The sequence below is a fragment of the Lygodium microphyllum genome, chromosome 12 (assembly GCF_053477565.2).
Source record: "Lygodium microphyllum isolate KBCC chromosome 12, Lygodium_microphyllum_v1.1.10, whole genome shotgun sequence".
Lineage (NCBI taxonomy): Eukaryota > Viridiplantae > Streptophyta > Polypodiopsida > Schizaeales > Lygodiaceae > Lygodium > Lygodium microphyllum.
This window is the reverse complement of record NC_141146.1, coordinates 48820441-48964619: the sequence shown is the minus strand read 5'-3', so window position 1 is coordinate 48964619 and position 144179 is coordinate 48820441. Positions and strand designations below refer to the sequence as shown.

Below are 144179 nucleotides of genomic sequence, written 5' to 3'. Positions count from 1 at the left end.
GAAACCCTCTGTCAAGTCTAAGGAGGGGAGTTGTGACCCGGTCACAACCCACCAAACCTCAAGACAAGTGAATCACTAGAGCCAAAGCTAAGTTCTATGAACCAAAGCTTCAATGGATACCTAAACATCAAAGCCCATCCCCTAGGGGCAGACTCCAGCGACCGCGCAAGGCTAAAAACCCTTACTCGAAACCTAGAAAGTTGAGACAGAACTACCAACATCGACAAATGGTCAAACGGCGATGGGTCTCCAAGACCTTATTGCAAGCTCAAGGCTATTACAAGGGTAACACATGGATATGGGTGCCTAAAGCCAAGATGGCCAAGGGCACTACTCAAGCATTGCCATCAACCTTGACCACTCGAAGCATTGAGGAAAAGCAGGCATACATGCCACAAGAGACTCAGGTTGCGAAACCCGTAGAACCTCAAAAACCTAGGCTAGCAGAGCCTAAGCTGAGACATAAACAAAAACTACATCCCGCTACTCACAAGCTACCTCAATCTGATCCCACTTATGCCCTTAAGGCCTCAGAAGCATCTAGTAGTGTGACACCCGTAGCTCCAACCAAGCTCGTCGAACAAGGGGCCACAAGGGGTCAAGCCACAACCGAAGCTACAACAATCACCTATTGTACTATCTAGTTTGGCCAAACCCCAACCACCAATTAGGCTTAAACACTCTTATGAGCAGAGATCAATTCTAACCTTGGCCGCAGACTTAGTAGAGAATACAGAGGATGAATTAATTGCCTATCTTTGATGCTTGGATGCTACCTTTATGACACTTTCTAAAATCTATGACAAGATTTAGGTCTCTTGGACGAGCCTATAGTGATAGAAGTGCGTACACTCCCTTGTTCTTGGGAAGAATCGGAATTTGTATTCATTAAGGCTTCTGAAGAGGAGCTCATTGCCACTAAGATCTCTAAAGAACATGCACAAAATCGATGCCTCATTACATCCTATCACAAGAGCACTATCCTTGCCACATATCAAGAAATCGAGGAGTTAAAGCAGCTCGCTGACACAGACTCCTCTTTCTTGAAAAAATGGTACGCTCTCCGACTTCAATGGGAGCTAGAGGGCTACCTAATTATGACTGACGCTGAGCAATGACGTGCCATCAAAACCTCAGAGTATGACCCCACTTATGCAGCTCCAACCTCCTATAGGATGTTAACCACCATTCGTAACCGACCCCTAGAAGAGCAGCTCTTGACCCACCCATATTTAGATCGAATTCTGACTGAGGAGGAGTTACACATTGCCAATCGAGTAAACTCCGGTGACTTCCTACATCACTCAAGTAGGCATTCGTCCTTTTGACATGGACCACTATGCTAATCTAGAATACAATCTGAATTTCTATGCTTGGCTCATGCGGAAGTAAAGCACCAAGAACACGCATTGAATGCTCTCTTGTGTGGTTCAATCACTTGATTGAGAGTAGAGAGTGCAGTACTCAATTGGAAGCATAGAGTATGAGTTTGCTAGGTGAGAACTAGCTTGAGCTTTGTGAGAGTAGAGTGCTTGAAAAAATAAGTGTTATCATCACTAACCAAGTATTATTGATCACCAAAAAATAAAATGCATTAAATGAAAAGGGAAGTGAAGAGGGAAAAAATCAATGAATGACCATTAAATGGTCACCTATTCTAACAAGTATTTCCTAATATATCCATGTTCGGTTGGCTTTCAGCTAAGCATATTTTCAAAAACATTGACCTTGATGATTTTTTCATTTGAATTGAACCATGATAGGCGGTTATATGGACATATCCTAGAGAAGATCTAGAGAACACACTTTGCTAGTTAAGTTACTTGTATGAGATCTTATTGCTTGATGATTAATTGTGATGATAGTATTCATTTTCAATGATGTTAAAATATGATGGTGTGAAGGCTCATAACTCAAAGTAGAACATATAGTGTGATGGTGTTTTTTAAAGCCTGGCAATCTGTAACGTGCCTAGGTTGCGACACATTTTAATAGTCCATTGTGAGTCTGACCTAAAAGATGCCACCTAGCACTCCCATGGAATGTCATAAGGTTTGTCACTAGCGACTTCCGAGTCTACTCCTCAACGAAATGTATTGACCTACCCTGTTAGGATCGACCTGAATCTTCCTGGGTTTCTAATGGTCAAGTTGTTCTACAGCCTTCTAGCATCGGGTCTTCAAACGATCTACTTTGCACAGAGCATCTAAACCGAGGTGGACTCATATCGCACTTGGTTCAAAGAGAATGGGAAATGAGAGGAATGCATCGCTCGACCTCTTTACCCGTAGGGATTTACCCGTAGGGTAAAGTCCCATTCCGGTCCCCTAAAATGATATGAGCTAGGGTTTTACCCTACATTATCTAGGTTAATACATCATCGCAATTTGAATATTGAGAAGCCTTCCAGTAATTTTATGCACTGACACAAAAAAACAGATCAGACAAATTTCTTAAAAGTAAAATTTATAGTAAAATTTCAACTGAGATACAAATCCCGTTCGTGGGATGATTCCCGCAATCCATAAGGATGCGTCTTATTTTTCTCCAAGTTTCTGCCCTTGCACTAGTAACAGGGCCTCAAGATTCCTTCTCGAGTCACGTAGACCATCTGAGTAGGACCTGGAGACAAGGGATTTATAGCCAAAGTCCCCCCATGCACTCGAGCATCCTCCTACGAATAGACGCTTTTGCGGAGAGACCTCTCACAATGGGTTCGGTCCACATTCTCGACGTGGATATCAAAAACCCCCTTGGATAGGGTTGGCGGCTAGCTGGGGTGCTCAACATGCCTTTCCTAAGTGTTTCCACTTGAATCCAATTTGAAATATTTCCTTCTTATCAACTCCTTTGTTAGATGACTCATTTCCAAAACAGGCGTTCCTAAGTACAAACACAAGCAAAAGTGCACAATATGTACTAGACAATTCTTTGTTCTCTCTGCTAAAGGAAATTCTAATTTGATGTGATAGTATCTAGACTTGGCTTTATCCCCATTATCGTCTGAGATTTCCAAAGATAACCTAATTTAATTTCCTCATTCTTTTGAATGAAGGAGTATCCTTGCAATGTTGACTACAATTTGGGACATTGGCTTCCCTACAACAAAACCCTACGTATTCATTTGAACTAGGGTTTGTTGCGTAATTCATAAAGTTACTTAAGGACTTTGAATTCCTTTCAACTTCAAGCAGGATAGGCCTGGAGAAGAATCCTTTCAACTTCTAACACTTTAGGGTTTGAAATTTCCTAGGAACCCTACATATTCTATCACAAGTTCAATCTATGTTTTATGAGATGTAATAGGATTTCTATTAGTTCAACCAAGCAAACGGATGCATATACATAAAATCTATCTTGCTTAATTGCACTTTAATATATATTCTTGAAACTTTTCATATATTTATTAGCATGAAATTTCCATGCAATTTATGTGCATTTAACGACTTCTAAGTGCAATTTTAATCGATCACCTAAGATGAATGAGATGAACAAAATTTTTCTAGTATGCTCATTTAACTCAAAACATGCTCAATTAAGTTGCAATAATTAATGTAAACATTTTGTTCTCCCAATTTATTTTCCCTAATACAATGGGGTGCACCTACTTCATAAGAGATGTGTTTCCCGTAGTTGCAGTCCCTTGGTTCTAGTCCCGTTGGTTGTGGTGGGAGTTTCAGTGTTTGGAGAGATCTTTCGCTTAGGGGCCATCGTCCACAAGTGGATTCGAGAGATAAAGAAGAATGAATGTATTTGAGATGGGAAAGCGTAAGAGAATATGGCTTAGTCGAAGACCAAGATAGGGGGAATTGAGCTAACTATCTCCCTCGCAGCCTCTCAAGGTAACCTCTCTCTCTAAAGCTCCTTCTCACAATCTCTTGGAGGGGTATCCACTCTTCCTCCATCTCTCTACCTCTCTCTTGCAGCCTCTCGAGGTCTCCTTGTGCTTCTCTAACTGCTCCCCATGCCTCATATTTATAGCTAAATAAGAGAATAAGGGTTGTGGCTAAGAAGAATAGCTCTTTATGGAGGGGATCTTGGAAAAATCAACAATTTGATGCTCAAATCACAATTCTGATAGTTTTGTTGGCTTCGAAAGGGGGATAAAACCCCAAGACACTTGCTTAGAAATCTTCCAGATCACTCCTATGCAAAAATAGAAATGTAGAAGAGGCCTCTCCACTCATGAGCCTCGTAAAAGATGAAGCAAATTAACAGAGATGAGAAAGAGAAAGTGATAGACATTGAAGGTGCAGCTGAAGATGAGTTGGCATATGAACTTGGGATGCTTGATGGATTTACAGGGATAGAAATGTTACATGATCTATCAGTGTTGCCAGGAATGGATGGTAAGGGATACATGTAGGATGGGATGTCTACGGTCTTGTGTGCAGTCTTATTGTCTTACAATTCAGGTGGGAGTAGTTGGACTCACAATATAAAGATAACATATGTTTGGGTTTTTAATCTTAGTGGACTACCTGCCTGGCACCTCCAGAGGACATACAAGTTTGGAGGGCTAATATCATGGGATTTTTGACATAAAGTGTGAAAGTGGGACATGCTTTGTCTTATGGAAGAGTTCATGCTTTCTCTACAGAATGGTAGGTGACATATTTCTTGGTCAGTGGACTTCTCTAACTTGCTCATTGTCCTAATAATAGGACATGCAAGTTTGGAGGGGGCAAATATCATGGGATTTTTGACATAGAGTGTGAAAGCGGGATATGCTTTGCTTATGGAAAAGTTCATGCATTCTCTACAGAATGGTAGGTGATAGATTTCTTGGTGAGTGGACTTCTCTAACTTGCTCATTGTCTTGATAATAGGAGTTATTCAAGTGGAGTCTTGGGAGTTAATGACGATGTGGATTTGAGTAATGATTAGTAGTCACTTAAGTGACTTGTTTTGTGGGCTATGTGGTGGAGAATAAGTCATGAGATCAAGAAGACCATCTAGAGTAGATTTAGCAGCACCAATAGGACTAATTGGGTAGCTAAGGTCCAATGTGGCCACAAAGGTGAAGGCGATGGCATGCTAACTAGGAGACGACATAAGGGAAAGATGGGGAGGAGCCAAAGATAGTAAGTGGGCTAGAAGCTCATGCATTGGAGAGGAGGGAGGAGAATATTGGGACTATTTTGGAACAAGGGAAAATAGGGGGAAGAGAAAACAACAAATGGTCCTTGAAGATCTTCATATCTTACAAGGTCTTTGAGGCGATCTCTTGCTTGATTCCACACATCAAGGACACCTTTCTTGATAATCAAAGAGGAGTTTTGATGGGTTTATACTCTTCATGTGAATTGTTTAGGGCTTTCAAAAATAGTCAATAATAGGGCAGCAAGCTAAAAATGGAGATTTGATGTTCAAATAAGGCTTCTCTTGAGTTCTATTTTGATTCTTAATCTCTACCTTTGGTAGACATAGTATAGACAACAAAGATGGAGTTTTTCTTGGATTTGGGGCAACATTTATACCATGTCTTACTGTTGTAATAAAGCTGCAATTACAGGTAATTACAAGTTGAAGTGCTTCTAAAGACCCGTAAAGGGTATTTATAGGGATTTATGCACTCCGATTCATGTGTCTTGTCTATGGTGGTGCCACCTATCATCTTCCCTCAAACAATAGATTGATATATGAATGAAATTTTGAGGTGTTGCCTATAGCTTTTGGATTATATTCAATAGAGAGATTATTCATGTATTAGTGTGTATACTAAGCCATAGTCTCAGTTTGTATTGGACTATCATCCCAAGTATGTCCTTGTACCTTTGTCTTGGGTATATCTATCAGATCTATCAAATGTATTGCAAATTGATTGCTCTGTTGAATTGTATGAACTAAAGTCACTTGGTTTCACCTCTATGTGTCTCCATTAAATCTTCCAAATTCTAAATTATTTTTATTTCATATTGTTCCATCTCTCAATCTCCTTATACCCTTCTATCTCTTACCCTTGCAATAGACCTTCAACCCTACACACTCTCCTCTACTAGCTTTGTTGTCTCCCTTGATTGCATCTTTTGCTTGAATAGTCCTTCACTCCACTTCGAACCTTGTTGTTTTCAAATCTCACCTCTCTCCCTTAAGCTAAGATACATGATAAGGGTAGTAGAGAGGGTATGGATTGGGGTAGAGGTATTGTGACTTGCTTTATAAAAATCTCACATCTCCCCCTTAAGCTAAGATAGGTGATGAGGATATTAAAGAAGGTTCGGATAGGACTAGAGGTATTGTGACTTTGGTATTGAGCTAATTTGGGAAGTCTCTTGAGATAGCTATGGAGGCAATAATTTTACAGGAATAGATAGCTCAAAGTGAAATGAACATAGAAGATTTGGATGTCATTATTGTAATGAGATTGGTGTTAGGTGAGTTCTTCCTTTAAGAGTGCCAAAGGAAGAGAGATAAGGGATATGAAAGAAAGCTTTTTTTGGGATTGAAAGGGCTAAATTGGGATCATGTCACCGGAGAGAAGTAATTGTGGTTTAGGAAATGAAAAGAGTATGGGAATGGGACATATAGTTATTTATATTCCTCTCTTTCTATCCCTCTAGAGCGGTCCTTCCTTGAGTAAAAAGTCCCTAAAGACATCTATCCTTTCCAAGCTTGAAACTCATTCTTTTGTACAATGTAATTTTCACTAGCAAGCAATTTTGTAAAATATACATCGGTCAATATCAATATCTATCCCTTGACTATTTATTTTTTGTGACAATTGATGTTTAATTATTCATGTGTTTAGTGTTAATTGAAAATGATTTTTTAATATTGATTCTCACACTATGTCTATTTGTTGTCAAACTTGGTTGATGTGTAGAGGCAAGTAATGGATACATCCGTGGTATTGGATTGAGCATACAACTAATTTTGGATTATTCCATATTTATAATTATTTATTAGCACTATTAGAATTATCTATTGGAGCATGCTAATGGATGTATTTATTTTTTACAGTGATGCCGACTATTTGTCAATTGTTAATTATGAGATGCATTGGTGTTGCATTGGACTATTATTTAGCCTAAGAGTTTTATTATTTATTTGATTCATGAACGTTCAATTAAAGTTTAGCTAGCAAAAGCTTGATTTAGTTTTATAAAAAGGAGAATTTTGGGCAAAAGTCCATCTAATCAACTAAATGCATACATTGAGGAGAGTTCTCTTAGTGCATGGGAAGAGATTAAACCCAATATTGTGTTGTGCACTCTCTCTTGCTTTCATGTTTCTATACTTTTATTATCATTTCTTCGCAAATTGTGTATTGAAGTGCTAAGTTATGGTGAGAGGATTTAACAACCTCATTCCTAGACATTCTCCCTTGAATCAACCATGTCTCTTTCAATTACCTCCATCATTATGGAAAATCTAGTTTCTATGCTCAACTTTGGAAGGGTGAGGCACTTGAGCTACAAAACTTCATTGTAGTCCTAATGTATCTTTGAGGTGGTTTATGATATTGAAACTCGTAGCATTAGATTTATCTATTATCTTGATCTTAGCTCATTCATGGATGGAGTTAGTGGGTATGAGCATTGCTTGAGTTCAAATGTTTTTGGTTAGACAACATTTGAGGAATGGACAAGGATAAAGTAGGGGTTGGAGACATTTTGCAACTTGTTAGGAGTTCATTTATGTTGCTTCTATGTGGTCCCTATATATAGGGAGCTTGTGGATGCAACATTCCACATCACATGCTGTCAAACTTTGTATAATCAAATATCTATCTTCATCTTCCAATATTGAGAGTGCAATAGCGAAAGCTCAATGTGGCTAATATGGCCCTTCTATTCTTATTATGATTACATAATTTTATTGTTGAAGTCATTTTGGGTTTTTTTCTATATTCAAGAAGGCTTGGCCACCATGCAACTCCTATTTTTAACATGTGACCTTAGGGGGTGCACCTATAAGAAATCATCTATAGAATGTGCTTTCAAAGGGTATTATTCTTTACATGACATAAAATGACCCCTTTTACGTTACTCAACTTATAGATTTTTTCAAATTGTAATTAAAAAACCCTTTTGTACATATAAACTTATAAATTTTACTAAATAAAATCCTTTTCCTTTAAACTTATGTGGTATCTTACATGTTTTATAAGGTGCACCACTAGAGCACATGAGAAAATTGCAAGAGTGACTTTTTTTTTCAAGTATTGCTTAAAGGTTGCTAATAAAGAGTAATCATTATTCTTTACATTAGTGGCAAGAAGCACACAGAGTAGACTTGACTGTGTTATCCAACTCATTCACACTCACTCCATCCACCCCTACCAAACAAATATGCTACTTATTAACAAATCTATCCCTTTGCTCTTTACTTTTTGACAATGTTTGTATTCGCTCTCATCTCTATGATCTATCCTACTTGGCCCCAAACAAGTCCATATATAAGGAGAGAAAGAAATACATGAAATGAATAAGGTATAGGAAGAAAGGTTGTACAAAGCATTGAATAAAAAGGACATGCACAAAGAAGACAAAGTAAGAGCTCTATATGCAAGAGCATACATGTTCCATGTATAAGAGTAGTGATTGTAACCATATTATTCAATAATAAGCAAACAACTAAAAAATTCAAGCAAAATCCACAAAAGGACCAAAATTTTTAACAAATTATACTATCTACCTCAAAATCAACCAAACATTGCCATGGATGCTTTTATGGGCTTGGCAACAATGAAAATCATGTCCCTTATCGAGATGAAGTCAATAAGGTTAATAAAGAACAATGTTAGAAGATTGTCTTGCATGTACAATGAGAGATAAATACAATGTAGAGAATATAATGTGAACATCTTGTACTTTTTTCAAAATATTTTAAAGTAATATGGGTATTTGGTAGTTGTTTAAACTTTGAGTTGTATTAATGTTCATTGCGTGCAAGGAATGTTCTTGCAAAACTTTGTGCGAAGTGACAATGTGAGGGAAGCAACTTCCATTGCTTCTTTCCATGTTCTCTCTCTCCTCTTTTCTCTCCTCTCTCTCCTTCCTCTTTTTTCTTTTCTTCTTTTATTCTCTCTCTCTTTCCTCCACCCTCTCTTCCCCCCCCCCCTTTTTTCTTCTTTTCTTCTCACACTCTTTCATCTTTTTTCCTCCCCTCCCCTCTCCCTGTCTCTTTGTGCTTAATTTTTTTCCTCTGTGTGTGTGTGTGTGTGTGCTTATCTTTTTTCATTTTGCACTAGGAGACTTTTGCAGAAGAGATGCCCATTCTCCTTCCATGTGGAATTCCACTGTGTAGTAAGTTCGAGTGTCTCATTGTCAACAAGGCCAAGGTTGGTCATAACAAAGAACTTGGAAAATTTGGTAAACGTGGAATCAAACTCAAGGAACCAACTAGTCGTAAAAGAATTGTCCTTTGTGGCCAAGTCAATTGCCATGTCGCTAACTCAGGTAAGTTACTCATGAATATATGTGTGCATCACATGGGTTCAAAATAAGGTATTTTTAAAATACCATTTTTATATATTTTTTACTTAGAAAAGGGTATATTATAAATGAGTTAATTACATATTGAATAGAAAATTGTTATCTTCTATTTAGAAACAATTCTATGAAGAGCGAATGACACTTTTGTTGGAGTTTTCAATACCTGCAATTGAAAACCTCTCATATGTGGTCTCTCCCTAGGGGTAGTGCTAGTCTTCTTGATCATGCACAAGATGTAGTTCAATTAGTTTGGGAGACAGGTCGAACTCTAAGTAAGTTGAGAGTATTGTCCTGCACTCGAGGACCCAAACTGTGTATATATTTTGGTGCAGATATTATGTGAGTGCTCGTGCATACTTAGATATTATGTAGTTAGAAGACCGCATGCTAGTTTCTTGTAATAACGTGTGGATGAAGCAAAGTTGTCCATGTTGAGAAGAAGTACACGTGAAGATGTATGAGACATCCTTTGTATTGTGACTGCATGACGTAGCATGATTGAATATAGGGACACCGCACTTGTGGTAGCTGGTAGCTACTTGTATTGCTTGACGAGTATGGTGTACTTTCCATGCATGTTCGTGCATTACTTACCACGATGGATTGCAACGGTATTAAGGCAGAGTGCAAAAAAGGAATCGTGTAAATGGGTCAGGGTGATAGGTCTAACCATAGGCGAGACAAGCTCCCTAGGTATGTCCTGCCCTTGATGTGCCCTGAACAATTGTGGGTGATGCTAAAGGGCTAGGGGGCTGGGGACGGAGCCAACTGAGCAAGGTCATTGGACGTACCTAATTTGAGAACCCCTAGGTGTTGTGCTGTGATTGTGGGTGCTTCTTAGCTTTTCGTTTCTTGACTTTTCTTTTCTTTTCTTTTCTTTTGCTTTTTCTTTTCCTTGCTTTTTTTTTTTACTTACCTGAGTACAACCATTGCAATATTTTGAGGCTATCAGCCTTTCAATGGGTTGGGAAATGTCGAGATTTGAAGGCTCGGGAAATGGATATTACATCGATGATTGTGCCCTGGCCTCGTTGTTAGAGAAATAGTTGTTGAGATGGGGAGATACACTTGAGATTTTGCAACCCTATTTGGAACGTGCGATGTTGGTGCAATTGAGGTGACAGGTACCGCGAGTGCCATGTGTAGAGTTTGACCCAGAAGGAAAGAGTTACCACTGATCACACTGTGGGCCACGCGATGTGGACGATTGCAAGGGTGATTTTCACTTCTGACGGTGAGGCTTCCGTCATGGCTCTTGTGAGGTTGGTGGTCTTGTGGTGACTTGGGCATTGAACGCTTTCGCATGAAGACATGCGTCGTCATGCATCCACTCATCAATTCATGAGAGTATATTCAAGTTGCATGCATCAAGTACAACAAACATGTGCAATCACGACAAGATATTACTTTGTCAAAATCCTATGATGCTGAGTGCAATGCATATTTCGGTGCTTGTTAAAGACGTGGCATATATTCGCAGTAGGCAAGGAAAGTGTATACAAGTGGGGAGACTGCCCCTTTAACCATTTAAAGACAAAAAGTTTGGCAGGATGGCCTTTGTTAAATAGCTTATACATCATAGGGGCTACTCTATTTGTATGAGGCGGGGCAAGTCTGGGTGGTTGGGCGACTAAGGCTGTGTCGGTGAGGGTCTCCTGTGAGGCTGGGTAGGGAAGATGTCAGCCGGGACTTGAATGGTGTAATCCCCAGTCGCAATTGTTTCCAGAATGCTTTTGAACAATGCATCAAATTCCTACTTGTCTTGAGCTACCCTCTCCTCTTTCGAGCACCTGGTGCCTGAGCGTCTGGTGGGGGCTTGCACGGCCGTTGTTGCCACACCCCGTGTGCACCCTTGAGCCCTCGTCCTCTTGGCTTGGGGAGTTTTCGGCATGCATCCTGGGCGGTGTCGTTTGGGGCCTCTTTTTGGCGTGTACCTCTTTAGAGTAGGCAGTAGCACTCTGGTGGGGGCGCTAGTGCCTTATGCTCCCTCCGACGACGGCGAGCTTCCTTGCAAGCCAACTACACTATGTGGTCCATGACTGCTACCGTAGGGGAACCTGCAAAATGGAAACCAAGGGTTAGGCCCTGAGGCACGATAAAACTATTAGCATGAGAGGGATTACACAATGGTTTATTAAGCACATATGATGAGGAGGGGAGAGGTGAGGCATGCAGTGTTTGTTGTAGAGGGACGACCCTCGTAATGATGTTCATTTTGCCTCCAGCCATTGGCACATCTTGGCTTATGCTAAGTTGCATGGACTGGTTGTCATGGAGTGGGACAGGGCTCATCCTCGGAAGGATAGACCGGAAAGGGAAAAGGTGTATAGAAAGGGACGATGCCCCATCTACACCATCAGAGATGTTGGTCAGGGCTTCCTATGGCGGTAATGAGGGCTGCATGCCCTCCAGGTGGAGGCGGGAATGGTCACACGACTTCTAAATGTGTGGTGAGAGGAGGACCTAAGGAGCTCAGCCTGTCAAACCGAACTCTTCTCCTTGCACTTGACTATCATTGCTTGTGTGTGTTGATAATATCTATACATGGTCACAAAATTCATTGTTTATTTATGCACATATTTACGAATCCATGTCACTTCACGAGGATAAAAACCAATTGTAGAACTCTGTGGAGTGTGGCACATGCATCCAGTACTCGTGGCAGCTTACTCAATAACGATAGATATTTTGCAACATCGAGTAGCATAGCACCTTGTTCGAGTCTACTAGCAACATATAGCTCCTCCTTAGTGAGAACCTTACTAGCTAGAGAGTTCTCTTGGCTAGTTCTAGCTAAGTCCGTACCCCGAATGGCAATTAGCACTCAAAAGGAAGTTGGTGCCACATAGGTTGGGTCTCTTTGAGACCGCCATTTGGCCAATCACTCCTCTGAGACTGTCATAATTTGAGCTCCTAGTTCGGCCATTGCAACACGGTTTTCAAACCAACATTTTTCGAATTGACTTCAACCCTCTAATTGTCACTTTAGTTGCTCTATCTCTAGTTTGTCCATTGCAACATGGTTTTCAAACCAACATTTTTCGAATTGACTTCGACCCTCTAATTGTCACTTTAGTTGCTCTATCTCTAAGAGATTTGGTTGGCAGAGCTCATCATTGAATGTTACAGTTAAGCGTAGTTCGTCGGCTTCCTCGTCAGAGGTGAGTCGCACGCGTTCATGTAGGAGTCTGTCATAGTGCTCGTCAAGATGTTCTTGCTCTTCCCAGGATAGGGGAAATGGCAAGTATTCTTCAAGCTGCTCCTTAGGGAATGCACCCATGTCCGCAAGGACATAGACATATGCAAATACTTTGAGTTTAGCATCCAACTTAGTTAAGCATTCTGCGACACTTCTATGTTCAACGAGGGCTTGCTCGGTTGCTATCTCATGCAAGGTTCTAGGAGTTTCCCTAGGCTTTAGCATAGCTAGGGGCTCAAGCCTAGATGAGAAAGATTGGTCAACGCTAGGATTGCTTATGCTCTTGGGGTTTGTGCATTTTTCCTGAGGTTTTGCTTCTATTGTGTCATGGTTCTCCTCAGATGTGACTGGTATAGATTTGTTACCCTGTTGTGACAGTGTTGTATCCACTCTTGATTGGTCAATGTGAGTTCTGTTTGTCGGTGGATTGAGTGTTGCAAGCAACCGCTGATAATGATGGTTGCTTTGACTTATCAGAACACACGGATGTGTCTGAGGTTTCACCACTGTTAGGGGAGATGGCACTAGGTTCCTTAGTGGGTGGACTCAATGCTTTATTTCTAAGTTCTTCCATGCTCTTGGTCTCAATTGTCTTGGCGTCTACCACCACTTGCAACTGCCGTTGTTTCCGTTGTTTTGTCCTCTTTTTCTTGGACAATTGTGGTGTCTCCCTTAAGGACTCAGGACCCTGAACTAGGTCAATCGTTGATGTGCTTGGTTGGGCCTTAGTACTCTCTTTCTTTGGTGTGCTCTCATGGGACTTAGCTGCGACCTGCTGAACACCCTTGCTAGGTTGATTGGTTAGATGCGTCCTCTCCTTGGTCACCTCTTTGAGAGATTTCTCCTCAAGCCTAGGCTTTAGGTGCTTTGGAAGTGCTGGAGGTGTCAAGGATGTTAGTTGCAATGCCTCTTCCATGGGTGAATTGCTAAGGATGTATTCAGCAAGGGGTGTCATCACGGCCAAAGGATGTGACTGCTATGATCCCTGATTGGAAGTAGTAGCAGCTAGTTCAGTGGTCCGGCTACCGTTAGTAGATTGCAGTGTCAGGTCCTTAGGTAGATCAGAAGTGGTTGTGTCTTTTGTTGCCCTTTGAGCATTCACTGGTGCAGATCGAGCCTCAGTTGATCTAGCCACGATGGGTTGGACAGGCATTTCTTTAGCTCGAGAGCTATGGGCGGTGCCATGTTTCACCTCTCGGACATTTGGAAGCTTAGCTGGAGATAGAGTTTGGGATTGAGCAGCTGCACTTGACGACTGTTGTTGTGCTTCCTGTGTTCGTTTAGGGAAAGAGGGTGTAGGAGACTTGGGACTCCTAAGTGGCTTCGACACTGGCTGGAAGATTTGCTCGTGGCTGTTAGATGATTTTAACATTTGCTTTGTTGAGCATTTAACCTTGCCACGAGCAATGTTGTGCCTACGATGCTTGTTATCCTCTTGGGAAATCAAAGGCTCCTTGAGCACTAGTGGTCTTTGTGCACGCTCAATGGTTACATCTGCCATCAACTTATTAAGCATGCTAGGCTAAGGTTCTACCCTTTGAATAGTCCCGTTTGGTTTCTTGATTTCGATCGCGAGGGGCTCGGTCATTCCAATGTTTTTGACTCGAGACTTGGTTTTTCGTTTAGATTTCCTCCTACGCTTCTTTGCTCTTGATACAATCTGGCCAAATCTATCAGTTACCTGCGTAATACCCTTGGGCACGTAGCAACGCTTTGGATATCCATATCGGCATTGTGCTGGCTCTCCATCAATGCCTTCGTCTATAAGGCTTGGGCTTTTTTTGTGGTCTTCTATGATATTTGTAAGTCCAAAGCCTGTCCTTGGCATTGGCTCCTAACCTCCTTGTTTCAAGCATGGCCTCACTCACTGGTTCTCGTTGTTCAACCTGTGCTTGTATCAACTCTTTCAATAGGTCATTGCTCTCATTACTAGGCTTGCATGTTATGTCAGCACCTTCCTTGCCTTTCCCTCGAGGTTCAATGAGGTCACCCTTGCTAAAGGTTGTGACTATCCTCACACCCGATAGTGTCAAGTATATCCTCTATGCTACGTAATTATCCTCACACTTGGTCGCCCTTTTGAAGGGTCTTCCTAGGAGGGTTTTCTTCCTGCAATTAGCACTATTTGGAGGAACATGAAATAGGATAGGCAAGCTTTCAGTTTCAATTGTCGTAAGGATTTTGCACTTCCCTATGAGTGCTTGTGGGTGTCCCCCGTAAGGGCTAAGAATTGCATTAGTCGGTGTGAGCTCTGGTTGGCCTAGTAGGGTCTATGCTTCATTGGTCAAGATATTAAAATCTGCTCCTTCATCAATCAGAGCATCGATAGTGTGCTCTCTTTTTGCGGTGAGTTTCACCCTAAGATAAGCAGGTGGTACTATGTTTTCATATTTCGCGTCTTGTCTTATAAATTTAAGCCTTCTAACAAATGTCCTTGAGTCCCCAACTGCACGACCAGATGTGGATTCTCCACTAATGTCTTGGATCACATGTGCAGTGCTATTCAAGGTGCATCTATCATTAGGATTGTCATATCTAGTCATCCTCGCCGTTGCAGCTTGATGTTGTTGCTTTTCGGTTTGACTAGATGCAGTCCGAATTCAACATGTACGTGTCTTTATGGTATGGCCTTTTTGCTGTTGTTGGCTAGGTTGGCCCATTGAGGTTCTAAGGTCTTTGTTTGTCTTTGTTCGGTTACAAGCTTTTGGTTGCTCTTTTGCAGGTGCGAATCTATGCTTGTGTAAAGCCATGACTACTCTAGGATCTAATTTGGAGAACCTATCATGGCACGCGTTTTCTCTCCGACCTACTTGGGGGAGGTGAGAAAGGGGGCAGGGCGAGGGTCCGTCGGGGAGGGGGGGGGGGGAGAGGGGGCAGTCCCCCTCAGCCTGCAGGGCCGTTACAGTAAACACCATGCGCGATTTGAAGGTCCGTTCGTAGCCAAGTTTTGAACTACTTGCTCTAGATTTGAGTCTAGTGATATGTCTATGATGTGCTTTTGCTCTATATGGTCTCTTGGTCCTACAAACCTTCTCACAAAGGATCAGTTTCATATGAATTTCTCTTTAGAGGAGGCTCTTGTTGCTCATTTTCAGAAAGGGCAACAAGGGAAGGAAAAACAAGACCAAACCTCCACTCAAAATCAAAATCAAAATCAAAGCAAAATCAATCCAGGGAATCGCAAGGAATAGGTTAAGATTTGAAAAAATCCAAATTTGGCCCAATAGGTCCGAATTGCAGGGGCCGAATACCCAATTTGACCCGTCCAAATGGCCGAGGGCCGTGCGGAGGGCCTAATGTAACTAGGTTGAATGTCAAATTCAGCCAGTTCGAGTGCGCTTGTCCGAGGGCCCAAGTGGCCAAGTCAGGTGGGCCGAGTGGTGAATTTGACCGGGCCGAATATCAACTTGTCCCGAGTGGGGTTGGGTCGAGTCGGTAGGGCCAAGGGCCAAATTTCAAATTTGGTCTGAATGCTTCACTCAGATGGGCCGAGTGAAAGGCATCCAAGTGTGATGGGCCGAATGGCTGAGTGGTCCAAGGGCCAATTCTGGGCCTTGGCCCAGAATTGCTGTCACTCGAACGAGCCGAGCGCGACGCGATTTTTGCCAGGCTTCAAAGAATTTGTCGCGTTGAGCGATTGAGGGCTTCCTACCTAATGACCACATCCAGATCCAAGCTATTTATGTAGGGGAAGGTGTGGAATTACCTGGGCTGGGCGAATAACTCCTAACAGGTCGACGCGATGAAGCCTTCTCGCTCTCTCCTGCTCTCCTGAAACCCTGCAATGCACAATGTGGCCTTTCTTGCCACTCTTGGCCCCTTATCACCCTGCCCAGACTTGTATTCACCTTAGACTTGCTTCCCTTACTAACATTTAACCCAAATTTTCATTTTTTTGCCCTTCTTTTCCCCATTTTAGTCTGTTATACAGCAACAAAAAACCCTACTGTTTGCTCCAATATTTTGCTCATATCCTTCCTAAATGCAAGAAAAAATCATAAGGAAAATACCTACACTACTCCATCATGATTTTCCAAGTCCAAAATAGCAAAAACCGACTTGCTAAGGAGATCGGATACCTCTTCAAACTCCCTCGCTTCCTACCTATCTATCTCAAGCACCGATTCGGGGGAAACCCTACTTCGATGCTCGATTCGAAGCGCGCAAGTGCTCAAGGCTTGAATCCGTTGTCCCGGCAACGGAACCAAAATGTGGAAGCTTTCACTCAACCGCCAAGACCCACGGACCACATATTACTTCAAGCGTTCCAAGCCGAGCACTAATGGCTACCTCTCACATAGCCGACGTACCATCCACATCTACGGGTGTAGTGAGCTTACCTCCATGCTGATCGAGTTACCTCCTATCCCGCGCACTCTAGTAGCTCCACGATCCAAATGTAAGCTTCAAGCAAGCTCCATGCTCCAAGCTCCATTGCCGCAAGCAAGAGAAGAGAAGAGAAGAGAAGAGAAGAAGAGAGGAGATGATGGAGAGTTTCTCCTCCCCGGGCCCTCACACTCTCACACTCCCTCTCTCAAGCACGAGCTCAAGCTAGCAAGAAGAAGAAGAAGAAGAAGAGACCCACTTTTGGCCACACATAAGAATGAGCTTCTCATTCACTTTTCAACTTTATATACAAAAACTTGAATCCCTTTTGGGCAATCATCCCCTTATCCCCTTTTCTACATGGCCGGCCATGGCGCTTGCACTCTTTTACAAAAGTATTGACTTGCGCTTTTTCTTGTGTGCCTTTTTCCTTTATTTGGTACTTTTCTGCACTTCTTGTGTTTCCATATTTTTCTTAGCGCACCTTCGTCTTCCGTTTCACTTTTGCCTTGGCCTTTGTCTTCTACTTTAGATTTTTCAGATTTCCACCTTGTTCGTCTGACGGTTAACAATTGGCTTGCTCTTGTTGAGAACCGGACTAGATAAAGGCTTCAATACCTATGATCTGACAATGCAGGAGAGTATGTATCTAAAGCCTTTAAGCAATTTTGTGACTAGAGGGGTATTAAGTGTCAATTTGCCGTTTGGTACACCCCATCTTAGAATGGTATGGCTAAGCATACGAATAGGAGAATTCAGGAGCAAGCTCGTAATATGCTTAGTCATGCATGCTTACTACAACACTTTTGGATTGAGGTAGTTACTATTATTGTACATTTGATTAATCATCCCCATACATTCCTCTTGACTACTAGGTTGCAGAGAAGTATGGTTTGGAAAAACCTTTGTCATATGCTCATTTGTGTATCTTTAGTTGTGACACTTTGGCCATGTTCCTAAAAGGACAAGCATAATAAATTGGATCCTAAGTCCATGACATACATCTTTCTTGATTATGGGAATGTATGTGAGATGGGCTATTGTTTATAGGATTTGTAGGCTCAAAAGGACATTCATAGCTATGAGGTTGTTTTCCATGAAGAGAAAAGTAATAGCAACCTCAGTAGGTCATTGAGGTATGTAGGGTGCTATTTTAGAAGGAGCCTCCTGCTACTCTACAGCCAGCTCGACAATGTGCAATAGTTGATGCTCTAGTGGCCCAAGACTATGATGCTAGATGGGATGCACATGCCCATAGCTTGTTTTGTGGTATTTTACTAGAGATAGACTTGAATGTAAGAAGATTGCGCCCTGTATGGATTATGTTATGGTGATAGATGCTGGTGAGCCTCTTATCTATGATGATGCCATACACAAAGGTGACAGTAACTCTTGGGAGAGGGCCATGCAGTCCAAGTATGACTCACAGTAGAAAAATTATACATGGGATTTAGTTTCTTTGCCTAGTGAAAAGTGTGCCTTGCCATGCAAGCAGGTGTACAAGTTGAAGAATACCCCTGGACGCCCCAAGCTAGCCTATAAGACTAGATTGGTTGATAAGGGTTTTAAGTAGGAGCATGGTGTTAACTTTGATAAAGTCTTATGTCACGTAGTCAAGATGTTTAACTACACTTGGTTTTGGCCATGGTTAAGTAGCTAGATTTAGACCTCTATCATATGGATGTCAAGATGACTTGCTTACATGGGGACTTGCATGATGAGATTAGCATTTCTAGTTGGCAATGCAAATCTGGTACAACTTTGTTAAGTGGATGTCCTTCAAACTGGTTAGGAATATCATATGAAGGATAAGGAATCCAAAGTCCCTTTTGAAGTTGCCAGTCTAACAAGTGCAAATTGAGTGGATGTGGAGAATGATGTAGATGTGGTGGCTTTAATGGTATTTAATGTGCCCGAAGTCTTAGAGCAAGAAAGGGAGTTCAAGGCTTAGATGCTAAAAATGACTCAAGTGAAAGAGGATGATTCGGCCACGATTTATTTAGGAGTTGGAGAAATAAGGCATGTTAAAGTAAGTGTTGAACTAGATTCAAAATTTTGGAGCAATTGATTACACTACTTACGGAAATTTAGGATGTGTTTGCATGGGATTATGAGGATATGAAGGTATTATATTTCCAATTTTCCTAATGCTGCATCTCATTGAAGCCGAAGACAATTCCTATACAAATGTAGAGATACATAATGAATATGTGTATAGCAAAGGTGCTTAAGGAAGAGCTCAATCAAGTGCTTCATGTTGGGCTATTGATCTACTAAATAGGGATGAGAGGATTCCCCCTATTGTGATCATGCCTAAAAAGAATAAGAAGCTAAGGATCTATATGGATTATTGGAAGTTAAATGAAGCAATTATTCTTGATCCTTTTCCTCTTCCTTGCATGGATACTATTTTGCATGAAGTTGTTAGTCATGAGTTGTATTCCTTAATGGTTTCAATGAGTATCATCAAGTTTGATTGACCCTAGAGGATCAATCAAAAATAGCTTTCATTACAGCTTGAGGAATTCTTGCATGCACAGTGATGTGGTTTGGCCTTAAGGATGCATTGTCCTCTTTCCAGCATGATATGCAATAGATATTTGGGTCTTACCTTATTGACTTCATCTAGGTATTTTTGGATGCCTTAAATGTGTTTGGTCAAATGCTAGTCTATCTTCACCATTTGCAATGGCTACGTCTGACTTGATGTTGGGAAGTCTAACTTGACGAAGAGTGTCTTTGTAGAGTAAAAGGTTGAATGCTTATTGGTCATGTCATTCCTCCATATGGTATTGTGGTGATCCATAAAATGTGGCTATTGTCATGTAGGCAGAGATCCCCTCATCTTCACATCTATCCTTTGATTTTTTGGGCAGATTAAGTAGTATGGTTGACACTTGCAACTTTTGGCACATGTCATGATTCCTCCGAATCAATTGCCTTATGTTTTCGAAATAAAATTGTAGTGGGATGTGAAATTTGATTTGGCTTTCTAATGGCTCTACCTTGTGCCATCTAAACCTCCTATCTTGATTCTAGTAGATTGGAATAAAGACTTTCATGTGTTTGTAGATGCTTCAAATAATGTCATCAATAGTGTATGGATGTAGAAAGATTCCAATGGATGGTTTTGACCAACCTACTATGCTAGTTGATGCACGTCTTCAACAGAGTAGAATTACTTCATCATTGAGAAAGAATGTTTGACCATGGTGTATTTAGTTAAGGAGTTTTGGTAATGCTTGCTTGCGCATCCATTTGTATTTCATGTGGATTACTAAGCTTTGGTGTAGTTGGTTAAGCAACATAATGTAATCAATCGTGGTTAGCCTATCAAATCTTACTACTCCAAGAGTTTGAACTTCAAGTGATCCATTGACCAAGAGGTTAACATGTGGTTGTTGTTGACTTTCTTTCTCATATGGATAATGATGAGCTTCTTGACAGAGTGGATGATTGTTTTTCAAATGCACAGCTCTTTAGAGCATCCATTTCCTCAAATAGTGATTCTCCACTTCCCAGTAAATCACGGATGTGGTATGAAGAGATAGTTACTTTTCTCTCAATGGGTGAAATGCCCATGATGATGGATCAATAGGAGATGCTGGTTCTCCATAGTCAAATATTTGAAGTTGTTCTAGGATGACGTTATCCTTGCACTCTCTCAAGATTCATGCAGTTGGGTGGTTTTTCTTATGGAGTGGGAGGGAGTCATTGAAGAAGCTTATCGAGGGCTTTTTGATGGTCATGTTACTATGGCTCGATCAATCAATATCGGTGGCTCCTTAATCCTATGCTACTTATAGAGGTGTTTCATAAGTAGGGCTTGGAAATTTTTGGACCTTTTAGGCCCATTGCAGCTTGCACACAAAACATGTATATTCTTATTACCACAAGTTATTGTACTAAATGAGTTGAGGCCTAGCCTTTGAAAGATAATATGGCTAATTCAATGGTGACTTTCTTGTTTAAAGATATTATTAGTTGGGATGGTTATCCTATTTGGTCAATGATGACATGAGTACTCATTTTCTAAATAAGGTGATTCAATACCTTACTACCTTCTTTCTAATCATTCATAAGAAACACTATATGTATTACCCTCAAGCAAACGGACTTGCAAAATCCACTAACAAGATGTTGTCTAAGATCCTACCCAAGGTAATGCATCATTAGATAGATTGGGATGTCAAGCTTGTGTGCACTTTAGGCCTATCACACATGTTTCAAAGTAGCTATTGGAATAGCTCCTTTTAGGTTGTCTTTTGGGCTAGAAGCTATCACTCTGATTGGATTTCTAGTTCCTAGCATGTGGATTGCCATTGAAAATTAGCTATTGTTTGAGGAATCCCTATTGTAAGAAAAATCAAGATGACCATTTTGCAGAGAAGCATATTTTCAAGAGAGGTCAAGAGATTCTAGTCTTCAATATACACATAGGGAATTTACCAGGAAAATTGAAGTTCTAATGGAGTGGACCATTTTGGGTGTTTTGTGGTTCTAGTTCCAAGCTTTTTACTTGACAAATTTGTAGGGAAATTGGTTGCCACATTTTATCCATGGTTTTCGACTTGGTTTCAAGGCGTATCATTCATTTTTAGCAAGAGACAAATCCATTCAAGTTTGGATGTCTCGAGGGCTTTAGCCCTGTTTACTTTTGATGGTCAGCTCAAATTTCAATGGTGGCTCATATTGATGTACAAGTGGATGATTCTCGTGGCTTAAGTTAGTTCTTCCATGCTTGAGTTTTCTAGTTAGGTGTTGCTAACATGTCATCTACATTTTACCCCTTCTCAACTTTTAAGGTGCATGATGAAAACAATGGTGTCATGACTCTTCAAGGCACATAAAATTTTAATGCTCATCATTTTCCCTATCTAATGTGGCAACCATGCATTGGTGATAATAGTTTATTCCTTCTATGTGATCTATTTGCCATACAAAAGGGGAAGTTTTTACTCTCATGCTTCATTGCCACACTAGTTCTATGCTTTCTTACTTCTCATCACCATTGCCCTTGGGCTTCTTGTGCTCTTTGTGATCTCCTCTTCTCTTTGATGCCATAGGCTTTGAGTTTGCCATCGCCTTTGAGTTGGGGTATCCATTGTAGCTAGATGCATCCCAAGAGGTCTAGTTCAATTTCTTGGCCTATTGCCATTTGTCAAACTCCCATGGGCATTGATAGAGGACACCCTAAAGCTTGCTCCATCTACCAACAACTAGTAGAAGGTTGTGTGGTGCAACTTGGCGAAACTTACCCTAGAGTTTGGTGGTGAAACACCTTTTGTTAGCAGTTGGGGTGGTTGAGGTTTTAGTGTTGCTCTTTGCCAATGGAATGCACCCAATCTTTGGTGATTTTATGGGTGGGGAGTACCACTTGAGTTCTATGAAGGAATCATTCAAAGCCAACCAACCTATCTCAAAGTTTCTCATGGAGGCCATCTGTGTGCAAGCTAAGTCCTTCAACATCTTGACGTAGGTGATGTTAGTATTCTTTAAAGAGGAGGGCATTCGATGTAACTAGAATGCCATTTTTCTATTCAAGCTGCATCACTAACCGATTTTGGCAAGCATTTTAATTTTATTTTTTCTCTCCTTGGACAAGAATACTCTCCAAAGGCATTGACAACTAGGGACACTAATCTCTTGGTAGTAGTAGGCAAACAAACGACAGTGGATCCAACAACGATGGAGATAGTGAAGGTTGATCCACCAAAGATGCAGTTGAAGAGCAAGTGACTCAAGGTAATGACCTTGCATTTCACTAATAGCCTATCGGCTTGGACTAGCCCTCTTCTACTACTACTAATGACAAACTAGCGAGTATGCCTATTGTGTCAGACTTTCATGATGAGATGGACCTCAAAACATGGTTGGCCTTGTTAAAGAGTGGCAATCAGGGCCACAAAGTGGCAAAGAGGTTTTTCTCCCTTGTGCTCGGATGTATAGGTAGGTATAGCTTTGAGCACTCCTATGGATACTACACCTACATTGATTTGGTTGTCCCATTATAGAACCTCTCATGACTCCCTCAGAGGAGTTCAATGTGGATTTCAGTTAGTTAACTGGCCTATCTCTCTGAGGGTCTTGCGTCCCAAGTAGCTATGCGATAAGAGTTGGAAGACATGTGATTACAATTGGATGCAATCTAATGAGAGAATGTAGACCTCCATGACTTGATTTGTCACCAATATGGAGATCTTCCCAAGTAATAGTAGCACCTACTAGTTATGCAGCAAACCCATTTTGACTTCACTAACTAGGTGAGTGTGTGCATAACTATCTTATATCTATACTGTGGTTTGCATGCATGTTTTTGTATACATATTTGAGATATTTATAATTATAGATATGTGTAACCATGCATGTAATTAGGTAAGATAGTTACATACAAATGTGTGTGTGTGTGTATGGGTGCATTTTTGTAATTGTGTAAGCGAGTGTTGAAAATTACAAAAAGACATGATCAAGGCATTAGAGCCGTGTCATACTAGGCTCTAGTAGGTCTAGTAAGAGGTAGTTAACACCACTCCCTTGTGAATGCACAATGGGCCAGTGGGGCTTTGTTTGCCATGACCAATTCCTCGTGAACACATTTAAGAAATGCTTTGCTAATGAGGGTATACAAGGGAATTACGTTTCTTTATAGTTGCAAACAAAGATAGTCTAACTAATGACATTGATCTGCTTGACATCTCTACGTCCAAATTACACTTCCATGCGACCATAAGGAGCACAACTTCATGTTATCTTTTTCTTCCCCTATTGGAGTTGGCATATGACATGACTTTTACACATTACATACACTATAAAGGAGAGGAAAAGGTATGGATTCTAATACCTATTTATCACACACACACACACACACACACACACACACGCGCGCGCGCGCGCATGCACCCACACGTGCACGTGTAGCGTATGGGTGTGTGTGTGACGTGAGTGAAGTTGGACATGGTTATGGTTACACAATCTCTAAAACAACCCTAACTTTACTTTTCAATGATGTAAAAATGTATCAAAAATTAATTAGATATATTCATTATTTTGTATTATAGAGAGAAAGAGATGATAAAAATGTCATCTCTTTCTCTCTATAATAGTAATCTTTTTTGTTGTTTTCTTTTGAGAAAGTATATTGGCGATTTTATGTTTTAAAGAGATTTTCAAGAGAAGTTTTTTGAAGAAAATGCATTTAATTTTTAAAAAAAGTTATTCCATTTGTAATATGATCAAAAGACTTATGAAATCTAAGAGAAACCTACAAATTGTTAAGGTTGAAGGTTCTTGCATTGGCTCATAAAAATGTTTTCATTGAACACTATTGGTAGCTATATCTTTTAGGGTGGTCACATATTGCCTTAGATAACTGGGGTAGTGTGAAAGGCATGTACTTTACACATTTTTTGCATGCAATCTTAATTCACATAATTAGTTGGTCCATATTTTTCGTAGGAAGCATTAATTTATATTTAAAAATGTTTAAAAAGGTACACGTGATTTGGTGTTGTTAATTCAAGATAGTTGCCCTGTATCAGAGAAATACAGCATACATTAGTTTTTTTCATACGTCATTAGTTTAATACATCATACATTAGTTTTTTTCATATGTCATTAGTTTTTTTTCATACGTAGTAGATAAAATGAGCTCCTTTTAGTTTACTACCTTAAACTCAAGAAGTATAGTAGGCCCTTAACAAATATATACATCATTAGCCACCGTAAAAAAAAGAAGATTCTTTTATCTTGCAATTTTTGCACTTGTCCACATCAATATCTACCCATATTAAAAAAATCAAATTTAAATCCATGAATGGGGTCAAGCAGTATGCTACTAAAGACAATTGTTTCTTGAAATCCAAATGTTCCATAGGAATAAGCTTTTCAACCAATTCCCACTTTTTTTTTCGCTCCAAGGGGGGGGGGGGGGGGGGGGGCATTTCCATATATTATCCCTAATAGGATTTCTTTCTATGTCAACTTAGAGGGGTGGTATGGTAGGGTCATGTCTTGTGGGTTACACTTGTTTAGTCTTAGGAGTGTGATGGGATTGGCGGAGGTTCAAATCTTGAGTTGGGGGTGTGGTGTCTTGTGGGATTTGCAAAGGTTCAAATCTTGATAATCGAATATTGAATCTTTAATAAATGAGCCTTTATTACTTTGTGACTTGGGTGTGGATGCGAGCTTTGGCGGGAGGGGTAGTGTTCACGAAAAACTAAGGTTCAATGTGAAATGGCAAACATATGCAATTTAACCCAAAAATCCTTACACAAATTTGAGTTAAAGGTTTTTGTATTTGCTACCAAAAATGTTTTTCGTGAATACAGATCAACCTAAAGATGTATGTATGAAAATATTTGTTTCAAAGACACACCCTAGGATACCTTTAGTCTATTGGATCTAGAAAAGCTATGATTTTCAAGAGCGAGAGTCCTAAGGACATGTTGGGAATCATTCATGATGGTCATTCGAATTTCAAACGTATATTAACGCCAGAAAAATGGACACAAGCCTGTGAGAGAGAGAGAGAGAGAGAGAGAGAGAGAGAGATCTCCCTTGCCCAAATACCTCCATCGCTAGAAAAATACAAGTTTGATCCTATACTAGCATGTTTGTTTTGTTTTTAAAATTTATTTTTATTTTATTTTATTTTATTTTTGGTGCACAAGCCCCTGCCCCACGTTGGGTAACCAACCTTGGACTTGGCACGAGGATTATACATAAAATGTAACTAGGCGCTTCGCGCCTAGACTCGCCCCGGGGCGGGTGAGATTTTTGCGGGCGAGGGCGGGTGCTGGATGCGTGGCACCTGCCCCCGCGTTCTCTTTTTTTTTTCGTGGGGGAGGGGAGGTTAGTACGTGGCACCCGCCCCCCACCTCTCGTTAACTAATAGTATAGATGGCATTTTTAAACTCACATCTTCATTTGTAAGGATCTTCTGAATTTGTCCTCTACTTAACTGCAATCTTTTCACCTTCATCGCTATGGACGTTGCAAATGCGTAAGCTCGGAGTGCTCTGTTGGAGGGAGGCCGAGATAGTCTCTCAGGAAGATGTCTACAGCTCTGGCGCCTGGGCTTGCCCGAAAGCTCAAGAAAGTATTGGATACACGGACAGATTCCCCAGATCTGCTTGTGTCCTTGGGCGCCCTTTCTTCATTTTACACAGACAGCACACCGCAGGCGAGGAAGAACCTCCGGACTACAATAGAGCGACGAGGCTTGTCCATCAATGATGAGTTCTTAAAAGCTTCCGAAGCAGCGCAGATTGTACGTACTGCTTGCACCATCTACTGCTAAGACAGGCATCGATCCAGCTGAGAGAGAGAGAGAGAGAGAGAGAGAGAGAGAGAGAGTGTGTGTGTGTGTGTGTGTGTGTTTCTAAGAAGATAATGTTTGTAGAGGATTGGAATGAGAAGAAACTACACTTCGTCAAGGATGTAATTTTGATCAATGTGAGAAGACATAGCATTGAATGCAATTTGATCTGATGTAATGTTAATCAACGTGAGGAGGAGGTAACATTGAATCTCTCATTCGCTAAGAAATGGGTGATGAGCTCGTTAGGTTTGCTTCTTTGCAACTACTTCCTCTTGTTTATTAGATATCTACTGCTGCAAATAGAGGTTTTGAGGGATCGTCTGCCATTGTGTCTCTTTCTATTCCCTTCGGGTTAATATTGGAGCCAATTCTTGATGATCAAGGGAAGAAGCGAAGAGTTGAAAATGCTTGGGGCAAGGTGAACGGATCGTTTAATTGAGGAAGTCCTATCCCTTGATCTGAATAGTTATTGTATGTTGGATCTTGACCAAATCAAGGCCATGATGCATTTTGGATCATCATGGACCCTTTGACAAGGATGACTCGATTCATTTTTGACCAAGATGACCATAAAAAGCAGGAATTAGCTAGTTACTTTGTTGAATATCTATACAACTTACAAGGGCTGCTTGATGAAATAGTTAATTACATGCAATTATAAATTCGTTGGTTGTTTCTAACACATTGTCTTCTAATAATTGAAGCTCACTTATTTATGTCATCCTTGGAACATCTAGAGATCGATGGATAGACCAAAAGAAGGAATCAAACCTTGGAAATTGTGTCATGCTTATGTTTGCCATTGTTAATTTGATTGAAGTGTTATCTTTTATGACCACATGTAGGCTTTCATTATAAGAGCCTTGAGTTAGAGGGTCTGATTGGAGTTGGAGTTGGATGGGGATGAGGTCTCATTGAAGGAGTCCTTATCCTTCTTCTTTTCCTTCTTCTGTCATTTTGTTAGGTCCTTGCAATCCTTGCTTAAGCATCCCTTCTTACCACGTTGAGAATACTGGGCTTTGTCTTTTTCTTCTTGTCACCCTCTTTGAAGCTGCAAAAGCCACCTCATGGCCACGGTATTGGGATAAAAGTCTCCCTTGTAACTACAAAGATGCCTTATGCTCAAGTAGCATGGAGGACAAATGAGTAAATTTGACAGGGGCTGATGTTTGTGAAGGGAGTGAGCCCGGAGCGGAGGCACGTGAGCGGAAGCAATAGCTATAGTGGAAGGAGCATGAGTAAGAGAGAGAGAGACAGAAGACGTGGTGTGACCTGTCTTCCCTTTATTCAAATGTCACGGAAAGAATAAAGAATGAAGTGATAGTGATGGGTGCTTGCCACCTGCACTGTGTAGATTTTGCGAGTATTGGTAGTGTAGTAATACACAGGCAGTTAGGCATAGTCGACTTTATCCCTAATAACCTCCCACTTAAAGGCGAATATGTCCCTAGTAATGAGAGAATGAGAAAAAGTGACAAAGTATAAATGTATATAAGTACAACAGGATGAAAAAAGACATCATTTCATCCAGTACCCATCAACTTCCTAAGGAAGACAAAGCGCTCTGCTGAGAGACTTTTAGTGAGTAGATCTGCAAGATTTGGGACAGTTGAGATCTTGACAAAGGTCAACAGACTTGTCCTCAATGACCTCTTTGATGAAGTGGTAACGCACCTCGATGTGTTTTGTCTTCGCATGGAAGATCCGGACTCTTGGCTAATTGGATAGCAGTCATAGAATCCAAATGCAGTGTAGGGACCACATTAGTAATACCAAGGTTTGCTATCGGACGGCCTAACTGCGGAGCCTCCTTGCAAGCCTTAGTGGACGCAATAGACTCAGCAACAGTAGTAGAGAGAACCATACATTTTTGCACTTTGGTCATTTAAGAAACAACACCTTTAGCAAATGTGAAGATGTAGCTATTAAAAGATGACGTACCAGCGAGACAGTAGGGTTTGCAGGGAGGAACACAGAGTAAACTTGGCAAACATGGAGAAGAGAAGAGAAGAGTGAAGAAACTCTGATGAATGGAATGATGAAGATCTGAATCATGGAGTGAATGTGATACAAGGGAATAAGCGTGCTGTAGCACAAGGAAGATGATGAAGATAGCCACAAACCACAAACCGCAATGTCCTCTTGAAGGGGTGTGAGGGTAGTGGAGAGGCTGGAGAGAAGAGGTGATGGACTGAATGAATCAGCCGTAAGGAATGAATGAGAGAGTGGCCTATAAATAGACATAGTCAGTCTAGGATGGTGCCTCTTTTTGGGGCTGCAAACTCTAAATGTAAAACACAGAAACACAAAAACGCAAACCGCGGGTGAAGGGTTTCTCAACACCCCCTCTCAGGCCCAAAAAGGGGAACAAGAGAAGAGTGAGGTGGAGATGCAATGCTACATGTTGAAGAATACTCATGCAGTAGGTGCCACTTGGACAATGTCCCTCGTGGGAAAATTGTTCACTTGCCCAAGCGCCCTAGTACAAAGATAATGAAAACATGCAATGTATAGGAGGAATGTCAGACTTTGTGTGGTGCCAAGAACCATAAGGCTATGCCCGTACTCGATCTTGGGAGGTGGCTCCATGCTGACCAAGTGACCAAGGCAAGAAGAGAAGAGGAGGAAGAAGATGTAGAGGATCCCTAAGATCTAAGATTTCCACCGGAAAAAAAACCTACAGTAAATAACAGTAGACAGAGTGAATTGGAGAACTCGAAACTCAACCTTGGGAGAGAAGCCACTAGCTCCTGTATCCATGCAAGAAGGAATATGAAGGTCTTGTCACCAAGTTGTAGCTGAACCTTGAAGGTCTCGATCTAGGTAGATCCTTGAGATCCTGGTATCAATAGGTGAGATGACCACTGGAAGGAAGCCACCCCATCCAAGGGTAGAAGAAGAAGGTAAAAGGCCTCCGCCAGGGTGTGTGAAGAATTGAGCAGTGGGTGGGGGCGCCCTTTGAAATTGGAGGAATAGGAGCCTCCTTTGAAGTCGTAGTAGATGTAGATGCCCCCTTGGAGGGCAAAGAAAGAGCATCCCTCTCTGAATCCCCCTTTGAGATAGATAGGGAATCCAAAAAATCATGGATCACGGACTCCGAAATGTTTGATGATGAAGGAAGTGCTGCCGGTCGTGTTGAAGAAGGTATTTGGGGTGCCGAAGAGCTCCTAGAGGTAGCCTCTCGAACTTGAGTAGTCGAGGGTGGGGAAGGGTGGGGCTCAGAATGAGCAAGAGGTGGGCAACAGTCGTTGTCTCTCAGTGGAGTGTACTGGATAGCCGAAGAAGAGAAAGGAGTCGAGCAGCCACAGTCTCTCTTGGAGCGGACTGACGAGGAGACGGTATCAAACAATCACTGTCTCTCTCGATGGAGCGGACTGTAGATTTGTAGGTTGTGGAAGACACTGTATCTGAAACTAAGTGGGAGAAGACTGCCGCTAGCATTGCAACGATCTCCAGGTGTAGCGCGCCGATCGATCCTCCATGTGCTCAAAAGGACTTAGTGCGCATCGGATGCGTCTTATTGCCTTGAGCATAGTACTGTGATAGCCGATGCAGAACAATCTTTGTGGCCCAGAAAGGAGAGATGACACAAGGAGTGCATGGTGGAAGACGCATATTTTGTAGGGGGTGGGGAGCAATGGTCGAAGTCAGCAAGCATCGTTGGTGTGCTTGGTGATGCCACAATAGGAGCACCCAGTAGTCTGATCATTTGCTGGTAAAGAAGCCATGGATACTAGTGTGCCTTGCTGAAGAAGGAAGAGGTCAGCCACCATGAACCACAAACTGCAATGTTTGTCTCAAGGGGTGCGAGGGCAGTGTGAAGCACGAACCGCAATGTCCGCATCAAGGGGTGGGAGGGCAATAGAAGGGTTGGAAGTGAACTGTCAGTGGGAGGAGGATGCGACCAACAATAAGAGGTTGCAACTAGTAGAAAAATGGAGGTGAGGAGAGAGAAAGACTAAAAACGTAGGAAAAACCAGTAGCAGCAGTCAATATGCTGAAATCAGCTCCGAACATTGTGTGGTAGGCTAGAAACAGGCGCTAGACTGTTGTAGACAGCAATGACCAGCTTGGACTGTGATGTTCTCCGCATCTGGGGTGTGGGCAGCAAGTTGAACTACCTGCAATCTACAAAAACGAGATTGTTTTCGGAATGGAGAGTGATTAGCAACAGTCGCTTTGCTGTAAACAGCTGCAAACTGCGGGTGGAAGGCTGGAACAAGTGCCAGACTGTAGATGACAGCAATAGCTGAGACTGCGATGCCCTTCATGAAAGGGGTGTGGGCAGCAAGCTGAAAACACTTGAAACTTGCAAAAACGAGATTTTGATGCAGCGGAAGAAGAAGAGAAGTGGATGTCGAACCCGCCACCGGTCTTTGCCTTCATTGGAGCGGAGGATCTTTGTCGCTGTTTGAGCCGATCCAACTCTGATACCATGTCAAAATATGATGTATTAGCAAGATAGTAGGGTTTGTGGGGAGGAACACAGAGTGAACTCGGCAAACATGAAGAAGAGAAGAGAAGAGAGAAGAAACTCTGATGAATGGAATGATGAAGATTTGAATCATGGAATGAATGTGATACAAGGAAATAAGGGTGCCGTAGCATTAGGAAGATGATGAAGACAGCCGCGAACCACAAACCGCAATGTCCTCCTGAAGGGGTGTGAGGGCAGTGGAGAGGCTGGAGAGAAAAGGTGATGGACTGAATGAATCAGCCGTAAGGAATGAATGAGAGAGTGGCCTATAAATAGGCACAGTCAGTCTAGGATGGTGTCCCTTTTTAGGGTTGCAAACCCTAAACGCAAAATGCAAAAACGCAAATTGCGGGTGAAGGGTTTCTCAATAGTAGCCAGAGGTGGACTTTCTACTGTCTGCATGTCTTGCGTAATCAGAGTCAATGTACCCTACGACTTCTGTATCTTGGCTACCATAACATATACAGATAGTTGCTGTGCCCTTTAGGTACCTCATGATACCTTTCACGACATCCCAATGCCATTTGTTAAGTGTAGTTATATAGCGTTGTTGTATTGCTATGCGGACAAAGTATGGAAAAAACTTAGAGTGCATTATCATCCGGCTTTCTTATGAATCTAGAGAGTTAATGTCATCTTAGTCATTAGTGCTAGTGTTCATACTATGGTTAGTTCCAAAATACGAGATTTTTGGATAAGTTTAGCCTATTTTTAATATTTTGGATATTATTTCTTGTTAACATTTTTAAAAGGTGTAGAAAACTTCTAGAATAGAGTGATATGCAAAAAGCAAGTGGCTTTTTAGCTAATTTTGGAAGATCTCATGTAAAAAGAAATGACTTTCGAATTCGCGTGGCATGTGATCGCAGTTTACAGGCAGTAAACAACACTTCGAACGGGGAGAAAAAGGAGTGATTTGGGAGAATTCTAAGCAAGTGGCGTGAGGTTTTACCCCCCTTTCGGGGCCAACAGAACCATTAGATTTGCAATCTGAGCAACAAAGAAGAAGCTAGATTTTGGTGCCCGTTTTTGGTCTACCAAGGAGCTTCAAGAGATCTAATGCTTGGAGATTGCTTTTGAGTAGTTCCGGATAAGGATTTTGTTTATCTTCTCAGGTTCTAACAATACATAGTGCTTTGATTCATTAAGCTTTATCTTTATCTTGTGTGTCTCTTGTCTATTCTTTTTCTTCTCTTCTATCTCTTTTCTACTTTCTTATCTCTCTGATCCTCGGTGGATACAATCTTTCGACTAAGATCTCTCTGATATTGGTGAACTCAACATAAAAGGTCGTTGGAAGGAAAGATAGGATGGGAGAATCTTCAAGCACAATCTCTAGTGATGTTTTGCAGCAATTAGCTTAGAATATGAACATGCTTATGCAGGTAGAACAACAACAACAACAGGTGATGTAGACTTTTGATCAAATAGAAACTGTTGTGATGAATGCTCTACAAGTAGAGGAGTGTGAGATGAAGTTATTTAATGGCAGGAATGCATCTGTATATTTGCATATTTATGCTCAAAAGATGAAGTTCTTTGGGATGGCTCAACTTGTATGGAGCTAGTATTTTGTACATGAATTAAAAGTGTGAGTTACTAAATTATACATGCAGGATGCTAATTAGTTAGCTTTCAAGGAGATACTCCGGGAAGAATTCTACATTGAAGACACTAGTTTGATTACCTGCAAGACTTTCCAGGAGTGGATTCTAAAACCCAATAAGGGTCTTGTTGCTACAGAGTTATTGAAAGAATTTGAAAGTAGGTTTGAGCAGTTAAATCTTATAGAACAGCAAGCTCTTGCAAGTCAGAAAATTGAATTGTTTCTACAAGTAGCAGATCCCGAGCTTCAAGAGAAGCTTGATGATTTGTTAGAGGATCAAACTACATAGCTGCACTTGCTATTCCCATTGTTAGGGAAGATGTATTAGATGAATTGGTTAAAGGCATGCAGGATCTTCAGTTGAAGGTTGCAAAATTGGATGAAAAAGGACAAGAGGAAAGGGGACGGGCAACAACCCCTAAACCAAGGAAAAGATGTATGTGGTATGATAGTTTGCAGCATTAAAGGAAGGATTGTGCTGCTTATCAGGAGGCCTTGGCATGACAACTCATCTTTTGGAAAGATAGCAAGATCCGTGCACAAGAAAGGGGATTGCATCTTGCTTTGAATTTTGGAAAGGGAGGTATGTAAAAGTTGTTGAAAGACTTGGCTGTTCGAAATGCTTATGCGGCTATACATGCTTCTACTTTTGATCTACGGTTGAATAGAATGCCTGGCTAAGGTCCAAAGGTTGCAATATGGATACATGCTTTGTATGCAGTTGAAAAGAGAAAAGTTACTGATAGTGGAATGCCTCATCCAAGGTAAGATATTCGTGATATAACTGGATGGGAATCACCAGTAAATGCATATTTAGTAAAAGGGCAAAGTAGGGATGTACTTGTGGAAGAGAAACAGAAGAGAGATGAAGATAATGCAAGGATATCTAAGAGAGTGACAAGAATAAGTGTGGATCAACCTAAAACTACAAATCTGCCACCTCTCGAGCATGTTATGGAAGAGGTTGGGCAAGAGGAGCAAAAACAGGACAGCAAGCAAAAGAGCAAACAACTAGGATATAAGTTGCAATCTGATATTGAGATAGCCACAGATGCCTTGGAAGAACTTGTAGTGGAAGAGTTAGCCATTGTATCTAGATTTTCTTAATGCATATGAAGAGGTTTATGAAGCTCATGTTTTACTTGATGCAGGGACTCATAGGGAGATTGATGAAGTGTTGGATGCACATGATTTGCAGGATACAATCATCATTTCTGAGACAGTTCATGAGCTCGAAGATATGCCTTTAGAGGATGTTAGATGTAATGCTCCACAGTTGGAAACTATTTTGGATGCTTTGTCAAAGGCCTTGATAGGCAACTTAAAGATACTTCAAGATATGGACTACTTGACTATTTTTGGTAATGGTCAGCACGTGTTGGATGCAAGTAAGGCTTAGTTTATGTTTGATGTGGTATATAATTGTTAGTATAAGTAGATTTCCATGCGTTGGACTCTGAAAGAGCAGGTGTTGGGAATAAAGGCCCTCGTGCCTTTTAATGTGCTCGGATGTGAACACACCCTTAGCACTTGTACTTACACATATATATATCTATCTAAAAACCTAAAATGGTACACTCGTCATTGTACCCAAAAAAATTGTGCACACTCTCTACTCTGCTCTCTCTCACTCTCTATCTCGCTGCAGCTAACGAACACTGACTATCTTGATCTTTGTGCCTCCCGGTCACTACAAATTGGTATCAGAGCGGGCAAGATACAGCTCAGGTGTTGCAGAAGTCCCAGGTGGACTCGACGATCAGCAGCCGGCAATCGATTGGTGTAGAAGCGACTATAGCTGAAGAACAGCCAGGGCGACTAGTAGGGAGCAAGCGAAGCGACTACAGCCGACGACTGACAAGACAGTCGGGTGCAGGCATAACGGGCCAAGTGATTGGTCGGGGGTCTAGCGCGGACCACGGCGACAGCAGGCTTTGCTGACGGGCGACCGCGCGACTGTTGACTAGCGGACGGGACGACTTCAGCGGGTGACCAGCGGGCGGTACTTTGACGGCGACGTGCCACTGACCTAAACGGCCGTTGACCCACCATCTCTTTTTAAAAAATATTTGAGATTATTTTTGCCTCCTCTCCTCTAGGTGTTCGTGCGCGCAAGCACAGTGCGCAAATCTGTGCAGGTTTAGGCCCACAAACTTGGGGTTTTTCCCCACATTTGGGGACCTTAACGCACAATTGGACAATCTGACTTAGAAATTGCAAAATTTGTGCACATTTGCCTGGGAATTTTGAGGCTTTTCACATTTTAATGAAATTCTTTCAATTTCACTGAAATTAGTGCACACCGGACTTGAGAAATTTGGGGATTTGTCCAGATTTGGTGCGAGCAAGACACAACAGTGATATTTGTCTCAGAAATTGCAGGAATTTGTGACATTTTGTCTCTCACATTTGGGGCTTTTCATGTACATGCAAAATTGGGCTGAAATTTACCCAATTTCTCGACATTGATGCACATTGGACCCTGTGCAATTTGGGGCTTTTCCAGTTTGGGCAAAATTTGTGTGCTATTTGGTCATTTTATGTACGTGCGGGTTTAATTCCATGCAATTTGGACATCTAACACTTGGAAAAATTTGGGGGTTTTGCTGAAATTGCTCTATTTTGGCAAAATTGCGGTGTTCTATGCATGTCAGAGACCATGCAGATGTGTGGTTGATGCTTTGAGCACAAAAATTTTGGGGCTTTTGACCATGCGTGTCAAATTTTATGCCCGTGGCTACATGTACAACAGAAATTGCAGCTAAAATTTGGGATTTCTCATGTAATGATATGTATATGCCCTTGGAACAACTGTAATCAATTGTGGAATGCTCTAGTACATGGTTTGGTGCTTCTGAAAATTTACTTACAGATCTGAAATTTCTGCTTCTAGGCGGTCATTTATTGCTGGTTGGTACTTGTTTTTACCTTAGTCACTTGTGTGACAGCTTGGGCCTATATTTGCTGAATTTTTTGGTCACATTTGGGCTGAAAATCATGGCTGGTAGTAGTGACAACAATAATCTCATCCACATAAAGAAGCTTGAAGGAGCACATAACTTTGCAGTTTGGCAAAAACAATGCTACAATATCCTGTTGTAGAAGAAGCAGGCAAAGTTGATTAAGACCAAAGGGGCAAAGCCCTCAGATATGGAATAGGATGATTGGATGAGTTAAATGAGCTTGCACGCTCAACCATCGAGCTATCGATTTTTGATGCCTTGTTGTTCAACATTGAAGATTTGGAATTTGCATATGCTATATGGACTCGATTGGAAGAACTGTATGCACAAAAGAGTGCCGTAAGTAAAGTATATTGACTGAAAAAGCTTATGGATTTGCATATGAAAGAGGGTACAGCAATGTCTACTCACTTGAGTGAGTTTAACTCCATTTTCAGCCAGCTGGTTGCCTTGAAGTTTTTGATTGATGAAGAATTTAAGGCTACGTTCTTGCTTTGCACTCTTCCAGAGAGTTGGGATACATCCAGGACTGCTATGAGCAATTCCAATGTGATTCTTTTGTATTCTGATGTAGAGAGTGCTCTACTCATGGAAGAAATGAATCGGCAGAACAATGCATTCAGTAAGTTTTCTAATTCTTTGCATACTAGGGGCAGATCACAACAGAAAGGCAAATCTGATAGCAAGGGACGTAGTAAATCACGTGGCAAAGATGTTGAATGCCATCATTGTGGCAAGCAGGGTCACTTTAAACGTGACTGCTACAAATGGAAGAAAGAGAAAGGAAAGGGAAAAAAGACAAATGATAGTAAGGAAGAGAAGAAAGAGGGTCAACCCAAGAAGAGCAGTGTCAAAATTGAAGAGGTGTATGTAGTCACTCGTGACAGTGACAGTGGGAATGACGTACTCTTGGTCTCTTCACACTTTGGTGCACATGCTTTACTTGCAGATACAGATGATGACATACATACCTGGATTCTCGATTCAGGTGCTTCCTTTCATGTCACTCCTCATCGTGAGTGGTTCTGTGCCTATACAGGGGGTCGACATGGTGTTGTCCATCTTAGGGACAACTATGCATGTGACATTGCAGGTATTGGCAATGTGCAGTTGTAGTTTCAGCATAGTTCTGTCTTTACGCTTCAGCATGTATGGCATGTACCTTAGCTCAAGAAGAGCTTGATTAGCACAGGGCAGCTAGATGATGATGGATTTCATACCACCTTTGGCGATAGGAAATGGAAGATGTGTAAGGGATCTAGAGTGATTTCCTGAGGTTGTAAAAGTGATACCTTGTATCCTCTCCATGTATCTAGTGTGAGTGATCATGTTGGTGCCATGACCGAGCAGCCAAGTGTTTCTTTGTGGCATGGCCGGTTGGGACATATGAGTCAAATTGGAATGACAGTGCTTTCTCGTTTGGGTTACTTGCCTTGTCTTCGTTATGTTGATTTTGAGCATTGTGTTTATGGTAAACATGCACAAACGTCTCATAAAAAGTCTCTTTTATTGAAATCTTCTCCTCTAGATTTAGTATATTCAGATGTATTTCAGATGCCAGGATTATCTTTAGGGGGAAAGAAATCTTTTGTTACCTTTGTCGATGATGCTACATGGAAGGTATGTGTTTATCCTATTTGTAGCAAGGATGAAGTTCTTGACAAGTTTAAAAAATTCTTGGCATTGGTTGAAAATCAAACTGATAAGACACTTAAGTGTGTTTGCTCTGACAATGGTGGGAATATGTGTCCAAGGCCTTTCAGGCATTTTGTGAGAGCAAAGGGATAAAGAGGGAGCTCATTGCCCCTCATAAACCACCCCAAAATGGAGTTGTAGAGCGTATGAATCGGACCATACAGGATAAGGTCCGTACGATGTTGTCTCATGCTGCATTACCCTATGGTTTTTGGGCAGAGGCTGTTATGACGGCCGTACACTTAATTAATTGGTCACCAAACAGGTCCTTGGGGTGGGGGGGAGTCTCCCTAGTAGCGTGGTCGTGCAAGCCACCTTCATATGCTTACCTGAAAGTGTTTGGCTGCGAGGCTTTTGTGCACATTCGTAAAGAAAAACGTAGCAAACTTGAGCCAAAGTCCTGTAAATGCATTTTCCTAGGATATGGTGACGAGGGTGAAATGGGTTATAGATTATGGGATCTCGAGCAAAGGAAAGTAGTACATAGCAATGATGTTATCTTCCAGGAAGATCGCATGTACAAACAACCCGAAAGAACGGAGGAAGTCCGTAGGGTTGTATTCTGGGAAGAAATACCTTTTGGACAGCAAAAATGTTCCCACTGTACACAGCAGCAAATACCTGGTGTAAATGAACTTGTGAATGCAGAAAATAATACTGGAAATGATCAGCCAGCTATAGCCTATGATAATAAGCCACCACATGTGCAGGAATAGTCAGGACAGCAAGCTGTTAATGCTGATTTGCAGGCTGAAATGCCAAGACAGCATGCTGAAAATGGAAACTTGCAAGAACAGCCAGTAAACAATGATCATTGGGTTAGGAGATCGCCTAGGGCTACTAGACAACCTGATAGATTTGTTCCTGGTGCAAACAATGCGGCTGATTATGTCATGTTGACAGACTGTGGTGAACCGTCTTGCTTCAAGGAAGCAAAAATGTGCCCACTGTACACAACAGCAAATACTTGCTGTAAATGAACCTGTGAATGCAGAAAATAATGGTGGAAATGATCAGCTAGCTATTGCCTATGATAATGAGCCACTACATGTGCAGGAACAGCCAGGACAGCAAGCTGTTAATGCTAATTTGCAGGCTGAAATGCCAAGACAGCATGCTGAAAATGGAAACTTGCAGGAACAACCAGCAAACAACGATCATTGGGTTAGGAGATTGTCTAGGGCTACTAGACAACCTGATAGATTTGTTCCTGGTGCAAACAATGCGGCTGATTATGTCATGTTGATAGACTGTGGTGAACCATCTTGCTTCAAGGAAGCAATGGACAGACAAGACAACAAGAAATGGTATAAAGCCATGTTGTTAGAAATGGAATCTCTTGAGAAAAATGGCACTTGGGACTTGGTGTAGTTGCCTAAAGGGCAAAAAACACTTCCATGCAAATGGGTTTACAAGATGGTCACTTCTGGTTCCTCACCAAAGTACAAAGCAAGATTGGTTGCGAAGGGGTACAAGCAGGAACATGGAATTGACTTTGATGAGATCTTCTCTCATGTAGTCAAAATGACTACATTGAGAACCATTTTGGGCTTGGTTGCAGGTGAAGATATGAAGCTTATATAGATGGATGTAAAAACTGCATTCTTACATGGTGATTTGCATGAAGACATATATATGCAGCACCCTGAAGGATTTGTGGAAAAAGAGAAAGAGAAGATGGTATGTAAACTTAAAAGGAGCTTGTATGGGCTGAAACAAGCACCAAGAGAATGGTATCATAAGTTTGATACATTCATAAGCACGAAGAGAATGGTATCATAAGTTTGATACATTCATGCAATTTTAAGGTTTTCATAGAAGTCAAGTGGATTCACTGCTTGTACACCAAGAAGGCAGTAGATGGCAGCTTGATTATCTTGGTTCTGTATGTTGATGACATGCTGATTGTTGGCAGGGATACTCGTGCCTTGGACTCACTGAAGCGAAGTCTTCATGGCAGCTTTGACATGAAGGATCTTGGTGATGCAAATCACATTCTTGGCATGCGAATACTCAGAGATAGGTTAAAAGGATTACTCTATCTATCTCAATAAGAGTATATCTCCAAGGTTTTGCAGCGTTTCAATATGGAGGGGGGGAAAACAATTGGGATTCCATTGTCTCCATATGTGAAACTAAGTGTAGAGGACAGCCCTACATTTGATGATAAGATGGCTGAAATGGCCAAGATACTATATGCTTCAGCTGTTGGTAGTTTGATGTATGCTATGGTTGCTACACATCCCAACATTGCCTTTCCAGCGGGAGTGGTTAGTAGATACATGGCAAATCTTGGTAAAAAGGAATGGGAAGCAGTGAAAGGTATTATGAGATACCTCAAAGGTATAAAGGAGTTGTGCATCTGCTTTGGAAAGCGGAAGGCATCTCTTATTGGCTTTATGGATGCAGAGTATGCTGGTCATGCGGATTGCAGAAAGTCCACTTCTGGGTATGTGTTTACTTTCCTAGGAGGAACAGTCTCTTGGATCTCCAGATTACAAAAGTGTGTTGCATTGTCTACTATAGAGGCAAAGTATGTGGCTGCCACCGAGGTATACAAAGAGGCTTTATGGCTTTCACGTCTGGTGGGAGAGGTTGGCATTACAGAGTTACCTATTCTCCATTGTGACAGTCAGAGTGCTATCATGCTAGTACGGAATCCCGTCTTTCATGCGAAGACAAAGCACATATAAGTGAAGTACCACTTCATTAGAGATGTACTTGACAATAAGAGCATTGAGCTTGTCAAAGTGCATATAGATGATAATCTTACAGATCTTCTCACGAAGGGTCTTCCAGCAGCAGAGCAGTTTGCTCATTGTCGACAGAGGATGGGAGTTGGATAGATATATATGTATTTCAGCTTGGTACATACCTAGACTTAGTCGATTCTTCTCTCCTCGTAAGGCACATTGGCTTTAGGTGGGAGGTTATTGGGAATAAAGACCCTTGTGCCTTTTAATGTGCTCGGGTGTGAATACACCCTTAGCACTTGTACTTACACATACATATATATATATATCTATCTAAAAACCTAAAGTGGTACACTCGTCATTGTACCAAAAAAAATTGTGCACACTCTCTACTTTGCTCTCTCTCACTCTCTGTCTCATTGCTGCTAACAAACACTGACTATCTCGATCTTTATGCCTCCCGATCACTATAGCAAGCATGTTGCTATGTATTTGTTGATAAGTGTATTATGAGCATGTATATGGAGGTTCCACAACCTCTATTGTATGATGCGCACCCAAGGCCTTATGACCCTAGAGAGGGTACTAGGTGTGGCTCAAGAGTTGCGCCAATGCTAGTCATTTTAATCTATGATTTAGGGGAATGCCTTCTTATGTGCATAATAAGCAACAAGTTAATGCTATGGATTTTTGATCCGGGTGGTGTATCGGTGGCACATACGGGAAGATGCGTATTTTTAGAGGGGGTGGATGTCATATCGCTACGCGGACACAGTGTGAAAAAAACTTGTAGTGCATCATCATCTGGCTTTCTTATGAATCTAGAGAGTCAATGTCATCTTAGTCATTAGTGCTGGTTTCCATAGTATGGTTAGTTTCAAAATACGAGATTTTTAGACAAGTTTAGCTTATTTTTGATATTTTGGATATATTTCTTGTAAATATTCTAAAATGGTATAGAAAATTTCTAGAATAGAGTGACATGCAAAAAGCAAGTGGCTTTTCAGTTAATTTTGGGAGATCTCATGTAAAAAAAGGAACTTTTGGATTTGCGCACCATGCGATCACAGTTTATAGGTAGCAAATAGCACTCTGAGCGGGGATAAGAAGGTATCATCTGGGAGAATTTTAAGTAGGTGTTCTAAAGTTTTACTCCCTTTCGGAGCCAACGAAACTATCAGATTTACTGTTTGAGCATCAGAGAAGAAGCTAGGTTTTGGTGATTGTTTTTGGTCTACCAGTGAGCTCCAAGAGATCTAATGCTTGGAGATTTCTTTCGAGTAGTCTCAGACAAGGATTTTGTTTATCTTCTCAGGTTCTATCAATACATAGTGCTTTGATTCATTAAATTTTGTCTTTATCTTGTGTACCTCTTGTCTATTCTTTTTCTTCTCTTCTATCTCCTATTTTCTACTTTCTTCTCTCTCTGATCCTCGGTGGATACAACCTTTCGACTAAAATCCCTTTGATATTGGTGGTGGATGTCGTGTTGCTACACGGATACAATGTGAAAAAACTTGGAGTGTATCATCATCTGGCATTCTGATGAATCTAGAGAGTCAATGTCATCTTAGTCATTAGTGCTAGTGTCCATAGTATAGTTACTTCTAAAATACGGGATTTTTGGATAAGTTTAGCTTATTTTTGATATTTTGGATATTATTTCTTGTAAATATCTTAAAAAGGTATTGAAAACTTCTAGAATAGAGTGACATGCAAAAAGCAAGTGGCTTTTTAGTTAATTTTGGAAGATCTCATGCAAAAAGACGGGACTTCCGAATTTGCACGATGCACGATCGCAGTTTACAGATAGCAAACAACACTCCAACCAGGGAGAAGAAGAAGGAGTGAACTGGGAGAATTGTGAGCAGGTGTCTTGAAGGTTTATCTCCCTTTCGAAGCTAATAGAATCGTCAGATTTGCCATTTGAGCATAAGAGAAAAAGCTAGTTTTTGGTGTTCTTTTTTGGTCTACCAGGGAGCTCCAAGAGATCTTATGCTTCGAGATTGCTTTCGAGTAGTCCCAGACAAGGATTTTGTTTATCTTCTCAAGTTCTATCAATACATAGTGCTTTGATTCATTGAGATTTATCTTTATCTTGTATACCTCTTGTCTATTCTTTTTCTTCTCTTCTATCTCTTATTCTTTACTTCCTTCTCTCTTTGATCCCTGATGGATACGACCTTTCGACTAAAACCCCTCCGATAGCGTGCCATAACTCCCACTGCAAATGCTATGTGAGGATGAGTGGCTATCATGGCATACATCAAACTGTCCATTGCGGATGCATAAGGGATCTTGGCCATCTTAGCTTTCTACTCATGAGATTACAAACAATTGGCTTGACTAATCTTCATATGAGAAGGTAGAGGATAGCCAATAGAGTCTAGACTTACCATCCTATATATAAAAGTGCTTAAGGACTTTTTGGATATACGCCTATTTTGACAGATAAAGAAGCCCCTTAGAGCAATTGCCCGTGATGCACATCCCAAGAATATACGAGGCTTGTTTTATATCTTTCATCTCAAAGCTCTTCTTGAGATGAGTTTTCGAGGCATCTAGTTCATCAAAAGTTCTCCCGGCAATAAGCATATCATCCACATAGGGTACCAAAATCATAAGGTTGCCATCATGAGTCTTCTTCATGTATAAACACGGATCTATAGTACTACAACTATATCCTTGTGAATGCATAAAAACATTAAACTTATGATACGATTCCCTAGGTGCTTGTTTAAGGCTATAAAGGCTCCTTCTTAGCTTGCACACTAGTAGGTGTTCCTTGCCTTGTTTTTCAAAGCCCTTAGGTTGTTGCATATAGATCTCATCATGCAAGTCGCCATGTAAAAACGTCGTCTTTATGTCCATTTGATAAAGGTCCAGATCTAGCTAAGAAGCCAACCTACGCGCCATTTTGACTAGAGAAGAAAATACTTCATCGAAGTCAACACCATATTCTTGCTTGAAACCCTTAGCTACCGATTTGGCCTTAGCGGGCTTGGGGCATCTAGGAATACTTTTTAGTTGTATATCCACTTGTATGGTAATGCCTTCTTGTCACTAGGCAAATAAATGAAATCCTACGTATGGCTAGTCTATAAAGAGTCATACTTCGACTGCATAGCCCCGTGCCATGAGTGACTATCATCTCTATGTATGGCCTCATCATAAGAGAGTGGCTCACTCGCAGTAGTCACCATAACATAATCTAGGGGGGGCGTAAAGCACTTAGGCTGACATTTGGCTCTAGTAGAGCATCTCAAAATAGGTTGATCCTGCACAATAGGGGGGCGTAAGCCATTGGAGCATTAGCTTTTGCTAGTTGTCTAATTGGCTGTACAGGGGAAGGAGTCTCCTCTTGAAAGATCACACTGCATATCTCAACTAACTTCTCAGGCTGCTTATGCACCTTTTCCCCATGGAAAACGACATCATGGTTGCGGATAACCTTGCGAGCTTGCGGATCCCATAAGCGATAGTCCATCTCACTTGCATCTCCATAGCTAGCAAAGATGCAGTTCACAGACTTAGGATCCAGCTGATTGCGCTTGTCCCTGGATACATGGCAGAATGCTTCACAACCAAAGATGTGCAAATGAGCATATGATGGAATTTTCCCTGTTTATACCTCCTTTGTAACTTGGCAATCAATAACAGTGCAAGGGAGTTGGTGAATAAAGTATATGGCAGTAGTAATTGTCTCAGCCAAAAAATGATGGGGTAAGCTTGTCCGGCCAAGCATACTGAGGACTCTTTTCTGAATCGTCCTGTTCATGCGTTTGGCAATACCATTTTGGGGAGTGGTGTAGGAGGCGGTCAACTGATGCTTAATACCGCACTCATTGCAAAATTGCTCAATAGCTTTCAAGACATACTCACCCCTATTATTTGACCTTAGGCATTTCAGCCTATACCTAAACTGGTTCTTAACAAGATTAAGCCAATGCTGAAAGGTAAACAAGTTATCCAATTTTTGCTTAATAGGGTAATCCCAGATCTTATATGAGTAATCATTAATGAATGTAATAAAGTACTTTACACCACCAAGCAATTGACAGGGCATGGGACCACATATATTGGAATGAACAAGAGCTAGAGGCTCACCCATGCGCTTCATGTCAGACTTCTTATGTGTACTATGGGTTTGCTTGCTATACAAACAATGATCACAAGACTCAAAACACTTAATAGTCTAGGAGTGGAGATACTGTAAATTGGTAAGCATTTTCATTCCTTTCAAAGATATGTGCCCAAGGCGACGATGCCAAAGAGATACATGTGGAATTGCAGCCATAACCAAAACATGGGCAGTTGATCCAGATACAAGCAAAGAATAGAGGATACTAGACTTAATAATGAGATTTCCATCGGTAATTTTCCATGAGGAATCACCAAAAGAGACAACATAACTTGCATCATCTAAGGTGCCAGCAGAGATGATACTCTTTGTGAGAGCTGGTACATGACGTACATCATGAAGAGTGAACATGGTGCCTGAAACAAAGTGTAGCTAGACATCACCAATACCAACTATCTCCAATGCAAGTTCATTATCCAAACGGACAGATCCAATCATACTGCAATAGGAGTGAAACTACTTTCTATGAGGGGTCACATGAAAGGAAGCTCCCACCAACAATGAGTATATCCTGACAAAGCATCAGTTAGCTGTGAAGCATCCAAAGAAGAAGTTGCCAAGATAAGATCATCAGATACATCAGGCTGCATCACTCTAATCTCCTTAATCTTGACACTAGACTTGCCAAGCACGATGCTGCGATCATTATTCTTTTCTTGCAATTTACCCTTTCCCTTTTCCTTACACTTGTCTTCGCGTATTTTATGGCGCTATGGCTGAATATGACCTGCTTTCTGACAATAATGACAAGACCGAAGTTATGGCTATAGGACTTACTGCAAGTGCCCACGTTTCCTAGATTGAGACATATTAGAGTCTCTACTACGGCCATTACCTTCTTGCCAGTCTCTCACAGTCAATGCATGTGATGTATGGGAAGCACCATGTTCTTTCTGTTCACCTCTTTTGTCAGGAGGGCACTCTTAACATTCTGTAATTTCAGCCCATCCTTAGCAGAGAGAGTTGTGCGGAAAGTGTCCCACGACTCAAATAGAGTACCAAGTAGAAATAAAGGATGCAAAGTATCCTTGAACTCAATCTCCTGTGAAGCTAAATGATTGATGATGGAGTGAAACTCATTGGAGTGTGTAGAGATAGAAGTTCCTTCCTTCATGCAAAGGTCCATCAACTATTTCAGCCAATACATTTAAGAGGCAGGACTTTGCTTGTCATAAAGATTCTTAATTTGTGTCCAAAGCTTATATGCAATCTGAGTTCCAGTCACAGCATTGTAGTGAATTTGCTTGGAGAGTGATAAAATGATTGTGGACTTACACAGCTTATCCAGTTCATCCCAATCCTCAGCTGCAATGTTTTGGGGTTTGGCATGCCCATTTTTGAGTGGTCCAACTTACTGTTTCTGCACTAAAACCTATCATATCTAGGTCTTCCAATAGTTGTAGTTGGTTCCATCTAGTTTCTCAACATTGAAGATGGCACTGTCACGAGAACCACTAGCCATAGTGAGACCAAGCAAGTACACAAAAGGGCAAGACGGGCTGCTGTAATACCCTGCAAATTAGCCCCAAAACCACTTGTAGATTAAGCAAGAGATAAGAGATACTGCCAAAGGAATGAGCTGTCCACAAATTGTAGGCAAGTAATTGTTAAGTCCAAGTGACTGCCCTCAAATAGAATGCATAAAACTGAAATGACAGGCTGCTGATAAAAACCACCAAAAGTTACGAATGGTAGTTCGACACAATTAAATCTTTTGGTTGAAGCACATAATTTACGAGCTGGACTAATTTGGCCAACATATTCAAAACTAAGCCAAATAGTAGATCATGAGTATAAAGCAATTGATTATTATCTTCAAACTACTTTTCAAAATTTAACATTGCTAGGACATTGTGGAGAGCTTTAAGTGTAGAAAGGAAACTTTTGAGATTTTACTTCACATCCTTGTGATCATATGCATATGTAAGAATCTTTGATAGGGAGTGATTGGACTAAAGTAAAGCCTTGTCACCATAGCCTGCTATGATGTTATAACAGAGGGAAAACTAACATGCATGCAATATTTCTATGTTAGGCTACATTCTCTTTCTTTCTTTGAAAATCAGGGGTTATTTGCTTCAATTAATGAAAATTCTGATACATGTGATTCATGTTATGAACTGCTACTGCATTTTCCTCACTTACAGGGTGGTGTATGGTGCAGTCAATGATGTTCGATGATTCCTTACATGCTAATTTTCAGTTTTGTAAATTGTCTTGTAGGCTTTGGATGCAGTGGAACAAGAGGTTGTAGGTTTGTCTGAGTGTTGTGACAGGTAGAGTTCTCTTCTGTTGGGGGTTTCCTCCATTTTTTTTTTTTGGTTGTTGAAGTTGCAATAAGTAGCAATTTCACTTTAATCAAAGACACAAATTTGTTGGCACAGAAGTGATGGGGTCAAGAAAATGAACAGTTTGGTTGCAATGCATACCTATCATGTTAGGTGTTGAACTTGTGCTGTTTTCAGTGTTCGCATCTCTAGCATCACACATTTCAGTTACTGTGTTTGTTTCTGATTGCCATGCCCTTTCCATTGTGATGGTTGTTTATATCAAATGTGTGGTTTTCAAGATTACCTGGTAGATCATGAATCAAAAAGCCCCTTGTCTGTACAAGCAATATTGACATAATTTTTGCTGTTTTGAGTGTAGGTAAGGCTTGGAAAGTGGCTTTAAGAATGAATCTTCAATATGAATGGTCTTATGCAAAATGTGAAATAGAAGCCTTTTTGCCTATAATTGTGTGCTTGAGGATCATGAATGAAAACCCTTTGTATGTCTCCATTGGATGATGTAGCATGTTGTCAATGAGAGCAGGAAGTGATGTGCTATCTCTTTGGTTATGCCATCCTGTGATGTCTATGACAAACTTCACCACTTGAAGGCTGCTTCTCTAAAATGTTCCTCTCCAACATAGCTAGCCATACATGCCTGTGTCATAGATGAGCTCGTAGGGAGTGCCTCTCCAATAATCACTAGCCATGCATGCATGCTTCATAGATGTCATCATATGCCTTAAAGTTAAAAACTTAAATTTTCAGCACATAACAAGTAAATTCTAAATGCGTAAAGGTTTGTTTGCTTTCAGTTCCATAAGTCTACCTTAACACTTTGTGCAAGAACCCATAGTATGGTCTTTATAAATTCACTGTTTGAAGCTCCCTACCCTTGTGAAGATTAAAGATGAAATCTTTGCTACCGATGAGTCCAATGAGATTCGTAAAGTACATTGGGACAGGTTGAAAAATATAGTTTAATGGTCTCAAATGAAATAAAGAAAATCATAGAAGTGATCGGAATTGTGAAATTAGTGGAGTTAGGATTTTGTTGAAGGAGCAAGAAAGAAAGATGAAACCACTATGCCAAGCTTTGTAATGGGTTATTATGGACCTTTTAGACTCAATAATAATTAACAAGACTCCATAAGATTGATTTGCAAGCCATTTGAAGGTTCACAAAGCTTTTATGAAAGTCCACTAGAGGAATAATAAGGGTGAACCATCAAATGAGCTACTTCTTATCCATCAGGAGTCATGAGTAGATGAATTGGAACAAGTTGTATTGATGAAAGTCCACTAGAGGAATAATATGGGTGAACCATCAAATGAGCTACTCCTTAAGAATCCATCATGAGTAGATGAGTTGGAACAAGTTGTACTTTTGAACCAAAAAACATTGTGGATCTTGATTGGACAAAACTTATGATTTCTTCAAGATACTGCTGTGAATGAGTAATGTGGAAGAGAGAGAGAGAGAGAGAGAGAGAGAGACAGAAAGAAAGAAAGATATAACATCTTTTGAGGCCAAAAGTGGCCTATGAGACAAAACTAAGTACTATATCGTTTGTCACTAGGCATCCAAGTGTGATGCACTAAAAGATGATTAATGATGTACTGTGAAAAGAACTGAAAGTGATGTACAAGACAAAATAGTGCCCATGTAGGGATACAATAGGAGGATGAAAGAGTACATGTCTAGCTATGTGGCTAAGGGATATCCATATATCTAGTTCCACCCGGTCATGATTGGTGGATAGAGTATGTCACTTGATGAAATTATGTGGAGCTAGTATGTGGAATGAGCCCTCAGCTCTGTCATGTGCTACTCATGTCGCTAGTAGCAAATCTTCCCCATCTCTCTCTGGTGTAGCCTTTGGTTGTGGTATCCTTGTATCGGTGGTTGGTGTGTTGCTCTGATCTCCTCAGCTCTTTGGATTGTCACCCCTCTCCATGTGGCTGCTATATGTGGAGTCATTGTCTAGAAGAAATTGGTAAGCTGTGACTAATGTCCCCCTCTTTGTGTGCTGCTTGCCTATAATAATGATGTGTTGAGTCTTTGAATCTTGAGTAAGTACTGGCCTAGGTGGCGCTAGTCTAGGGACTCCATGGCTAGTTTGAGGGAGGTGTCCTCTCCGAATAGCATGGGGTATCTAGCTTGAGCTGTGCTATAGGCTCCACATCTACAACTATAGTGCTCCTTGCTCTCCACCTCCTCTTGGCATTGTATGCAAATCTGCTCAGCTCTAGGGATGTGGGCTGCCCTCCCATTCTCAATCTTGAGCTGATAAGAGGATACTCTGAGTTGATCGATGGCTACTTGCATCTCATGTGGCATGTATACACCTAGTTATTCCAGTCTCACAATGAAGCCATCCCCTCTAGTCCTCATAAAGTGATTCTTGTAGTACGATATCTTCGGTGGAAGAGGTTGTTGGGGTGAAACCCATGTGTGCTGTATGTACAATTGATAAAGGTCCCGTCACATGACCAAGTGTGTGGGAGAGGTGTATAAAGGGGGATTCAGGGTCATATTGAAAGGGGGGAGGTGGTCCATCTTGATCCCATATCCTATAAGCCATTGTTGGACCTATGCATACCATAAAGTCTCATGTCTTGCCTAAGCTAGCTATTTAGATGCCTTGAAAGCTCTCCTAGGCAGTCTATTTGGATGCATGTCACGTGCTTTGTGTATGAAGCTAATGGTTTGAAAAAGGGCCTCCATCATCATTGGGGAGGGAGTGCAACAAACTCGGCTCTAATAATCTCATATGGTATAGATGGTTTGCTGCAGATCATCTATGAGAACATGATGACCTCGTTAGGCTGCCGCTATTAGTATTGTCGATTTATCATCTCGTGGTTGTGAGCTCTTGTCAGAGTTTGACGGAGACATGGGAGGTCTAGCATTTTGGTATGCATTTTCTCCTGTTTGAGGCCCTTTCCATATGTTTGTTAGTCGGTTTATACCTCCTGCCCGTGCTAAACTGTTCGGGATGCCATGAAATTATTTGTTGCATTTTTCCATGCAGTTTGACTGCATTTATTGCAGTCCTATGGTCTTTTTCAGCTGGTCGGCCATATTTAGGGCCTCTGTACACAGGTCGGCCAGATTAGGGGGACTTCAGCTATTTATAGCTGTTCCCTTCTCACTTTGGTCATCCTCTTTTGCAAGTTGCTCCTCCGACTTCGGGCATACTCCTCCGTCTCTGGTGCTGTTGTTGCCATCATCAAAGATATGTAATACAATGTGCAAATGTTTCGTATGTTTCTCCAACGACTTGCTATAAATAAGGATGTCGTTGAGGAAAACGACTATCCACTTTCTAAGATACAAACAAAATATTGATGGAAAGTTGTGGAAGCATTGGTTAATCCAAAAGGTAGGACCAAAAATTGATAATGTCCATACTACGTTTGAAATGTAGTATGGTTTTTTGGGATAGTTTCCAAAGTTATCTATATTTGACGGTAACTGGATCTAAGATCAATTTTGGTGAACTATTGCATACCACAAAGCCGATCTATAAGGTCATCCATTCTAGATAACATATACTTATTCTTGATGGTCACCTTATTGAGACCTTTGTAATCAACAAAGAATTGCATTGTGTCATCCTTCGATTTAGCGAGAAGAACAGGTGTGCTTCATGGGGATTCACTAGGTTCAATAAAAGCCTTAGCTAAATAGTCTTGAGGTTACCTAGCCATCTCTTTTTTCTCCTTCGGGCGAAACTTGTAAGGTTGTCGAGAGACGGGATGGCTATTAGGCAATATCTCAATCCCATGGTCTAAGGTTTTGTGAGACGGCGAAAGTTTGTCAAGTAATTTGGACAGAAAGACATCAACATACTCATGTAATATCAGATCCAAATACTCACTTATATTTGAATTTATATTAAGATTATTATTAAAAGAAACTGAACTATATTAAAAATTAGATGATTAAACTTTTTCAGCAAAACAAATATAAGGTGCAACACTTGGATGGGAGAAATATTCACTAAATTTCATTGCTGAAATCATGTGTACATTATTTTCTGTGATCCCGAAGGGTAAACAACCCTCGATCACATGAAAATGATCATTAAGTTCAAAAGAAAATACATAATTTTTATAGTTAATGTACAAGGAGGAATATTTATCAAAGAACCATGGCATACCAAGAATGACATCGACGTGATTAAGGCTTATAAGTTAGAAAACCATTAGCTGATGATACTGTTGGATTGAAGGATCCAAATCTGGTACCACTTGATCCTAGCGATTCATAGTGGGGCCCTAAAAATTTGGTTAGTAGGTATTGTATGGAGCCATAATCTCCACATCAACCCCTTGAGCGAATGAAGTGGATTGCAGAGCATCTCGTTCTGGTAATCAGGGATTTCAACAGCAATCTGAAATGGTATCATATGTAAAGCAATGCTTGAGAATCGTCCAAGGCCTTTGGTTTATGCAACTGATCTTTTAACTCTCAAGATCTTTTTCCCCTACCTAGCTCAAATAGTTTTCGAAAATTTTGAATCCTATCATCAGTCTTATAATGTTTTTGAAAAACAGATTGAAAACCAGTCCATGTCACTGGCTTGGGATGTATCCCTGCCACCAAGCATACGCCTTCCCTTGTAACATGATTTGTATCTATTCAATGCGCTGACGGGAAGCCATGATGGTAAGAGAAAACGTATGAGGTGAGAGAAAACAAATAGATTGGTAGGGTATGTGCTAATTAGAATTTAGAGAGAGATAGGCTACAATTGAGTATAGGATTGCAACCAGGTTGCATTTAATGCAAATTTGTTCAATCTCCCCCCCAACCCCCGCCCGCCCGCCCCCCCTCCCCCCCCCTTCCCCCCCAAAAAACAAAAAAAGGGAGGTAGCTTTATTCAAATGGTAGGACAAGTCCGTTTTAAAAGCTATTTAAAGAAAGGTTATAAGACAAGAAGAAGAAATGAGATATAAATTCCATTTGATTCTTCTTTCTTTGAAGGCAGCAGACTGATCACCAAAACAGAGCAATAGGATGCTGTAAAGGCTGAAAACTAATCATCCGAGGCAAAGAACTATCAAACAACAACAAGAGAGGTGTTTGCTTATGTAGGCGGCCTGCTCGATAGCAAAAACATAGGTACTGCAACAGTCGCTCAGTGAGAGATGGCAACAATCTATCACTTGGCACCGGATCTAAAACACAAGCTAATTAGGTGCTATGATGAGGTAGCAGATGGAGACCTCCAAACAATAGGGCAATGACTGGAAACAAGCCACCTAGGGCTGGGTGATGATGGGCTGTAGTCAATGATAGCTGGACAGCAAATGGTAGGTGTCTGATGGATGAAATCTACATGATAGAGTAAGAGACTTGCACAAAAGAATGACCTACATCGTGGGTAGATTGTATATTTATAGATGTGGATAGACCCTCCCAAATTAGGGTTTACACAGAAACTCTCTCTAACTTCTCCCCATTTTAGGGGTTTTCATCAATTAAGCATGTTTTGGGACTATTTAAGAGACTAAGTAGCATGTAATGCATTTTTTAGCTCAACAAGAGATGGCTACATTATTGCTTTGTGGATTTTTGCATGGCCTTTCACACAGTATCGTGTGCCAAGGCTCATGCAAAGACAATAGAAGCTCAAGGTTGCAACTGAGATGAGATGGGGTTGTTACATTTTTGGATATCCAGATAGGCACTAGTAGGGGCAAGTGAATGCACTAAGGGCACTTCGGGGTTAGGGCAGCCAAGTCCTATTTATAGGACTCAAGGCCTATTGTAAACATTCATTGTGTGATCACCACTCTTGGCTCATTGGCCAACACGTTTGTACACTGAGATAGTGTGGGCTGGTGGTATAGGATGCAATCGTGACCGAGAGTGCTGGTAGCTCCCGAGCTTGGGGTGAACCCATTTGGCTCTATGGCTAGGAGATGAGTCTGATGTCCAGTCCCTTTAATTGTGGATAGGGCTTGTGTCATGTCTCGTGTGCAAGTTGGATCCTAGGGGGATGTTTCATTGGTATTAGAGCGTCAACTTGCAATTGGACACAAGATCCAATGACATGCACAAAACCACTTTTGCTCACGGAATTTTGATGGTTCACACTTGACAGGTACACCTTTATCTTGTTAAGGGTAGTATGGAACACCGCAAGCAAGAGGGACATGCATAGGGGACACATGTTGCAAGTGGTGGATATAATGGCAATGTATATTTCTTGTCCAATACTTATGCTCGGGTTTTGATGGGGCGATGCTTTTGCGCAAGGATTTTTAGTGGTTCTGACTATTGGAGTTCGGGAAGCTAAAACTCCAAGGCTATGGCAAACCATCGTTAGAAGCTAAAACCTTATGGACCAGCTAAGCATCAAAATTTTAATTAACAGTAATTTTTGTCTATTTAATATCTAAATGTCAATGTTATACTATAGTATTAACTGACCAATTGGAAAGGAAGGCTTCACATATGGCCTCATTGCAAGGGTGGGTTGGAGTCTCATCCCAGGCATGGAGGCAATTCAAAGATAGAGTGACCAAGAGTTGAAGCGAGTAGTAAAGTTCAACACTCCATTGGAGCAAGAAAATTTAAAAAGAGCATCTCTTACAAGAGAGCTAGAAGAAGCTTGTCAAACACAAGCACAACTCTAGGTAGCCCTTATAGATCTACAAGTCACAATCAAGGCAAATCTAATAGGAGTAGTGGCTAGGGTGGAACAAGGAGTTAGCCAAGTGCATGTAGAAATTCTTTAGAAAATGGCTATGGACTTGGCAAACTCCATGTGGTGTTGCAAAAGCTGAAGGTGGATGATGTGGGTTTGTCCTCTGATGGTTGAGGCAGAGGGGGTTGTTTGAATACATGATACAGTGAGGTGGCATATGTATGCCATGTAGTTGGAGAGGTAATGGGACTGGAAGATGGGATAGTCCCTCCCCTTGTAGAGTTATATTATTGACAAGGAGCAAGCTCCTCCATTACAAATAAACCAGCTGTTAACTTGTAGATCTTAGGAACAAGATCACGGTTCCTTGCACAGTATACAATCGGCTAACACTTGCATAACTTGGAAGTTGGCATATTTTGATCCTTCTTGAGTCTCTTCTTCTCTCCTACACAATATGTATAGGGATCTCCTCTTAGAGCTTAATTTCAATAGAGCTTCCACAGCACTTGTACAGCTCGAGGGTTGGCGAGCTTGAACTTACACAGATCCTTGCACGGTATACAACTAGCGAGCACTTACACAACTCGGAAGTTGGCTCCTTTGATCTTCTTGATTTCTCTTCTTCTCTCCTACACAATATGTGTAGGGCTCTCTTCTTGGTGCTTGATTTCAGCAGAGCTTTTGCAGTACTTTGTGAGACTCGAACCGCCTTCTCTTCTCCTCTTACATGCATGCAAAGTGATGCTTCCTTCACCTCCTCCACACCCAAGGAGAGCCTTCTTTTTATAGGCTCAAAGAGCTTCTCTTCTTGGAGAGAGACTTGAGTGGAAAGGTTGATCTTCATGCAAGATATAGCTGTTCCAGGGCCTACTCTGCGGCACCAATTTTGGAATATCTCTCTGTGCGTTGCTCGGATAGAAAAACGTCCAACACAAAAGTTGTAGATCTCGCCGTTTCTGATAACCCTTGCAGGCCGTTTCTAGAGATCGGCTTTCTATGGCGAGATATTTTAAAAATGGATTCACCATGTCTATTTTAAGAAAAGCAGCTTTTTAAACTCTATTATTAACTTATGGTCCATGTAACCATCTTGAGCCATAGATAAGGAGATCTCATCAGATTGCCTTGGGCCTCAACCTTAAGATTGACTTCCACACAAAAGCTTGTGTCATCTTAGACCTTAGAAAGAGAAAATCACTTCTCTCCTCACTTTCAAAGGATCACGTCTCTCGTCTTTCTTAGTGAGAGAATTGCCTTTCTCGTTTATCTTATCTGTGATCTTAAAAGGGCCATAATAGTGATTAGAAAGCTTAACCACTTTACCATTTTGACCTTTCTACTTCTTCAAGCGAGCCTTCTCAAACTTAAGAAGAACGTACTGTCCCAACTTGAGATCTAACTTACGACGATGCTTATCAGCTTCGCGTTTATGCTTTTTTTGTGTCCTTTGGATAGCAGCTTTTACTTGAGTTAAAGTTGTATCAATGTCTCTAACAAACTCATCTGCTGCAAAGATCTTATCTTTCGCAAGAAGAATGGGTGGTAAATGAGGCTTACCATATATGATCTCAAAGGGTGCCTTATCAGTATTAGAGTGCACCGTGTTATTGTATGCAAACTTTACCAAAGGTAAAATACTTTTTCCATTCTCTTTGATTATCAGAGACATAGTATTTCAAAAGGTACAAAACAATAGAATTAGCACTTTCACTCTTCCCATCTGTTTGAGGATGATAAGAGGATGAAAACTTTAACCGAGTCTCGAGGTTCTCGAAGAGAGCTTCTCAAAAGAGACTGGTCATGCGGGGATCTCGATCACTTATAATGGGCTTAGGTATGCCATGATGCTTGAAAATATGAGAAATGAATAGCTTAGCCATATGATCGGCTTTGATTGTCTTTCGCACAGGTATAAAGTGTGCTTGCTTATTGAATCTATCAATGATAGTCCAGATTGCATCATTGCCTGCTTGTGTGTGAGGAAGCTCCATGATAAAGTCCATGGCTATACTTTTCCAAGGCTCATTGGGAATAGGTAATGGCTTCAATAGACCAGGTGGTTTATGCATCTCATACTTTACTTTTTGGCATATCTTGCACTTGCGGATATATCTTTCAATGTCAGCTCTAAGAGTGGGCCAAAAGAAACATCTTTCCAATGCTTGAGTAGTGGGTAGAATACCCCTATGTCCATCATATGGAGATGCATGTGCTTCATCCATTACCTTGTGTTGCAATGGTAATGCTACACAAATTGCTCGATGATGATACAAATAACTATCTCGAATCGAGTAAGGTGTAATCGATTGACTTGAGCTAAGCTAATCCCATATGGTTGAGAAGTCAAAATCTGTTGCATACATTTTGGGTAAATCCATGAACTCGTTATGGTAAACAGTTGTGATTACATTCACTCGAGGTTGCCGTGATAGAGCATCTGCTACTATATTCTTAGTTCCAGATGTGTGAAGGATTTGAAAGTGAAACATAGATAATAAATTTTCCCAACGTATCTATTTCTCTGAGAGCCTCTTTTGAGTGAGGAAGTATCTTAGACTTTGGTGATCTGTTTTAATAACAAAATCTGCACCAAGTAAATAGTGTTTTCATACTTGAAGAGCATGTACTACCGCCAAGCTCTTTCTCATATACTGAAGCATGTAGCTCTTGATCCTTGAGGCGTTGGCTCTCAAATGCTACTGCATGATGCTCTTGGTTAAGCACAGCTCCAATGCGATCCCCAGAAGCATCGCAGTGAACTTCAAAAGGTTTTTGAAGATCCGGAACCATGAGAATTGGTTCTTGAGTCACAAGAAACTTAACTATTTCAAAGGCTTATAGTTGCCTTGATCGCTAGCGAAAAGACTAAGGTCATGTAGAGGAGATGCAACATACTCAAAACCTCATATGAATCTTCTGTAGTATGAACACAGGCCCAAAAAACTTCTAACTTCATGTACAGAAGTGGATGTAGGCCATTCAATAATGGCTTGAATTTTCTCAGGATCCATTATTACCAGATTGTGAAAAACAATATGGCCCAAGTAATGAATTTTCGAAAGGAAAAATTCACTTTTCTTAGCATTGAACTGTAGTCTATGCCTACAAAGCTCTTGAAAAACAATAGATAGATGTTTTCTATGCTCTTCTTCAGACCGTGAAAATATTAGAATGTCATCAAAGAAGACACCTATGAACTTTGAGTGAGGTCTGAAAATTCTCTCTATCATTCGATTGAATGTGGCGGGTACAATAGTCAAACCAAATGGCATGACTAAGAACTCGTATAGTCCAAACGTTGTTCAAAATCTGTCTTATGAACATCTTTAGGTGCTATTCGTATCTGGTGATAGCTGCGCTTGAGATCAATGCAACTAAAGATACTAGCCCCTTGCAACTTATCCAAGATATCATCTATTCTTGGGATAGGAAAATGATTTTTGATTGTGATATTGTTCAAAGATCTGTAGTCTACGCACATACGGAAAGAACCGTCTTTCTTTTGAACAAGTAAGACTGGAGAGTAGTATGGAGAAGAGTTAGGTTGAACTAATCCTTTTTCCAACTGTTTATTTACTTGTTTTAGGATCTCCTCTTGCTGACTTGCACTTACTCAGTAAGGCGGTCGGTTAGGTGGTGAACTGCTTGGGATAAGATCAATTGTGTGATCTTTCGGGCACTTAGGAGGTAACTGGGAGTGAATCACCAAAACAATTATCATAGTGTTTAACAAAATCATGTCTGGCTTGATCAATTAAAGAGAGGGGTTCTTTTAAAGTGTGAGACTTAGAAGTATTAGTTGGTATTGTGTGTTCATTAGAGGCATCAAGTGCCCAGTGCCATTGAATCATTAGCTTCTTTTGACTCTCTCACAAAAATCATGTACGCAGAAATAGCTTTCTTCATTTCTTTAGAAATGCTAACATGACTAACCATTGGCATAGACCAATCTCGAGCATCAGCAATGCATACTATGTTCCGACCCTTGAATTGAAATGTAAGGGTCTTCTTAACAAAATCGGGAAGAGGTCTAATCTTGTAATGCCAAGGCATATCTAAAATAACATCACAGTTACCAATGGGTGCAAGTAGAAAAGATTCTTGGTCGTAGTAATCCCCAATTCTAAGATTCAACTTCCCTTGGATAGGAGTAGAATTGGTTGTAAGTCCTTTAAATGCCGAACCTGATCCAATTGGTGTTCCCAATCGATCTGGTGGAATTTGTAGCCTTTCAGCAATATCTGCTATCACAAAATTATCTGTGGACCCTGGAACAAAGAGTATCAAAACCCGTTGATTGTTGAGTGTCCCCCAACCCTTCAAGAGTTGTCTCTTCTTCTCATTTGAATGAGTTGAGGATGGCGGAGGAGGATCTTTAATCACATTTTCTCATTTAAATGAGTGTTAGCTTGCACATCCGGAATAGAATTTGAGGATAGCGGAGGAGGATCTTTAATCACATTTGCTTCCTACCTTTTGTGAGGACAATCAGGCTTCATATGTCCTAACTCACCACAAAGAAAGCACCTTCTTTTCTCTTGTTACTTTTGTATCTCAGAGGGTGAGAGATGCTTGTGCTTCTTCTTATTATCCTCTGACTTTGAATATTGGTTATGGGTAGAGGTAGGGCTTCTTCGATTAGTCCTGTCTCTTGGTTGATCATAGAGCTGCTCTTGTCTAACTCTGTAAGAACTCATCTCCAACTTTCGAGGTATACCAGGTGTATGCAAACTTTCAGCTATGATGGTAGACTCCATCATATGAGATAAGGTTTTATGTGGATACACCTTCATGGTTCTGTGTAAATGAGGGAGTAGGCTAGCTTCAAACTTTCTTTTCTTCTCTTCATTGCTGATCTTCATGAAAGGAGTAACCTTGAGAAGAGTAGACCAAAACTTGTCCACATAACTAGTGGCCTTCTCATGCTCTTTTTGGCCTAGCCAATCCCACTCCTTCTTGACATCATTCTCAAAATTAGGAGGCAAGAACTGAGCATAAAACTTCTTGAACTTTTCCCAAGTTTTAGGTTTCCTTCCCTCCAAAATGAGAGTCAACCACCAATTGCTAGCGGTGTCTTTCAAGTGCATGCCTACATACCTGTGTTGGGAATAAAGGACCATCGTGCCTTTTATATGTGCACGGGTGTGAATATACCCTTAGTACATTTGTACTTTCATATATATCTATCTAAAACCTAAAGAGGTACACACAAAAAAAGAGTACCCAAGAACATCATGCATCTGTCTCTCTGACTCTCACTCTCTACTCTTGCTCATGTTTTGCTTTCTACCTGACATTTTCATCGTATGACATTGCATCGCCATTGCGCATCGCTCACTTCAAAGTGGTATCAGAGCTGCGGCCAAGATGTTTGTGCTTCTCGGAGTTCGCTCAGGTCAGCTCCGACAGTTCTAGGTTGTATGCAGGTCAAAATTGTCATTTCTTGGTCAGACATAGTCATGCGCAGGTCACGCATTTCAGGTGCAGGTCAAAACGTCGTTTTTCAGGTCATGAGCAGGTCACGCGAGTAGGCGACGGGCTGGTGGCTGTAAACAGGGCAGATTCGTCACCTTTCTTCTGCAAAATTTTTTAATTTTTTCAAAGGTTCCCTACAAGCAAGCCCTTTGCTCACTAATGGGCATTTGTGCGTGTAAGCACAGTTCAGAATTTTGGGATGATTTGTGCCAACAATTTGGGGATTTGTCCAGATTTGATGCGAGCAAGACACAACAATGATATTTGTCTCAGAAGTTGCAGGAATTTGCGACATTTTGCCTCCGACATTTGGGGCTTTTCATGGACGTCAAGAATTGGGCTGAAATTTACCCAAATTCTTGACATTGATGCACATTGAGCCCTGTGCAATTTGGGGCTTTTGCTCTTTGGGTGAAATTTGTGCTCCATTTGGTCATTTTATGTACATGCGGGTTTGATTCCATGCAATTTGGACATCTAGTACTTGAAAAAAATTGGGGGTTTTGCTGAAATTGCTCTATTTTGGCAAAATTGGCCTATTCTATGCATGTCAGAGATAGTGCAGATGTATGGTTGATGCTTTGAGCACAAATATTTTGGGGCTTTTGACCGACCGTGCGTGTTAAATTTTGTGCCCGTGGGTGCATGTACAACAGATATATATATATTTTTCCAAGTAAAATGTGGCTGATTATATTACTCAAAAAATTGATTACAATGGAGTGCTCATGCTCAATAGACTAGCTGGAGCTAATGCAAAGTCACAAATACATCATGTATACAAGCCTCTCAGGGTGGTCTGGGGGGTATGGGGGCAAGAAGCCAGGGGGGGGGGGGGGAGGGGGATCTCCAACTGGGGCTACTTGCGTGCATCACGAAAAACAGGTCCTGACCGCTCCAAGTGCGCATGAAATGACAACGTTCTATCGAGCCCTGGACTCGCCCTGCACCTGATCCCAACGGCCACGGAGAGAGTGGATGACGGAGGTCCAGAGCTTTGCTAAGGTCACTTGTATTGAAAGTCTCTCTCCGTCGAAAGTCTCGTGACACCGCGCCTTCCAGATATGCCATCTAGTAAGACTCCCTATGATCTCCCATATCTCTAAATGATCTGTTGTGGGCTCCAGTACTACGTGGCGGACGGGTAGAGCCTCCAAACCGACCATTGCGCACGACCGTGTCTTGATAATGAATATCGTGTCCTGCATCCCAGCCTCATACAGAAGGTGACGGCCCTGGCTGATTGTCTGCTAACAGAAAGCTCCCCATGAGATACATCCAAGGTTGGGTGCTATGCGGCAAAAGATGCGGCATGCTTCTCTCCACACAAGCTGCGCCTCCTCTGACCAAAGGTAGTGCTTTGGGGTTTCTAGAGGCTGCTGTGTGTAATACTTACAACCTCCATTCTTCTGCATCTGGGCAAGCCAACTTCCCATCGCAAGCCTCCATGTGCCACCAGCCATAAGAAATACGACACCCTCCTCAGCCTCCAGCTATCCCATAAGCGGCGCCAGAAGGTCCATCGGAAAGGCTCTGTGATGCTGTGCTCCACCCAGTGCCTGCTACGTGACGGCGCCCAATCCATATTCTCCTGCATGAGTATGTGTTTGCCAATTCTGGCAGTGTACCGAGAAACCTGGGTGGCTTCTTGGCGATCGTAGTGGCTGGCCATAGCCACTCTCTTGGATCCCACTCCAGCTCATCAAGTGGTCTACCCTCCTAGATCCAGAGGCGCCACTCCCTGAGCTCCTTCCAGAAAACATAGGGGTCCAATTGCCATGTCTTCCCCTGAAGGCCCACCACGCGAATCCTCCTCCACGAGAGGGTGGCTATCCCCTCATCCTATTGCCCTCTATCAAGGGCCATATGCCCCTCCTCCTGAACAGCGAAGAAAGTCCCTTGCGAGGCGCCGCCCACTCTACTTGCCACGTGTAGGGGGAAGCCTGCTGGTGAAAACCTAGCTGCCCATACGTCCCCGGGCTCTATCGGCTCTCGTATCGGGGGAGCAAGCCACTCCGGAGTTATGGCTGTATCTATCTCCCTTCTCCTCAACTCCACTCCTCTCTGGCAGCCTGATACTCACTGCAACACCTCCTTGTCCGCCATCTTGTATACCTCTTGCCATGTCCTAATGGTACGAGCCGGCCGGCCTCCCAACCAGCCCACTGGATGTGGGGGCGCTTGCCGATCTGTGCCCCTTCCCGATCTTTGACTTGGGGGTTTTAGATCACTGGCTGACAGTTTATCTTCTCCTGGTAGCCTGGGGGGCTCTAGATTAGGGCCTTCCAGAGGCCCTGCTACACGTGGAGTAAGCTGCGTAGGAAAGGTGATCTAGGGGGGGGGGGGGGGGGGGTGATCTGGGCTGACGTGAAGATCCATCTCAGGATAGCCTCCACTCACCGCCAAGCCTCGGTCTACAGTCGTGAAGGCCCTTTTGTAATAAGATCTTCTAGGTCTGCCCGCCTGGTGTGAGACTGCGGACAATTAGCTTGCCTAAGAGGGCCATACTCTGATACTTTGGGTCTATGATCCCAAGCCATCCCTCTGACCGATGCCGTATGATGGTCGCTCACGCCACCTTGGCCCTGGAATCCTTGGAACCATCTGACCCTAATCAAAGGAAATTCTGCACTAGGCGGCGAAGCTGCACTATGCATGATGAGAAGCACCAACATGAGGCGATGTACGAAGCCGTCGCTAGGAGGACCTGGTTAACCACCAGAGCTTGGCCGGCTAGTGAGAGGCGAGCCATGCTCTAGTAGGTCAGTTTCCTCCGAATAGAGTCCAAGGACAGGAAGAAACTGCTGGGTAGGAGTGATGTCGACGAGTCCCACCTGGAACCCTAGGTACTGGACGGTCTGTCCTCTGCTCACCCATTTAAATCCTAGGTGGACGCTCCAGTCCGTGCTAGAGTTCGGGACTGTGAGAAAACCGACCGACTTTCGCTAGTTGATTTTCGCTCGCGCTGCAGAATAGAACACATTAAGAGCGAGCTCACTCTCTCTAGTATCAACTCGTTGTCCTCAATGTAGAGTGCTGTATCATCGGCATACTCTGAGTCTAACAACTCAGTCTCCTTCCTCACTAGAAGTTGAAGGCCGCGTAATCCGCTCACACGTGACCTGAGGAAGTGAGACATCGTCTCTGCAAAGAGGAGAAACAGGTATAGGGCTAGGGGGCAGCCTTGTCGAACCGATCTCTCTAGTTGAAACTCCTCCCCTCGCCTTTTGCGTATAAGAACCTTGTTGGTGGCCGATCTGTAAAGGGTGGAGATCTTGCGAATCCAAACCTGGGGGAATCCCAACCTCACCATGGTGCCCTCTAGGAAATCCTAGTCCACCTTGTCATAAGCTCTCTCGAAATCCAAGAGTAGTACAACCAGTCTCTGCACACTGTGCTGAGCCCACTCTGTCGCCTCAAAGAAGATAAATACATTGTCCAGGATGCTTCTATCTTGGACAAAGCCTGTCTGTGTGTCATGGATGATGTCTGGAAGTATGGGGCGTAGTCTCCTACCAATCATCATTGCCAGTCCCTTATAGGCCACTGACAATAAGGTGATCGGTCTCCACTGGGAAAGCTCCAACCGGTCTCCCCCTTTGGGGAGAAGACTGATAAGGCCTGTCGAAAGACTCCTTGGCATCTGTCCTGAAGTGAAAATCTCCTGGAAGGCCATCAGTAGGGGGTCCTTCACCACTTTCCAATAGGTAGTGAAAAAGGCCTTAGAGAGGCCATCCTCTCCCGATCCCGAGCATTTCTACCCATCCTGTTATGGAAAGCCTCCTCTAATTCCTTCTCTGTGAAGGGGGCTAGGAGGGAGTGTTCCATCTCCTCTGTGACAAGGGACGGGATGCGATCCCAGACTTGCTGTCTACATCTTTGTCCTCCAGTTGAAGTTGTCTCTTGCTGGAAAAGGCACGTGTAATAGTCGATGGCAATCTCCATCACCTCGTCTGGGCTAGAACGAGTCCTCCCATACTGATCTCGAAGGCTACGTATTTGCTCTCTTGCGGTGCGAGGCTGATGCTCATGGAAGAACTTCCTACACATCGTGATCCCCTTCTGCGCCCAGAAGGTTGCGGAGGTTCAGAAAGAGAACTCCGAACGCTTGTCCTCTATGCCAGCAATGGCTGCTCGTACGCGCACCTGCTGTGCGTGGAGGGTAGGATCCCCTGGTGCCTCTTGTAATAATCTTTGCGTGGCTGCAAGGTCTTGCCGGAGTGCTCTCTCCTCCTCCCAGCTTTGCTACCTGGCTTGTATGGCTGCCTCTTGGCAGGTTTTGCTTTACTCGGCTAGGACCTCTGCAACCTCCTCTGCTTCTCGGTCCGTCCGGTCCCACTCTCTGGTCCAAATGTGCTCTGTCTGTCTCGTCACCTCCTCCCTCCTATAGATCGAGTCAGGGATCCGACAGGTGTGTCTAGGGCGGATGTTGGGGGATCAAGTGTCAAGAGAACCGGGAAATGATCGGACAACGTGGTGCTTGCCAACTGCTCAATCTGGCCTCCATGAGAGCCTCCCCACTCTCCCACATAAAACCTATCCAACCACTCCAAGAGGACTCCACCTAGCCGCATGTATCCCCAAGAGAAGTCCAACGACCTCTCCCTCCTGTGGAAGGAAGGGTCTCTCCATGCATCACGTGGTCCTACTGCTAGCAGAAAGACCTACCGTGTCTCCTGCTCCTCCCCAGCCATGCCCTGGTAGTTTCTGTCTCTGCCTTGCTGGTCCTCCAAAGCCTCCAGGTTGTTGAAGTTAACTCCAACGATCCAAGAGTCCACTTCTGGGAGTCCATCCATGATCTCCACCCAAAACCTTCTGCATGCCCTAACCTCCATAGGGGCATAGACATTGAGGACTCCAAGGCATGAGTCCCCAATATCCAATCTGATCCATAGAACCCTCCCTGCCACTATTGTCACGTGGTCTCGTACACAGGCGGTGAGACTCGGGCCAATAGAAGTGCATACGTCTCCACTCCTACCGTGGGCACCTATGGTGTGCTCCCAGTAAGTGTGCGAGCTGCCCGAAAGTACCTTTCCTACCCGTTGGGCCTGGGTGGGGGTGAGCTTTGCTCCTGTAGAAGTAAGATGTCGATCCATCCGGCAAGGGCAAGTTGCAGCTCTTGCCAAACAATCAACTTCCTGGAGCCACATGCCCCATTGTAGTGGAGACTATTCACATTTCAGGATGCAAGGTGTAAGCTCATGGAGAAACCTGTGATTGATCGAACATGCATCTGTTCGGTGTGGAGGCTGTTGATGAGGAGGAGAAACTATGAGGCATACAAGTATGCTTTGCCGCCGGTTTGGATGGCGAACTCCAGTCCCCCATGGTGGCCCTTGGCTGGACCAAAGGGGTGATAGATGCTCAGGTGGTACTATCAATGCATCTATTAGCCATGTTGAGAGTCTTGACTGTGTACACTGGTTGAAATGGGCCGCTTGTGCCAGGGACCACTCGATCACATCCCTTGGGACTCTCCATTGTGGAGAGGCTTGAAAGATAATGCTCAAGTGTGGGACCTTGGCACCAGCCCACTAGTTAATGTCCATCATGCAACCAGGCCATTGCTATGCAAACAATGCTAGTCTTTCTTCCCCCATCCACTGGGAGATACGGTCCGCCACCTGACTCTTCAACTCCTCCTTTATTTGTGTAGTCGTCTACTCCCTTGAGTGAGAGGACTAAAGAAAGAAGGCGTAGTTTGGTCCATTCAGTGGTGCTAGTAGATGGACCTTGGCCCTCCTTGACTTACGAACCATGAAGATCCCCACCTCTAGAGGTAGTGGGAACTCTCCGCACTCCACAACTCTCAGGTAGAACCATGGGCCATTGTAGAAGAACTCCTGTGGCAACAATTGTGCCTGTCTCAGGAAAGTATGACGGGCGGCAGGGGCGGATGAGCTGGTGGTTGTATGGGAGGGGGAAGACTGCTGGTGCAAGGAGGATGTAGGCGTGTGTGGCTCATCACCTCCTGTGGAAGGAGGGGGGTGGGTCCGAGGTGGATCACTTGAACCAGGTGCGGATCAGGGGGGGTGCTCGGTAGGGGAGGTGGTGGGGGGGGAAGAGGATCGAGGGATGGTGGGATGGACGGAGGTGCATGGTGGGTGTTGGGGTGGGGTTGGTGGCCTTGGAAAGGGGGGGTTGTGGGCCAGGGTGAGCGGGGGGGGGGGGGGGGGGGCATGGGATGTGGGGGGGGGGGGGGGTGGGTGTGGGGGCTGTGGGATCTCAGGTGAGGTAGTCTGTGGTGCGTGTGGTGGATGTGGGGGGTTGCGGTCCTGCCTGGTGGGACGGGCAAGGGGGGATGTGGAGTGTTCTACCGAGGGGGCGTCGCTCGCCCACTTGCTCCCTGTTGTTGAGGCTGGGTCTGAGGAGCTGGCTATGCCCCCCCTGCCATCTCCCTCTCTGTCGTCTCTGGACCCGTGTGAAGCCGTCAGCGTCCACGTGTGGGCTTGTCGGCGGAGTTGCCTTGGATCCGAAACGCATACAAACTGTTGCTTGATGCCCAAAGTCGTGGCAGCGCAGGCACTGCCCTGGTTGCCCAGTCACAATGACTTGCTACCTCAAGGAGTGCTCGCCCGCCTCAATCTCTAGGAGCTGTGGGATATTCTTGACCTCTTTCACTGCCACTTGTACCTTTGGGACTCCTGTTGTTGTCACTGTATCCGCAAAAGACGTGGCAAGGACAGTGCCGAAGAGCCGTCCAAAGTTTTCCACCAACAACTGGCGATACTCTATTGCTAGGCCGGGAAAAAGAAGGGTGACCGGGTGCCGAAGAAACTTGTTGTGGAGTGCAAATGCCTCCATAGTAAAGCCACTGTACCAAGGGACCATGTATATGACCCCCTTCGTGGATGCATATGGTGAATTGGCAAGTAACTTGCGAGCTGCATCTGCCGAACTGAGCCGGACCATGAAGATCCCTTGGCCCATTAGGACCGCCTCCACGATCTGCGCTATGCCGATGCGCAGTGTGGAGTGAAGCCAGTCCCGAAGCTGGGCCTTGGCTGGGGAATGTCCTACTACCTGACGATAAATCGCTGTTTCCTTTAGCTCCAGCTCCTTAGCTTGGACAGCTAAGAGCTGCTCCTTAGAGAGGACGACGCGTAAGGTGTTTGATTGGGGGGTACTCGTTGAGTGCGCCGGTGTCTGACCAGAGGTTTCCATTGCGCGTCCCTTTTGAGAGAACTACCAATCACGTCGTGGTGCTACCTGGGGGGGGGAGTTGTTGCAGATAGAGGGAGCAACTGGAGGGCCAGGGGGTCAATGGCGGGGGGGGGGGGGAGAAAGCTGCTGTTTTTGGCAGTGGAGGGGAGGGGGGTGTTGTATGCCGCGGATGGGGCCGAGATTGCGGAAGGAAGCAACGTTGGGGGGGAGGGGAGTCTGGAGCAGAGGGTGGCCTGGGGGGGGGGGGGGGTCGGTGGGGAATAGTAGGGCGGGTGGGGGAGGGGGGAGACAACAGGGCGGGCGGGGGCGGGGGAAGACAACAAGGCGGTGGGAGACAGCAATGCGAGTGGGGGGGGGGGGGGGGGGGATGGGGAGGGACAGTCGCGAAACGGTGGTCCAGAGGGGAGGGGGAGAGAGGCGTGAACAATTTGGGGGCGGGCGCTCAACGGGGCGAGTGCGATCAACGGAGCGGGGGGGTGCGATCAATTCGGGGGGCGGGCGTGATCAGACGGAGGGGGGGGGCTTGCGACGTGACGGGTAGCTTGAGCGCTCATTATTTACAACAGATATTGCAGCTAAAATTTGGGACTTCTCATGTAATGTGATGTATTTGTCCTCGGAACAACTGCAATCAGTTGTGGAGTGCTGTAGCACAAGGTTTAGTGCTTCTGAAAATTTATTTGCAAATCTGAAATTTTTGCTTTTACGTGGTTATTTATTGCTGGTTGGTTGGTACTTGTTTATACCTTGGTCACTTGTGTGATAGTTTGGGCAGGCACTTGCTTAATTTTTTGGTCACATTTGGGCAAAAGTCATGGCTGGCAGTAGTGACAACAGTCATCTCATGCACATTAAGAAGCTTGAAGGAGCTCATAACTTTGTAGTCTAGCAAAAACAGTGCTAAAATATCCTGTTGCAGAAGAAGCAGGCAAGGCCGATTAAGACCAAAGAGGCAAAGCCCGTAGATATGGAACATAACGATTGGGATGAGTTAAATGAGCTTTCACGCTCAACCATCGAGCTATCGATTTCTGATGCCTTGAAGGTTTGGATTTTGCATATGCTATATGGACTCGTTTGGAAGAGCTGTATGCACAGAAGAGTGCCGCAAGCATAGTGTATTGGCTGAAAAAGCTTATGGATTTGCGTATGAAAGAGGGTACAACAATGTCTACTCACTTGAGTGAGTTTAACTCCATTTTTAGTCAGCTGGTTGCCTTGAAGTGCTTGATTGATGAAGAATTTCAGGCTACATTCTTGCTTTGCACTCTTCTAGAGAGTTGGGATACATTCAGGACTGCTATGAGCAATTCCAATGTGATTCTTTTGTATTCTGATGTAGAGAGTGCTCTACTCATGGAAGAAATAAATTGGTACAACAATGCATCAAGTAAGTCTTCTAATGCTTTGCATACTAGGGGTAGATCACAACAAAAAGGCAAATCTGATAGCAAGGGATGCAGTAAATCTCGTGGCAAAGATGTTGAATGCCATCATTGTGGCAAGAAGGGTCACTTTAAATGTGATTGCTACAAATGGAAGAAAGAGAAAGGAAAGGGCAAGAAGACAGATGATAGCAAGGAAGAGAAGAAAGAGAGTCAACCCAAGAAGAGCAGTGTCAAAATTGAAGAGGTGTATGTAGTCACTCATGATAGTGACAGTGGGAATGAGGTACTCTTGGTCTCTTTACATTTTGGTGCACATGCTTTACTTGCATATACAGATGATGACATGTATACCTGGATTCTCGATTTAGGTGCTTCTTTTCATATCACCCCTCATCGTGAGTGGTTCTCTGCCTATACAGGGGGTCGACATGGTGTTGTCCATCTTGGGAACAACTATGCATGTGACATCCTAGGTATTGGCAGTGTGCAGTTGTAGTTTCAACATGGTTCTGTCTTCACACTTCAGCATGTACGACATGTACCTCAGCTCAAGAAGAGCTTGATTAGCATAGGGCAGCTAGATGACGATGGATTTAATACCAGCTTTGGTGATGGGAAATGGTAGATCTGTAAGGGATCTAGAGTGATTACCAAAGGTTGTAAAAGTGATACCTTGTATCCTCTCCATGTATCTAGTGTGCGTGACCATGTTGTTGCTGTGACCGAGCAGCCAAGTGTTTCTTTGTGGCCTGGCCGGTTGGGACACATGAGTCAAACTGGAATGAAAGTGCTTTTTTGTTTGGGTTACTTGCTTTGTCTTCGTTATGCTGATTTTGAGCATTGTGATCATTGTGTTTATGGTAAACATGTACAGACGTCTCATAAGAAGTCTCTTTCGTTGAAATCTTTCCCTCTAGAGTTAGTACATTCCGATGTATGTCAGATGCCAGGGTTATCTTTAGGGGAAAAGAAATATTATGTCATCTTTGTGGATGATGCTACAGAGAAGGTATGGGTTTATCCTATTCGTAGCACGGACGAAGTTCTTGACAAGTTTCAAAAATTCTTGGCATTGGTTGAAAATGAGACTCATAAGACACTTAAGTGTCTTCACTCTGACAATGGTGGGAAATATGTGTCCAAGGCCTTTCGGGCATTTTGTCACAGCAAAGGGATAAAGAGGGAGCTCACTGCCCCTCATAATCCACCCTAAAATGGAGTTGTAGAGCGTATGAATCAAACCATACAAGATAAAATCCATATTATGCTATCTCATGCTGCATTACCCCCTGGCTTTTGGGCAGAGGCTGTTATGACGGCTGCTCACTTGATTAATCGGTCACTGAACAGGTCTTTTGGGGGGGGAGGGGGGGGAATCCCTTAGGAAGCGTGGTCGGGCAAGCCACCTTTATATGCTCACCTGAAAGTGTTTGGTTGCGAGGTTTTGTGCACATTCGTAAAGAAAAATGCATCAAGCTTGAGCCAAAGTCTTGTAAATGCATTTTCCTAGGATATGGTGAGGAGGTTGAAATGGGATATAGATTATGGGATCCCGAGAAAAGGAAAATAGTACGCAGCAATGATGTTATCTTCCGAGAAGATCGCATGCATAAACAGCTCAAGAAGACTGAGGAGGTCCGCAGGGTTGTATTCCGGAAGAAATACCTTTTGGACAACAAAATGTGTCCGTTGTAGAGCAGCAAATACCTGCTGTAAATGAACCTGCAAATGTAGAAAATAATGTTGGAAATGATTAGCCAACCATTGTCTATAATGATGAGCCACTGGACGTGTAGGAACAGCCAGGACAACAAGCTGTTAATGCTGATTTGCAGGCTGAAATGCTAGGACAGCAAGCTGAAAATGGAAATTCGCAGGCTCAATAGCCAGCAAACAATGATCGTTGCGTTAGGAGATCGTCTAGGGCTACTAGACAACCTGATAGATTCGTTCTTGATGCAAATAGTGTGGCTGATTATGTCATGTTGACAGATTGTGGATAACTATCTTGCTTCAAGGAAGCAATGGACAGACATGACAATAGGAAATGGTATAAAGCCATGCTGTCAGAGATGGAATCTCTTGAGAAAAATGGCACTTGGGACTTGATGCAATTGCCTAAAGGGCAGAAAACCCTTTCATGCATTTGGATTTACCAGTGAAGGTCACTTTTGGTTCCTCACCAAAGTAAAAAGCAAGATTGGTTGCGAAGGGATACAAGTAGGAACATGGAGTTGACTTTGATGAGATTTTCTCTCATGTATTCAAGACGACTACATTGAGAACCATTTTGGGCTTGGTTGCAGTTGAAGATATTGAGCTCATACAGATGGATGTAAAGATTGCATTCTTACTTGGTGATTTGCATGAAGACATATATATGCAGTAGCCTTAGAGTGCTATCAGGCTAGCACGGAAAATCCCGTCTTTCATTCAAAGTTGAAGCACATACAGGTGAAGTATCACTTCATTAGAGATGTATTTGACAGCAAGAGCATTGAGCTTGTCAAAGTGTATACAGATGATAATTTTGCAGATCTTTTCACGAAGGGTCTTCCAGCAGAGCGGTTTGCTCATTACTAACAGATGATGGGAGTTGGATAGGTATATGTATTTCAGCTTTGTACATACCTAGACTTAGCTGATTCTTTTCTTCTCTTAAGGCACATTGCCTTTAGGTGGGAAGTTGTTGGGAATAAAGGGCCATTGTGCCTTTTATATGTGCACAGGTATGAACAGATCCTTCATTGTACTTTCATGTATATCTATCTAAAACCTAAAGAGATACAAAAAAAAAAGTACCCAAGAATATCGTGCATCTTTCTCTTTGACTCTGACTCTCTACTCTTGCTTACGTTTTGGTCTCTACTTGATATTTTTATCGCATGACATTGCATGGCCACTTTGCATCGCTCACTTCAGCTTGAGCTTGAACTTTTCTGAGAAATTACCATTAGAAAAAGCAACTTCAAATTGCCTGACAAAGGCTAATGCCTTAGCAAGATCTCTCTTACAGGAGTAAGAGTGAAACTTTATGTCCTTATCCCCAGACTTGAAAGTCTTAGTCTTCTTAAGCTTGCTTCTCTTATGTCCCTCTTTGTCCGTTTGCGGATTGTACGAGACTTAGAGCCAAGAGAGTAGGAACTAGAAGATGATGATGAGGAGGAGGAACTTGAGTAATCAGGGGAGTAGCTTGTTGTTGAGGGAGATGACTTTCTTCTTATCCGCCTCACTTGAGGTGAGGTCTTTTTACTCTTCTTGACTTGAGAGTCCTTCTTCCTTCTAGGAAGCTTCTCAGCAATTGGATGCTTTGCACCTTCACCATCAATTGGTACAATGGTGTTTCCTTCAGTATCGCCATCTTTTGGAGGATCCAGTCCTTCATGAATAGCTTCTTCCCTTGCCCTTAAGCTATGAATGAATTGACATACGTCGGGAATCTCCAACAAGCTATGATACTCTGTCAATTGAGCTTGTAATTTCTCACTTGTAAGCACTTCATCAATTGCCATCTTTATTTTCTTCTTGCAAGGATTGCCTTTACTTTAAGAAAAGCAAAGCGACCTTCTCTGATACCACTATTATAAGATCTGAGATACACACTCGACCTTCTTATATACTTAAAAGAGATACGGTGAATATAATGCTGACGCAGAGAGAGGACAGATGAGAGAAAAGAAAGATGTAGAGAGAAAGAGAGAGAGATAGAGAGATTGACAACAGACTAGGGACTGGAAGATGGGATAGTTCCCCCCCCCTTGTAGAGTTTTTTTTTTTACAAGGAGCAAGCTCCTCCATTACAAATAAACCAGCTGTTAACTTGTAGATCTTAGGAACAAGATCACGGTTCCTTGCACGGTATACAATCGGCTAACACTTGCATAACTTGGAAGTTGGCATATTTTGATCCTTCTTGAGTCTCTTCTTCTCTCCTACACAATATGTATAGGGATCTCCTCTTAGAGCTTGATTTCAATAGAGCTTCTGCAGCACTTGCACAGCTCGAGGGTTGGCGAGCTTGAACTTACACAGATCCTTGCACGGTATACAACTAGCGAGCACTTACACAACTCGGAAGTTGGCTCCTTTGATCTTCTTGATTTCTCTTATTCTCTCCTACACAATATGTGTAGGGCTCTCTTCTTGGTGCTTGATTTCAGCAGAGCTTTTGCAGCACTTTGTGAGACTCGAACCGCCTTCTCTCCTCCTCTTACATGCATGCAAATTAATGCTTCCTTCACTTCCTCCACACCCAAGGAGAGCCTTCTTTTTATAGGCTCAAAGAGCTTCTTTTCTTGGAGAGAGACTTGAGTGGAAAGGTTGATCTTCATGCAAGATATGGCTGTTCCAGGGCCTACTCTGTGGCACCAATTTTGGAATATCTCTCTGTGCGTTGCTCGGATGAAAAACGTCCAACACAAAAGTTGTAGATCTCGCCGTTTCTGATAACCCACGCAAGCCGTTTCTAGAGATCGGCTTTCTATGGCGAGATATTTTAAAAATGGATTCACCATGTCTATTTTAAGAAAAGCAGCTTTTTAAACTCTATTCTTAACTTATGGTCCATGCAACCACCTTGAGCCATAGATAAGGAGATCTCATTAGATTGCCTTGGGCCTCAACCTTAAGATTGACTTCCACACAAAAGCTTGTGTCATCTTAGACCTTAGAAAGAGAAAATCACTTCTTTTCTCACTTCCAGAGGATCATGTCTCTCATCTTTCTTAGTGAGACAATTACCTCTCTCGTTTTTCTTAGTGGAAGAATTACTTCTCTCCTTAATTCATTAAGAGAAAAAATACCTTAAACCTTGACTTGTAAGGGAGAGGATGATCCCAAATGAGTGCAATGCTTATTATACACAAGTAAACGATCCCAGGCGTCCTCAGATGCACACATAAATACATATATACAATGCTAATGCACTTCCTCTTCTTAGAACTCAATCCATCTTCATTTATGTGTAATTCCTTGGTTCTTGTGTACACTCTTACACTTGGCAGACACTTCCTTCCCCCTTCATAACTTGTACTGCCTGTACCAAATATCCATGTCACAGTGCTCTGATCACCCCATTAAGTGATGCACTAGGAATACTGGTCTCTAAATGGTCTCATGGCCATGCTAGATCATCATCAACACTTAAAAGAAAAGTGAGTCATTAATTTATTGACATAAATTTACTAAATAGAGAATGCGCAATAAGCAATCAATTTCGTAACATGTGCCCTCTTCTTCAGCCGCACTAGTTGGCAAAAGATCATGCGTTCTTAGCTATGTGTGTAGTTCCCCCATGCTTTGCCTTGCTAGAGACGAAGTCGGGTTTCCTTGCATTCCTTGTCATACTGTGTTCCATGGGACATTCTTGCTAGGAGGGGTGGAATCGGGATGTGCATGGGAAAAGTACATGGCAGCTGAGGTGTGAAATGCTGTAGCAAGCTGTATTCTAAACTTGTCCAAGGGTATGTGAGGATCCATTTGATGAAGGCTCCAATACTCACTATCAATTTGGTGAATTGATATTTGGGGAATCTTTGGTGGCTGCTCATTGGAGGGATTGCATCATGGCTGCAGATGATGTTAAATTGTAGGTAAGCATGGTTGGCTGTCACTATCAATGGACGTGGGAAGATTTTGAAGGACTGTATGTGTCGGTGATGAGAGATAAGGGCCCTAGAAGATATTCCACCGTGTTGGCTACTAGCCTCTATATAGATCTTGCAAAAGGGCTCCTCTTGTGAGCCTAGATACATGCTTATGGAAAGCATTTGAGAGTTTCCGATCTTGGCCAACTTGCCAAGCCGTTAAGGATGGCTAATATGAGAGAGAGAGAGAGAGAGATGGAAAAACGGTGCTGTCGTGCTGTGCATGTAGCCTGTGTGGAGACAAGCTCTGCCTGAGTGCCCTGATTTAGGGCATGTTTTCAGCGTTTCTTCCCTGTTCATGGGCCTTGCAGCCCTGCACGTGCTGCCTGCCCTTCTGGATATTTGGCTTTTGCTGTTGAGGGACCTCCAGATCTGCTATGACTCTACTGTGAATCTGCAATGACGACTTTGCTGAGGGGAGACAAATCGACTGCACCCGACGACCTTGTTCACAGGCCTGTGCAGTTCTGCCCTTCCCCTGCGTGAACAGCCTTCACGCTGCCACTCAGGTACAGACCTGTTGTGCAAGCAGACCAGACTTCAGTGCAGACCCTGTGTGCCCTTCTGCAGGCAGTCAGGCACACATTTTGTCTAGTACACAGCTCCTGCTTCAGTTCAACCCATGCCTGTGCAAGTTCCTGCAGGGTATAAATGCAGACAATTACAGGCCCCCAGACTTACAGGCATAGACCTGCAGTGATAAGGTCCTGCAGTCAGAAGGCCTGCATACAAGAATCTGCAAGGACAGAGGAACGTGATTGCAAGGACAGGTCACGACAGGTGAGACTTGCAAGCAGCAGGCAGAGAGAGAGAGAGAAAGAAGGAAAGAAAGAAAGAAAGAAAGATATATTAACATCTACATAAGGGCAATGTGGCCCATGAGACAAAATCCAGAGTACATCCATGTCTAATGTCGTCTCATCAGTAAGGTAAAGATAACATTACAAATAAGTGGGTGGCCTATGAAACAATACTGAAAATAACTATATGATGGGACTATACTAGGATTGAACCATGTGTAGTGTTATTCCATCAATAGAAAAGAAAAGGAAAGAAAAGGAGAACCAGATCTAATAGAACCATGTACAAAAGTGTGGTGGGGACTATGGGCTGTAGGTGATCTCAAGATCTGCACATGATCTCAGCTATGATGCAGTCCCTAGCTGCTTCACTGATATGCCTGGTGGTGAGTCTACGGTGTCTCGTGATAATGGCTCTAATCCGATTGTGGTGTGGCCTCCTTGGACGTGGTCCTGGTAGACGGGGTCGTCGTGCTCGGCGAAGGGAAGTGGCTCTATTCAATGTGACACCATGGTGTGGCTTGTAAAGTGTCTGACGGGGTGGCTCTGTCTCTGCTAGGTTGGTAGTGTCAATAGGGTCGGCTCTGTAGAAGAAGTCTGTCACTGCTCTCTGTGTGTGTCCCTCTGGGTGAGCTGGCCTCCTGTCTCGTAGTAGTGCAGTTCGGCGCCTCTCGAGCTCCAGGAGGAAAAGACCTAGGCCTTTCTCGACTAGCATATAGGGCATGGGGATGATAAAGATTTGGTGGGATTGGATGATGACTCGTCAGTTGAAGAATCTGGGTAGTTGATGGATGGGGATGAGATGGGTAAACGTCGTAAGATGTCGGTTGATGAACCGGTTTTATGTGCCCCGAATTTTCCTTAGCAAGATGTTCGTGCTTCATGCTCACAGATTGAGGGGTCTCTTCAGTTTATGCTGGCCACTGCCAACAATCTTATGTCGGATTATGTTGATGCCAATGAGGGTAAAGCGAGCTCTTTATTGGAAGGGGATCATGTGGTTGGTGTGATGGGAACTGACTTGGTCTTATAGCAGATCGTTGCTTTCCATGAGAGGGCAGACATCTTTTACTTTATGGGAAGGACTTCTTTAATCACTAGGATTTGTGCTTGGCCTGCAGTCCATGCTTGTCAGTGTTGAGGTGTGTCAAGATGATGCTTTAGGGCAAGTGCAGGCCCTCTCGTTGAAGAGATTTATGATGGACTGAGGGGGTTTTTTGAGCTGCTTTTTTGTTCCCCGGAAGTGCGTGCTCACATTATGCAATGTATTTCTTTGTTCATGGATGGTCAACTTGTACATATGGTCCCATGGTCCCATGGAGGCCTATGGCTGAGTTTCAAGAGGTACTTAGGCAAGCATGCCCAATTTGGGTGGAGGTGGTTGATTTTCCTGCACATCTTTGGTGACTTCTTTGGCGACTTATTCCTTTGGTTTTGAGAACCCTTGGTGAGGTGTTGGTGGAGCCTAGGTTGGCCTCTTGCAATAGGAATAATGCTTGTATGCTTTGGGATATAGGGAAACCTTGCCTGACCAAAATTCGTTTTGAGGTTCCAGGGTTGCAATTGTTGGTTTATGAGCTGAAATAGGGCACATTTGTTGGACACTGTTTTAGATGTGGCCAATTGGGCCATTTCATCTTAGAATGTGATAGAAGCCCTAAGGTATTACAACGTTCTATGGATCGTGATATGGATATGCAAGAGCATTATCCCCAGCAGATGGTTCAGTAGCCAGAAGCTGATCTTGTGCTGCTTGTCTAGCATGGACATGATGATCGAAAGAAGGATGCTTCCCAAACTGGTACTGAGCGTGCATCGCTTTTGGTTGGTCGGAATTTGCCTCCTCAGGATGATTCTTGGGTCACTGTGGTCAGACATAATGCTAGACAGGATTCTCATTCGACTCCTACACACCCACCTCCACACCCTATCACTCTGAGTTTTCAATGTATAGGGAAGGGGTTTTATATGAAACCTCAATCTTCACGTGTTCCTGCAGTTGGTGCGAATGATAAAAGGGCTTTTGATTTTGCTTTGCGCTTTGATGCATGTGGGAGCCTTGTGCCTTCTCGTGATGCTTTCCGTCCTTAGCAATAATAGTTTTCTTCTTGTGCTTCGATTGCTAGTTTGTAGAGGGCAGATCTAGTAGATGTGATCCGAAGTGAGATGGAGAAATTTTAGGTAGCTAAAGCTATTGATGTTAAAGGGAAAGGGAAAGTGGTGGTTCAATAGTTTTCTTTTCTGTGATTTATCATGAGAATTGCTTTATGGAATGTTAAAGGTATTTCTTGGGCAGTAAGCAGTATCAATCGTGGAAAGTTGGGTTAGCTGGAAATTGGGATATTTTTTGTGCTGTGGAGCGTAAACAACATGCTTTGCCAGGATCTTCTTATGTTTATAAGGATTATACAGTCTTTTTTAGTGGTCGCGCTCCACATAAATTTGGAGTTATATTGGCCGTCAGATCTTTCGTGCAACCATCTTTGGTTTCTCAAGACCCTTGCGGCAGATTTCTGATTCTGGAAATCCTATATGAGAGAGAGGTTTTGTGGCTAGTGGGCATGTATGCTCCTTCTACTGCTCGGGAACGTCGTTAGCTTTGGGATGGCTTGCACTGCCTTGCCATGGCTTGTCAAGGCTTTGTTATGGGTGATTTTAATGTGTGTATATTTGTGGATTAGGTGACTTTACCACAGTTGGTCATGGATGGTCTTGAGTGACAGGCTTGGGATGCTTTGGCAGCTGTGTCTTTGAAACAAGACATGTGGTCCTGGATGCATCCTTCGCAGTTTGGATATACTTATTATTCTCTTCAACATCCAAATACTTGGGCCAGACTGGATAGGATTTACATTTTTCAGAGCTATTCTTTTTTTCTTGCAGTCATTGATATGTGGGTGGAGCGATAGCATGTCTTGTCAGACTACTATCCTTTGGTCTTGGAATTGACCCACAAACTTGTTCATGCCTTTATGGCTCTCCTTGCCCGTTTGCCTCTTTGTTTCAACCAATATTTTCTGCTGTGAAGTCAGTTTTTGGAATGTATTCAGCAATTGATTGCTTCTTTTAGCTCTAGGGTCCTATTTGGAGGGATGGAAGCATGGGCTGTTCTTAGGGTTAATGCATGAGTGTTATCCCGACAGTATGGTATTCAGCATGCTTCCTCTTTACAAGCTGAATTGCAACATGCTTAATCTTTGTTGGCCCACTCGTTGTCTCTGTGTCTATCAGGGGATATCACCGATGACTTGCTCACATGCGTTGAATGGTTGAAATATAAAGTTCAATCTCTTCAAGAAGAGAAATATGCTAAATACAAATTGCTAGCTAGAGCGGAAGCTTTACACGATAATAATTGTCAATCTCATCAATTCTTTGCTTGTTTACACCAGAAATATGCTAGGGAAAATATTGTGCGTTTGATGGATGAGCAAGGTGTTATGGTGATTGATCTTGTTTCCATCATTCAGATGTGTGTTGACTTTTATAAATCATTGTTGGGCCCATAGGAGATTCTTTCTAATGCTGTTTACTCTACTTGCCGATACATTAGTAACCAGGTTAAGCTAGAATGCGTTAATTTCATGGAGGCTGATATTTTAGAGGATGAAGTGGAAGATGTGCTGTCCCATTGCCTTGAAGAAAAAGCCCTGGCTGGGATGGGCTTTCTAATGAGTTGTTTTTAGCCCATGTTGAGCAGCTTAAGGACCCATTAACTCGCATGTGTCAGCAAGTGTGGAATTCTGGTATAATGACTTTAGACTGGAAGATTGTTGTCATTCGGTTATTGCCTACGGTTCCCTCTCTAACCTCTTTGAAACAATGGAGATCCATTTTTGTTATGGGTTCTTTATATAAAATCTTCTCTAAAATCATTGCCAGCAGATTGCAAAAAGTATTTCAGCACTTAATTCATCCATGTCAATACGGTTTCATTAAGGGCCGAAATACAATGCACAACATTTTGAATGTTCAAGTGGGGATTGCTTATGCCAAAGCTTCAGGCCAGTAGGTTGTAACGCTTAAGCTTAATATTGAAAAGGCATTTGATCATGTTAGCTAGTCTTTTCTGCAGCAACTAATGTCCACCATGGGATTTGGTCCTTGCATGATTTCTCTTGTTGATACCATTAGTCATGGTGCTGTGGCTGGTATTGCACTTAATGGAGGGATCATAGATGAAATTGCCTTATCTCGGTCTCTTTGGCAAGGTTTCCCTCTTGGCCCTTTGCTGTTTGCTTTAGTCACTCATCCGATGCTCTCATTGTTGGATAAGTTGGCCAATGAAGGCGAGATTGCTGGTTTGTCTCTTCCCAGTGGGGCCCAACTTGTGGGTGAATCTTTGGTAGACGATTCCTTTATGTTCTTAAAGGCTGATCGCACGAATGTTAATTGGGCTATGGTTGTGTGGAATCTTTTGGCTATGGCATTGGGGCTTCATATTAATGCTCAGAAATCTACACGGCTCTCTTGTACGGAGAATGATTTGCAGCCCTTGGGTTGGCATAGAATTGTGATTTCTAAGAGAAATATAACCAAACACTTGGGTTATCCTATTGGTGTGGATGTAGCTCCCCGTGCCTTGCTTGATTGGATGTCATCTTGTATTCATGATTGATTCATGTATTGGAAATTTCAAGGCTGGCCTCTTCATGTGAGACTTAAAGTTGCTCAATGCATCGTGATCAGTATGATTTCGTTTTTTTTGCCATTGCTTCCTTGGACTAAGAAGTCTCTTTTGAAACTGGTTTAGCCTATCTGATTCATGTTGTGGAAAAAGAAAGGGAATCGTTTGGGCCAGGTGTGGATTTCGTGGCAGCATGTGACTACTCCTAAAAAGATGGGGGAGCAGCTTTATTGGATGTTAATTTGCATATGGCTGCTTTGAGGCAAGCCCTTTTGCAGACACTATGTGTAGAGAGTCATCCCTTGTCAGATATTGTAAAATTTTTCATAAAAAGGACTGACATCTCTCATGGTAGCATGATTATTCATGCTTCTTGGTGGCATGTGCTTAAAAGCTGAAAGGGTATACATAAAGGCTAGAAAGAGGCTGAACTTCACATTCAAAGCAATAAAGAGGCTGCTTGAAAAGCTGAAAGGGCATACATAAAGGCTATAAAGGGGTTGAGCTTTGCTTTTAAAGCAATAGAGAGGCTGCCATGATCCATATAAGAGCCATGACTTCCATCATGTTTGTTTATTTTTGCCTTCCTAGCCTTGCTGTTCATGGTGAAGCTGCCTCAGCCATGACCTTAATGGGAACTGTATAACATGAAGTTTTAGAATCCACTTCCAGTTTGGAAGTTCACATGAGAAAATCCCTTGCATGCAAGGTAGTAAGAAGTCATTAGCGACAGTGTATTCACACTAGGGTGGTCAAAGAGGAAATGCAAAGTAAAATCCCTTGCATGCAAGGTAGTAAGAAGTCATTAGCGACAGTGTATTCGCACTAGGGTGGTCAAAGAGGAAATGCAAAGTAAAATTTAAAAAAATCATCTTGACACCTGTCCTTTTTCCAGAAAATGACCATAGAGAGTGAATCAAACGAATACATTTGTTTATGATTATCTTTCAGAACACGCAGATAGATACTAATTTGGTTTTATTGCAGGATCACTAAGTCCTTGAGCACTTGTAGTGCGATCACGGGGGATATCGTGGCATCAACTGAAAGATTGAAGCAAGAATTGGACAACACTAATCAACGGCAAGAAATTGTTTTAAACTTCTTGCATGACTATCAACTTACTCCAGAGGAGGTGAGTTGTTTTTTCATTGGAATTCAATTATGTACTATCACTCTGTCACTATGCTTAAATGCACATCCTTCTTTCTAGACCAATTGTTAATATTAAACTACTTCATGGAAAGCTAGCTTGTAATCTGCAAAAGCTTGCCCGTCCCTTGGCTAATATGTCTTGTTTCAGGTCAGTGCTCTAAGAGAAGAAGATTTGAATGAAACGTTTTTCAAGGCTCTAACACGAGTGCAAGAAATACATGCTAATTGTAAAGTATTGCTCCGGACACACCATCAGGTTTGTTTTTTTTACACCAGAAATACTTACGCTGGAAAGAATAACACTTCAAAAAATAATCAGCTTTGAAATTTTAAATCAATCCTTACAAAAATGTTTTGGTTGAGAAACATGCTTAACTGTCTATGCCTCTACCAAGTTGACTTTAACTTGTGTGGAAGTTAAGAGTTGAGGTTGTTTATTTGTGATTTCATTTGCATACAAGTTGTTCAGTATTTGTTGTTCCACAGTGTAAGAATACATACCTGCCATATTAAAGAATATAAATTACCCTTCTCCTGTGAGGTAGTCCTTTGGTGTGCCTTGGTCCAAAGAAGCAGTGTTTAGCTATGCAGCCCCGTGCATGGTATGAGGCCTAGCCAAATAGAATATTCTAGGGGGGGAGTATGAACAGAAAGAGAACATAGTTCCTTGGGTAGGGACAGGTTATGCTGTTACAGATCACTCCCAAAGTTTCACTATTCTGACCAAGTCCTAAAGTTCAGCAACATTTTATGAATTTTGGGTAATGAACTACTTTGAATGGGGCTTGTGTATGATTGTAGCACATAGATTGAGCTGTCGCAAGCAGGGATCAGTAAATCGAAGGGATTATTGTCACAATTGTGGTTCATCACAGCTGAAAACAGACCTGTATGTGTATGAGCAAGAGCAGCTGGTCACTGATGAGCAGGCATGAAGTCGATAATGCTGTATCTAGGGATGGCTGAATGATTTGTTAATGTATGTGTGGAGGGGTCAGAAGGGGCTGCCTAAAATAGGAAATAAACACTAGAACAGGTTGACTTGACTACAAAAGGATGGCGCCTCCCCAAAATGGATGCTTAGCTGCCCACATGGCAAAAACGACATGCACTCTACTAAATTGGTTAGTCTATAGTGTGAACATGCTAAATGAACTGGTGGATGAAATGACCAAAGCCCAAAAACCCTAATCTCCACTTGATGTGCCTGAAATGGAGGAATCTAACACATAAGATAAACTGGTAAACTATATAGTGATAGAGTTTTAGACTTGCACAATTGTCGGTTGCATGCCCAATGTCAAATGCTTTGTTGCAATGGTTACCATGCCAAGAGCTAGGGATATGAGAATTAGAATCCAATCAAATCATTAAGTTCATTTCTCATTCTACTAACAAAGGGGGTCTTGTAGAAGAGGAAACGTAGCTATTGAATGATGAGACAACTGCCATGTGATGGTGCACAGCTTTGAAAAAGTTTCTCATGATCCTCTGAATCCCCCTCTGGAACTTATAGAAGAGTCGAGGTATCCACAACTGCATCATTGATGCTAATATCTACCTCTGAAAGGGATAAGAGTTCCGAGGGAACCACTAGAGGAGATGGTGTGGGATGGGTAGGAACTTGTGGGATGAAAGAAAGCCTAATAGGTGAGGTAGTAGGGAGATGTCGAGGAGGACCTTGCACAAAAGAGGTGAAAGGGAACCGATAAAGCCCACAATACTAACAAAGATAACTTATGTCTCAAGACATTTAAGGCTATAGATTGAGAGAAGATAGAAGCCAAATTCAGAACATTGAGAAACTTTGCTATGGTACTCAAAATAGGACGTTTTGGATAGAATCGGTAAGGTGCCAATACCACTAATAGACACATATAAAATAATGTTACATATAGTGGTGGTATTCTAATGGAATAGAGAAGCATTGCTATCCACAAGCTAGGGCCTCTCAGTGGATGATGGATGTGAAGGAAAACTAGGTTAGTCATAACAGTAGGAGTAGATGTGGATGAGGAAGTAGGCTCCTTCATGCCATCTTTCGCACCATGATGAAGGTGAGAGTACTTCTTCCATCACTTCTCCTTAGGATTTGACATCTTCCCATAGTGTAGACACTTGGATCATCCTTTGTGCTTGTCTTCTTTGTTAGACTTAAAGTCAAAAGAAGAATTCAACATAGCTTGCTTCCCTATCTTCTTCCTCTTCTTTTATCTTTTCCCTAATGATGGGCCGGCTGCAAAAGCATGGCTAATGGATCCTATCTCCTGATGTCTTACTGTTTGCATCTTGCTCAAGTACCATGGGGACTTACACGTCCCATGTGATGGTATCCTGAATGTGAGAAATAAGAAGACTGATGTGGAATGAATCGTACTTTGGAGATAGAAGATGTAGCAAGAGAGTCACAACCATGTCATCAAATGCAACATGCTTACTAAGGGATGCAAGCTCATCCCAAATCTTGTCCATCTTTGCAATGTGATCCATCATGGTCGACGAATTTGTAATAGAAAGCTCTTGGAACTTCATCTTGAGGGTTATACTATAGGTGAAGGTCTTGATTGGATAAAGAGAGGACAATCTGGTCCGGACCTTAGAGGCATTACAGATGTGTCATATGTAATGAAGAACTGAATCATGGAAGCTCATTAAGAGGAAGGAACAAACTCAAGATTTGAGCTGGTCCCATAAGGCTACTGAATTTTCCATAGACCCAATATGAGGGTCCACAAGGGTATGAGGAATAGAGAGGGTGACTAAATCCCAAGGATTGAATGTGTCAAGAATACACTCATTCTTGCACAACCAAATGGCCCAATTGGAGCTTGTCTTTCTTTGGGAAATAGGGAAGGATACGGGCCAAGTGGTATAATGATGGCTAGTCGTGGAATGGAGGACACGGACGACGAAGTAAGATGGGAAAGATGAAGGGATGGTGGATGGCAAGGAGGTTGGTCACGGTGATCTTGATCTCCGTCATAAACTCTGGGGTCTTTGTGTGGATCTATGTGGTCTAGACAATCATGAACTCCTTTGCATCAATCCTCCCATTCTTGACAGTTTTTGTGATGATTCTCAAGGTCATGGTGGTTGAAATACTGGTCTTCATGGTCTGAGTCATCGCTTTGGCGGTCCTCATAGTCTTTGTTGGGGTCTCTTTCCGTCCGATCTTGCCAATTGTACCAGTCTGCAATATGTATCCTTTAGAAAACTTGCAGAAGAAAAAGAAGGAAATATAGTGCGTTCTGATGGGCACTGCATTGTGGAATGGATGGCACTCTGCTCAGTGCTGCATTTTGAGTTCAGCAGCCTCCAGGGAGCAAAAATGATCTACTGTTGGCAGTAGAAGCTGTGGTTTAGGGTCAGCTAAGTTGGCTGAGTGGAGAGGACCTGCTGGAGATGGTAGACAACAGGGGAAAAGGGGTGTGACAGACTGTGTTTTGAAAAGGAGAGGCAGCCGTTTGGAGAGGACAACCTACTGTGGACTGAAAACAACCTGCCTTAGTTTGAAAAACAACCTGCTGTACCTTGGAGAATACCGTGTTTTGATTATATCAGCAGAATAAAGACTGAGAATGGCTGCTAGGGGGGCCAACAAGAGGTGACCAGGAGGCAGGAAATTCAAATGGAGCAGGTCAGATTGAAAATACTGTAGTACACGGGAGGCCATAGGCACTAGAAAAGGCTGACTTGATGCTAAAGGATGGCACCTGTCAGTAATGGCCACTCAACTAACCATGCAGCAAAAATGAAGCGCACTCCACTAAAGTGATTAGTGTGTAGTGTGAATGGGCTAAATGAATTGGTGAATGACATGACCAAGGCATAGAAACCCTAATCCTCCACATGATGTGCCTGGAATGGAGGAGCCTTGTGTGCACTCTCACATTGTATCAGAGTCAAAGTGAGGACTCTGAGGTTCTACGAAGAGAAAAGCACAATCAGCTCGTTGCTAAGAACACATATTTTTTGACGTGTAGGCCTTCTACGAAATGTGCGAGGGCATCTACAACTTCTCTTTGTAGGGTGTAGCTGATTTCAAAATTCAGGAGTTTTTGTGTGTTTGTAGGTCCATTTGAAGAGTTATAGAGTACTGGTTGGCAATTTGATAGGTTTGTTGGCTCAGATGAGTAGACCATTCTATCTTTCTTCGATAGGTGGTCCTAGTAGTTAGACTGTTGCGAAGAGTGACACGAAGATCGGCATTTAGAGCCTTGTTCTCGCTTTGATAGGTTGAGAAGATTGTAGCCTCCTCCCTTTCTCATAGGGCTTGTACTACAAGTCCTTATATAGTGGTGATGGCTCCTTCTGTTCAAGTGCCCATGCTTTCTTCTCTCCCCAAAGAAGTTTGTCTTGATGGTGCAAACTACTCCCTTTGGTCTTGCAAAGTGGAGTGTATCCTTAATACCTTTGGCTTATGGGAGTGTATCCTTAATACCTTTGGCTTATGGGAGTTTGTTACCACCCCAATCCCTTGTCTAGTGGAGGATCCCCGCATTGGGTCTATGTTGGACAAAGCAGCCCTTTGGGATCGGCTCTCGACTCCAGAGCATGATCTTTGCCCTTCATATGCCTACTGGATTTTGTCCTTGTGCATGTGCATAGTACTCAGCATTAGAAGATCTTTGCCCGTTGCATCACCATAGTGAAGGATCACATTAACAAGATAGAGGGCATGTGGGATTGTTGAGCTAAAAATTCATTACATATACTGATTAGCTCTTTAAAACAGCCCCAAAACATGTAAATTTACCAAGAGCACCATTAAATAGGGAGGAGTTTTAGAGATTTTTTGTGTCCCACATGCAAAACCGTAGTTTGGGAGGATCCTTCCACATCTATAAATAGATAGGCTGCCCACCATTCAGCCCCATCCTTGTGTGTAGGTTTCTCACTCCCACATGCAGATTTCAGCCATTAGCTGTTCACTTAGTGGCTATCTAGCCCATGCGACTAGTGTTGCATCATCATCAATCTCTCCACCACCTGGTGTCTTCATCCTGCTATCACCTTGCTGCTTGGGGAGTTCTACTATAGTGCTACATTTGGTGTTTCCAGCCATCGCTAACATCTTCCATTCTTGAACAACTCGTGTTTGCTTCATTTGCATCTTGGTGGCAGGCTCCATCACTTGATGACTCCATCCTCCCCTACATTTTGCATCTAGTGTGGCCATTTGCATCATAATCCACTCTCTCTATTGTTGCACGGGTCTCCTATTGCCTCGGTGATCAACGTTTTGCAATTTCTTACTCTTCGACATCTCAAACTGGTGGTTACATTACTTGGGATTTGTCTTCACTGGATGTCACACCTAGACACTCTCCATCTTTGCCTTGAGAATTTTGTATACTCTTACATTCATTTACATTATTCATTCACTTCATAGTTCTTATTTTCTCTCTTCCTCTATTTGTGTTTGTTTCTGTGTTTGAGTTTTGAGTTTGACTTTTGCATGTCATTGTTTGAGTCTTTGTGTTTCAGTTGTGGTCGTAGTTTTTGTGTTTCCTCTGTGTAAACCGGGAACCCTAGCATATCTTCACATGGTATTAGAGCTGGTGCTCTCGTAAAGACTACCTTGTAGATATTGTGGAGGCTTAGTTTTGTGGAAGTATTTGGATAATTTCTGTTTGTCAATTTTAATCAAAGAGGCTCTAGACGTAGATATACATCTACAGGTATACATGGAACTGTATCTTTTGTTTCATTTGAGCATGTAAACCAATCTTCTCAAATCTCTCCCATCTCATTCTCTTTTGATCCACACCTTGATTTCCTCTCTTCTTCATGCCAAAACCTTGGATTGCACTTCTTTTCCGCATCTAGTATACTAGGAGTTGGGTTCTCCATCTTTGCTCCTAGCACTCTCTCTTTCTCCACTCCATATTCTACCTATCCTTGCTTCACTACCTCTTTGCACCATGGTACATTGTTAGGGGGAATGCCATCCTTTAACACTGTGCCTTGTACATTTCCACAAGTGAGCACTTTTTTTTCACCTTGGGACAATTGTGATGGGCAATCCCTTCTCTATCCTCGATCACTCACCTCCCCATTCCTTGACCTTCTAGATGCAAGGATTTCTATCCTTTGCTTATGGTGTGTTATCACACACTCCATGGATTGCTTCTACATAGGGATTTCCATTCTCTACCCCACGTGTTACTATCTATCCTCCATGGGCTTCTCATGCAGTCACCATGCCCATGCCTAGTTAGTCCATTTCCACTTTTGGATCCATTGTGCACACTTCCCGCATGCATGGTGGGCACTTTGGGACTTTGGGATTCATTCCCCTACTCTATCCACCCTACCCACCTCTCCCTTCTTACAACACTACTATTCTTATTGCTATGACCAAGAATGCCTTCGCGGCGGGGTCAAATTTCACCACTTGTTCAAACTTCATGCAATAAGTCTTTGAATCTTAGGGGACTTTGGGACCTAGCAGTTGGTCTTGAGCCTATGTACTGGCTCATCTTGAGCACATTTGTCAATGGAGAGCTCGCAATGCTACAACCAATGTTAAGCTTGTAGGCCATCTCATGGCCTACACGTTGATACCCTTTGATCCATGATCTGGGCTCCCTAGGCATTTAACCCAGGGTTGTCTCCGTACGCAGTACGGATTGATCTGTATGGTACAGTACTTATCCGTACGATTTAATACGAAAAAATGGGCACTTTTTGGCCACTCTACTTTAAGTCTACAACATTCTTTTTTTCTTTCTCCTTTCTTTTTTTTTCCCTTCTTTCTTTCTTATTTCTTCCCCAAGCCTCTCTCTCTCTCTCTCAAGCTTCTCACAACCTCTTTTTCTCTCAAGCCTCTCCTCTCTCTCTCTCTCTCTCTCTCTTCCTCTCTCTCTTAACCTTTTCTCTCTCTCTTTTTTTTTTCGTAAAGGGTAATTGTATTAATTACGAAGAAAAAGTACAAGTGTACTTGATTACAAGATACATGATGGCACTAAGCCATTATGTGAAACAGTTCTAGTTCTACGAGTTACAAGGTCATGGCTTCTCTCTCTCTCTCTCTCTCTCTCTCTCTCTCTCTCTAGCCTCATCCTCTCTCTAGTTGCACTACGTGCAAAAGGTTTGATATTATACCATACTTTAGGTACTGTACCTTGCGTATTAGTACCATAAGGTACCAACTTAATGGATGCATCTTTCCCATTTGAACTGCACTTTGGGACGAGCTAAATGCTCCTTATATTAATATGATTCTCTCATGAGATTCTCTCAACCTTCTCTCTCTCAAGCCCACACTTCTCTTATTTGTATGATCATGCATGTATGATGTATCCACTTCCATCTATGTAGTTATAAGTTGTAGGTAGCAGTAGCGCATGTTGCGCATTCCGCATTAGGTTTTGGGCCTTGGCTTGTTACCCTTAAGTACTCATCTTATATACTCTAATAGCATTGCTATTTAGACTTGAAATATCTATTCTATTATCTTTTGTCCAAAATAATCAAGTTATTTTTTTGTCGTACTAATATCGTACTATACCTTATAAAATCTTAAGGTACCATTTAGTACCATATTTTATCGTACGGTACCGTATTGCACCTTTCGTACCTGACAACTATGATTTAACCTGTCATTAAATATAGTTGTTGCCCCGTGACACTAGGGTTAGGGTTTCATTTAGGGTTTCCTATGGAGGTTAAGCCGTTAGGTTTTCTTTTTATTATTAAAAAGACATTGCGTCTGTCATTAGCACATAAGTGTGGCATTTTTCATTCTCATTTGTGATCGAGAATTTTTGTGCATTGATTAATCTTTTCATTCTCATTTACTCTCTATTAAATCAATGGTGCAATTACTCCACACTCGGGCCAACACTGGTATTAGAGCCACTTGCCTTCTTTGCCATAGCCATTGCTCGCAACATCGCTACCAGCCATTGCCATTGAGCTCCTCTCGCTCAGCCATCTGTCCCATGAGCCACCGCTCTCGTAGTGGCTCTAATTCTAAATTAGCGATTGCACTTTGTGCTGCCATCTTCACCCATTTGCCTTCAATTGCCGTCGTTGCCTTGCATGCTGGTCACTTGCTGACTACTTTTGTATGCACCTTGCACGTTTCTCTAGATCTATCTTTCCCTTGAAGGCATGTATTCCTCCAGTCTGATTGGAGCCATCCTATATCAGTTGCCTTGCCCATCTTGGTTGATAATACCAGCAGCTCCATTATTACTGCCGTCTCCTCCCTGTGTTATAGCAGTGCCACCCATTGATTTTGCTGGCATACGCTTGATAGTAAGCCGCTTGTGTTGCACTACCTTTGCCACACTTGTTCCTGCCAATGCTACACAATTTTCCTCACCTCCACCGGTTGACTTACAATTGGCCACATCACAAGCCTGTTGGATAGATGCCAACAAGTTGCGCCCTATGCCCTGATAGACGGCAACATTCCTACTTCCAAAGGGTTATTATTTTTTCATTATTTACACATAAGCTCTTGTTCACACTAAGTCCCTCTTTCAAGCACATTTTGGATAGAAAATTGGGGAGTTTCTCAAAATTATTCTCAATGTGGCCAGAAATCCATCTTTAGATTTGGGGGCTTACATTAATTTGAAGGAATTTTTCGTTGAACATAAAAATTTCCACCGGCCATCAATTTTGGGCTTTTCATCGAATGGACCAAATTGCACTCCAAATTTTTCACCAAATCTGGGGCTTTTCTAATATCCAGCATTCTTCATCGAGATAGAGGCCCAATTGATCAATAGGTGTGTCATTCTGCTTCATCTAGGTGAAATTTCACAAAAATTCTTTAAATTTCTCTTCAATTTCTTGATAAAATTTGGAGGTTTTTGCCATTTGAGCTCGATTTCACCCAAATTTCTTCAAAAAATTTGGGGCTTTTCAGAAATTCATCAAATTTCATCAAAATCAAGGCTCAATCTAGCTTGAGGTGTGGCATTTGATACCAATTTGGTAATAATTTTACCTATATTCTTCAATTTCTCTCAACTGTTGTGAAAAATTTGGGATTTTTGCCCAAATTCACTTTTGAGGCTCTCCAAAATTGGGGCTTTTGCGTTAAATTACTTTCTTTGGCCTTAAACACTCAAAAATCATATTATTTGGCTGTTGGTCATGTTTCTCTCTCAACATTGAAGACGAATTCCATTATTACGGTACATTTATTGGGTGAATTCCCTCAAATTCTGCCACTTTCCATATCATAAGAGCATCTCAGCCACCAATCTCTAATTTCAGCATATTGTTGATTGCCGCCTTGTTCAGCTAATATTTTATTTCAAAAATTGATATTTGTGGGATATTTTTCTCTCTCCTCAGCAGGAAAAAAGCAAGAGAAAATTATTATTCTTCATATTATTTGATTGCATTACAGTGGCCAGTATATTTTCTATTGGTGGTTCATCATTATCTGGGCTTTTATTTTCTCTCTTCACTTGGAAATTTTTATTTTATTGGCCGATTTTCACTCATGGCCAGCAATAATAATGATTTGTTGGGTATGCTTGGTGCCAATTACAAGCTCGATGGCACCAATTACCCAATGTGGGCTTATATGATGCAACATGTTCTTGTCACGAAGAATTTATGGCATATTGTCAACGGCATCAAGCAAAGACCGAGTTCTCCAACACCGGCACCACTTCTACCTCTACATCAAGAGGTGGCTCTCATGATGCCAAATCATCTTCCTCTTCCACATCGCCTCCCACTCGAGCTAATTTGATGTGATAGCCATGATGACCAAGCACATGCTCTAATCACTTTATTTGTGAGGAGAGCTATCATTCCACACATTCGATTATGCAAGATAGCCAAGGATGCATGGGATAAGCTTGCATCATTGTATCAAGTGTGCAATGAAGCACACGTTGCTCACCTATGGAAGCAAATGGAAGATGTTCACATGGAAGGAGATAACAGGAATGCCTATCTCATTGGCATCAAATATCTTATTGAAGTGGTTTTAGATAATCAGCTTGTTTCCATCACTCTTAATGGCTTACCAGAGTCATGCCAAGGTTTTGCTATTGCTGGTAACTATGGGCAATCAAGTTACCGTAGTTTCGACTGGCTTGTGTCTCTTATGTTGCAGAAACAACAAAGCCATCTCAACCGCAATGCTACCGTGGTGATTGAATAGCCCTTTTTCACCCATCATTAGGGAAAAATCAAACCAGAAGGCAAAAACAAGCTTGTTGGTAAAAAAAATCAACAAACTTTCATGCTGGTCATCCTCATACTTGCACTCCTTTTCCATCAAAGACATTGTTTCATGTTGGTCCATCCTCTTCCAACCCTTCAAAGGGTACATTCAACAAACCCAAGAGGTGTAATTGCTGTTGAAAGATGGGGCATGATATCATTGAATGTTGTGAGTGTATTACATCTTAGAAAAAGGAGTCCTGTCTTGCTCTCACACATGAGATTGCGGACTATTCTTTGTTTAAGGATTATACTTTTTTCTATCATTGATGCAAGTGCTTCTTGGAATTTTGGCAGTGGTATATCCAAGCACATGACCTCTTGGTGTGTATTATTTTTCTCTCTCTCATGTACCTAAGGAGGGCATAGTCATGTGTGCTAATAGTGTCTCTTATGCAGTTAAAGAAATTGGTCATGTGCAGGTTGTCTATGTTTTGGGCACTCTTTTGACATTACACTATGTTCTCTATGTGCTTGGCATCAAGCAAAATCTTATTTCCATTTCAGCTATTGCGACTTCAGGGTTTCATGCCATTTTTTATGGCCTCCAATGTGACATATATAATGATCAAGTTTCTTCTTCCATTATCTTGACATGCAACCTCACCAAAGGTCTCTATTATTTTGATATATATGATCAATACCTTGCTGAAAACCCTATTGACGATTCCTTATTGACAAATGAATATTTCTAAGATACACATTTTTGGCATTATAGGCTTGGCAAGATTAGCTATTGAGCATTCATGAAGGTCTAGTCAAAGGACATGGTCAAAGTTCTTCCAAAAATTCACTTGCCATCAAATCACAAATGCTTTGATTCTCCTTTCATAAGGACTCTCACGTTCATTCTCCATCTATTTTGCATCTTCTCCATAGTGATGTTTGTGGTCCTATGTGGACTAAATCTCTTGGTGGATTACAATGTTTTGTTGAAGTCTTCTCTTGCTTCAAGATTTTTATTGCCATCCTGGAGAACCAAAGTGGCTTTCACATTTGCACCGTTTGTACCAACAAGGGGGTTGAATATCTTTCCAAAGAGTTTTTAGAGTATCTTGCATCTCGAGATATTCATCATCAATGCACTGTTCCTTACTTCCCACACCAAAATGGAGTAGTAGGATAGAAGAATAGGTGACTCATGGAGATGGTAAGACGCATGCTGAAGAGTAAGAATTTATCTAATTCTTTTTGGTTCGATGCTATTCTATGTGTCGCTTATGTTTTGAATAGGTGTCCCACAAGAGCTTTATGGTTCATCACTCTTTATGAGGCATGGATTGGCTCAAACCCTTCTCTCTCTCTCTCTCTTTTTCCGTAAAAGGTAATTATATTAATTATGAAAAAAAGGTACAAGTTTACATGATTACAAGATATAGCCATCGTGTGTAAATCTCTCTCTCTCTCTCTCTCTAAAGTACTAAATGACAAAAGAGTTACAAAAAGCCATGGCAAAGACGCAAAGGAAATTGCCATATGCCAGGGAAGTAAGTCCTTCCGAGGGAGTAAGTCAGAGTGCCGAATGAGATCTATCTACCAATGCAAGAGGCCTTTAAGCCTAGCAATATGTCCTTGAACATTATAGGCTGAATAAAAAAGAAAAGCATTCCAAATGGTCCAATTCTGCCAACAGCCCTAGTATCTAAGAAAGTGAAACAAGATCTTCATATGCGACTGAGCCGGTGTGGGGTATTTGGGCCGCGCAAAAACCTAGTCAAAAGGGCTTAGCGAGAAACCAACCACTGCTCGCCAAACCGCCGACAAGAGTGACCAGATTTTCTTAGCAAGAGGGCAAGAAATAAATCGATGACGGGCCGATTCCACAATGGTGGTACAAAAGAAACAATTGCCGTTGGAGATTTGACGCTTGGAAAGGGCTGAAGCAAGAGGAAGACCGCCGATCATCACCCTCCAAAGAAAGACCTTACATTTGAAAGTTGTCTTGTTCAACTAGCCCTCAATCACAGTTACCTTCCACCATGACTGAGATTTATGCAATCCCCATATAGTATTAGCTTTAGTAACCAGCCATTGATGATCTTTAATCAGAAGATGATACACCTGGTTAGCTGAGGTCTTTTCCAAATTTAGGCGGCCTGCAAGGTCCCAGTTCTACTAGGGACGATCGAAGCAAGGGCAGGAAAGGGTTGTCTGGTCTGGAGCACCATCAAAAGCTGTCCCCATAAATCACGGTATCCACGAGGGATCTTGAAAAGCCTTTTGGCTGTATGAAACGATATCAACACATTGCGACTAGCAAGGGTGGCATCTGCAACTGAAGTCAAGCCCAAACGTGCCATACGGTTATATTTTGGTCTGAGCTCATGTTGCCTTCCCAAGAAAGTAATCGCGAGGCTGCCAATAGTTCTCGTTGAAAAGAGTTAGTAGCTAAGCGGTCCTCCGCTGGATGCCATTGAGCCTTTTGAAGAACCAATTTCCAGGAACATACCAAGTGAGCAAGCAGGGATGATGAAGGACTAGAAAACCGAGAGTCTGCATTAAGAACATGCCATCAGGAGCTCCGGATTTGAGTATACCATGCACAAACCCGTGATTCTCAAGAAAATAACGGGCTATCAAGACCCACGGGTGATGATCCAAGCACATGGCACGAAAAAGAGACCAACGGAGTGCCAGCATATGAGTTTCGGCATTCAAAATAGCCCCACCCACCCATGCGTTTGGGGGTACATGCATGCGACCAAGAGATCCATGAAATACCTACATGTAAGGAGTCCTTCTTCCATAACATGAAATGAATGCACTAAGTAAGAGCATTCAATGTAGTAGTAGTCCAAGGCAGCAATGGCAAGAAATATGTGAGCATTGGCAACATAATTGTCTGAGCCACTTTGAGGCGAACATGGAAAGGCCAAGCTTGTGACTTCCAATACAAAAACTTAGCTGTCAGTTTCTGTGAAATCCACTCTAGTAGTTGCTTCGGCCGAACATCAACACCCAAAGGGTACCCAAGATGCCTGACAATGGAACCACGGGGAACAATCATCCCCTGCCAGTCCAGTGACTGCAAATCTGACTCCGTGCAACTGAGAATGGCTGATTTCAAAGCATTGATATGAAGACCAGAAGCATGACCAAAGAGATTCCAAACATCTAATGCTTTGCGAATATTATCCTTATCCGCACGTAAAATCTTAAAGCTGTCATCAGCCAAGGATTGACTAATGAAGTGCTGTCCAAAAGGAAGAGACAATCCAGCCAACTGAGTAGAAGTTGCCATATGAGATAACATCGAAAGAACCGGATGAGCCACAAGGGCAAAAAAGAGAGGACTCAAAGGGCAGCCCTGTCTCACAGAGCGTGGAAGGACAAAAGGCTCGGTAACACTACCATTCAGCATAGCTCGCGAAGAAGCCGCAACACTAATGGTGTAGATCAAACGAGCCACCTGAGTACCAAAGCCCATAGTAGACATAAGTTCTGCAATGAAGGACCAGTCTAAATAATCAAAAGCCTTTTCCAGGTCCAATTGAATCAATACCACCTCTTGATTAGAGTGCCTTGCATAGTCAATAGCCAGTTGCACATTCAAGACATTATGCAAAATGTTTCTCTCTCTCTCTCTCTCTCTCTCTCTCTCATACGAGGACTTTCAACTCATTGGCATATTCTTGTGTGCCTTCTTAGAAAAGGCACAAGGTGGATGATAAGGTTGTTCACTACATATTTATTGGACATAGTGCTAAAAGAAAAGGGTACCAGCTTTATCAACCCTCCACAAGCAAGATTATTGTCAGCGGAGATGTTTTCTTCACTGAAAATGCTTCCCACCCCTTGCTAGACTGTCAAAAACAGGCTATTATTAATGCTTCAGGCATCTTTGACAGCCTACCATCACTCTTCTATAATGGTTCCATGGCTGGTTCTTCTTTTGAACCCTCATTTCCATCACCTACAGATACATGATAGCAACTGATTCAACTTGATTTACAGCTACAACAACATCATCATAAGATAGAGATTGATTTCATCCATCAAAAGGACAAGTGGGACCTATGCGACTTGCCTCACAGCTAACATGCAATAAACACTAATTGGGTTTATAAAATCAAATGAAAATCAAATGGTTCTCTATTGATAGGTACAAAGCCCACCTTGTTGGTAAGGGCTATACCTAGTAGTAAGGAATCGACTTTGAGGAGACCTTTGCCTCTACATTTCGCATCACTACCATCAAAAGTATTATTGCCTTTGCTGCCCACTTTCATTGGGAGGTGCATTAGTTGGATATCAAGAGACATTTTTCCATGGATATCTCATTGAAGAGGTATATGTTTCTCAATCTCCAGGATTTGAAGTCAAAGGCTTTGAACACAAAGTTTGTCATTTTAAGAAGCTTTTGTATGGTTTAAATCAAGCTCCACGGGTTTGGTATGCTCGCATACATTCTCGTCTATTGCATCTTGGATTTTAGAATAGCCCTACAAAGGCTACTCTTTACATTCAACATCAGGGATCTGATTCTATTATTCTTGTACTCTATGTTGATGGCATGCTTGTCACTCCGACCAATGCTGGTCAAATTTCAGTATTTAGGATTGATTTACAGCAAACCTTTGCCATGATGGATCTTGGTCTACTTCACTATTGCTTGGGCATCCAATTTGCCACTATTGAGGGGGGCATCATCATGACAAAGTTCAAGTATATTGGACTTCTTTTTCAACAGTTCTAAGTTTGAGGATTGCAAGCCCATGTCTACTCCCTTGGAGCCTGGTTTCAGATACACTTTTGACAATGGTAGCGGATCCTTTGATACTACTTTCTATCAGCAGGCTATTGGATGCTTGATTATCTATGTCACACAAGGCTTCATCTTCAATTCAGTGTCTCCTAGTTGAGTAGATTTATGCATAGCCTTTCTGTACTTCATTGGTAGGTAGTGAAGTGTGTCTTTTTATATCTTAAAGGCATTTAGGATATTGGCATTTTCTACAAGGTTGATTCTTCACTCTCCTTACATGTATAATACTGATAGTGGTTGGGGTAGATATTCAAATTCTCGTGTCTCCCATAGTGGCAATTGCTTCTTCTTGGGTACATCTCTTGTTTCTTGGTTTAGCAAGAAATAAACTATAGTCACTACTTCCAGTTGTGAAGCGGAGTATAGAGCAATGTTCACAACCTCAATGGAGTGTTTAGCGCTATAAGTTACTTGCAAATCTTCATGTGCACCAGATGGCTTCGACACTTATCTACATTGATAGCCAGAGTGCTTTGGCCATTGCACGGATCCAGTGTTCCATGCCTGCACAAAGCATATAGAAATTCATTACCATTATGTTCATGAGCAGATATTAGCTGGAGATACAGAGTAGTCTTATATACCCACTGAAGACAACTTGGCAGATCTTTTCACGAAGGCTCTTCCTCGATCAGAGTTCCAAGCTTTTCAGCAAGCCTTGAACTTGATTCCATTTGTTCCATGATATGTCATACTTTGTACTATCATAGGTTGCTATATCCATTTGGATGAACTTGTGTAACCATGACCTTATATTTTCTTTCATTTTCTACGATTTTGTCTTTGTTCCTAAATCAGTCTGCCATTTCATGGAGAGGATTCGTAGGCCATCTCATGGGCTAGATGTTGATGTCCTTAGATCCATGATCTAGGGTCCCTATACATTTAAACTATCATTAAATGTAATTGTTGTCCCTAGTGTCCTAGGCACTACATGACACTAGGGTTAGGTTTTGATTTAAGGTTTCCTATGACAATTAAGCCATTAGGGTTTCTTTTATTATAAAAAGACACTTCATGGATCATTAGCACATAAGTGTGGCATTTTTCATTGTGATTGCCTTGAGCATTGTACTCTCTCTCTCTCATTAATACATCACTTCTCATTTGTGAGTGAGTATTGTTGTGCATTGATTAATTTTTTCATCCTTATTCACTCTATTAAATTAATTGCGCAATTACTCCACACCTAGGCCAACAGAGCTTATGCAGAGGTTGCTTTGTGAGTTCCACTCTAAGTTATAGCATGTTCCCCTTGCATTTGAGCATTGGAGTCATCTCATTGATTGCTATGTGACACAAGATTGCACTCAGCATATCAATCTAAACTTTGAGCTTTTTCATTAAGAAAGGGGATGATTTGAAAGTCGAGTTGGCCGAATATTGGTGGTTTTTGAGTTTGCCACTACTGGCTCACCGAAGTTAGACGACAATTAAGTTACATTCTTTTTTAATAAGCTGTCTAAAAATACTTTCACTTTATTCAGCACATTATCTCATTGCCTCGACTACTGACCTTTTATGAGTTCAAGTGTCAATTTTGTTGCTACGTGAGACCATATGATTAAGTCCACAAGAAGTCCTCCACATACTCTTATTCAAAGGCAGTTCTAGTTGCCTCATTTTCACAAGGGAAAACCGAAGTTAGCAAGAACTCTCAAGATGCGAAGGCGAGCCAAAACAAGGGTAACATCCCTTCCTCCAATAGAAACAAGGAAACAAAACCCATTTGGTAACAATTTCCTAAGAAAAACAGGATTTGCATACATTGCTAGAGATATGACCGTGTGGACAAGGAGTGTCATACCAAGGTTCAGGGTCTTCCCCCTAAGAAAGCTCAGTAAACCGCTATGACTGTCTCCCATCCTGTTGGAAAGTCTAGTGGGGCTACGTCTTCCACTATTCCCCCATCTGCTCCTTTTGCTCCACGGGCTACTAGACATGTGGCATGTAGATAGTCTCAGCAACCTATATCTTTCAGTACTCTTGAAGGATTAGTTGATTGGCTTGCTAGCTCCTCACCCATTGTCCTCTTTGCATCCATTCTTAGGTAATCCTCTATAGCTCCAACTTGGACTACTTTTCCACCTCATCATGTGTTTCATTGATAGACTTGTTGATGGAAGCATGTGATGGTGGCCACATCCTTAGTCACACACACACACACACACATGCATATCTTTCATCTACTTTTTTGTTTTGTTTTCCGTTGGAGCATCTCACCATTGACCTCTATTTTGCAAATTCTGATCTCTCTTGCGGGGTTGTGTATTTCAATGTAAGGCTTACATGCAAGTTTGCACTAGTCATTCTTAGGTTGGAGACATGGGATATGCACTGTTCCTTTCATGGTTTCATCTTCCTAGGATAATTGCTCTTCTACCAACATAGAGACTTAGCCTCTTGAGGCGGATTGTGTAACATCTCTTGATGCTATCATGGTGGTGACTTCTACATTGCTCTTTCAATCAGGGTGCTTCATTCTCATCTTCATCTCTCATCATGGTTCTTGGTGCCACACGAAGACTGACATTAAGCTCTTCTTCCTCCTTTGGTCTCGACATCCGGGTTTGAGAGGGGGTCCCTATCCTTTCTTGGTATTCTACAAGATTTGACACTTGTCTTCAATATCTACATCCCTTCCTTGTTGTACCTCCCCTTTGTATCGCATGATCATCATCTTTGTACAAGGCCGCTTGGGCAAATGAACAATTTTCCTAGGAGGAACAATGTCTAAGTGGCACCTGTTGCATGCATATTCTCATCATGTAGCACACTACTATGCATCTCATTGTGTAGAGCACACCTGAGCGGATCTTGAATTGTCTCCACCAATGGTTCTTCACCACCTTACAACGATCTTACCATTCTTCATTACTCTTTCCCTCTTCATCAACACCCTCAAAGTGGTTGGATCCGCTTGTTTGTTTTGTAGTGTGTTGGATCTAACTATCTTTTTTCCATTCTCCCCATATGGGATGGTTACTTTAAAGGCCACAACCCATATCCATCCCTTAAAAAGAAAGCTCATTATGGTTCCATCCACGTTTGTAGAATGTGGTAGGCCATTAGGCAGCCCATAAGCACCCTTCGGTTAACACCCTCTCCCCTCTAGGGTGATCACTTGGGCTCCCTTGGTAAGATAACCATCACCTTTGCAGTCTTGGTAGGCCATTGGGCAATCAATGTGCATCCTTTGTCCGATGCCCTCACTGCTTTGGGGTGGGATGCCTTGGGGTAAAAATAGACTTGATCTTTTCTTCAAGTCCCTTTCGCAAGTACACTAATAGGATCCAAGCCAAAGAAACCATTGCACTCAAGGCATATATGTCCACCAAAGCACTATCCAGCACAACATTCATCTTGCGTTCCATGATAGTAAGACCAAGTGTCAGCAACTTGGCCTTGAAGGATAAATCCAACCCACTATATTTCATGCTCAAAGTCCAACTCATTAGGACATGTGGATAGTGCTAGAGATTGTTACCTCTTGGACAAGCATTTCTTGTCATTGGTGTGTGTTGGCAATTTAGTTTTGTCTGTAGGTGTGCCACGTCAGTAGGCAGGATTGCCACGTGGCAGTGCAGAGCTGATCACCATTAGCTGATCCAGTCAGACAATACAGTCGGCTGCATTAAATGTAGTCGACATCATATTTTTACCATTTTTTTGCGGGCTATTTATTGCCTGTCTCGTTTAGATGACGCCGATAAAAAGGCAGTACTTCTTAATAGCTTGATGAAATAAGCACAATTCCAAAACCGTGACAGCTCGCAAGGTGGCTCGTGAAATGAAATATGAGGAGATATTCTTTTGGATGACGAAAGGCACAATAAAGATGTTGACGTAGTACTAGCAACCTTCTACACTAAGAACAACCACCCAAGTGTATTGGCCACACTATTGAGACCCTAATGAGCCACCTACTACTCGTGACAAGGTCGTTAATGTATCTATTCAATCATTTATCTCTTGGAAATGATGAATCCTATCAATAATTAGATCATAAATAAATAAATAAATAAAGTGTTTTGGAATTAGACATTGACCATGCCAATGCATGTGTTAAGACCTTTCCAAACACATCCATATACTGTGGGGTACTTTGCTCAGATTTTTGTCCAAGAAGATTTGTACTTTTATGATTCTATTAGGAGTTCTATTTCAAGAGGGGTTTGCAACCACTTTATGCATAACCTCTGAGTTTGATCCCAAAAGCCATACCCATGTATTTGACCTTTGGTCATGTGTCTAGTGCCTATAAGCCATGGTGGCTTTGGATCAACCTTTGAGCCATGCACACATACCTTTGAACCATGTCTTATTTCACATCCCTATGCTTCTCGGTAGACTATGTCATCCTCACATTGTGCCTCTCCCACTTACGTATCTCCTTTTCTAGAATCATTGCACGGGACTAGACACTACCTCTTTGAGGCAAGACCTTCCCATTTTCATTTCTTTGTGTTTCGTATCATAGGTTCAACGACCCATGACCCAAAGAGGGGTTTGTTAGTATTATACATGCTCCGTGTGTGAAAACACCTTAGGTGTGCAAGTGTGTGCAAATGTGAACAATTTTTACACCTCCCAACATTTAACAAGGGTGAAAGGTTTGGGGAAAACCCTAGGCCTATATAATGAGGTCCTAACCATTGCACAGCAATGCAACCCCCACCACCCCCCCCACCCCCCCCGCGTTCTTTCATGCTGCTGAGCCCAACATATTTTAGAGTTTAGTCTTAGTGAACCTCAGGTTAAAGGAAGGGGATGAAGCCGAACTCATTAGGGGAAAAGGCATTGACTCTTCTATGAACAAAGTACATGGCTTAAAGGTTTCATTATGTTAGGAGGACCATGTTGCTCATGTGATCATGTTTGTGATGTGATCACACATCAACTGTCTTATTGTTTTTCTTTTGAACTTCTAAAGAGGAATGTTATGTTGGTGAGAAGGGTTTCTTTTCCTTATGGAGTACACTGATATGGTAAGGGTAGAGGTTAAAGTGTCCATGCTACTAGATGTTCATACAGTATTTCGTTACTCCACCTTAAATACTTTGAACTATACTATGATTTCAAGTAATTTACTATTTCAAAAACCATGAAGACAAGGTACCATAAACTGTTATTATATGGTTTGACAGCGTGCAGGGTTGGAGTTAATGGATATGATGGCTGTATATCAAGAAGGAGCTTATGAACGACTTTGTCGGTATGAAACCTGCAAAGTTTTGTTTAAGTAGGAACAAGTATGTGATTGAGACTTGGTTTAATCTTCTTGTTCAATTTAAGGCAACCTCGTACAAATACCTCTTCTAATTGAGGGTCATTTGTTTACATGCTACATGAATATGTATGAAGGTTGTTTAAAAGCAGAAGCCATGAGGTTTTAACAGGCATAATTAACCATCTTGGGCTAGCCTTGGACAACATGTTGTATTTGAGATTAAGAACCTTTTTTGACACTGCTGCCAGCTATTTCCAGAGATACAAGAATACGCAAGCTGTGAATTTTTGTCCATATGGGATCATTCAGTTCTTGAGTCTTTAACCCTAATGGACAACATGTAACTTTTGATCTTATTAAGCTTTTCTGACACTGCTGCCAGCTATTTTGAAGGCTGTAAATGGAGTGTCACTGATCGTGTCCATCTTTGTGGTGATGATGAATAGGCTGTAACGGGATGCCATTGACTGTGATATCTTGTGTTCGTGATAATAACACGGCCACTTACATGAACCATGACCAAACTGCCCTTTAAAAAATAAATCCTCCCTTTCTTTTGGTTGGGTGCTGGCAGTTGAACACTGCACTCGTAATTTGTTGTAGGTGGGTGCAAGGGGAATGCCGGAATCTGGGTGATAATGACACACCAGAAGTTAGCGATCTCCTCAAAACAGCAGCACAGTGTTTAAGAGAACGCCCCGTCCTTTTTAAATACTGTGCAGAAGAGGTAGGCTTGCTCCCACGAGCCTCTCATCTTTGTTACAGTTCTGAAGAATTATATGAATCAATGGGGCTTATGTCTATCATTTCAACTCTGACAAGTTCTCAGGTTTTGGTGCTCATAAATTCCAGGTTGCAAATACACGTCACAATGCTTTATTTCGCCGCTTCATAAGTGCACTTACACGGGGAGGGCCAGGTGGAATGCCCCGTCCCATAGAAGTTCATGCACATGATCCACTGCGATATGTTGGTGACATGCTGGGTTGGCTGCACCAGGTTTGCCATGGGAGCTTTTTCTCAGAATGTACCTTGTACGATGTGAATTTGGCTTCATGAACATATACTGGACAATGTATCAGTCCAAGTAGAGCTCTCTATGCACGATTTTACTTGATTGTGTGTATGTAGAACCTTTTTCACCTGATTAGTTTTATCACTTATCAGATTGCCAACCCTAAGTCTTACTGTTCAAATGCATATAGTGAACTTGTTTTGATATGCAGTATTGCTGATTGAAGTTCTGCAGGTCCATATGGCATTTCAGTGTCTTCTGTAAGGTTTATGATTTTGAGAAATGCCGTGTGCTTAGGCTTTTCAAAATGTGCAAATCCAGGCACTTGCGTCTGAGAGGGAGCTTGCAATAGCACTTTTTAGTCCAGAGGGGTATGAGGAACCTGCATCTTACCGAACTGCGAAAGATATGGATCTGAGCATTGGAAAAGCTGAATCTGTTCTGGGGTTTGTACTGGACCGCATATTTGAAGGTGTATGTCGCCCCTTCAAAGTCCGAGTAGAACAAGTGCTTCAGTCACAGCCAGGGCTATTGGTTTCATACAAATTAAGCCATTTACTGGAGTTTTATAGTCATACTGTAAGCATTCCTGGGTCTATAAGCTCATAACTTTGTTGCCAATGCTTTGAAGGGTAGTGAGTAAAGGAATAGACAAATTTATTGCAGTAAAAGTTTCCTTGATCTGTACAGATATGTGATCTTCTAGGACAAGGAGCTGCGCTTTCAGTCACAATGAGGGATGTGGCAGCTGCAGCAGAGAAGACATTCTTTGGCATTTTAAAAACTCGTGGAGACAAACTGCTTCGCTACCCCCCTCCTGTTGCAGTGGACTTGTCACCACCTTCAGCTGTTGCTGAAGGCATATCTGCATTTCTGGAGCTCCTCAACACATACACTACGATGATGGTTCCTGCTGGTAAAAATAAACCAGATTTCCAGCCAGTTGCATCTGCATTGCTGGATCCAATCATTCTGGTCTGTCAGTGTGCCTTCTCTTATTACAAATCTTTTCATTTGTCAATTGTTGTTCCCTATTTAGTATTCACTTAATTTGCTTTCAAAGAGGCAAAGGGATAATATTGTGCATAATGGTTGGAGGCCTTGACATTTCCTGTTGAACAAGTTCCTCATGAAACTGTTTCACTGTGCTCTGATCAATGGATGGTTCAGATGTGTGAACGAGCTGCTGATGTACATGCATCAAAACAGTCCAAGCCAGCTGCCTTAAGACGGACTTCCACAAGCACGGATGCAGGACGAAACATCAGAAACACCATCAATTCTCCACAAAGAACCTTGTCAGGAGATCCCTTTGGAGTAACCAACAGTAACAGTAATTCAGGATCTATTCAGGTTGGTGTTCTTCCTTTTCAGGTAACCATTTTGATCCAAGGCCATACAACTTGCCAGAGTCTCAATACTTCATTTGTTCACAGGCTCCGAGTTCTATTCCAAAAATATTTCTCATCAACTGCTTATCGTCGATCCAAGAGCCATTAAGTGACCATGAGGTTCTCAATGAATACACTAACTCGCTCTGCAGCAAGATTGAAAACCATCTTTCTAGTCTTGTTAAAGATGAGGTTGCTGCAATACTTGAGAAGTGTAGATTGCAGCAGAAGGTCGCATATTTCCGTCAGAAACATATCACAACATCCAAAGAAGAGGCTGAAAGTCATTTACTAGCTCAGGCAGAAGAAATGTCAGCAGCTTCTATTGCAGAGTCGCTTCAGATATTCTTTGGGCTTGTGATTGGGAACGAAGGTGTTGTCCCAGAGTTTGAGCAGTTGCAAGCTCCTCTACTGAGAAGTGAAGCAAGCACTAGGGTAGCAAAGTCCTTATCAGAGGCTTATGAGCTTGTCTACACAGCGATCTCAGACCCTAGTAATGGTTACCCAGAAGCAAAGTCACTTTTACGGCATACTCCTAACCAAATCAGAACTATTCTGGGAATTTAACAGAATGTTTTTGCCTCTGCACAACATTGGGCTCTGTATGCAAGACTTGCTCTCATGCAACATTTGTTTAGCAGTGGTTTTTTGTTTCCTCCTGACTAGCCTTTTTGCATAAAAGAAAAGTAAGTTTGAGAACTTATTGTGTGTCCATTTCCACAAAAAATGTGCTATGGACATTCAAGACAATCTATTTGCCATTCACAACAATAGCTGGTGAGCATATACACATGGTGAAATCAATAAGAGAATCATATACCGCATAACAAACAGGTTGGAATTGTGCTAACATCTAAAGGCGGGTAAGGTTAAAATTCAAAATAAGAGTAGCAATTGAAGTCACGAGTCATAACACTTAATGGAGGGAACCAACAGGATGAATCTGTGGAAGTGGAAGCTGCTAAGGATTACAAAAAAACAGTTGTGCTACTATGAGAAACAGATGAATCTAATGCAGTGTTGGAGCTAGCCTATAAAATTCAGTAAAACGGTTATATTGCTTTGAGTAAAAATATGCCCAATGCAGTATTTTGAATGTGTTCCAAGTATCATATGCAATGGAAATTTTGGAAGTACATGTTGGTGACACTACTATAATCACTCAACATTACTGGAGTTGATGGTGTCACTGAAGCTTTCCTATGCAAGTTTGAAGAGTGGAGTTGATGGATGACTGTAATCAACATCTCATGGTCTATTTATTTTCAATGCAAAGTAGTCAGCCAATAAGACATGACTTGTGGTGGACTTTGTAAGGGTTTGGAAGCATTTCTATACGCCATTAGGTAATCAATCAACTTCAAGAAAGAATCGTTGATTTGTTCCTGGGGCTTCCACTTCGAGCTCACAACGCCTAATTTTTTAAAACATATAAGCAGAGCTCACAACACCTACTTGGTATATCTCCCCAGCTACAATGCACTAGATCAACTAAACTTACCCATAGTAGATGCATCATGTTCCTATCACCAAATGTTGATATGCAGTTTAGGCGGATATCAGATGTAGTTGCCAATCTAGTTTCGTGTGTCACTAACATGGAATCTAAATCTTAACCTGCTCAGAGACCCAGCTGGGTGCATCATGTACCTATCACCAAATGTTGATATGCAGTTTAGGTGGGTATCAGATGTAGTTGCCAATCTAGATTTATGTGTCCCTAACATGGCATCTAAATCTTAACCTGCTCAGAGACCCATCTGGGTGGTATAGTTGAATTCTATGTGCAGGTCCCTATGTCAGCATACAAGCAAAGACAATATGTAAAGACAAACTTTATACAGACATCGATCTCTGAATCTTAGTATTGAATAGCTGTAATCATTACTTGTGTCATTGCATCCACGCTCCCATCAATGATTTCTCCATTGTGTGAAAACTCTCCACTCTGCAAAGACTCAAAGAGTGATGTGAACAGTGGATAAGCAAAAGGAGAGAGATTAATGTCCTTTTACATGTCTAAAAGGGTTATAGGACAAAGAGACACACATAAAGATTTTAGTTAAGATCCGCTTCAAGAAAAAACGAAACCACTATGGGCTGTCATTGGCACACAAAGAACATCAATGGCTTAAGCTATAAAGTTACTAAATTTATAACTTTTTGAACTTGGGCTTAAGCAACTCAATGCTTAGGTTGTTTGAACTCCTCTATGACGGCTTTGGTGACTCAATGAATTGCACATTTACTCTCTTTTTTAGTTTCCTTCATCTTGATGATTCCACTTAGTTGCAGTTTAAGTTATATTGATATAAGTTCATTTATGATCCATGTTTTGGTTTCTTTGTAACATTTTGATTACTTTAGTGTTTTAACTTTATCTTGCATACTTCCATGCTTCTAAGCTGCTCGATTGTTTTCCTAATGATTTTTCATGGTACCATCCAAGTAACCCTTTTTCTTCTAGTATTGGCCTTAACTTGGTGTTTAGTATCTATAACTTTTAACATCCCTAGTAGTCTTCATTATCTAGTTCCTTGTGCTTTTTCATGCTATATATTGGTGGGACTTCCTACACATGCATAGAATGCAATGTTCCTTTTGTAGTGGTGGGAGGGGGGGAACAACAGTTTGGTGCTTCTTGTTGTGATTGAACTGAGGTGTCTTTCATAACAAGAGCAAGTTCATAATGGATAGGTGTAAATATGGTTGTGTATATATAGGTTTTTACAAAAAAGGAAAATTAAGCTTGTTGTAATGCAATGGATCTCCCAAGTGCATAAATAGCTCCACAATCGAGTCTTTCAAAACCATTCTCTACTTTCAAGTTGTAAACTTATTTATATAAACAATCTCCACATTGCTCAACTCTTGATTTGGCTTAGGCAATGAAGACTATTGATAAAGCATTTGGGTACATCTCGAAGTTAAGGGAAAGAGCCCAAGTCTAAAACTTACCCAAAACTTACCCTTAGGTGTTAAGGTGCATGGGAGAGATTAATTACATTATTTCCAAATGTTAACAATATTTAAACTAGATCTCAAATTTTCCATTGTGATTTTTTAGAATCCACACAAATTTCTATTTTTGCAGAGGGTCAATTGAAAGAGAGTTTTTACTACTATGTATCAATTGTTAAAATGTATGGTACCAGAGGCACATGTAATGAATCCCATAAGCACATTGGAAGGTGTGTATCCAAGCTAAAAAGCTATTTCAAATTGTACTTGCAACCATCAAATCAATCAAGTCTCTTTTACACTAGCAAGATTCTTTACTACTTTTTTCCCATAATCTACTCTTATTTTTTTGCTCAACCATTGCTTTGCAACATGGTATCAAAGCCTCCTTCTGAGAGGTTGTGAGGTTGTGGGAGGTTCCATAGCTATTGCTCAAAGTTCAATAAGCATTAGAGGTGTTGCTGATTAAGAAGCCCTTGGAGTGAAGATTGAGGGTTGGGGGTGCTAAGCTCATTGACAAGACAAGAAGGTAATCATCCAATAAGGCATAGCTTTCCATTGTGATCATTTTCTAGTAACGTTTGAAGGCTTTTATCATCAAGAGAAGGAAGAAGCGCAACCATTGAAGTGTTTATGCAAGGTCTATTTTATTAAGGTTCTTGTGTTCTCTACTATCCACAAAGGGTTAGCTTGAGGATTGTGCTTAAGCCCCTAGCCTGAAGGGTTGCTTATACAGCAAGTTGAGACCTTGCTTGTGACCAGAAGCTCAGTGTCTTATCACTCAAGCGCAAGGTCTACTTCTATCACACATACGGAGAAAAAGGAAGAGTAGGTTAGTCAGTGAAGCTCTAAAGCTTACGTTCAACATTGCACAGTAACTTCACATGCTATGGAGGCAATCAACATAGAAAGTTCATGTTCAAGCTTTGGAACAAATTTTTAGTGCTAGTCAATGGTGGAGACCTGTTTTCATGTAATCATTTTCTTCATTTTAAGCCTTTCTCTCTAAGGCTTAATCAAAATCCTTATCTTTAGTCTCATTCACACCTACCTGCTCCAAGCTAGTTCAACACAAAGCATTATTCATATTGTCCAACTGTAAAATTGTTTTCACATTGCATCTGCAAAGTGTTTGAAAAAAGGTTGTTCACACTCTTAAAAGACTAACACAGGATATTACGAAAGCATCAAAGGGGTTGGTTGTATGCGGGCTTGTCATTGACCAAATCTCTTGTAGTCTCCAAAAGTATCCTCTTTTTTGTAAACCAAAGAGAGATAGACATTGTTGTGTGAGCCACCAAGTTATCGTTTGGACTTGTTGGCATGCATATGTTGTGTGTGTGTGTGTGTGTGTGCGTGCGCGTGCGCGTGTGTGTGTCCTATTGTGACATGCTCTTACCTTACACCGACTGTACGTATTCTCAAGACTGGAACATGCCAAGGACATCCATGTTCCTTGGGCCATGAAGATCAAGATGCCTCCACATTTGGTGCTTATGGGAGCTATTTGAAGAATTTTAAGATCCTAATGATCCACAATGTAGAAGAAAAAATTATAAGGCATTGGGAATTATTGCATGGGGCCTTTTCAATGATGTACTCCACTACATTTGTGGTATAAAAGAAGCATGAAAAAAACTTGTTAAAACCTTTGGTTTACAAGCAATTATAAAAAATCAATCTTTTAATGGACTTTTTAAGGTTCGACTTAAATAACTTTGATTCCTTAATATCACTTACCAACAAATTTAAAAGCCTAAAGGTGCAACTCTCATCCATTGGAAAAGATATCGAAGATGATGAGGCAATAGTTGTACTCTCAGACAATGTTGATAAACCAGACAGGCTATGAATAAGTTGTGGTTACACTAAGAAATATATCTGATAGAAAGCTAAATGCAATGGAAGTTGCTTTGTACGAACAAGAGAGCAAGATCAAGGCAAAGACCCAAGAGCCTACACCAAGCCCGTAGCAATTGCATTCCATAATAAAGATTCTTCTTTAAAGGCTATTTGCAAGGTATGCCGGAGAAATGGACACAAAGAGCAAGAATTCTAGAAAAAAGGAAAACCGAGGTTCAAAAACTGTAACAACTTTAGACACACTAGCAAAGATTGTTTGAATAAAAAAGCAAACATTGTACAAGAGTCTTCACCATCTTATGAACAATGTTTTGAAAGAATTTTGTAAAACTTTCCTTCACTCTGGTTGATACTACATGAGCTAGAGGCCTTGCAGGCATGTGTATGAAAATGTATTGGGGGGACAAGCAGAGGGGGGGGGTGTGTGTGTGTGTGTGTGTTAAAATGTATGGTGCGAGAGGCACATGTAATGAATCTCATAAACACAAAGGAAGGTGTATCCAAACTAAAAGGCTATAAAAGAATATACTTGCAACCATCAAACCAATCAAGTCTCTTTCATGCCAACACAATTCTCTACTTGTTTTTCTTCTTTTTCCCATAATCTACTCTTATCTAACACTAGTTAGTATCTCCCCACAAGGGGGGGAAGCTAAGCATCGATCTCTTTGTTGTAGCATAGTCATGCATTCTACCCCTAAAAATAGTGTCAACTTTGGTTTAGACCTACCACTTAGATAGTTACAATTGATATGCTCTAGTTGAAATGATCATGTAAATAGCCAGCTAGCTAATTAGGTCCACCCATCCTAGAATAGAGCCATTAGGACCAACATCCATCCGCTTTCCACCCAATGTACCTAATATATTAATTTTCTAATTATGCAACATACCATGCTATGTTTATATTTTAAAATAGCTTTCTTAATTAGCCCATTACATAGGGTTTGTTGAACATCCTTTAGTCATGTATAGAAATACAATTGAAAATAATACTCTTATTAAAACAATTTGAAAACAACTCATATAGTCTACATAGCTTGTTCCTTCTAAAAATACCCAACCCTTCTCCATCACATATTCTAATCCTCTTGGAATAAAACCATTTACTAGAATTGGGTCTTTCAACATCCTCACAGGTTGGGCCCACTGAGATTCTTTTTCTATCACACAACTAGTTGAGAACACCTAGAGTTCTCTTAGTTCTTAGATCGCCATGGGAGCCAACCTATCTTTGCACTGGCTATTATAACATTGAACGGTCAGCTTGTGTCCTAAGTAGTACCCTTCTAGGATTTATAATAGCCACATCGATAGACCGGTGGACCTTGAGGGAAAGTCCACCATTGTACATTATCCACTCATTTGATCTATACATAGTCTTCTGATTGAGTGAATACCTTGTTCTTCAAGAATTCATTTTAATGCTTATAAGTAGAAACCAAGAACCAGCCAACTCTAAAAGCAATCCTTTCAAAGCATCAAATCCACATCAAGATATTACAAGTGCACAATTGCAATCTTTGAATAATAGATTATTCAAACAAGCACTATAGGTGTTATTCAACCAAGCAACATTCTAATCATAAAGAATAAATATATTTTTTATTATAACTTAATCCCTTTTAGAGGTTTAAAATATAGTCTATATGATACTATTCAAGGAAATATTATGATCAGTCCTTAAAATTTTACATTTTTCAATAATAGTAAATATTTTTCCTTCAAAAAATACACTTTAAGGCTTGACTACTTAAGTGTTTATTTTACCTTCTTCTCAATTGAATAATTCTTAGTCCTTAATCCATTCCCCCTCCATGTTAGGTCCCTTTAGGTGATCCTAAGCTAGCCCTCAAAGGGATTTATTCTAGTCTCGACATACTACTACTCAATCAAGAATTACAACTGTACAATATATATGATATTGTTCCATGTTTTGAGAGCAATGTGAAACCAATAACGTGATATAATTATTATGATGATGCAAAATTGATATTTATAATTTAGATATGAGAACATGAGTTAGAGAGGTTACAAAATGTAAGTTTCACTTTATATATATGCTTTCGAGTAGATTTTCGATAATTAGGCTATGCATACATATATGAAATTTTTGACAACTTTAGATGAGTTTTGGTAAAATTGTTGTCTACAATATCTTAACATTTAAGAAAATAACCAAGGATTTTTTGGATCCTGTTTTGCATAAATTATGTTTCATATGTTCTTTAATTATATATGCCATATACAAATAGGAGACAATCTACATTGGACAAAGATTCTCAGAAAGAAAAGAGGTTTTCCAACCCCTTAGTTCACAAAATACTGTTCTTATATCTTATGAAGTTATCAAACTAGTGCTATCAATAATCATCCGTTGCCATCAAGGATTGAAAAATGACGTGATCACTAGCTTTCAAATGTCATTAACACAAATTAGTAACATTTGCATAGGCTCACATTTTCAAGAGCTTTATAACAAACAATTACTGATGACATGCTGCTAACATGCTAAAAGCCTGTTAAGCTTGCTCTTAAAATGGAATAGTAAATAAGAAATAACAACGTATCTTCCATTTACCTTATAACATGATGCATTAAATGTAAGTAGGACTTTGAATAGTGACATACATATTGGTAGCAAATCATTGCATATAACGTTGAAACATGTCAAGAACTATAAGAAACCATTGCTCATTGTTAATAACAAGAACTATAATATAGTGACCTTGACTAACACCTCCTTAAGGACTTTTATTTCTTGAACTAGGATGCCATGTCCAAATGTATGCATATAATAAAAGCACTAGGTTAAAAAGTAAATCAATAATTTTTCCCAATGATAGGACAACTCCCCTAAGAAGAACCAACTAAGCACAAATTTCGACTAATCTTGCCCAAAAATAGGACAAATAGCCCAAGCTACATCACAAATAGCACATACACTAACAACATGTCACAAGGTGTTTTAGATACTAGGACTACCCTTGCTAAAAGTAGGAAAAATGATTGATATACATAAACAAATTTATAATTCTATTGACTATTGAGGATCCAAGCAATACTCAATAGAATTGCATATCTTTTGGTCAAAAACTACTCTTAACCAATAAACGACACATAACTCAATCCACACAACATAAAAAGTATCAACGATACTTTCCAATGCACTCTATGTCAATGACCAATGTAACCCAATAATAGGACCAATACCCCAATCAATAAACCACTTTTAAGTCATTTCTTAAGGATAATGTATAAACATGTGCTAACAAGTATATCGTATCTTTAAAAAACCCCTAAATAAACTACTGCTAGCTTTAGTTGATCTACTAGTTTATAAAAATTGAAGCTCATTGAGCTCATATAATTTCTAATAAGTCCATCAAGCTATAGAAGAAGCCTACATGGGCATATCAAGCTTCACTAATACCAGGTTAACAAGTTTATTTCTAACCTATTATCTTCATGTTGTCAAATCCTAAAGTTGTCAATGTCAATGTTGGATTTGTAGCACTATTAAAACTTATTGCTAAAATCATTGTGTAGACATGAATCCTTGAGTACCACTTACCATAATGAGTTGTAAAAAGGAAAAGCTTAGACATTACAACATTTAGTGCCTCCTTTAAGGATATTGATATAAGAAAAATAATATGATTGTTAAGAAGATGTTGTCAAGTCGAGGAGAACAGAGTGAACTTTTAAGGCTCTTGTAGCATTTACTTTTGTTCGATCTATGGGCTTCTATTTGCTTGAAACATCAATTATAAGATGTGGCTCCACCTTTGGTTTCTTTGACTACTCCCTTGTTGAGATATCGAGCTCCACTCGTGATATGCCAGGGTGACCGTTGTGCATTTATGTCACCAACTTATCAGTTGCAGATGCGGTTGGTACACCGCCCATGAATAATAGCTAGATGACAGCTATCCTTATCTACTCTAGTTTGTGGCTCAGTTAGTATACTACCTTAGTTAGTTGAGTTTGGTTTGAGACCCATATATAAGGTTTTTATATTTCTATGTACTTGAGTTCTTTTTAGCTTACACAACTAAGAAGAGGAAAACTGTTTTCAGCCTCCACCTTTGTGTGTATTCCCCCATTGTGCAAGCAAGAAAGCTACAAGTGAGACTCCTTCCTTCTCTCCCACAATCTTGACATGGTATCAGAGCCTTGTTCGTGGTAAGGAGCTCAAGAAAGCAAGCCATGTTCGCGGTGTTCTGGTAAGAGGACCAGTGTTTCTTTCATTTTTCTGTTTTGGGAGCAAGTCTCTGCAGGTAACATAGTCGGAAAGTGCAAGAGTGCATTGTCTCAGATTGAGACACCCTTCGCGGTGTAGCAAGAGAGTAGTATATGCTGCGGGGAAGGGCTTTAGCCCCTGGTTGCTCTGTTTTTTTGATTTGAGGCCATTTCAGGGCCTGTTTTGGAGGCGGAAGTTTTCTACACGCATTCAGGAAAAGGCCCTGTTTTATGCTGTGCGACCACTATTCTACAGGTCGGTGAAAAGTTACCACAGAAATTGCATCGTATGCTTGTGTGCAGAGACATTGGGAGTTACAAAATCATCCTTGTTTCCTGTTTATGCAAAATCGTCACTAGGAAGTGACTGTGTGGTCAAATACCACTTTCGCCAGTTTTGCAGATTTGCCCTTGTGAGGGTGAAGCTGTGTTTTTTGCAGTGATAGAATTTTTTGCAGTGTTCTGTAATGGCGTCTGATTCTCTTTCACAGATTGTAACTGAAAAGCTTGACAAGAACAACTTCCAAGCATGGAAGTTTAGAATGACGAATTTCCTTATGGGAAAAGGATATTGGGAATTTGTTGCAGGAAATGAAGAAGAACCAGTTCTTCCTGATGTTCCCAATCAACAGCAAATGCAGACATTTAAAGCATGGCATGAGAGAGCCAGGAAAGTTATGTACTGGCTGTCTATCAGTATTTCAGACTCTACGATTGTGCATATTCAGAATGCAAGTACGCCAAAGGAGGCATGGGATACTTTGTCAAAAATATATAATTCAAATACGCAAGACAGGAAAATGCAGCTCAAGCAAGAGTTGCATAATGTGCAAAGAGAAAGTATGAGCATCAATGACTACCACATGAAGGTGAAGAAGATTGCAAATGCACTTGCTTCCATTGGGTCGCCAGTGGAAGATGATGATTTAGTTTCTGTGACCTTGAATGGTCTAGGAAAGGATTATGCATAATTTCGGACATCCATTTCAGTTCGTGAAAGATTTCCTGATTTTGAGGAGTTGATTGCTCTTCTAATTTATGAGGAGCAGAGAAATGGTGGTGCATCTTCTTCAAGAGGAACTTCAAAAGAAACTGTCTTCTACTCAAATACTAGAAGAGGTAGAGGCAGAGGTAGAGGAGGCCGATCTGGAGGCCGTGGTAGAAATTAGAATATGCAGCAGACTCAAGAAAACCAGTCCTATGGAGGAGGACGTGGTAACTCTAGAGGCAGGGGGAGCCAAAGAGGTCGTGGTGGATGGCAAAGAGGCCAAAATGCAAACACCAATGTTGAATGCTACTACTGTGGTAAAATGGGTCATATGGCTAAAGACTGCTATAAAAAGCAGAATGACATCATGAATGGAAAATTACAACAAGGAAATTATGCATCTTCTAGTAGACAGGGTGATGACAGAAATGAGCATTTGTTTATGGTGCAGCACATGAACAATTCTGTGACAAGTGCAGAAGAAAGCAACGAAGTGTGGTATGTTGACTCAGGTGTATTAAACCACATGACAGGTCATGCAGAATGGATGCAGGATGCAAGAAAAATGGAAAAACTAGGTTTTGTGGAGACTGGTGATGATATTGCACATCCTATTGTGCAGATTGGAAAAATTCATTTGTCTATGCAGGATGGGAAAAAGAAATACCTGTCAGATGTATTTCATGTCCCGAATATCACCAAGAATCTGGTTTCTGTTGGTCAAATGGTTGAGCAGGGCTAGCTTTCACTTTCAATAGTTGTGAGAAATTTGCATTTTCTTAGGAGAAAATATGGTTTTCAAACCACTCAGCATGACCACCCCTTAGGTAAAAATTTGGTGAATGGTACCAATGATATGGACAACATGTCCAAAACCACCAAAGTTACATAACCTCCTAGGAAATGAAAGAAAATACCTAAGTCTTATAAACAAAGACGTTGATCGAGAGCTAGCATAATGTAATGATGGATTCCAAAGTCACTCCTACATGCTTAAGGGCTGATTACGGTTACTTAAACCACCTGTGAGGACACCTCAATCATACCATGCAAATTGAGCACTTGTAGATCATATAGGGAGCTATGGAATAGAGGAGGTGGATTGAGTACCACTACATGGATCATGGAGCCACATTCAAGCTTTCACTTCATGGAATCAAGGAGAAGGCAAAATGATGAGCACTCATATGTTCTTACTTTCATGGGATTTGAGAGAAATATAGATAGATCAATGTGTGAGAGATGTATCAACTGTGTGAGAGGTTGGCTACCAATGCTCTATATTATTTGTGGATTATGTTTTCGGTCCTCTTTTCTTCTAGGTAAAAGAAAGTACTTGTATTTATTCTTTAATATCTACTCTTGTATTTTCTAGATCTATCTATTTCATCAAATAATTTTTTCTCTGTTTGGCCTTCCTTTTCTAGTCATATTAGGTTTTAGAATGGCTATTCATTCTCTAAGGGGAAGCAATGCATTTGTTAATCCCATTTAGGGTCTTATTTCCCAATAATTGTGAGAATGTGAGAACCAAATAAGTAAAATCCATCTTAGTCCCAATACGAAACTAAAATGTTCACTTAAACAAGCTCAACAAATGACCATACTAGACTAAACACGTGTTTCTTTAAGCACTTCTATAATCAAATCCCAAGCTACCTCTCACCTAGTCAACTCAAACTTTATGCTTCAAATAAGTAATGGAAGTATACAAGAAATCTTAAAGAACATGGTGTAGGATACTCACCCTTCTTTTCTCTTTTATTGTGGTTATGGGCCATGCCACCTAAGAGGAAGTAAGGAATGTTATCATGGTCTTTGTATGCACTTCTTGAATTTTGTAGCCTTCAAAGCTCTCTCTCTCTCTCTCTCTCTCTCTCTCTCTCTCTCTCTCTCTCTCTCTCTCTCTCTCTCTCTCTCTCTCTCTCTCTCTCTCTCTCTCTCTCTCTCTCTCTCTCTCTCTCTCTCTCTCTCTCTATGTGTGTGTGTGTGTGTGTGTGTGTGTGTGTGTGTGTGTGTGTGTGTGTGTGTGTGTGTGGTGCGCGCGCGCGCGCACGTGCGTGCACACGCGCTGTGGTAGAAGTAAGAAGAAGAAGCAGATACAAGCACTCGCTCTCAAGCTTGCACATAGAATAATGAACTCTCTATTGTTTTTACATATTGTATACATAGGGCCTCTTTTTGGGTGGCACCCCCAACCCTTAAGTAGTCCCTTTATTATCTATTTATAATGTCCAAGTTTTAGGCTACGTCATGGCAGTTTGCACATAAGATTGTTAAATGCATACAATAACTCTTTCTTTTTAGATTGCTACATTTTCTAATACAATAGCATTGGAAGACATCAAACCTATGAGTTTATACAATTTGCATTGAAATGAGCTTGAATCTTAGAATTTACAATAAACATTTTTTAATGCTATAGTTTTCCAAAACCAACTCTAAAATGTTATAGAATAGTTGTGGGACTAATGTTACAAATAGAGATGTAATTAAAACTAAGAATTTGGAGCCTTAAGACATATTCAAATGTATTCTACTAATTTTTTAGCTCTTGGTCTCTGCTTGCTATTCCCAAATGCCTACCTTCACTTACCACCTTTTGTAGTGCCAACTTTACAAGCTTATTTTTGTTGCACCTTCTAATTTTGGTGCTTTTGGTAACTCATGGTGCCTTTAAAAGTTTCTTTAAAATTTTAGACTTTAGGAAGTGTTATTTTTGGCAAGCACTTGTTATTTTTTAGAATTATTGAAATTGGTTAATAGACTTTAATAAAGGAGGTTGAAACTCTGGATCCTCCTCTTGACTTTAATAAGACTTTTTCACAACTAGTCAATATGAGCATTGTCCATGTACTGCTTGTATTTGTTGATGAGGGCATGGAACTTGTCCAACTGGAAGTAAAGATAACTATCTTCCATGGAGACTTACATGTGGAAATCTAGATGCAACAGCTAGAGGAGTTATTCTATATGGCAAATAACATATGTTTTGTAAGCTTTAAAAAATTCTATATGGACTACAGTAGGCTCCAAGAGGGAGTGGTACTATAAATTCAATGCTTTTATGAAGTCTTATGGATATACAAAAAGTGAGACAAATTATTGTCTCTACACAAAGAAGGTTGTGGATGGTAGTTTTATGAATTTTTTTCATTATGTGAATGATATGTTTATTGTTGAGAAATCTACATCCCAAGAATATGCGAAGCCTGTCCCATGTCCTTCATCTCAAAGCTCTTCTTGAGCTACGTTTTCAAGGCATCCAACTCACCATGATGCTCTCAATAATAAGCATATCACCCACATAGAGTACAAAAATCATAAGACTACCATTAGGAGCCTTCTTTGTGCATAAACACAGATCCGTGTGAATGCATAAAAGCATCAAACTTGTAGTACCATTCCCTAGGCACCTTGTTAAGGTCATAAAGGCTCTTTCTCAACTTGCACACTAGGTGTTTCTTCCTACCTTTTTCTTCAAAGCCCTTAGGCTACTGCATATAAATCTTATAATGCAAGTCCCCATGTAGAAAACCCATCTTAACATCCATCTAATAAAGATCCAAATCTAGCTAAGCAACCAATGCTAGCACCAAGTGTAGGGTCATTATTTCGACTATAGGAGAAAAGACTTCATTGAAGTCAATACCATGTTCTTACTTGAAACCCTTGGCTACCAATCTAGCTTTATAAGCAGGCTTGGGATGCCCAGGGCTACTTTTCAATATGTATACCCACCTGCATGGCAATGCCTTCTTGCCACTAGGTAAAGGAACCGAATCCCACCTATGGTTAGTTTGTAAGGAGTTAGAATCTGCCTACATAGCCTTGTCACATGAGTGACTATCATCGTTATGCATGGCCTCATCATAAGGGAGAGACTCGCCTACATCTATCACCATAACATAATCCGTGGAGGGCGTAAAGTGCTCAAACTAACATTTAGCTCTAGTAGAGCACCTCAAAATAGATTGATTCTGCATCTTGGGCCACTAGGGCATCAATTGCTACAAGTTTTCTAGCTAGCTGTGTGAGAGCAAGAGGCTTCTCTTGAAAGATCACCCTACGTACCTCAACAATCTACATAGGCTGCTTATGCATCTTTTCCTCATGGAAATCTACATCATGGTTGTGGATAACATTGTGAGCCTACGGATCCCATAGGCGATAGCCCATCTCACATGCATCCCTATAACCAGGAAAGATGCATTTTAGGGACTCAAGATCTAGATTATTGTGCTTGTCCTTGGAAACATGCTAGAATGCCTCACAACTAAACACACACAAATGAGCATATGGTGGAGGTTTCCTAGTCCATAACTCCTCCAATACTTGACAATCAATAGCAGTGCAAGGGGACTAATTAATCAAGTGTATGGTAGGAATAACTTCCTCGATCCAAAAGTGATGTGGTAAGCATGTATGGCCAAGCATATTGCAGACTCTCTCTCGAATCGTTTGGTTCATGCATTCAATGATACCATTCTAGGGAGGGGTGTAAGGGGTGGTCAGAGTAAGCCCAAACCTTATGTGAGTAATTATCAATGAATGTGACAAAGTACTCACACCACCTAGTGACTAACAAGGCATGGGACCATATACATCCAAATGAACAAGAGCCAAAGGCTCACATGCGCTTCATGCCAGACTTCTTATGTGTACTACATGTCTACTTGCCATATAAACAATGATCACAAGACTCAAAACACCTATAGTCTAGAGATGGAAAATACTTCAAACTAGTAAGCATTTTCATTTCTTTTACAGACATGTGCCTAAGGTGACGGTGTCAACGCAATACATGTGAAACTGTTACCATAGATAAAATATAGTCAACTGATCTAAGTACAAGCAAAGGGCAGAGGGTACTAGACTTAGCACCATGTGCAATAACAAGATTCACATGAGTAATCTTCCATGAGAAATCACCAAAAGAAACAAAATAACTTGCATCCTCAAAGGTGCCAGTAGAGATAAGACTCTTTGTGAGAGCTGAGACATGCATACATCATAAAGAGTAAACATGTTGCCTGAACGGCATCACCAATACTAACTATCTCCAATGCCATGTCATTACCCAAAGGGATAGATCCAATCATAGTGTGATAGGAGTGAAATCACTCTCAATGAGGGGTCACATGAAAGGAAGCCCCTAAATCTATCAACTAACACTAAGTATATCTTGACAAAATATCAATCAGTTGTGAAGCATTCAAGGAAGAGGCTACCAATCTACCAATATAAGATTATCGGATACATCAAGCTGCACCACATTAATCTCCTCAATCTTAACACTAGACTTGCTAGGTACAATGCTACAATCATCATTATTTTCTTGCACTTTACCCTTTCCCTTTCCTTGCACTTGTCTTTGCCATAAAAGGCAGAATATGACCTAGTTTCCCACAATAATGACAAGTAAGACCTGACTTATGGCCATAAGAATTATCGTGAGATTGTCATGTATCCTAAATCTAAGACATCTTAGAGTCTCTACCATGACCATTTTCATATTGTTGTCTTCTCCAGTCAATGCATGTGCTATATAGGAAGCATCCACATTATTTCTATTCACCTCTTCTGTCAAGAGGGCACTCTTAACATCCTACAATTTCAATAGATCATTAGCACATAAAGCCATATGAAAAGTATCCTACGACTCAGGTAGAGTACCAAGCAGAAATAAAGGATCCAAATAATCCTTGAACTCAATCTCTTACGAAGGTAAATGGCTAATAATGGAGTGAAACTCATTCAAGTATGTAGACATAGAAGTCCCTTCCTTCATGCAAAGGTCCATCAATTGTTTCAGCTAATACAATTTAGAGACATGACTTTGCTTATCATAAATATTCTTAATATGTGTCCAAAGCTCATCCAATTGTAGTGAACTTGCGTAGAGAGTGATAAAATGATTGTGGACTTGCATAGCTCATCCAATTCATTCCAATCCTCTACCACAATGTTTCCAAGTTTGGCACCTCTATTTTTGAGTGGTCTAACCTACAACTTCTGCAATAAAACCTACAATATCTAGGTCTTCTAATAGTTGTAGTTGGTCCCATCTAGTTTCTCAATATTGAAGATAGCACTATCGCGAGAATAACTAGCCATGATGAGACCAAGCAAGTGCACAGAAGGGCAAAATAGACTGTTGTAACACCCTGTAGATCAGCCCCAAAACCATTGCTAAATCAAGAAAGAGACAAGAGATAGTGCCAAAGGAATGAGCTATCCACAAATTGTAGACAAGTAACCATTAATTCCAAGTGGTTGCCCTCAAATAAAATGCATAAAACTGAAATAACAAGCTATTGTAATAATATATAGCAATATACGAATAACCAATTGTGAGAAACTAAGAAGGAAGAAGCTAAGAATAACCAATACTAAAGACTGTCACAACTATAGTGTGTCAATAACCATACATGCAATAGCCATAGACGTCATGCACAAGGTAGGTCTCAAGTATATATGAAGAGAACTACCAAATGCATAATCCACTGAGCAAATCTCAATACATAACCTAGAAGCATATAGATACCATTGACAACACCCTGACAGACATAAGTACCAAGTCTAAGCCAAGATATCAATTGTAGACATTGAGTGGACCATAAGAGCTTCCTACTCATGGATTTCTTGGTAGATCTTGGAGGGATAGATTAGGTCACAAGTCACTTTTATGTAGCTTCTACAAAAGTCATATTTGAATGTGGTGTGGCACATATTACAATATATCAATCTACACTTGACTATGCTTTGTTCTATTCTATAGTGTACCATTGGACTTACATGATTACATAGATGCAATTTGGTCTGCTAGCATTTCAAATAGGAGATCTACCATTGGTTTTATGTTTTCCTTTGTGAGTGTTACTGTTATGTGGAGTAGTAAGAAATATTTTATAGTTGTGGTTGTCTTGTATTGAAGTAGAGTACAAGGGTGATGCAATTGTAGCATGTGAGGTAGCTTAGCTATGCAAGAAGCTACTTGGTGATCTGGGGATGCAAGTGGATAAGAAGGGTAACATCTACTATGATAGCCTTAGGAGCATTGAGTTGAGCAAGAACCCATAGGGTGCCTAATAAGTTTTCCAAGTTACTATATGTGGAAAAGGACATGTTCATTTTTGTAATTATTTTCTAAGAGCCATGCTCAATCACATGCAAATTGTATTATCATTCAAGCTTACATTTGGAAGATCCCTAGAAAATGTGGATATTTTAGGCAATCTATATTTTTTTTTGTATAAACCATATCAACATAAGTCAAAATGCATAAAAAATGAATGAGTAGTCATGAGATTAGTGGAAAAAAGGTGAGAGGGTAGCTTGTTCTTAGAAGCAAGGGGTTAGCTTAAGTGGAAAAGCAAGCATCCTACTTGTCGTTTTGAAGATAAGGGTCTACTTATATCTATTAACACATAAGAAGAAAGATGTTCTGATGAGATTGTGATGTCTATGGGCTGTTGTTGATTGGAGTGATTCAAGAATCTATCCTTGCTCAACATGACCTATCTTGATGCATATTTGAAGGTGGGCTATTTAGGTCACTTTTCTTCATGTTTATTGCTCTAGTAGCCTCCAAGGCTATTAGTTTTGATAAAAAAACCTCCATGTTAACCTTTGGATTAAGGTCAAACAAGTCAAAATCACTTTCACACTACAAGGAGAATATATAAGCATTTTTTAGGCTCTTTTGCTTAAGATAAATTATTGTAAATTTGCATGAAAAGTTTTCAAAAATATTTATATGCCTTGAGCAGTGCTCAAACTATGTTGGTATTGCTTTGCCATGGGTTGGTCATTGTGGTGGCACTCAGATTACGACTAAACTTGTCATCTTGGTTTTGTAGTTGTTGATAATATATTGATTGCTTATTCATTTGCACATGTTGTAGTGGTTATCGCTTCATCTTTTGCTTCAAAAAAACATTGCTTAACTTTGAGCAGTTAATGGCCCAAACTTTTTGTATTGGAGAGAACATATCTACAATGTATGGGTGCAAAAGGAATAAGTTAAGCCTATCAAATGCAAAGGGAAAGGGCATGAGGGTATCAGCATAGATGTATGGAATGGGATCAATGAATGATATACCATTATGTTAAATCTCTCAAAATTGGTATATTGTAATGTAAAGGATACTATTATTGAACTTAAAAGAAGTTAGACAACCTCTACAAGAATCAAAGTGTTGCATCACAAATTTCTAGCTAAAGAAACTCGTTGAACTTTGTATGAAATAGGGGACATCCATATCCGATTGCTTGCACAAGTTTAATACTATCTTTAGTCAGTTTTTTGCACAAAATATTGGCTTTGAGGATTTATTCAAGGCTATGTTTTTGGTTGTGACCTTACCTTAAAGCTATGATACTTTCAAGATTGCAACTAGCAGCTCGACACCTATTGATGGATTGACTAGTGCTAATGTGGAAAGCAACTTGCTTAGAGAAGAGATGAATAGAAAGAATAATGTATGTTCCAACAACTCTAATGGCTTATATGCAATAATAAGTTTCACATCAAGCAAGACTACTTCAAGTGGAAGAGCAAGAAAAAAGGCAAGCGAAATAGTGATGAAGATGTCAAGGAAGAGAAAAACTTGAAGACAAAGATTAAAAGGTAAATGCCATATCCATCACCAATGACAATGGTGGTGTAGTATATATCTCTACTCTTGGCGATGCATGCCTTGTTGCTAAGGATGATGGTACATATGAAGATTGGATTATCGATTCAACAGTATCAATTCGTATTATTCCTCATAGGAAGTGGTTTGCTACATATGATACAAGTAGAAAGGCATGTATGAAAATTCAAAATGAATTTTTATATAGCATTATTGGAGTGGGAGATATACACTTATCACTTGTTGCTAATGGTTCCTCTTTTGTGCTTAAGAAAAGAAAAGCTTGATAGGCATTGAATAGCTAGATTAGGATGGTGTTGGTAACTAGATCTAGACTTGAAAGTGGCATTGCCAAGAATCAAATTCAAGGCTCTTATACCATTGAAATGAACTTAACCTAATCTGAATTAAAATAACAAGAAAACCAAGAAACATCAATTGATTCAACTAGCCATAGCCATGCCATAGATGAAAATGTATTAAATCTATAGCACAATGGAGCCAAAGCATGGAAGCTAGAGATGAATGTGAAGAGTATGTTCTTGATAATATTTGAATTCCCTAAACTAGGTCTCTTACACCTTATATACCCCAGTCAGTGTGACTGGGTGTCTAACCCCTTCTCGTGTAGTTATGCCTCTTAGAAGATATGCAAAGGGATGCTTGTTGTTGCTAGAGGGCCAAAGTCTAGCACTTAGTACTCTTTAGATGCATCTAGTGTAAAGGATCACATTGCAAATATCATCAAATAGCCATGTGTATCTCTTTGGCATCGTCGTTTGGCTAATATTTCAATCATTAAAATGAACATTCTTTTTTTAATAATATATTTTTTCTTTCAATTTCTCTTGCTTTGGAATGTGTGCTCCCAACTCCCCTACAACATGGCCAACTTCCCTATGATATGGTGCAACCCGCACCTCCCTGTCCCTTGAAAAACTCCACTTCCTCCCTCCTCCCCCTCCCCCCTGAAAAACTCCACTCCACCAACTCCCCCACAACATGGCACACCCCTCCCTCCCTCCCAAAAAAAACCCACTCCACTCAACTACCCTACAACATGGTGTACCCCTAACCCTCCCCTCCCATGAACCCCCCATCACCCCCCAAAAAAAAAACCTACTCCACCCAATTCCCATGCAATATGACGCACCCCCCCATCGCCCCCACCCCTTCCCAAACATAGAATGGTATCCCTCACTCGACCCCAAGCATGACATAATATATCTATCACCTCGCCCCACTCCATTGGATCACAACATATTATACAAAACCCTCCCCCAAAAATAGAAAGCAGGGCATGGCATCCCTCACCCCATCCCACCATGTCGTGGCACACCCTCACACCAATGATACCATGGTATCCTATCACCCCACCCACCCCCAGCACATCATGCCATGCCCTCCTTGAAGTTATACCCAAATTGGGCTTATCTCCTCATTAGCAAATCTATTTTACATTAGTTTATAGAGACATTGAGAAAGACATTTGAAATTATTATTGACTATATCTACTAGGCACTCAATGTCATAGCTATCTAGTTAATTATAAACCCACTATGTTGAAGAATTCCACTGAATTCAAAAGTTATTAATAACCTCTAACTTATAATTACCTACTAATTGCTTGCCACTCACAACCATATTAATTTCTAATGTGCACAAATTCATCACATGAGACACTGTTCTATGAAAATTCATGGCTCTTTTATTTTCATAGGCTATGTACAAATTCACCATATTGAGATAATACATAAATATTTTGGATTTTCTCATTGATGTAGCAAATTCACCATCTAAGGCAATACTAGCATGTGGTTGGCCACCCATGCAATTGAGGATAGTTGATTTTTAATCCCCTCACAATGTTATGGAAATTGCTATGAAAATGAGATATTTATATCTAGTTGTTTATGGATTTTCATTGTCTATAATCGTGATGTTATACACAAGCATTGTGTATGACTGTGGTTGCATTGTGTTGATAGATAGATGGCAAGGGAACATATGTGTTCTATGTTATGGTGAGCATATTATTAGAAAATATTACTGAATTAATATTTTAAAAGATTATTCAAGTATAAATAATATTAGATGAGTCTACATAGTAAGCATACATACATATATACATACATGCATACATACATAATCATTATTTTATTGGTGAATTATAAGTTAAAGCTTCATCATCATTGATCTTTAATATTATTAATTTATTTGATTTGATCTCTTTAATATAAACAATATTAAATATTTTAGATTTAAGATATGATTTTATCAAAATAAGCTTTCTTTATAGAATATGTTACTATTTTCTTCATGTGATTCATTTTTAGAAAGCTTTCCTAGCTTTCTTCATAAAAGAAATATGATCACTGGTGCAAAACAAAAGAATATGATAAGAACTTAGTTTTATTATTTCTTCCTCATTTAGAATCGAAATTCAGAGTTCTCGAAATCATTTTAGGAGTTTTGCACATTTAAGATGGAATAAATATGTTAAAACATCATAATTTGACATTAACAAATATTTGTATTAATCTATAAGACACCTCTTGTCATACAAAACTTTCTATTTTCATTGATATTATATTTTATTTGTGATTAGATATATGATATGAATGTAAGTTGCTATGTACAAATAAATATTTCATAATGGAGGATGGCAAACCATGGCTTTTATCATGGGGGAGGTTGGGCCCTATCGTGTGATTTTTCTCTTATTGTTTTTGAATCTTTTAACTTATTGAAACTCTTTTATGTTCAATACATTTGTCAATATTTAAGTTTGAAATGCCAGATTCACCACATGGTCCGCTTCACAACACTATTAACCAAATCCAAGCACTTTAATCTTCTAGTAACATCACCTCTTTTATGCGATAATGTAGTTCATTTAGGAAAAAGGTGATGCTCACAAAAAACAAGATTAAAAAAGTTCAAGCATTGATGATAATTTAAATGGTGCAAAGCTTTCATTCTAGTAACGGACATGAACCCCAAGCAATGATGCCATAAAGGAATCGATAGTCATTTAGTGACCGCTATAACATAATCTTTAACCTCAAAAACATGCAAAGGATACAAAGTACCAAATTTAGGCCCTTTAGCAACAACAATATATTCTTTGTCAATTTTCCATACACAATCTCCAAAGATCATGCTATAACGTGTTGAAAGATAGGCATGTGAACCCTATGTATACAAGGATGGATAAGGGTACCTAGGTGTAAATGAACTGGAGGGCAGGGGGGAGCAAGGGGAAACCCTAACCCTAACTTCTCCACAGGCTATATAAACTGCCTAAAGGTCACTCTTGTAGTTGAGGAGAGTGTAGTAGTTGTACTTGTGAACAACTCACTAAGCAAAATCTTATTCTTGTACTTGAGCTCTCTCTCTCCCTCTTGTACACACTCTCATGCTTCCACTCTGATATTTCAACATGGTATTAGAGCCAACACTGATTCAACAAGCTTCCTTCGGCTATATTATAACCTAAGTGCACAAGAAGATCTTTTGCCTTGTCATTTACCTTCTTCTCCACCATAGCCAGCTTGACCCCTTGACCTTGGAGGAGCTAGTGTGTGCAAAGGAGACAGTATTACCTCTTGATTTCTTATGGAGACTTCATTCTCAGCTCAGGGCACTCTAGCATGGTGCATCACACATTAGACGTGGTGGCTAGGGTTTTTGAGGAAGCCATCAGAGTCGATGACCAGCTGAAAGAGCGGAGCTCCACAAGCTCAAACCTAGAGGAAACCAACCCACGGAGTTTAGAGCGAACGTCAACCTCTAGCAAGCGATCAAACCCATCATCCCAAGATAAGGGAAAGACCACCAAGACGGACCAAGGCTTGGCGGAGGTCAAGATGGAATTGGCCAAAATACAAGACATGTTGAGGCGACCGACGCGTCCGCATGTCCAGTGCGTGTACTGTGGAGGAAACCACCTGGCAGCAGAGTGTCAAGACCCTAGGTCAAGACCCTGCGCTAACTGTGGTAGGTTCGGCCACGATGCCGCACACTACAAACTACCACGAAGACTACCATACGCGCAACCCTACGGCCAGCCTTATCCGGCTAATAGGCCGCAGCCATTCTTCGGACGAGGAGCCCCGCTAGCCCTACTTGCGCCTAACGATATGAAACCAGCTGTCCCTAGGCTGGACATAAATCCTACCGGCATTCCTAGACCGCCAGGTCCCTATGTGACCCACCCACCGAGCGACGCTCCCGTACACTACGTAGAGGAGCCCAGTGATGAAGAGACCTACATATACCCTTACGTCTCGCATGACGACGAGGGCAATGTGGTCCTCATGGATTACCGACCCGTGCCAGTGATGGCATTAGGACAAGGACGGGGTAGAGGCCTAGGAGAGCAGCCACAGGATCCGGTCACTTGTTGGACTTATGGACATCCCGATCATGTCTCATCGCGCTGCCCCGAAAGAGAGCAGTAAAACAGGGACAAAGCTGACCAAAGGTGCACAGAGTGCGGAATCACCCATCTTTTCATAGATTGCCCAAAACGGAAGTCGCCCTCCGGTTCAGCTAATTTGCCATCCGTCCCGTTGGGGCTGTTTGGTGTTGAAAACCCCGATGGGGAGGCCACACCTATTCCCTTGCGAGTTATGACCTGAGCACAAACGAAGCAGGCCGACATCTCTCTGCCAGGACCTAGCAATCTTGACGCGACCTCAGTAGGAAAGAAAAGCCGTAGGCGGAAAAAGAAGAGATCGGAGGCTAAGGTCGCACTAAAAACCGACAGTATTACGACCTTACCTCATGGGAAGAAAGTCTCAGACGCAGAGGCAGAGACTTCAGCCCCTAAAACAACCCAAAAGGGAAGCGCTAAGATAGGGGAATACCCACACCCCAAGCGGCAATTAGAGGCCATAGAAAAGGCGAAGGAATGGGTGAGAGGCTCAACAGCACCTCAAAGATGTTGAACCCATCACGGAGGACGAGATCGATGAACTCTCCAGCATAAGCACGCCAATGTCACCGCCTCAACCTAAGTCGGGCGGCCGAGGCTACCATGCCACAAGCAGTGCCATTGAGGCCAAGCCTAGATGCAACAGAGCCGCAGATCAACCGCGGCCATTGGCCCGAACAGTCTAGGCTAAAGGAAGGACGAGTGTTTAGCAATCTCCTGACCACACTAGTAACCACCCCTGTAACTTTTGGCCTGGGAGATCTGCTTAAGCAGCACCCTGCCCTATGGCAAGACCTCAAGCAGTGGGTCGAGGGATCGCAAGAGCAGGCCACGGCAGATCCTCAAGACTAGGATGCTGAAACACAATTGCCAAGTTTGACGCTACACTCCGAGCCTAAATCCTTGCATGTCAACGCCTTCTGGGAGGGCTCGGAGATGCACGCAGTCCTGCCGGTCCTAGCCCTGGGGGACGCAACGAGAAAGGGAATTGTAGACATAGGAGCTGGGGTTAGTGTGCTTAGCCACGCAGTGCTGCAGACATGGGAAAACCCGCCTATTGAAGCTGCTCGGTTTAATGTCATGCTAGCAAACGGTATGCGAGTGAAGCCATTCAGGGTCTTGAAGAATTTGCCAGTAAATATTGCAGGAGTCCAGTTCTCTGTCGACTTTATAGTCATGAAGGGAGTGGACTATGATATCCTATTGGGTCGACCCTGGATGCGCAATGCTAGAGTTATCAAAGATTGGGGTAACAGCCTGATCTTCCTTAGCAACAGAATTGACACCGTAAGAATAGAGATGGACACTTGGAAGACCTCACCAGTCGACCTAGACGCCATCTCTACTATGCTCAAAGGGAACACTCAGGTCAAGGAACCCTATGGGTCCTTAACTAAGTATATCCCATGCCCAGAGGACGAGCGGGATTGGATGCACGTTCTCGCTACACTTGACCTACCGTTCTCAAACCATGAGGCGTACGAGCAGGCTATCAAACCATTTGGCAAGCCAAACGAAACACTCTCTACACCTGTCTACATGATGGTAGCAAGCCTCCATGAAGGGCCTAAGCCTGTCATCGTCCAAGTACCTTCCAACAAGAGGGAAATCCAGGGAATACTGGAGCACTTAATGGACTGACTAGCAGGCAACGGAGCCGCCAACCTCAAGCCACTCCAGGACCTCTTGGAAGAGTCCGAGTGGAAGTGGACCAGGGTACACTAACTGAACCTCAGGTATAACTGGGCTTTGGTTCCCGACCAACAAGACGAGGCAGAGCAAGCCTTGGGAGACGATGAGCAGTTGAGCGATAAAGATTCCTGTGATGAATACGAAGATTGCCAATCCTTCGATGATGAAAGTGAGGGTGAGGTGGATACCATAGAATACGACACCGAAGGGCAAGAAATTGAGCAGATACGGGAAGATGCTTAGCCGTAGAAGAGACAGGCCCTTAGAGTGGACCAAGGAGTTATGTGTACGAAATGTGATCGTGCTTGGTTGGAACGGATATGAGCAGTAGACCTTAAGCAAGCTTGCCTAGCCCAACCAGGAACGACAGCACTGCTTAGAACTAAATCGCCATTTGAACTGCGGCCACCAGGGGAGACCACCTCCTCTAGTGAAAATGGGGGGTTTAACTCTGAATCGGAAGTTACTTCGGATAGTGACCCAGAAATCCCTAGGACACCCATGACCAGACGCACCAAGGGGGACTTACCTGTCCACCTGAGGTGCAGACGGTTGCGGCAGGATGAGGCAAAGCATCCCAAGGATGCACAATCAGAGGAACAAAGGAAGCCGCAAGACCTCCCTAAACGCTTCTCTAAATTCAAAAAAGGGGACAGGATAGTGGTTCTGCTAAGTGCCGAGCGCCAAGGGCAAACCAGCAAACCAATTGAAGGGCCAGCCAAGGTCAAGGAGGCAAACCTAGCCTTGGAAGGGGAAGTACCCCGACCAGTGTTCATTGCCGAGGACTTGACTATTGAAGAGGAGTCCAGTCTTGTCACTCTTTTGTGGGAGTACATAGACGTATTTGCTTGGTCCTTAGATGAGCTACGAGGGGTAGATCCAAGTGTTGTGACTCACAACATACCCATGACGACGGATGCAACGCCGGTCAAGCAGCGACCATACCCCATGAATCCAAAGCACGCTCATGCTGTCAAGGAGGAAATCCACAAGCTGATGAGAGCTGGATTCATTTACGAAATTGAGCACACATACTGGGTGTCACCCATAGTCATTGTGATGAAGAAAAACGGCAAGATTCGAGTGTGCGTCAATTACAAGAAGGTGAACGCTGCTACAAAGAGAGACAACTACCCCTTGCCGTACACCGACCGAGCACATGCTTGAGAGAGTGGCAGGTAAGCCTATAGTTTCCTGGATGGCTTCTCGGGGTACAATCAGGTGCAAGTGCATCCTGCAGACAGACACAAGATCGCCTTCGCCACTGAGTGGGGCGTCTTTGCGTACGTAGTCATGCCCTTCGGGTTAACCAATGCCCCCGCCACCTTTCAATGCCTCATGTGCACCATATTCAAGGACATGCTTCGCAAGGAGTTAGAGGTCTTTGTCGATGACCTATGTGTCCATTCGACCTGGATTGAACATCTAGACAAACTCCGCACGGTCTTTGAACGGTGTCGCTTATACCGTCTCTCCCTGAACCCCTTGAAATGTCAGCTTTGGGTGAAGCACGGATGCATCTTAGGACACGTCGTGTCAAAGAACGGCATTGCCACGGACTTCTCAAAGGTCAAAGTTATCGTTGACCTTCCACCCCCAGGTAATTACAGGGAGTTCAATGCTTCTTAGGTCACACAGGATACTATCGACGGTTTGTACTGAACTACGCGCTGATCGCTAGGCCATTGTACAAGCTGCTAATTGTCTTCAAGTGGACTGAAGCATGCCAACGGGCGTACGAAGAATTGAAAAAGGCTCTAACGACGGCACCTATTCTACGAGCCCCAGACTGGACCGTTACTTTCCACGTACACATTGATGCCTCTAAGTTTGCCGTGGGGGTAGTGTTGTGCCAACCTGGTGAGCATAACCTAGATTACCCAGTAAGTTTTGCTAGTAGGCAACTCACTGAGACGGAGATGAATTATTTGACAACGGAAAGGGAGGGATTAGCCATGGTGTTCGCCGTGAAGAAGTTCCGGCATTACCTACTGGCCACCCCCTTCACCTTCTTCGTAGACCATCAAGCCTTGCTCCACTTAGTGAACAAACCTTGTGCTACAGGACGTATAGCTCAATGGCTTCTCCTGCTCCTAGAGTTCGATTTCTCCGTGGTGGTGCGAAAGGGAAAGCAACATTACATGGATGATCATTTGTCCCATATACCCACAGGAGAAGCCGCTAGACAAGGCATCATGGACGAGTTACCGGACAGCCACTTATTCCGTCTGTCCAGCGAAGGAGACCTATTCAGGGCCGATCTAACATCATACTGGGCAGATGACATAGTCCAAGTACTTGAGCATAGGCTGCCCGAATGACCAATAGAATGGGCACGACTTAGGCGCTTGATCCTGAAAATCTAGCCCTACCAGCTGATTGCAGGCTAGCTCTATAGGCTGGGGCAAGACGGATTGCTACATAGGTGCGTATGTGAGCATGAGATGCACGATGTGCTCTCAAAGGCGCACAACGGTATTGCAGGAGGATACTTTAGCGGAGACACGACAGCACGAAAGGTGCTACAATCCCAGCTATGGTGGCCCACACTTTTCCGCGATCATACACAATTTGTCAAGCATTGTGACGAATGCCAACGGACAAAAGTCCCGATTCGTAAAGATCAGATGGAGTTAACCCCTGTTATTGCTCGCCAACCCTTCGAAAAATGGGGGATTGACTTCATAGGACCCATCAGTCCCGCGGCGCAATACTCACAAGCCAAGTACATCGTGGTGGCCACGGATTGCCTCACCAAATGGGTGGAGGCAAGAGCCACGCGGAGAAACGATGCTAGGACGACTGCCAAGTTCTTATGGGAGCAAGTAATCTCGCGCTTTGGTTGCCCCATCGAACTGGTTAGCGACCAGGGAACGCACTTCATCAACGAAGTGAAAGCAACACCCCAACAGCCTCACTTGCAATGGGTACCTAAGCAGCCTCGAGAACCGCCTAGAACTAGACGCGCATGTCTGCAGAAGACCTACAAATCTAAACCTAGGAAACCAAGACGCCATCATCGCAAGTGCCACGTGATTAAACAAATATGGGTCCCTAAAATCCTCCCGCGTGCACAAGGCTACTATGAGGGGAATGCCTCGCTATGGATCCCTAAAATCCCAACTACCAAACGCACTAGTTCTACGTCGACCTCAAGTCTAATCAGTCCTTGTCCCCCGACGCCTCAAGACCATGAATCGCAAGGCTCACCCCACTCATCCGACCCCTCTATGTGTCAACCCAAGAGTGTCGCGCACGCCTATCGGCCCAAACAACGGCCATCATCACAAGTGGCATCATCCAACCAACTCAACCCGCCGCTCCGCAGCCTAGCTGACTGCAGCAGCATAGCTCCTGAGATCAAACCCGACCCATCCATCTTGCCAACACCCAAGTTGCCGACTCAAACGGACCCCCAGCCCGCAACTCTGTACTGTCAGAACCTCCAACTCCAGCAAACCTCAACCGCCCGCCGGCCTTAAGCCCTCCTATGAACGAAAGTCATTTCTAACGCTGGCCGCTGACCTTGCAGAGGACACTGGAGATGATGTGGTGGACTACATCAAACAGCTCGATGCCACCTTTGTTGCACTGGCCCTCAGCTATGATCACCTGGACTTGGGACTATTAGCAGAACCCTTTGCAACAGACGTGCGCAATATGCCTTGCTCTTGGGAGACTTTTGAATTCGCCTTTGCACAGGCTTCTCGCTCTGCCGCTGAGTTGCTCGCTAGCGAGGTCTCCAAAGAGCAAGCCATTAAGCAACGCCTCATCACATCATTTGACCCACGGACAACATCGGCCATCACTGACCAAGAGAGCGCAAGGTTATCCCATTTGGCAGATATGAGATCACCCTTCTTGAAGCAGTTGTACGCTCTTAGGTTGAAATGGGAAGTCGACGGATGCCGCATAATGACCAACGCCGAATAACGACGAGCCATCAAAACGGCCGAGTATGATCCCACCTACGTTGCGCCTACCTCGTATAGAGTGTTAACCACTCTTCGGGGTCGGCCCATGGACGATCATATCTCAGGGCACCCCTATCTCGACCACCTCTTAACAGAAGAAGAGCTCCACATCGCAAGTCGGGTCGACTCCGATGATTTGCTCACAGATGTCCTCACATACATCACACATGTAGGCATTCGACCCTGTGACCTGGACTGCGCTGCACAACTGGAATATAACCCCAACTTTTATGTTTGGCTCCTACACAAATAAACATGAACGCCTTGGCCCCACAACCTCCAATCTTGGGACGGATTCTTCTTTTCCAAAAGGGGGAAGGGGCAGTAAGGGGATGAACGAAGTAAAATCTAAAAAGTAAACCAAGTGTGAAATGCTCAAAATTGAAATGCCATATAAAAGGAGGTGATAGAAGTCTGAAAGGAAAAGTTAGGGCTATGGGCAATAAAATCTGCTATGCTTTTGGTCGTCCAGCAAATTAGTTGCCAAAAAATACTAAAAAGGGAAATGACTAAATGTGCAGGTGGCGACCATGGCAAGCCAGGACAAAGCAGGCAAGCTCCCCTTCTCGGAGGAAGAACAAGTAAAGTACGACCTCATGGTAGAAACAAGAGCGTTCAACCAGCTAAAGTTCCACCACGTATTCAACCTAGACGACGTAGTCATCGAAGAACCGGCAGTACGTCAAATTATAGAGCAATGCCACCTACAAAAGTACCTGGACGCAGTGGGCCGAAGGATAAACTACACCCTGTGTGCTGAGTTCTTGCGTACCTTCAACAAAAACAGAGGCACCGTCACGGTGCGGGACAGGGAAGCTACCAGACAGGTGCAGATCAAGCTAACCCCCGAGCTAGTGGAAAGGGCACTAGGGCTGCCAAACAAGGTGGAAAGGAAGCCAAAAAGAGACGTCTATGCCATGTTGGGGATGGATAAAGTGAAGGTTCACACCAACGACGGAATCAGCCTCTGGCGGACATCCCCAACCAAGAAATTCAGCTGCAGGCAAAGATGATGCACGCCCTGTTCTCAAGCCAGCGGTACAACAGCATTATGACCAGAATCAATGTACCTCTGCTTGACAGCATCGCGGCGCAATCGCTGGACGAGGTGAACCTCAATGGGTTCGTAAGAAAGACAATTGAGGCTTCGGCAAAGGCCCTGGCGACAGGAGAAAGAGCTGTGGCAGGAGAATCCCCTTCACCCCGATCGACCCGCAAAGCCTCATCCTCCAAGGCCTCCACCATAGGGTTTGGAGGTGTCCTTACCGCAATCATTCAAGAAGCGATAGGGCAGGGACAAGCAGGAGAAGACAACCAGGGAGGTGACGAGAAAAGTGGCGAATCACCGTCACAGTCCCAGCCTCACACGAAAGAGCAGTCTGATGAAACGGAAACGGACACCGATGAGGAGGGAGAACCCTAGGCTATACCACAAAGGAAGGCAGAACAATGAACTAAGGCCCTACATGGAAAAAGAGAGGAGGAGCGAAAGAAGAAGGAGAAGGAAGATCTCGAATGGGCCCAAAGGGAGTCGGTGAGGGATGAGGAGGAAAGAAAAAAGAAGGCCGAGGAGGAGCTGAGAAGGAAGGAAGAGGAAGATTTGGAGCTGGCAACCCGTCGCTCCATCGAGGAACAGCAAAGAAGAGACGAGGAAGGAGCAGGGGGTTCGCATCAACCTGAGGCACCCGGTTCCAGTACTGGTGTGTCGGAAATTGCACCCTATCCCCTGCAAAAGGAAAAGGAAATGACCTAATCAGGCCGGCTTTCCCTCTCCTCATGCCACCCATGCAAGCCACCCCTATCATGATGACACCCCTTGCCACCGCCACCTGGGGGCACACCCCAAAAGTCGACGAGAGCAATGTGGTCACCTGGCTGCAGTTTTTGGTGGAAAGGGAGCTGGCAAGGAAAGCAGCCGTGGCCTCCCCAGCTTCAGGAGCCAAAAGGGCAGCCACGGCCGAACTGGAGCCAAGGTCGGAATTGAAAAGGCAAAAATTAGAAGAGGTTGCCACCACTACAACCATGCCCCACCCCCCACCTCCAGCAGGCCACTACGACGAGTACGTGAAGGAGCTGCTCGCACAATTGCAAAGAGCCAGACAGGAAAGGAGGATAGCCGTGGAGGAGCTGGCAGCGGAATGAGAATCACAAGCCACCCTCCAGCTGAAAAGAATGAAGCAAATAACAGAATATCAAAGGAAAATCGTTGTGCTCAGGGAGAAAGCCAGTACTAAAGAGGCGGAAGAACTAAAAGCCTTGAAGGAACGAGACGCTGCCTGGGAGGGAAGAAGAAAAATCTTGATGGAGCGTCTCAACGGGGAGAGGGAAACGAATGCCCACCTGCGGCGCAAAAAGGATCAGTTATCTGCAGTCAACCTGGAAGCGCAAAGCCAGCTTGACAAAATCACACAGGAGGCTGCAAAGCTGGACCAATTAAGGGCAGAACAGGTGCGAAGGATGCAAGTGAAACTGGACCAGCTCAATGCGCAAATCGCAGAGGAACGCCAGGAGTAGTCCCGCCTGCACCGTGAGCTCAAGGCCCAGCAGCAACAACTCATGGCAATGACCCTCCATCAGGGGGAGAGCCTGGAAGATATGGAAAGAAGGGCAAAAGAATGGTCCGATCATAACGAGCATAGAGTACGGGACTTAGCACGCCGGCTAGCCAAGGCCGAAGGAGACAGGGTGCTAGCTGAGAATCAGGCAAAAGCGGCCCAACTCTCCATGATAGCCCAGCAGCACACCTTTCTCAATACGCTGCTCCACGCCACCAGACCAGAAGGAGATGAAGCCAATGATCAGCTACAAAGGAAACTAACCATTGCGCGCAGAGCTCTCACAGCAGGCCTGCACGTGCCGCTGCAGCTACGAGCCCCGCCGCAGAGCCTAGAAGAGCAGAGAAGATATCTTGCACAGGTAGGCCTGACGGCGCAGGAGATAGATGACCTCGGTTTCACAGAGGAAAAAACACAAGAAAACGAGCAAGCAGAAGGGGGTGAACCGGAGCTTGATCTGGGACCTCAGGAGGAGGAATACGTCCCACCACCCCCTCAACCACAACAAGCCGAAGTGCAGTCCCTTGATACATCTGCCGAGCGAAGAGCGGCCCAAACCAACCGTAGGAAAGAGATGGTGGAGAAGGCAAGAAGAAAGCTGAATGCCAGACCTGTCCCGAGACAGCCTGCCCCTCTCCTACTGCGCACCCAAGATTCCCCTGCTGAATTCAGTGCCGAATTGATTATCTGGGAACAACAGGAGTATAACCGCGACCCCTTCGACTTGCGCTTTGAGTTTCCCACTGCCTTGAATAGGGTACTGCCCATTCAACTGGTGGAGGATGTCATTGCCATGGGGGCAAGGCTCAAAGCCAAATGGTTAGCGGAGCGTAAGGCTCACCCAACTGCTTGGGGAGCCGAGGACCGCGAGTTTTGGCAAGATAAAGTCCTCTAGGTGCCTAGATCAGTGGAAGGCTATAATTGCCAACCCATCTGGAGGAGACGCATTTTTTACGTCAACCTGGAAGCGTGGATGGCATTTTGCAGCACCCTCCCTTCAGAGAGAAATGACCCTACTTTTATGCCATATCCTCGAAGGGTAGGAGTGGACTTCAATCCGTCCATCCACGGCAGGTTCGATTTCCCCATCATCTATAATACCAATAGCACCTCCCATAGAAACGCCCTTCTTTTCACCCTCCCCGACTTGTATAGCTCTTTAGATAAATTTCTTAGCGAGTTCACCTCTTGCCCCGACCCCGCATTCATCACCACTTATAATTATCTTAGGTTAATTAGGATCTTAGTCCACCAAGAGCCCGCACCCCAAGAACGCCACCTCCCACCCCTCTATTTTGACCCCAACGCCATAGACAGCAACACCATGACTCGCCTCATGATGCGTGCTTCTCTTTTGCCATCTTTCTGCGGTGCACTACTCGAAGACATGAACGACAGCAAATTCACCCAGTGCAACCACCCCTTCCTTTCTACCACCACCCTCAAAACCCGCCTCCACATCAAAGGCTACTTGTTGAGTCGAAAATTCCTTAGCAAGCCCCCTGCCCTCCACCAACCCCTACCCACTATTCAGATGACGAGGTGTAAGCTCCTGTCATGCCCTTGTACCGCTTGCCTCCATGTATACGCCTCCTCATGCTATTATATTGGCCAAAAAAAAAAAAAGCACACACGATCACAGCACCGCACCTAGGGGTCCTCAAATTAGGTATGTCTAGCGACCTTGGTCGGCTGGCTCCATCCCTAATCCCCTAGCCCTTTCATACATCCCCCACACTTGTTCAGGGCACATTAAGGGCAGGACATACCTAGGGAGCTCGCCTCGCCTATGATTAAACCTGTCACCCTGAACCACTTGCACAATCCTTTTGTACTAATCTCAATGCCGTTACAACCCACAATGGTAAGCAAGGCTTGAAAGACAATGGAAAGACCATAATGACATCCCAAGCAATCTTCAAGTGTACTCCCCGTCTTCATTGACAAATTTTTCCATCAACTTAGCCCCTTGCTATACAAGGAACCAGGCCGACAGTCTTCTAACTAAGTAATATCTAAGTATGCACAAGCACTCACATAATACCTCCATTGAAGTATATACACGGTTTGAGTCCTTAAGTGCAGGACAATACTCTCAGCTTGCTTAGAATTCGACCTGTCTCCCAAACTAATCAAATATTTCTTGTGCACAATAGAGAAGACTAGCACTACCCTTAGGGAGAGACCACCTGAGAGGTTTTCAATTGCAGGTGTTGAAGACCACAACAGAAGTGTCATTCGTTCTTCATCAAACACCCAACTCTGATTGCTTATCCCTCACCATCCGACAAGCCCAGAAAGAATAGTCCTGTGCAGAATCCCCAACAAACCAACACGTGTGCCGGCCACCAATGCAAACCCCACACAGAATAGCCCTACCACCAACACTCCTTCACGAAAACCACAGGCATCCTTGTCACCCACATCTTCGGTGCATGCTACCGCCTGCTACCTACGACAAGGAGTGCCATGGGACTGGCACTCGTCTAGGAGGGGGGTAATGTTAACCCCAACACGAAGAAAGCTTTTGGAAATAAAAAAGACGCAGGGCAAAGGCGAAAAAAATGTACTTTTGGAAATAAAAAAGACGCAGAGCAAAGGCGGAAAAAAGGTAGCCCGACTGAAGAAAGAATAGGAGAAAAGGCCAAAAGCGCAAGGGCAACCTTAAAAGTCCAAGGCAAATACAAAAGGGAAAAGGCGCATTTTTAAATAAAAAGGCACACCCTGAAATCTTGTAAAAGAGCGCCGGGCTCTCACCCATGCAATTTGTAAATGTAGATGGGCGGTGGAAAGGAAGCTAGGAAGATAGAAGGACAATGGGGAAAAGGGCCTAGGCTATGGCCGGCCATGTAAAAAAGAGGAAAAGGAGATGACCACCCAAAAGGGATTTAGGGTTTTGTATATAAAGTTGAAAAGTGAATGAGAAGCTCATTCTTTGGTGTGTGGCAAAAGGAGTCTTCTTCTTCCTCTCTTCTTCTCTCTTTCTTGCTTGTGTGTGCTCTTGAGAGAGGGAGTGTGAGAGTGTGAGGGAGTGAGTGTGTGTGAGAGTGAGGGATCAAGAGGGTGAAGCTCTTCACCATCTCCTCTCGTCTTCTTCTCTTCTCTCCTCTTGCGCATGCGGCTATGGAGGATGGAGCTTGGAGATGGAGGAGGCTTGAGGATGCTTGAGCTAGCATCTAGGATCATGGAGCTACCGGAGTATAAGAGGGAGGAGGGTACTCAATCGAGCATCAAGGTAAACTCACTACACTCGTAGGATCGACGGCGCGTCGGCTAAGCGGGAGATAGCCATTAGAGCTCGCTTGAAACGCTTGAAAGAATAAGCAGTCCGAGGGTCTTGGCGGTTGAGCGAAAGCTCCCACATTCATGATACCCTTCATGGCATCCCAATGTTTCTTACCAGGTGTAGCCATATAACATGCCACAACCCCAACTGCAAAAGCAATATCTGGACGGGTGGCTATCATGGCATACATAAGACTGCCCATGGTTGATGCATAGCGAATCTTGGCCCTCTGCTCATCTGTCTCCAGACAATCTGCTTGTGAAACCTTCACATGAGAAGGTAATGGACAGCCAATAGGCTTAACATCCTGCATACGGAAACACTCAAGGACTTTATAAATGTACTCCCTCTATGAGACAGATAGAGTAGTCCCTGAGATCTATTGCGCATAATGCACATACCAAGTATATGAGAGGCATGTCCCAGATCTTTCATCTCAAAGCTCTTCTTGAGCTGAGCCTGAAGAGCATCTAGCTCCTCATGAGATGTCCCTACTAAAAGCATGTCATCCACATAGAGCACTAAAATCAATAAAGAACCATCACGGGCTTTCTTTTGTACAAGCACGGATCCATAGCACTACGGCTGTAGCCCTGTGACTGCATGAATACATCAAACTTATGGTATCATTCCCTAGGTACCTGCTTCAAGCCATATAGACTCTTCTTTAGCTTGCACACTAGGTGTTCCTTGCTAGGGTCTACAAAGCCCTTAGGCTGCTCCATGTAAATCTCATCATGCAAGTTCCCATGTAAAAAGGTCGTCTTGACATCCATCTGGTACAAGTCCAAGTCAAGCTGTGCAACCAAGGCCAGGACTAAGCATAGGGTGGTCATCTTGACCACAGGAGAAAAGACTTCATCAAAGTCAACACCATGCTCCTGGTTAAAGCCCTTAGCAACCAATCGAATCTTGTATACCGGCTTGGGGTATCCGTGGGTACTTTTCAGCTTGTACACCCACTTGCATGGCAAAGCCTTCTTACCCTAAGGCAAGGAAACCAAATCCCAAGTCTGATTCTTATGCAATGAGTCAAGCTTAGACTGTGTACCCCTCTCCCAAGAGTGACAATCACCCTTGTGCATAGCCTCATCATAAGTGAGAGGCTCTCCTACATTTGTAACCAATACATAATCCATAGAGGGCACAAAATGGTCAGGAGGTCGTCTATCTCTAGTAGAACGCCTCAACCCAGGCTCTGCTGCCTGACTAAAATCCAGTCTAATATCAACATGTCTAACATCTAGGCCATAAGCATCAGGTGATGCTGCACGCTGTATAGCTAGCCATGGAGTAGGCTGAACGAGAACAGGTGGCTCCTCCTCCTGAAAGATAACTCTACGTACCTCAACCACTTTCTCAGGCTGCATATGCATTTTGTCCTCATGAAATATGACATCATGGCTATGGATCACTTTCCACGCCTGTAGATCCCATAGACAGTAACCCATCTCTCCTACATCTCCATAGCCAATGAAAATGCATTTGACACTTTTAGGATCCAAATTATTGTGTTTGTCCTTGGGCACATGGCGGAATTCCTCACATCCAAAGACACACAAATGATCATAAGAGGGGGGCTTGCCTGCCCATACTTCCTCTGCAACCTGAAAGTCAATGCCAGTGCTAGGTGACTTGTTAATGAGATGCACTGCAATAGTAACTGCCTCAGCCCAAAAGTGTTGTGGTAAGCCAACCTAGCTAAGCATGCTATGGACCCTTTCTAGAATGGTCATATTCATGCGTTCAACCATACCATTCTGGGGTGGGGTGTAAGGGGCGGTCAACTGATGCTTAATACCCCGCTCATCACAAAACTGCTCAAAATCACGTGATACTTACTCACCCCCATTATCTGACCTTAGGCATTTTAGCCTTTTCCCAAACTAGTTCTCTGCTAATGCAAGCCAACGCTGAAATGTATCTAAGACATCGGATGTTCTCTTTATGGGATAAGCCCAAACCTTACGTGAGTAATCATCTATGAAAGTAACAAAATACTTTGCCCTACCTAGTGACTGATAGGGCATAGGCCCACATACATATGAGTGCACAAGAGCCAAGGGCTCACCCATGCGTTTCTTACCATACTTTTTATGCGTACAACTAGTCTGCCTACCATACAAACAATGATCACAAGAACCAAAATGCGAAGAGTCAAAAGGCGGAAGATACTGCAAAGCATGGAGCATTTTCATTCCTTTAAGGAACATATGCTCCAAATGAGCATGCCAAAGGGATACATGGGGGATAGAACCCACAGACAAAACATGATCCAAGGTAGCTCCATATACAAGTAAGGAATAGAGGCTGCCATACTTGGCACCTCTTGCAAGCACAAGCCTGCCACAAGTAATTTTCCATGTAGAGTCTCCAAAAGACACAAAATACCCTGCATCATCAAGCTGTCTAACTGACATAAGGCTGTGAGTCAACACAGGTACATGGCGTACATCATGCAAAACAAAAGAACTGCCAGAAGGAAATTGCAGCCTAACATCTCCAATGCCCACAATGTCAAGAGACCTGTCATCATCAAGACACACAAAACCAAAGATGGTACAATAGGTATGAAACCAATCTCTACAAGATGTCACATGAAATGACGCACCCGAATCCAAAAGCCAGCACTGCGCATACATAGCATGTATCTCAAAAGCCTGTGAGGCATTGCATGAAGAAGCTGCAAGTATGTAATCGTCATCTGAATCAGTAGCTTGCATGACATTAACCTCTTCTATCTTCACAATGGACTCTGCAGGCACAATGCTACGCTCAGAAGACTTTTCCTACACTTTCTCTTTTCCCTTTTCCTTGAGCTTATCATCGCGCATTTTATGAAACTGGGGCCTAATATGTCCTGCTTTCCCACAATAATGATAAGTAAGATCAGACTTCCGTCCACGGGATTTACTGTGACCACATGACTTGGACCTAGACTTCTAAGAGTCCCTGCCCTTATGATCATTATCATGCCTGCCATTTCTACCACCTCTAATGGTCAATGCATGTCAAGAACAAGAAGCATCATTGTTTCTCTTGTTGATTTCCTCAGTCAATAAAGCACTCTCAGCATCATTGATTTTCAGCCCATCAAGCTTGTTCATGCATATGGCAATACAGAAGACATCCTATGATTCAGGCAAGGTGCCAAGCAAAAACAATGGATGCAAGTTGTCTTTGAACTCAATACCCTGTGACAACAGATTCTTCATGATAGCATGAAACTGACTGAAATGAGATGATAGGGATGTCCCCTCCTTCATGTGAAGGTCCATTAATTGCTTCAGCCCAATACATATGTGACACAGGACTCTATTGCGCATAAAGCTCCTGAATCTTCTCCCATAAATCCCATGCACTCTGATTCTCATCTTCAACAACATTATGATGGACCTCTTCTGAGAGTGACAAAACAATGGTAGACTTGCATAGCTCATCAACTTCCATCCAAATATCATCATCCATATCCTCAAGTTTAACACCCTTGAAACGCAAGGGTTTAATTTGCAACTTTTGCACCAAAACCTGCCATATCTGGGACTTCCAATACCCATAGTTGGTACCATCCAACTTGGCAATGCTAAAGAGAGCTGTGTCTTTCAGATGACCAGCCATACTGTCCCAAATCAAAGCAAAAAAATAAAATTATAGGTTGCTATAATTAGCAGAAAATGCATTGAAACCTCTACTAAAACTGGATGAAAGAGTGGATATCACCAAGAGAACCACATGTCCACCAAATATGACCAAGATAACATCAAACAGTAAGAATTACCCTCATAAAAAGGCTCAAAATCTGCAGATTTCAGCTTGCTGGAATAAATGACAGCAGTATGTAGAACTATCCCAAAGTGAAGCAATCACTGATACATATGTCACTGCAATTGCCAGGTAGCAAGATACATCCAATAATGAGTGTCAAGGGAAAAGAAGGTACCAAGAACTGTCAAATCAATAACCTATCAAGCAAGAGACATCTCATAGGTCTAGAAGTTATGCATGTAATGGGTCTCGTGGTAAGAGAAGAGACTAAGCACAAGCACAACTGATAGAGCAAGAAGCTCAATTCATAACCATCCAAGATGCATACAAAACTGACAAACCTGTGATAGAGATAGGTGCCTGCCCCAATAGGCATATCAAATCAATCCACTACAAACTAACTGCAACACAAAGCTCTCAAGAGAGCAAATGCATGTAATTGTCCCACAAGCTCAAGCTCGTGTAAGTAAAACGGTGTGTACATCCAAATATGCCAAGAGGCTCCCATTGGAAGTAAAGTTAGATGCAAATAGAGCAAGCAACGCTCTAATACATTGAGTACATAGCATCAAACATGTCAAATCCCAGTAGGGTAAATCCAGAGCATAAATCCCAATCTATCTTAGACCCGTAAAGCATAAGCCTGAAAGTATTCAAAGAACATGTAACTGACAACCAAATGTAATGCCCAGTAGGTCCAAAATGCTCAAATACATATGAAGACGAAGCTCCAAGTGACTATCAAGCATGGGCAAACCAAGTGGCATCCATATCTGACCAAAGCATAAATGCAAGAAACCTAAATGTCAACAGTGACAATAGACATAAACCGGTCCAAAGCATGCCAACTGAAGCCAAATGCCAGTGAAGGACGACCGAGCCGGAGCCTATTCCAAGCTCAAAAGCATTTCAAAACCAAAAAGAATCATTTGACAATATCCAAATACATCGGTATGATCATTCAAACCTCCAATGAACACCCCATATCCAAGAAACAATGCATACACCAAGTAAATGAGCTTCAGTCACTATATTGCAACATCATATTTACTGTTAAATGAAGCTCAAACAATGCCCAAATCTGCTCAAATCAATCCCAAAGCATAGACATAGCATTCCATAACATCTGAGCATCATCGGGCATCAATAGGCATCAAATGGGCAATTCCAAGAAGCATCAAATAGTAAATGTCAAGTGTTGTCCTGTTTTGACAATTCTAGGACTGTGTATATAGCACGGGATGAAGGGGGAAGCACTCGAATTGATCACCAGGAGCCAAGCACTAATGCCGGGGAGTCCAACAATGATCGGGAAGGTTTCCAAGAGTGCCAGGAAGCCAGGGAAGAGACAGGAAATGCCAAGAGCAGGTCAGCCCAGCCCCCTAAAAATGCATTGCAATTTGTAGTGGATGTTCTTGGGGGTTGGGGGGTCTTCAATAGTGCTTGGGGGCACTTGGCAATGTCGAGGTGGCTCCAATACAGCCCTGGAAGAAGCCAATGAAGGTCCGGAAGCTCGGGGAGGAGGCGGGAGATCAAAACATATTTGCAAATGAAGGTGCCATGGCTGCCATTGAAGCTCAAGTTGAAGCTCTTCAAATCCGGGCTGAAGAGAATGCCGGGGAAGCTCAAATGCCTTTGCTCTGATACTAGTTGAAAGGGAAGTGGAACCCAGGAGGATCAAGCTTGGCGATGAGAGCTATGGTGGATGGAGAGCAAGATCAAGAGAGAGAGTGAAACTCAAAGTGGGAACTCCAACAACCACAATGTGTGGCTGGGCCTTCCTTTATTCAAATTGTCAATAAAAGAATAAAGAATAAGTGAGTGTGACAGGCGCCCACCACCTGCAGTGTGCAGTGGCGGGTACTGTCAGTGTAGTAATACAAGGGCAGCTAGGCGGAGGCGCCTTTACCCCCAACACAATTAATCCACAAAATATTTTGGATCTTCCCAGAGTACTCCATTTCCATTACCACAATGTTCATCCATGGCCTTGCTATGTGGCTCTCTTGAACATATGTCTCTATGCAACCTAGAATATGGATAGCCTAACGTAGCCTTTGTGTTTATGTACCCTATGTCTAGCCAATGTCTACTTTAGGCATAATTGAGGCTTTTGCTTACACCTATCATAAGGGAAAGTCAAATTTTGCAGCTTACGTGCTAGCCTCGCCTAAGTGTAGGCTAGGTGTAGATTAGTCTAACCTATATTGGATTCTAGCTTAGAGCTAGTCTAGCCTAGCCTAGTTCTAGCTTATGTTTAGCATATGTCTCTCTAGACATAACTATACCTTTTTCTTACGCCTATCATAAACCTAGCCTACACTTAGTTTCACTTTATCCTAGCCTAAGCCTAAGCGTAGCATATGCTTAATCTAAGCTATCATGTGTATACTCTAGGCATAAGCAAGGCTTTGATGTTTACGCCTACCACAAGCCTAGACTACACTTAGTTTCATTCAAGCCAAAGCCACATCTTACGTGCTAGCCTAGCCTAGCGTAGCCCTAGTCTATGTATAAACCTATCATAAGCTTAGCCTACATGTAAGCCTAAGCCTAGCATATGCTTAGTCTGAGCCTAACACCTTTTATTGCTTGTGATCTTTTCTTCTCGTAATCTTAGACTAAGCCTATCTAACTTAGCCTAAGCCTAAGATCTTTTTATTGCTTGTTGCGATATTTTCTTCTCATAATCTTTTCATTACTTTGTTTTGCTTGCCTTCTCACTTTTTATATTTTTCTCATAAACTAAAAAGAAATTAATATTAACTTTTCATATTCTCTATTACAAACTAATGTATAAAAATTGTATTATATCCTAATCTTTCAAATAGTATTTACTTTTTATTTTTGTCTTCTTTAACTATACAATATAATATTCAAAAAAATAAAGTTTTGTATTAAACAATATTCAAATACATGATTCAACAATAAAAAAAGTATGTTAGCATGTGTGGCATAGGCTCAATGAAGATGGCAATATTGAAGGTTTACTACTCGCACCTCTATAGACATAAAGCCTCTATCTAGTAGTATACATATTATGAGTAAAGTTTATGTTTAAATTTAAACCTAATACCTATATATCATCCCTCTCTCTCATACACAAAAAAGTAAATAAACAAAATAAATCAAGCATAAATTTCATTCCCCCCTCTCTCTCATAGAATTTACATAATTAGGGGCTTGAAAACTAAGTAAAATAGGCTACATTGTCATTTATGTGCACACATGCTTGCGCGTGCCCCCCCCCCCCCCCCCACACACACACACACACACACACACTCTCTCTCTCTCTCTCTCTCTCTCTCTCTCTCTCTCTCTCTCTCTCTCTCTCTCTCTCTCTCTCTCTCTCTCTCTCTCTCTCTCTCTCTCTCTCTCTCTCTCTCTCTCTCTCTCTCTCTCTCTCTCTCTCTCTACATGTGTGTGTGTTACAACAAAGCATAATAAAGCCGACCAAATGGTATTACCACTTGTTAAATTACAAAATAAATTGGACAATAGCATGGATCAAGCTTCATAGAAATAACAAGCTAATATTTTATAAATGTAGAATGTAGAACATCTTAAGATTACAAGTTATAAAATGCCCATTGCATATAATAGTCGTAGTCACAAAATACATAACACTTGGAATGCAAAAAGAGGGGCACAACCTAATACCTACGAATTGAGTTGTAAGGACTAAATACACATTCTTACATCGTAGGTGTCAAAAGTTAGGCCCATTTGATATCCATTTCGCTTGACTCACAATAAGGCTACCTTGTTTATTGCCATGGCTATCAATGTGAGTGCTTTGGATGCTCCACATGCAACTGAGAAATGACTAGATCCGAGAGGTAGTGAAGGTGGAATGATCTATGAAGTTTGGTTATAAGTCTTAAGCTTTAAATAGCCCTTGTTGGATTGTATGAGAAAAAGAGCGTGGAGTTAGAAATTCCATGACTCATATTCTATTATTGTAAGAATGTGCATTAGTGTGAGAAAACACCAATTTTAGTGTGTAAACACACTATTTTAGCAGTGAAGGATTCCCTTGAGTTTAGTTATTGGCTATGTTAGATCTAGATATTTGCCAGTTCTAAAACAAGTATGTGTATATGAGGATTAGTTGTAAAAAA

General features: G+C 42.1%; 1 protein-coding gene across 1 annotated transcript; it reads left to right on the top strand.

Moving 5' to 3' along the window:
• The first annotated feature begins 25884 nt into the window (after nt 1-25884).
• On the top strand, nt 25885-102356 carry LOC148027739 (oligomeric golgi complex subunit). The gene is made up of 11 exons (XM_087689439.1): nt 25885-26233; nt 46083-46135; nt 78884-79031; nt 79200-79307; nt 99167-99234; nt 99853-99976; nt 100102-100248; nt 100586-100843; nt 100955-101239; nt 101435-101617; nt 101701-102356. The coding sequence occupies exons 1-11, from the start codon at nt 26018-26020 to the stop codon at nt 102220-102222; spliced, it is 2112 nt and encodes a 703-aa protein (XP_087545565.1). The 5' UTR covers nt 25885-26017; the 3' UTR covers nt 102223-102356.
• The last annotated feature ends 41823 nt before the right edge of the window (nt 102357-144179 follow it).

Bases quoted from the DNA above. Each gene is read 5' to 3' on its own strand.
- LOC148027739 (XM_087689439.1), top strand. From the start codon at position 26,018: ATGTCTACAGCTCTGGCGCCTGGGCTTGCCCGAAAGCTCAAGAAAGTA. The intron at 46,136-78,883 runs GTAGAGTTCTCT...GTTTTATTGCAG, and splicing joins TTGTCTGAGTGTTGTGACAG to GATCACTAAGTCCTTGAGCA. The intron at 99,235-99,852 runs GTATGAAACCTG...AATTTGTTGTAG, and splicing joins GCTTATGAACGACTTTGTCG to GTGGGTGCAAGGGGAATGCC.